The following is a 127,626-nucleotide window of genomic DNA, read 5'->3' as shown; positions in this document are numbered from 1 at the left end:
TAGGTCATGAGAAGACCAGGGGCTCTGGAAGAGTTTTGAGGGACTCTAGTATTCAAAGGAGTATGAGCTTGCAAGAGTCAGAGAAGGAGCCCAGAGAAGCAATAGGAAAACCAGGAGAATGATGTGCCTTACAATCTTAGAGAGCAGTGTTTCAGGTTGGAAGGAGGTACCAAGTGCATCAGTTACTTGAGAGGTCAGAAAGATAAAAACTGGGGGACCCGGGTGGCTCAGTCAGTTGAGTGTCCAACATCAGCTCAGGTCATGATCTCACAGTTCGTGGGTTCGAGCCCCACCATGGGCTCTGTGCTGACAGCTCAGAGCCTGGAGCCTGCTTTGGATTCTATGTCTCTGTCTCTCTCTGCCCCTCCCCCAGTCACAGTCCCTCTCTCTCTCTCTCTCTCTCTCAAAAATAAATAAACATTAAAAAAAAGTTAAAAACTGAAAAGAACAAAAAGTTGTTCAGAGTGGTAGGAAACTATATTCGTTTGCTAGGCCACCACAAGAAAGTACTGTGGACTGGGTGATCCAGGAATTTATGGAAGTTACAGAAATAAACAGAAATTAATTTTCTCATAGTTGTGCAAGTTAGAAACCCCAGATCAAAGTATCATCAGGGTTGGCTTTTTTCTGAGGTCCCTCCCCTTGGCTTGTAGACTGCCATCTTTTCCCTGTGTCCTCACATGGTCACGGTGTGAATGCACTTAATTCCACTAACTGTACACTTAAAGATGGTCGAAGAGGTAAATGTTATGTTATGTGTATTTTTACCACGATTAAAAATAACTATTATTTCTGAAAAAGTCAGTGAAAGAATCTACTCCCGAAACCATTGTTGCACTACAATGCTAATTTGGATGTAAGTTAAAAAATAAATAAATTATTAAAAATTAAAAAAAAAAATTTTAAGTCAGTGAAAGATTCTTTGAGTGGGAGATGCTGACCACCTAAAAAGAGGAAGAATAGTAATCACAACAGCCAAGGTATGAGAAGGACGTATTTAAAAATCAAAAAGCCATGAAGGCTTGGCATGAGTTGAGAAGAACACCTTTGCAATTGTTAGAGGAAGGTAGTCCCGGAAAGAGAGCCAAGTCTGTGGTTTTAGTAGAGGACATCGAGGGGCTTTCCAGAGGATGGTGAAGAACAACTTTGCTTCTATTATCTCTCAAAGGGGGCAGATCATAGGCTGAGAATGCATGGCTGGAGGCATAAAGGGTGTCAGAGATTGAAGAGGGTAAAAACATTGCACTTGTCACCACGGAAATGACAATGAGTTGACCAGGTGATAGCAGTGGGACTGTGGGCAGTGTCCAGAGCACGTGGAGTTGGGCCATCCCATATTCAGGGTGGAACCACTCTGCCCTGTAACGAGACTTTCTCCAGTAATGCTCACTTGCTTTAGAGACAAGCTCAGGAAGACAAAACAGAACCCGACAGGTGGGCTTTTTCTTCTCCAGGACTGGGGCCTGACAAAGACAGAAGAGTGTGAAACAGGCAACATGGCAAGAGTGTTATTGAAATGATGGACTGTGGAGTCGTATCCAAAGGAAAGAGAGGGTGTGCAGTTGGGGGTTCCAATCAAGTTAAGAAAAGGCGATGGTGGGGTTGCTGAGGAAGTAAGGTGGAAGGTGGTTGATGTCAGAGGGATGTGGGAAAGTGACAAGATGGTTGGGGTGGAGGGCACCATCAACCTTGCAGCTCTTAGTGTCTCCCAGATGGTTTCTCGTCATGGAGCAAATAGAAACATGATGATACTTTTGCAGCTCACGGAGCTAATTAGATAAGCCTGCCACAAACAGAGGCAGCCAGGCCACTCTGAGAGTCGAGGGAATCAATACCTCTAGCCCATCTATGACCTGTTCGTGGTACATCTGTGACTAGGAGGTCAGTAGATAAGGGCAGAGAACAGCCTGGGGGGCGGGGCGGGGGGGAGGGCGGATAATTTATTTCAGGGAAGGTGAGAGAAGAAAGAATACCTAAAGAAGTGGCTTTGGGGAGCCTGGCTGGCTCAGTTGGAAGAGCAAACAACTCTTTTTTTTTTTTTTTTTTAATGTTTATTTATTTTCGAGAGCGAGAGACAGAGCATGAGCAGGGGAGACACAGACAAGAAAGGGAGACACATGTCCAAAGCAGGCTCCAGGCTCTAAGCTGTCAGCACAGAGCCCAATGTAGGGCTTGAGCTCACAGACTGTGAGATCATGACCTGAGCTGAAGTCAGGCGCTTAACTGACTGAGCCACCCAGGCACCCCTTTTTAACATTTTTTTTTTAAATGTTTATTTACTTTTGAGACAGAGAGACAGAGTGTGAACAGGGGAGTGTCAGAGACAGAGAGGAAGACACAGAATCCAAAGCAGGCTCCAGGCTCTGAGCTCTCAGCTCAGAGCCCAACGCGGGACTCGAACTCACAAGCCGTGAGATCATGACCTGAGCCGAAGTCAGACGCTTAACTGATTGAGCCACCCAGGTGCCCCCAAGGGCATGCAACTCTTAATCTCAGGGTTGTGGGTTCAAGCCCCATGTTGGGCATTGTGCCTACTTAAGAGGAAGAGACAAGGAAAGAGAAGGAGAAGGAAACAGAATCCCAAGCAGGTTCAACACTGTTAGCACAGAATCAGACGTGGGGCTTGAACTCATGAACTGTGAGCTCATGACCTGAGCTGAAATCAAGAGTTGGACGCTTAACCAACTGAGCCACCCAGCTGCCCCTAAATCAAGGGTTTCTGAGGACTTGAGCAGGGAGGAGCTGGAGTAGGGTGGTGGTGACTGAGAGAGCCAGGATCTAAGATTCCCTCCTGTAGGGTCCTGGTCATGGGTTTGTTTCCATCACCTCAAGAAACCCCACCTCCCTGGGGAAAACTGAGATCTGTGTCACGTTTGTCCCCATGTCCACAAGGCTCACTGCTGGAAAGACAGGACACCAGCAGGGCAACTCCAATTTCGGCTGGTCTCCTTGATGGACGAAATCAACCCAGCCCTTGGCATCTAGAATGACCAATCCATGCATCCAGGTGGGCGCTAAAACCACTGGTAAATGTCCTAATATCCTGAGAAGATGGGGGCAGATATTTGAGACAGACCAAAGAGGAGAAGACGCACACACACACAGAAGACAAGGTGACGTAAAAACAGGCGGTAGGGGTACCTGGGTGGCTCAGTCAGTTAAGCCGCCAACTCTTGGTTTCTGCTCAGGCTATGATGGTTCATGAGTTCCAGCCCCTCATCGGGCTCCGTGCTGATGGCACAGAGCCTGCTTGGGATTTTTTCTCCCTCCCTCTCTCTCTGCGCCTACCTCTCTGCTCCTTGCTCTCTACATCTCTCTCAAAATAAAGATATAAACATTAAAAAAAAAAACAAAAAAACCAGAGGGTAGATATTGGAGTGATGAGGCCACAGGACAAGGAAACCACAGTTCTAAGAAGCTGGAAGCGGCAAGGGACTCACTTTCCCTTAGAGCTTTCAGAGTGAGTGAGGCCCGCTGATGACTCAGTTTCAGACCAAGATCATCATTCAATACCCCATGGATTCCACCGTGGCCAACTGCATGTATGACATAATGGTGATAATGTGTAAAAAGTGGGAAGGAGAAGATACATACACTGTATGTCTCATTAAGACACACACATGCCAGAGCATGGGAGATAAACCCCATGAAAACTGGGCAGCCTGTCACCTCAAGGAAGTTGCTGAGAATCCGGTAGTCTGAGGACAGTGGGAATATCCCATTCAGATGAAGTCACTACATCTAGAGAAAAATCCGCATTGGAGGAGGGCATTTGTGCTCACATAGGAGGCACTCAGAAATCTTTGTTGATGAATGAGTGAGTTTCCAATGGACGTATAGAAATATCTGTGTGATGTTGATATAACAGAGCCCCTTAAAATCTTTGTAATTCCTGAGTGGTAGGAGATGAGAGGAGGATCTTTTTTATTCAATATAAACCCCTTTCAACCACACCTGAGTTTATGCTAATGAGATGAGTCTTGGTGAGCCCCCAGGTGGGTGGCTCAGGATGGGGGCTGGATGCCTGAGAAACCAATCCTGGGATTGGACAGTTGGAACTTTCAGCGACCATCCTATATTATGGAACTTCCATAAAATTCTTTTTTTTTTAATTTTTTAATGTTTATTTATTTTTTTTTTGAGAGAGACAGAGTGTGAGTGGGGGAGGGGCAGAGAGAGACAGAGACACAGAATCCAAAGCAGGCTCCAGGCTCTGAGTTGTCAGCACTTGGGGCTTGAACCCATGAACTGTGAGATCATGACGTGAGCTGATGTCAGACGCTTAACTGACTGAGACACCCGGGCACCCCTCCTTTTTTTTTTTTTTTTTTTTAAGAGATGGGATTTTAATTTTTATTTGTTATTTTTTAAGTTTATTTATTTATTTTGAAAGAGAGAGAGAGTGAATGCGAGCAGGGGAGGGGCAGAGAGAGAGAGAGAGAGAGAGAGAATCCCAAGCAGGCTCCATGCTGTCAGAGCAGAGCCCAGTGTGGGGCTTTGACTGATGAATGGTGAGATCATGACCTGAGCTGAAATCAAGAGTCAGACACTTGATTGACTAGGCCACCCAGGTGCCCCCCCCCCCCCATAAAATTCCTCAACAACGGATTTCTTAGCTTCCTGGTTGGTAAACGCAGCAGGGTATGGGAGGTGGCATGCCCGCCATATTTTGCCCCATGTGTCTCTCCTATTTGGCTGTCCTCGAGCTGTATCCTTTGTTTTTTGTTTTGTTTTGTTTTAAAGCTTATTTATTTATTTTAACAAATTAAATTTTTTTTAACGTTTATTTATTTTTGAGACAGAGAGAGACAGAGCATGAACAGGGGAGGGGCAGAGAGAGAGGGAGACACAGAATCTGAAACAGGCTCCAGGCTCTGAGCTGTCAGCACAGAGCCTGACGCGGGGCTTGAACTCACGGACCGTGAGATCATGACCTGAGCCGAAGTCGGACACTTAACCGACCAAGCCACCCAGGTGCCCCTAAAGCTTATTTATTTATTTTGAGAGAGAGAGGGCCCGTGTGTGCACGCAAGAGCCCATGCACAAGTGGGGGAGGGGCAGAGTGGGGGGTGGAGAGAGAATCCTAAGCAGGCTCCTTAATGTCAGCACAGAGCCCGATGCAGGGGCTCCATCCCACCCCAGGAACCTTGAGATTATGACCTGAGCCAAGATCAAGACCCAGACGCTTACCGACTGAGCCACCCAGGCTCCCCGAGATCCGTCCTTTGTAATAAATCAGTAATACTAAATAAAGAGCTTTCTTGAGTTCTGTGAGCCATTGTAGCAAATTATGGGCCCCCAAAAAGGGGTCGTAGGAACCCTTGATTTATAGTCAGTCGGTCACAAGTATGGCATGCCTGGGACTTGGACTGGAATTGGAAGGGAGGCTGGTATGGGGGGTCTTGTGGGACTGAGCCAGTACCTGTGGGTTCTGCATTACTTCCAGGTCATGAGGTACCTGGAATCAAGTGGAATTAATTCCTTGACCCCACAGGGGCACCTGGCTGGCTCAGTCGATAAAGTGTACAACTCATGAGTTCAAGTCACGTGCTGGGTGTAGAGATTACTTAAAGATAAAATCTTTAGGGGTGCCTGAGTGGCTCAGTCGGTTAAGCGTCTGACTTTTGCTCAGGTCATGATCTCCTGGTTCGTAGGTTCGAGTCCTGCATGGGGATCTGTGCTGACAGCTCAGAGCCTAAAGCTTGCTTTGCTTTGGACTCTGTGTCTCCCTCTCTCTGCAACGCCCCCCCCCGCCCCCCCCCCCCCCCCCCCCGCTCACATTCTGTCTCTCTCTCAAAAATAAATCAATATTGGGGCGCCTGGGTGGCGCAGTCGGTTAAGCGTCCGACTTCAGCCAGGTCACGATCTCGCGGTCCGTGAGTTCGAGCCCCGCGTCGGGCTCTGGGCTGACGGCTCAGAGCCTGGAGCCTGTTTCTGATTCTGTGTCTCCCTCTCTCTCTGCCCCTCCCCCGTTCATGCTCTGTCTCTCTCTGTCCCAAAAATAAATAAACGTTGAAAAAAAAATTAAAAAAAAAAAATAAATATTTTTTTAATTAAAAAAAGATAAAATCTTTAAAACAAATCATTGGACACTTGGTTTCAGAAGGGTTGGGGATTGGTCATCGGTATGAAAAAAAAAAAAACCATATATTTGATGTCAGATGCATCAGGAGTGAAAAGCAGCACATAATCCGTATCCAGGTGAACTCTTCCCAAAAAACCTCTATTGCAGAGAAGGCTATTAAGTCATCTGGCAGATCAGATGACCTCACAGAGCTCAGCATCAGCCTCCCTGGTCCTGGCACAATGGAGTCATGAACAAAGTGGCTATGGAGGGCTAGGCATGGATTTGCCCCAGCAAAGCTCAGCCAGCTGTGGCACTGGTAACCCTCCCCCACCAACGTTGCACGCTTCCTAGGAAGACCACCCAAATACCTGGTGGCCTGAGAATTACCTTGGACTCCTTCCATCACGAATGGAGCGATGACTTCTTCCTGCCTGGAATATTTAAATCCGGGTTGCTATTTGGTTGCCTTGCCTTATCCACTCCTGCCAACAGCCGCATCTATGTACCCGCTGAATGGCCCTATTCACCATCATGTTCACTGTCACACAATATTGCTTCTGATCAAGGAGCTCCGTTTATTAGGAAGTCGGTGGGTGGGTCTGTGCACCCCGTCACCCCTACCCAGCTAGCTTCACAGAACAGAGGTACGGCCTGTTTGGGGCTGGAATACAGCGCCAGGTGGGAGACAACATCCTCCAGGTGGAGGGGGGCTGTCCTACAGGATGGGTAAACACTCTGAACCAGGGGCGCCTCCATGATGCCAGATGACACACACCCAGGAGCCCTAAGGTATCACTTCTCAAGATCACACCCAGTGACTCATTCTTTAAACCTTGGCTTCCTCTTCCTGCCCGGCTGAACTCTGCCGTTTGGGGGAACTTTCTGTTTCCACCAGAGAGGACAACGTAGTGAATTGTGTGAGTGGAGGCCTCTCCTGAACTACTGGGGGGGGGGGGGGGGATCTCAGGAGCGCCACTGTGGGGTCAGGCAAAGATTGGGGCAGGGAGCAGGAAAGAGCTGCCTCTGCACCGGGGGCCAAGGAGGTGTGTGAGTGGAGCCTGGGGACCACCCTGGAGGACCTCCAACTGGCACCGTGTCCTGACTCCTTAGGCAGGGCCTGATGCCAGGCTCACAGAGACCCCTTCCCCTATGCAGAGCACAGAAGGACAGAGAGGGTCTGTGCCTACCCCCTCCGCAGGGGCACAAAAGCGGGCATGCAAGCTCCACATCCCTCCCCCACCATCCCATGCGCCCCCCCCCCACTTCTGCCGCGCTCACGGCGTCCAGCGCACCCCCCCCCCCCAGTCCCTCCCACCTCCGTAGGGCACGCAGCCTGCTAGACAGGGCTCCCGGACCCCTCCCGACCACCCCACCCGGTCGCGACTCGCGCGGGCTGGGTCTCAAAGCCTCCTTGGTTGTCCGCCTGGAAGGCACCCAGCGGCAGCAGCGCCCGGTTAGCTCGGAGTCGCGCACCAACCGCAGCCGCCACCCAGGCCCCGCCCAGAGGCAGCCGCGAGCAAGGCCGCGCCAGGGACGACTGCGGAGCGCGGTGAGTGAGCCGGGCCAGTAGGGAGGGTCCCAGGCGTCCCGGGCCCCGCCCCGCCCCTACCCCGGGCGGGCACCCCGACCTTCAGCTCCTGCTTGCTTCTGGACTCTGTGCCTCAGTTTCAGGGCCCCAGAGCCTCCCTGAGAAAGGACCCCGGGCCCCTTCCTTGCGCCGGGCCTCGGGCACACCAGCTCCTCGGACCCCTCCGTTCTTGCGGGAATCATGAATCGGACGCCCCCAGCAGCATCCCTCTCCCTCCCCACCCTCCACCCCCCAGCCCTCGGCCCGGTCCTCCTCGAGCTTCCCTGCCCCTCCCTCTCTCCGGGAGCCAGGAATGCAGGCCAAAAATATCTCTCAGCTCCAGACCTGGGAGGCTCGGCTTGCGAGCACATCTGAGCGGATGAAAACCCAGGAGTGTGAGCTTTGATTGCTTTTTGCGTCAGGAATCTGGGCCTCCAGCCTAGGCGTCATTTGGAACCTGGGAGTCCCGTGCTCCGACTCCCACCGCCCGAGATCCAGACGTTTTGCTGTCAACATCCCTCCCCCCGCCCCCATCGACTGTGAGCTGGGACCCAGGAGTCCCGTCCACCAATGGGCGAGTCCCAGCGTAAATGAGGATTTGGGGGCCCAGGAGTCGGGGACCTCAGCCCAGCTCTTAAAGCCTAGGGATCGGCTCTTTCAGGGACCCTGGCCCACAGGCCCCATCAAACTGACAGGCTCGGTGCCCCCACCCACCGCGACCCAGATGGCCAAGATTGCATCCGGCCTGGAAGAGCCAGACTGCAGCAGGCGACGAGGGGAGGGGGCCGGAAGGGAGAGGGAGAATTGAGGGAGGTGATACCGGGGTGGGGACCTGGGCTGGGGGCTCCGTCCAAAACAGACGCCAAACAGACGGGTTGCCATGGCAACGGCCTTCCCGGGCCTCCCCTGGAGACTGCGCTAGGGCCGAGTCGGGGAGGGCAGCCCCCAGGAGCCCCCACACCGCCAGCTGTTGTATCTTCCTGTTTTGTCACCACGGCAACAGTGACCTCAGCCCTCCACCCCGCCCCCCCCCCCCCAACCCGGCGGGGCAGGAGAGCCCAGGTCCATTTTTCCCGGGGAGGGGCGTGGTCTTTTCTCGGCTCCGCCTCAAGGGCGGGCCTGGGATACCCCTGGCTCAGGGAGTCCCTTTCTCAGCCCTGGCCCCGCGCTCGCGCCGGGTCCCCGGCCCCGCCCCCGCCCCGGCCCCGCCCCCGCCCACCAACCCCACCCAGTTAGCAAACGCTTCCAGTCTGCAGCTGTCGCCTCTGTCTCAGCAGCAGCCGCCACAGCCCGAGAGGTGAGGCTGCGGGGACCCCCCCGGCGCGGACGCTGCGGTCAGGATTCCTGGGTGCAGAGGGAGGGAAGGGCTGGGGTTCCGAGTGTCTGAGTGTCCAGAAAGACTGGGTCATGGATCAGGACTCGGATTCTGGAGAGGACAGGGCTTCAGACCTGCACTCACGTGTCATCTATCTGAGGGAGGAGGGGCTGGGGGCAGGACTCCCGGGTCTGAGGGATGAAGGGCTGGGGGCCTAGACTCCTGGGTCTGAGGGATGAAGGGCTGGGGGTCAGGACTCCCGGGTCTGAGGGATGAAGGGCTGGGGGCCTAGACTCCTGGGTCTGAGGGATGAAGGGCTGGGGGTCAGGACTCCAGGGTCTGAGGGAGGAGGTTCTAGGGGACCATGACTTCTGGGTCTGAGGGAAGAGGGGGTGGGAGTCTGGACTCCTGGGTCTGAGGGAGGAGAGGCTGGGGCTCGGACTCTTGGTCTGAGGGAGGAGGGGGCTGGGGGGCTGGACTCCTGGGCCTCAGGGAGGAAGGGACTGGGGGCCAGGACACCTGGGTCTGAGGGAGGAGGGGCTGGGGGTCTGGACTCCTGGGTCTGAGGGAGGAGGGGCTGGGTGGGTCTGAGGGAGGAGGGGCTGGGGTTCAGGATTCTGGGTCTGAGGGAGGAGGGGCTGGGGGTCTGAAATCCTGGGTCTGAGGAGGAGGGATGGGGACTCCTAAGTGCCCTGGTTGAAGGGGGCTAAAATCTAGCAAGAGGAGGTCCACACGAGAGGAGGCGCTTGGAGCTGGGAGCTTGGGTTTGAGAAAGAGAGGGGTCTTCCCTGCTCCCCACCCCTCCATTCCGAAGACAGAATTCGAACTTCGGGTCAGACAGGCGGTGGGCTGAGGTCCAGCACCGTGCTCGCAAAGGCGAAGACGAAGCTGGGAAGCTGGTGTCCTAGGCTGGGAGAAGCCAAGGCTGAGGCCAGAGGCCTTGGGTTGCTGAGAGTGGAGGCTGGGGTTCAGGGACGCGATTCTGTGCGGGTGATGGGGTGTGGTGTTTGGCGTGGAGGTGGAGAAAGCGTGGGGCGTGGCCGGGGGGAGTCCTAAACTGCGCCGAGAAGGCGAAGGGGTGTTTCCTCTCCCTCCGCCTGTCTTCGGAGATGCATTCCTGAGTTCTGACCTCAGGCGGCGGCTGGAGGCGCGGAGGGTGGAGAAGGACCCCCCCCCTCCCCTCCGGGTATTCCCTGCACCACCCCCCTCCTTCCTTGGGGCACTTCTGGATTTGTGGCCCGCCCTGTTTCTCCTTCCCTGCCCGGGACCCGGCAGTACCCGCTTTCCTGGGCGCCCCAGCGCAGGCCAGCCCTGACTTCCTCCTAACGGGTTCTCGGAGGGCGTGGCGGGGAGCTGGAGGCGGCCGCCTCCCGCCTAGCACCTCCCAGGTGGCCCCGGAGGCCCAGCCCCCGCAGGGAGACCTGACTTCCGAGAGTCGGTGGGAGGTGTGGCTACTAATCTCTGGACTGGATTCCAACAGTGCGGTTTCCAGCTTCGAGGTTGGGGGGGGGGGTGGTGGTGGGGTTCCCCTAGGCAAACCCGGGGGTCTCTTCTTGGGGTCCAGGCTCCCAGTCCATGCTCTAGGGACCCAGGACTCACATTTTGGAGGCCCCAGAAATTCAGGCTTCGGGCCTCCCTTCCTGGGACCTGGAGTCTGGACTCGCGCCCCACCCCCCTCCCCGGAATCCACAAGTGGGGCGGCGATCCCGGAGGCCGGCGCGGGGCGGAGGTCCCAGCACCGCCCCCTGGTCCCCGGCACATTCCAGATGGCTGGGCTGACTTGAAGCCCTTATAAGGCACGGAGACGCTGCCCGTGGCCAGGCCGCCCGCCCCCGCAGCCACCGCCCAGGGCCCTCCCGCCGGCCGGGCCCGCGACTTTCTTGGGCTGGGGCGAGGTTAAGATCACTCACACCCACGCCGGCCCGCGCGCGGGGCGTGCACTTTCACCGGGTTCCTTCCACTTCGCTTCTGCAGTTTGGGGACTTGGGGACGGGGCAGGGGCGGGGCTTCCCTGGGGTCACCGCCGGGACCTCTCCCGGCCCGAGGCCAAATCCCCGCCCTGGCTGGGAGGGCGCCGGGGCTGCGGAGGCTGGCCGCGCGTTCTGGGCGAGCTGGTCGCCTGGGTCCCGGGAGGGGCGGAGCGGGGGCTGGGTTGGGCGCGGACTCTCCCTCCCTCCCTCCAGTGCTCTGACTGGCCTTTTCCAGGTGTCTGACCTAATCCACCTCCAGAGCCGGATCTTTCTGCGTCTGGGTCCTCCGCAAAGACTGCTGGTGAGTGGGAGCCGGGACGCCCCGTGTCTGAGGGAGGAGGGGCTGGGGGCCCGGCCTCCTTGGGTCTGAGGGCAGAGGGGGCTTCCCGCCCAGACTTTTGTGTCAGAGGGAGGAGCATCTGGGGGCCTGGACTCCTGGGTCCGAGAGAAGGACCTGGGAGCTTGGTTTCCAAGGAACGAGACCCAGACACCTGTGTACCCGAGGGAGAAGTGTACCCAGGAGCTGGGCTCCTGTGCCCTCGGGGCCTCTCCTAGGGAAAGTTAGGTAAGGTTAAAGCCTGTTGTACTGCCTGACCCTGGAAGGAGGAAGTTTTATTTCCCTGTGGCTGAGAGAGGCCTTCGGAACTTTGTAGGGTGGAAGCTGAGAGATTAGAGGTTTTAGGACCCGAGGGAGGATTTGGACACCTGGTCCCCAGTAGGCTGGACCCTCTCTATTCCTGAGGGTCTGTAGGACAAGGAGACAGAAGGTTCTGGAGGGACAGAAGAAAGAAGTAGATTTCCCAAACCACGGGTGTCTGGTGTGCCCAAGGCTGAGGGCCCAGAGTTCTGGGGTCTGAAGCTGTGTAACAGGACGTGAGAGGCCTGGAGGTTTCCGTGGAAGGGGCTGGGTCGCGCGGAGAGCCAAGCTTCTTGGGCGCCCTGGGGAATTTGGAGGTTGGACTCCACGTGCGGGAGGGGCCGAGGCAGGCGGAAGCTCGGCGTCCCTGGGTGAAGTACTCCACACCCAAATCCCAGGTGGGATTCAGACCGAGGGCCCAGACTCTTGATCTCCGAGGTGAGAGGGCGTGCGTGCTGTGGAGAGCTCAGGTCCGGTTCCAGAGACAGGTCGGGAGGGCAGAGGCTCTGATCACCTGTGATCACCTGTGAGTCCCAGAGAACGTTCTCACCCGCGGAGGCTGGAAATGCCTGCAGGGTGATAGAAGGAAGGTGGGCAGTGGAGCCCTGGGTACCCAGAGGGAGGAGGTGGAGCCCAGTGAAGAGGTCAGAACCTCTTGTTCTGACATGTGGTCGGGGAGGTTTTTGAGTGGCTGGGAGGCTGAGTCCCTGGGGGAAGGAGGGCAGCTTTGAGAGTCTGGGTGGTTTCACGGTAGTTGGGTTGCAGAGAGAGGGAAGCAGAGACAGCGGCCCAGACTCCTGGGTTCTGCCACAGGACGTGGGAAACCCCAGTCAGGACGGAGGAGGGGGCTGGCACTTGGGTGACCAACTCAGCCCCTTCGGCCTGCCGCGTCTCCCCCCTCCGCCAGCTTGAGTCCTTTGTCCCCCGGGGGAGGAAGGGCTGAGGGCCTGGGTTCCCACATCTGGAACCTTCTTAGGACTCTTCCTTTCCCCTCTCCCCAGCCATGCCGGTGACCGTGACCCGCACGACCGTCACCACCACCATGTCGTCCTCCTCAGGCCTGGGCTCCCCAACCATCGTGGGGTCCCCTAGGGCGCTGACCCAGCCCCTGGGCCTCCTCCGCCTGCTGCAGCTGGTGTCCACCTGCGTGGCCTTCTCACTGGTGGCCAGTGTGGGTGCTTGGACGGGGTCCATGGGTAACTGGTCCATGTTCACGTGGTGCTTCTGCTTCTCCGTGACCCTCATCATCCTCATAGTCGAGTTGGCCGGGCTCCAGGCCCGCTTCCCCCTGTCCTGGCGAAACTTCCCCATCACCTACGCCTGCTACGCCGCCCTCTTCTGCCTGTCGGCCTCCATCATCTACCCCACCACCTACGTCCAGTTCTTGTCTCACGGCCGCTCCCGGGACCACGCCATCGCCGCCACCGCCTTCTCCTGCATCGCCTGCGTGGCTTATGCCACCGAAGTGGCCTGGACCCGGGCCCGGCCCGGGGAGATCACCGGATACATGGCCACCGTGCCAGGCCTGCTCAAGGTGCTGGAGACCTTCGTGGCCTGTGTCATCTTTGCCTTCATCAGCAGCCCGTACCTGTACCAGCACCAGCCGGCGCTGGAGTGGTGCGTGGCCGTGTACTCGATCTGCTTCATCCTGGCGGCCGTGGCCATCCTGCTGAACCTGGGTGACTGCACCAACGTGCTGCCCATCTCCTTCCCCAGCTTCCTGTCCGGGCTGGCCCTGCTGTCCGTCCTCCTGTATGCCACCGCCCTGGTTCTCTGGCCACTCTACCAGTTCGACGAGAAGTACGGCGGCCAACCGCGGCGCTCAAGGGATGTGAACTGCCACGACAGGCACACCTTCTACGTGTGCACCTGGGACCGCCGGCTGGCCGTGGCCATCCTGACGGCCATCAACCTGCTGGCTTACGTGGCTGACCTCGTGTACTCGGCCCGCCTGGTTTTTGTTCGGGTGTGAGGCTCCGGCCGGGGGCTCTTGACTCCCCCCTTGTGCCCAGGTTCTCATTTCCTCTTCCGGGCTCCCTGTCTTCCACATTTCTCCTGTCCTTCCCAATTCCCCTCGCTCTTTTCCGTTTCTTTCGCTTCTGGGCTCCTCTCTCCTTCCCTTCCTGTTTTGTTTGGTTGCCCGTATCCTGTTTGGCCCATTTGCCCTTCTGTTTTCGTGGTCTTCTTTTCTGACCTGTTCTGCCTCTCCCGGCTCTTTTCTGGTCTTCTCATTTTCTCATCTGCCTGTGTCTTAGCCACCCCTTCCCATTTTCTTTCTTCCAATTTCCTTGGGAGCTCCAAGACTCCTTTCTTCTCTACCCCCACCTCCAAAGGTGCTGAGCTCCACCTGTCCCACACCTGTCTCTGCAGCTGTTAATACCCCTGGCCTCCCCGAGGGGCCTCATTGCCAAAGCATGCCTGCCCGCCCTGGCTGTGCCTTGTTGGTGTGTACGTGTGTGTTTGGGGGAGAGGGGGGGAGGGTAGCTAGGGATTGGGCTCCCTTTCTCCCAGGGGAGGGGGGTGTACCGTACAGGTCCCCTTTAAGTTAAAAAAAAAAAAAAAGTCTCTGGAGGCCAAAGATACTCCAGTGGGTATGACACTTAACCCACAGACAGAACCTGGGTCCCTGGGTCCTGCTCGGCACCCAGCCTCGCCTGAGACTGGCTCCAGAATTTTTGCCAGGCTTACTAAGAATCCACTGCCTAGAGGCCATCTTAAAGGAAGTCAAGGGTGAACGTTTTCCAGCCCGACTGCTCTCTGCGTTATCGAAAACCCGTCCGAAGTATTTGTGAGGGGCAGCGATGTGGCCCTCCAGCCTTAGTGTTAAAAATAGCCCGTCCTGCCTTTGCTGGGAGAAAAAAAATGGCCACTGCCTGCCTTAACGGCAATGCTAGCCTGGGTTTGTTCGTTTTTTTTCTTTTCCTCTTCCTGGTTACGAGGGTAAAACTTACATTGAGTGGCCCTATTCTAAAAGGGGAAGTTGCTTTTCAATTTCTTTTTCTTGGGGGGGGGGGTGCGGGGTTGCTGTTGCCTTAGAGGGATTGCATTACTTGGAGTGTGGTGCACACACACATACACACACACACAGGTGTGTTTCTGTGTGTTAGTCGCTTCCTGTAGCTGCTTCCTTGCTTCTCTGGGACTCACATGCATAACGTCATATATATAAATGTATAAATATATATTTTATTTTTTTTTTAATTTCCTGGAGCTTCTGGTCCCCATGGGTCCCTTCTGTCGACCACAGAGGGAAGACTTGTCCGTTGCCCTATTCCCACATCCGTAATTTTTTTTTTTTTACATCAATATAAAGATAAAAGAAAAAAATTGTGCTTGCTTTATTACTGGGGAGGGCTCCAGGAGAGAGGGCAAGGACTAGATTCTTAGGACTGGTGGGAAAAGGGGACAACTTTTATGTTTATTCTTTTTGTTTTGTTTTGAGAGAGAGTGGGGGGGCGGGGAGCGGGAGAAAGGCAGAAAGAGAGGAAGGCACAGAGTCCAAAGTGGGCTCCAGGCTCCGAGCTGTCAGCACAGAGCCCGACGCGGGCCTCAAACCCACAAACCGTGAGATCATGACCTGAGCTTAACCGACTGAGCCACCCAGGCACCCCAGAAGGGGACAACTTTATCTTTTGAATCTCCCAACTTACTCTCTCCAACCAGAACTAGTTAGGATCGAAACGGACAAGATTTATCCTTCCTCGGAGTCCAGGAGCACCTCAGAAATAGTGTCTCCATCTGAGTGCAATGTTTCTTCCAAAATCAACTCTTCAGGTTTCCAATCTCAGGAACAGGCTCTCACGGCTGAGAATCCAGGCACTGGTTCTTCCCCGACTTCTGTCAGTGGCTCACCAGACACTGTCTGTCCTTCCTTCAACTGTCCCCTTCTCCAGGCTCCTGACCTAGCTCAGGTATTTTGTTTCTCCTGAACTAGCATCTCAGCCTCCCCCTTGACTAGCCCACCCCTAGCCCACCTTGGCCCCAGAGGGATGCTTCTAGCATCCAGGTCTGATACTGCCCTCCCCTGCTCAAATCCTTCCACATCCTACTATCCACTGCCTACAGGTAATACCAAAGCTCCAGTCTGGGCTTTCAGGATCTGACCCTGCCTGCGTTCCCATCATCAGCTCCTTCTTTCCCTTAGTTCTAGGCTCCCTGACAACTGGTCCACAGAAGACCTCGATAAAGAGCAAACGAATTACTCCTACAATGATTCTGTCCCACAGAAATTCCTGTTGTCGGATTCTCCAGCCGGAGGAGAACCGCAAATATCTAAACAGAAGTCTGCAAAAATCCCAGGATCATGCAACCTATTTTATGCACTTGGACCCCAGCAAAAGCAACTGGGGAGAGCTATCTCAAAGGAGGGAGGGAGGGGGTCCCCCCGCCCCGGAAGGGCGGGAAGGGCTAATTGGAACAGACGCACCGATTTCCAGCGAGGAGAAGCCTCCTTTTTTTTTTCAACGTTTATTTATTTTTGGGACAGAGAGAGACAGAGCATGAACGGGGGAGGGGCAGAGAGAGAGGGAGACACAGAATCGGAAACAGGCTCCAGGCTCTGAGCCATCAGCCCAGAGCCTGACGCGGGGCTCGAACTCACGGACCGCGAGATCGTGACCTGGCTGAAGTCGGACGCTTAACCGACTGCGCCACCCAGGCGCCCCGAGAAGCCTCCTTTTGATCTGTGCAGTGTGCACCCCAGAATTCCGACCTACACCGATGCCTGCCTCCTGCAAGGGCGTCTCGCCCCCTCCCCACCCCATCCCATGCTTGAACCCACTCTGGAAGGCACCAGAGAGAGCAGCTCCAGGCCCCGGGGGTGGTGTGCTGGTGATGGAGGAAAGCAGCCAAGCAGTCCAAGGTGGGATTCTCAGGTCAGCTTCCAGGACCACTCCCACCCTACACTTGCCCTTGGGCAGGGCGCACGCCTGGAGGTGGCTGGCAAGGCCAGAACGCCCCATATCTGGGGGGGCGGGGGGGGGTTAGGAGGAGAGTCGGATTCCCTCACCTCCTCTTCGGCTTCGGGAAGCCTGACCCGAACCCCCAAAATTCCCAGAGAAGGTGTGGTGGGCTCCCCGGGTCCCCGCCCGTGGCGCCCCGCCCCCTATCTCGGGGCACGCCGGGAAACGAAGTTCTCGGCCGCGTCGCCGCAACAGGCGGTCCGCAGGCTCAGACTACAGGTCCCAGGATGCACTGCACTCCGCAGCCCGAGGAGGGCCGTGGTTGCCCTTGGCAACAGAGCGGGTCTCCGGGAGCCGGGACCCGGACGCGCACGGGAGTTGGGGGTAGGGGTGGGGGTGGCGGGGCCGGAGCGCGACCTGAGCGAGGCAAAGACGCGGGCAGAGCGACGGACGGGAGACAGGAGGAGGCCGACAGAGCGGCACAGGGTTTTCCAGAGCCAGAGAGGGGGAGAGACGTGGAGGGAGGGGGAGACCCCCAGAGACGAAGAGAGAGGTTCATAGCCAGAGAGGGTGAGAAAGGTGGGGGGCGCTTGGTTGGGGGGGCGGGGGAGAAGGAGAGAGACAAATGAACTCATTCAGAGAGAGAGAGACCCCCAGCGACAGAGGGTGGGACTGACAGCCCAAGAGTGGGTCAGAGAGGTTTGCAGAGACAGAGACAAAAGTACTTACAGAGACAGGGACACAGTGGGAGAGCGGCAGAGACAGCAAGGACTGAAGGGGTGGGGGAGACAGAGACTGACTCCCAAAAGAGAAAGACGCAGAGGGAGGGAGACACAGAGGCCCACAGAATCACAGATCGAGTCCCCGATTGAGAGAGAGAGAGAGTCACAGGGCCAGAAAGACATACAGAGTCAGGAAGAGGGAGAGCTTCTGGGAGAGAGAGAAGCAGGAATTTAGGAGACCTGCAGGGAGAGGCCGAGGGACACTGATTCACAGTGAGACGGACACCTCTGAGAAAGAGAGAGACCCCGAGACCCAGCGAGGGTCACAGGATGAGCGACAGGCATAAAGGAGACGCGCAGCAGAGACAGAGAGACCAAGAACAAGAGATCGTTCCAGAGGGAGACGTAGACCCAGGCCGGGAGACAGAAATCAAGGCCTGAGCAGCAGACGAGAAAGTGAGACACCAGGCCTCCCCGTTCAGCACTGGGTCCCCAGCACTGACGGCAAAGTTCGTGTCATGAAGCCGAGTGACCCAGTCAGAAACCCCGAGATCTGGGTGGCGTCTCATAGGGCTAACCGGGCCCACCGAGGCCCCCCGGGTGGGGAGGAGGACCCGGCCAGGCAACAGGAGGAGGGGGTGGGGGGCGGGGAGGGCGCCTCTCAGAGGATGCCCCCTCCCTCCAGCCAGCCCCCGGAGCGGGTGTGCGCACGTGTGTTGGGAGCGGGGAGGGCATTTGTCTCGAGCCTCCGGGAGTGGGGGGGGGGGGGGGGGCGCGGAGGGATGCCTTTAAGCTGAAACCCCGCCCCTCGGTCGTCATGGCAACGCCTCCCCCCAGCCGGGGCTCCCACATTTCAGCAGGTGCTTGAGCTTGGAGCTCCCGCCGCCGCCGCCGCCCTTGCCTCGGGCTCCTCGGCGCCCCTGCCCTCGGCTCTCCGCCCTGCCAGCCCGCTCCCCCTGGCGGAGCGGGCGCGCCCCGGGGTGCCGCTCCCTGCCCTGCGCTCCGCGCCTGGAGGTGCCTCGCCCCTCTCCTTGCCTCCTCGCAGTCTCCCCGTGGTTCAGTGCTCTCCCGAGTCTCCGGCTCCTCGCCCTTCTACCTGTTTGCCCCTGCAAGGCGGGATCCTGGTCCCCGCTACGTTCCTGGGGCCATGGCAGGCCTGGGCCCCGGCGGAGGCGATTCAGAGGGGGGACCCCGGCCCCTGTTTTGCAGAAAGGGGGCTCTGAGGCAGAAGGTGGTCCACGAAGTCAAGAGCCACAAGTTCACCGCCCGCTTCTTCAAGCAGCCAACCTTCTGCAGCCACTGCACCGACTTCATCTGGTGAGGGAAGGGGCTGGGGGCCTGAGGGAGGAGGCAACGAGGGATAGAGACTCCTGTCACCCCAGACCCGGAGTGCTCGGGAAGGAGAGGGCTGCAACGCTGGCTCCTGGTCCTAGGGGAGGAGGGAGCTGGGGCCCCGGACCCCTGGGTCTGAGGGAGGAGGGGCTGGGGCCCCGGACCCCTGGGTCTGAGGGAGGAGGGGCTGGGGCCCCGGACCCCTGGGTCTGAGGGAGGAGAGGCTGGGGACCCCGACCCCTGGGTCTGAGGGAGGAGGGGCTGAGTACTCGGACCCCAGGGTCTGACTGAGGAGGGGCTGGGGCCCCGGATTCCTGGTTCTGAGGGAGGAGGAGCTGGAGGCCTGGGTTCCTGGGTCTGAGAGAAGAAAGGCTGGGGGTCAGAATTTCTGGGTTCTAGTAAACGAGGCAGCTGGGGCTCGACTCCCGGGTCTTGCTACAGGAGGGAGAGTCAGACGCAGTTTGTCCGGCAGAGGTGGGAGGCCCAGGTACCCTTATCTGCACTGACCTCTGATCCTTGATCTTGCAGGGGCATTGGGAAACAGGGCCTGCAATGTCAAGGTAAGAGCTGGGGATCCGGACTCCTGGGACCCTCAGGAGGGTGGGGGCTGGGGACCCACAGCCCGGGAGGCTTGACACACGTGTTCTTTGGTCCCCAGAGAGGCGCGGGGGAGCCCGGGGCGGGGGGTGTGGCAAAGACACAGCCTGCGGTGGGGAGGGAGCTCTGACGGCGGGGCCACCGCGGAGGTGGTGCCGGGGGGCCCCTCCCTCGGCCGGCTCCAGGTGGGGACAGATATTTGGAGAATCTGTTGCCATGGGAACAGAGAGATTTGGAAAAGGGGAGCTGAAAGGGGGGGCTGGAGATGCGAAGTCAGAGCCCCCCCCCCCCTTCAAGCTGCTGTCGCCATGACAACACCAACAGTCCTAGGCAGGGGCAGGCCCGGGCGGGGTCACCAATGGGCGGGTGGGGGCCGGGCGGGGCTGGCAGTTCTGGGGGGCGGGAGAGGGGGGCGAGTCCTAAAGCACCAGCTGCCACTGCTGAGAACAGAGTGAGTCAGGGAGGGGGAGGCCTGCAATGGCGCCCCCAGACTCACTTCTGCCCAAGTTGCTGCTCTCTCCGTTCTATCAGAGGACATCTCTCTGTTTCTCCCTCCTCCTTGGCCTGCCTCTCTTCTTGCTTTCTTGTCTCTGTCGACGGGATCCTATTTTCTCTGTGTCCCTGTCTCTCTGTCGTCCTCACTCCGTCTCTACGTCTCTGTGTCTCCCTTTGGCTGTGTGTAGGCACTGGGTTCTCTCTGCTCTGTGATTCTCTCTTGCCTGTTTTTGGGTCCATCTATTGAATTTCTGTCTCCTGGTTTTTCTCCCCCATTCCATGTTGGGGTCTCTCCTTTGATTTGCTCTCTATTGAACTCTATTTTGGGGTCCCCCGTCTCAGGTTTTCTTTCTGTTGGAGTCTCCTTGTCTCTGATTTTCTGTCCATTAGGCTCACTCTCTGTCTCTGTGTCTCTATGATTCTCACCTTCAGTTTGCAGCTTTGTGGTTCATCGACGATGCCACGAATTTGTGACCTTCGAGTGTCCAGGCGCTGGGAAGGGCCCCCAGACGGATGTGAGTGCCCGGACACCTGATTCTTCCTCCTTGGGCCGCACCCCCGCCCTCACCCCCTCGGCGTCCGTCCCAATTTCTCCTGCTATTTTTAAGGCTGGGAGGGGAGGGGGGCTGGAGAGATAGGGGGAGCTAGTCTGGCCCAGATTCCCTGCCCTTGGCCTGGAAAGGGGAAATGAGAGGGGCTGAGACAGGCTGGGGACATAGGTGGGGGACAGAGAGGAGGCAGGTGTGAGGGGACCAAAGACCAACATTGGAGAGGGTGGGCTGTCATCCAGGGGTCAAGAGATTTTAAAAAAACAGAGAGTTGAGGGACAGACAACTATTGATGCAGATACAGATAAGACAGAATCACAGAAATGCAGAAAAAGATAATGATAGAGACCCAGACAGAGAGACTGAAACAGACAGACAGAGGATTGGAACAGAGACAGCAACGCAGGCGGAAGGAAAAGGCGAGCCACAGGGACTGAGAGAGACAGACAGAGACAAGAAACTCAGAGAGACAGGGCTGCAGATACCCAGAGAGAGAAGCTAGAATAGAAAATGGTAGATGTGGAGAATCGCTTAGAAGTTGCCAAGAGGGAGGCCCAGGGAGACCCTGCAATGCACATTCACACACATGTGCAGGTACAGATCCCTCATCACTCATGCACACACACGCACACATGTGCATATGCATATATCTATATCTATATCTATATCTATATCTATATCTATATCTATATCTATATCTATATCTATATCTATATCTATCCCATGAGCACACACATGTGCATTACAGGTCCCCCATGAACACACACAGATACACACACCTCTGTCTCCCTCCCTCCCCTTCACCCTTCACATCAGGGGGATGTTGGACCCACTTACAAGAACAGTGGATCCTATGGGCCCCTTCACTTTCTGTCTGGCTTGGGGGCTCTTCTCTTTGAGCCTCAATTTCCCCTCTATAAAATGGGGCTGAAGGTCTAGTGTTGACCAATAGACCTTTCTGCAACGATGGAAATGTTCTCTATGTCGTCCAATATGGCAGCCACCAGCCCTGCATAGCTGGCTAGAGGAGCACTTGAGAGGGGTCACTGTGACTGAGGAATGGAAATCTAAAATTCCATTTAATTTGAATTGATTTAAATTTATTTTTAAATTTTTTTCTTGTTTATTTATTTTGAAAGAGAGAACACATGCACATGTGAGGAAAGGAGGGGAAGAGAGAGAGGGGGAGAGAGAATCCCAAGCAGGCCTGCACTCTTAGTGCAGAGCCCGACATGAGGCCCTGAACCCATGAACTGAGACCATAACCTGAGCCGAAATCAAGAGTCAGACCTTAACCTAACCAACTGAACCATCCTGGCGCCCCGGATTGATTTAAATTTAAATAGCCACTTGTGGTTAGTGGCTATTGGGTGGGACAGCATTAATCTAGACATATCCAAGCTTGTGTTTTTTGGTTTTTAGTGTTTTTTTTTTTTGTTTTTAATGCTCATTTGTTTTTGAGAGAGAGAGAGAAAACGAGTGGGGGAGGGACAGAGAGAGGGAGAGAGAGAATCCAAAACAGGCTCCAGATTCTGAGCTGTCAGCACAGAGCCCAACGTGGGGCTCAAACCCACAAACCTGGAGATCATGACCAAGATCATGACCTGAACAGAAGTCAGGTACTCAACTGACTGAGCCACCCAGGCTTGTTTTGATAGTTCAACGAAGCCGAGTGACTTCAGAGTCTAGCCCAGCTTTTGACAGAGGGGTGGAGATAGTTTTATGATTAGCAGATGGAGAAAGAGACGGAATGAAAAATGGAGATAGACAAAGGGAGAGAGAGATCTACGGAAGTCCATGGGACATTTGCCAGCTGGTTAGGCAAAGAAAATTGAAGTTTGCATAGAGAATGTGATTTCACAGAACATATATTGAGCACCCCTTCAGTTCCTCATCTATAGAAGGGGCTGATGATCATGCCTGCCTTACAGGATTGCTTTGAGGACTAAATGAGTCGAGTATTTGGGACGGTACCTGATATATGACAAGAGACAATATATCCGTTATCATCCTTGTAGAATTATGACTATTTCCCATGAAGAAACAGAGGCAAAAACTGAGGAGGGGTCTTCCTCTATATCACTCCAGCTTTTTTTCCCTTCTTCTTCTTCTTCTCAATGCTTTTGATCTTGTTGTAAGTAACGTGGATCAAGGGCTAAGGAAATGGTGAAGGCTTGGCAAGCATGATTTCCTTTAGACCCCTTTCAGGGAGGCCTCATGGACCCATCTTATAGGGAGGATGGCTGGGTCTCTGCAAAGCGGTGGTGGCGGGGGGAGGGGGGGGGGTGGGGAGCCACAGAGCTGGATGGTGGGCAGAGTCAAAATGTGGACGCTAATCTATCTAATTGGAGCTGTGGTCCTGTCTCGTTTTTAGTAGTGATTTCACCTTGAGAATAATAAGGGCTTCTCCCTGTGGAGTGGTGGAGCCTGTGTGTCCCTGTCCGGTGTCCTGCTGAGGGCTGTTATGTTGACCATCACTTAGTGCAGCTGAGTTAGGGTCAGCTGAAGATCTTTAGAGGCCGGGAGCATTGAAAGAGATCACCGCACCTGAGTGTCATTCAAATTAGAGTCCCCACTAAGCTGCAAAGTAGGGGACACCTGAGTGGCTCAGTCAGTTAAGCATCTGACTCCTGATGTCGGCTCAGGTCATGATCTCACAGTTTGCGAGTTCGAGCCCCACGTTAGCCTCTGTACTGACAGTGTGGTACCTGCTTGGGATTCTCTCTCCCCCCTCTCCTCTGCCCCTCCCCTGCTTGCACACTCTCTCTTAAATAAACTTAAAAAAAAACCTGTAAAATAAAAGCTCGAGAATATCCTGAATTTTCACCTCGGATAACTCTTCTTTTTTTATGTTTATTTATTTTTAAGAGAGAGAGAGAGGTGAGCAGGGGAGGGGCAGAGAGAGAGGGAGACACAGAATCTGAAGCAGGCTCCAGGCTCTGAGCTGTCAGCACAGAGTCCGACATGGGGCTCAAACCCATGAGCCGAAATCAGATGCTTAACTGACCTAGCCACCGAGGTGCCCCATCACCTATGATAACTTTTGCATGCATTCCTAGAAAAAGACAAATACCAACTTGTTTAACACTCAGACATGGCCAGGGGTGGGGAAGGAATGTCTTACTGGTGTCCTAAATTCATGCTTAATTGCACTCTGGACATTTAGCATTGCTTCAAGATTTAGATTATTTCCACTGGGTAGAGGAGGACACTGAGGCTCAAAATTGGGCACTAACTTGCCCCAAATCACACAGCTGGTAAACGGCCTCGCCCTTATTTAAACCCAGGGCTATGTGAGGACCACAATAAAATCACTAATAGTAACCACAGCAGTAATAACCGTACTTAGCACATTTAACATGCCAGGCCCTGCTATGCAGTTTACATTTAATCTTTCTTCTTTTTTAATCATTATTATTTTAATTTTTAAAGTTTTATTTATCAAAGAGGGAGGGACAATGAGTGGGGGAGGAGCAGAGGAGAGAGGGAGACAGAGGATCCCAAAAGGGTCCCATGCTAACAGCAGAGAGCCTGACGAGGTGCTCGAACGCACAAACTGTGAGATCACAACCTGAGACAAGGTCAGATGCCTCACTGACTGAGCCACCCAGAAGCCCCCAAATTTATTATTTTTTAAAGTAATCTCTACACCCAATGTGGGACCCAGACTCACAACCCCCGAGATCAAGAGTCACATGTCTACCGACCCAGCCAGGCAGGCGCCCCGACACTTGGTCTTTCATTAACTGAGGGGTCCTTATAACGGAGAGGTTCTATTCCCCATTTCACAAGGGGCTCAGAGAAGGCAGATCAAGAGTGGGCAGACATTGACAGAGGCTGACAGTGAGGGATCTGGCGTTCATTGTGGCCCACAAGTGCTCGAAAATAGCTTTGGGGAGGGGGGTGGAGCATAGGGACTATGGGAAGATAGGAGCCGCCACCACCTCCACGTTCTGTTCAAATCCCACCTTGTTAGCGAAGCCCACCCTGATCACTCTATGCAAATTTAAACGCCCCCACCCCTGGCTGACCCTTGCCTGCTTCGTTTTTCTCCAGAGCACCTGTTACCATGCATCATACTTTTTCATTTATTCACAGTGTTTATTTTCTGTCTCCCTTCCCGAGAAAGTAAACTCCATGTGGACAGCAGTTTTTGTTTCTTTGTTCACGGCTGGTCCTGGCACCAAGAACAGTGCCTGGCACACAGCAGGCACTCAATAAATACTGTAGCGTGAATGAGTGAGGAGGAGCAGGACTGGGAGAGCAAGGCGGAAGGAGGAAGCGTTCAAAGGGCTTCTCTCTCTCTCTCTCTCTCTCTCCTTACCCCCTCTGATGTCTCCCCTCGGCCCCCAGGACCCCCGGAACAAGCACAAGTTCCGTCTGCACAGCTACAGCAGCCCCACCTTCTGCGACCACTGTGGCTCCCTTCTTTATGGGCTGGTGCACCAGGGCATGAAATGCTCCTGTGAGTAGTCCACGCTTGCTGCTCCTGGCCGAACCTAGCGCTCCGGGGGGGGGGGGGGGGGGGGGTCAAAGCACAGTGTCTGGGTTCCGGGTAGGGCCGGGGGACGGAGTCTGGAGTTGGGGGGCGGCCAGAAGTGCCACCTCCCGTGTTGTCCCCCCCTCCCCTCCCCCAGGCTGCGAAATGAACGTGCACCGCCGCTGTGTGCGCAGCGTGCCCTCTCTGTGCGGGGTGGACCACACGGAGCGCCGAGGGCGCCTGCAGCTAGAGATCCGAGCACCCACGGCGGATGAGATCCACGTCACAGGTGAGGCCCCGCCCCTCTGTCCGGTCCCTCCCCTTCTACCCCCGCCGGAAGGGAAGGGTGCACCTGAGCGGCCCACCCAGCCGAACCGGAAGGTCCCGCCCACAATCCTGACCCCCCGTCTGCAAAGGCTGAGCGCCACCCAGCCACGCCCCTTCCAACCTGTAGCCTGGACTCTAGCCTTGACTTGTGACTTTCAGGGCCATTTTTTTAAATTAATTAATTAATTTTATTTTTTTTTAAATGTTTTAATGTTTATTCATTTTTGAGAGAGAGAGACAGAGCATGAGCGGAGGGGGAGGGGAAGAGAGAGAGGGAGACACAGAATCTGAAGCAGGCTCCAGGCTCTGAGCTGTCAGCACAGGGCCCTACACGGGGCTCAAATTCACCAACTGTGACATCATGACCTGACCCAAAGTCGGATGTCCAACGGACTGAGCCACCCAGGTGCCCCTTTTAAAAAAATTTTTAAATGTTTAATTTTGAGACACAGAGAGAGAGAGAGAGAAAGGGCAAGCGGGGGAGAGACAGAGAGAGGGAGACACAGAATCCGAAGCAGGCTCCAGGCTCTGAGCCATCAGCACAGAGCCCGATGCGGGTCTCAAACTCACAGACTGTGAGATCATGACCTGAGCCGAAGTCAGACGCTCAACCAACTGAGCCACCCAGGCGCCCCTTTCAGGGCCTCTTAATGGCCATTTTAGATCAAGGTCCTTGGGAGTGGGGGATGAGAGAAAACCTGGTTCCGAGGGAGGCTTGGGACTACTATGGGTGATGTGGCCAGGGTCCTCACTCTGGGGTCCTAAGGGAGGAGGGGGCTTTGGGTCCGATTTCTGGGTCCCTGGCTGAGGAAAGGGCTTTATGCCTCATCTTCTGGATACCTGGGTCAGGAGAAAGGCTGAGCGCTTGGATTTGGGATTGCCACTGGGGAAAACTCCGGGGCCTCTTCCTGGATCTCTAACCCAGCCTACACCCCTTCACTTCCTCTCTCAGTTGGCGAGGCCCGTAACCTTATCCCAATGGACCCCAATGGTCTGTCTGACCCCTACGTGAAGCTGAAGCTCATCCCAGACCCTCGGAACTTGACAAAGCAAAAGACCCGGACCGTGAAAGCCACACTAAACCCTGTGTGGAACGAGACCTTTGTGTTGTGAGCTTCGGGTGCAGGGGATGCTGTGATGACTGACAGAGAATGATCGGAGGATCCTGGTGGCCCACAAGACCCCAGAGAGCAAAGTGTGGGAGGTGTTAGGATAGGGGGATCCCAAAAAAAGGCGGTGGGAGAGGGAAGAGAGTGGCTGAGGGAGAGGGCTGGAGTTGGAGAAGCAGAGAGACAGATATCTGTGCATTTAATCTCCATCAAAGCCCACTACTTTAGAGTGAAACAGAGATGGGGGGGGGGTGCTCAGAAGAAGGCACAAACCCAAAGAGACAGAATGGGGAGTGGGTGTGAGCAGGGGAGGGTGGCAGGAATAGAAAGAGAAGCCAATCAACAGAAAGACAGAAGGACAGAGACCTAGAGGAAGGAGGGGGGCACAGAGACTCAGGAGAGAGATCTGGAGAGAAAAGACAGGACACAGGGATGGGAAGGAGCCAAGAATGTGGGAGGACCGGAGAGAGACTGAGAGCTGTCTACATGTACTCAAGGTCCTGATATTGGGGGAGACCCCCTTCGTGGAGGATCAGAGACGACAGGACACTTTAGAGAGCAGGAACAGACCCCAGCTCGCCCCAGAAGGGCTTGCCTGCTCCACCAGCACCAGGGATGGGGAGCAGAGGCAGCGGGGAGCTGGACCCTCACTCCACCGCCCCCTTCCCGCAGCAACCTGAAGCCGGGAGACGTGGAGCGCAGGCTTAGCGTGGAGGTGTGGGACTGGGACCGGACTTCCCGCAACGATTTCATGGGCGCCATGTCCTTTGGGGTCTCGGAGCTGCTCAAGGCGCCGGTGGACGGCTGGTGAGGGCAGGGCAGGGGCGGAGGCTGTGCCTTGGCCTGTCCATCTCTGTGTACAGTCTGTCTCCTCGGGCCACCCTCATTCTGCCTCCCTGCACTTCTCCCTCCCTTGTCCCCGTCCCTCTCCCCTCCTCCTCCCTTCCTGTGTCCCCCACTCCATGTCTCTCTCGTCTCTCCCACTCTCTCCATCTCCGTGTCTTTCTCTCTGTGTCTCTTTCCCCCCTCTGATACCTCTGCCTCTCCCGCGGGTGCCTCCCTTCTGCCCCGACTCCTGCCCCACTCTGGTCTCCTTCTGTATGTCAGGTACAAGTTACTGAACCAGGAGGAGGGCGAATATTACAATGTGCCAGTGGCTGATGCTGACAACTGCAGCCTCCTCCAGAAGTTTGAGGTACTCAGGCCCCACTTCTCCCAGGGGGAGCCCAGCCCTGCCGCCCACAGTTCAGAGCTGCCCCCTCCCTGCACCCACTGGTTGCCCACTGGTCCTGGGACTACAATTCCCAGAAGACCCTGGCACTCCCTTCCCCCTGCTTTTCTAGGGGACTCCTGCCCCAGGGTATGATGGGAATTAGAGTTCCTATCCATCCCCTTGGCTTGGGGGGTTGGAGTCCCCACCCCCTGCTCTAGGGCATCCTCCTCCCTCTCTCGGGGCTCTGACTCTGGCTTTCTCCTCCACCCCCTCTCCCCGCAGGCCTGTAACTACCCCCTGGAACTGTACGAGGTGCGTGGAGCTCAGGCCTGGAATGGAGACATTTTCATCCCTTGTGGTCTACGTCTGTCTCCCCATGTCTTCTCCCTCCCCTGGTATCAGTTTTCATGCCCACACACGCGGGATGAGCACAGGTTTGGAGGTGGTCTTGTGCTTGTTGAGTAAACCTAGCATTCCAGAGGTGAATCTGACCCTTAACCAAATCCCCAAGGTGGAGACACAGTCACAGATACTTAAATTCCAGGATGATGTAGTGCATTAGAGGTAGATTACACCCCCTCCCCCCCCAGGAGCCTGGAGGAGACACTCACCCAGCCTGGGGGGAAGGTGCTGGGGGAGGGTGAATCCCTGAGGAGGTGACTGCTGAACTGAACTTTGAGTTTTTCTATTTCTCACAGTGGCCTTTCTCTCCTCCATTCATTTTCTCACTCTCTCAACACCTATTCCCTGTTAGCCAAACCCTGTTCTGGGCATAGAATCAGTCCATTCCCTGGGGAGCTCCGATTTCAAAGTAGGAGAAAGTGACAGATGGAGACATTCTCCTGGAAGGAAGATGTTTGGTAATAGAGATAGTAGTCTCGGGCACTAGGGAGAATTGGAAGCACCTGACTCAGCCTGGGAGCGCCAGAGAAAGCTTCCTAGGGAGGGGAGCCCCAGAGGAAGTGCAAGGAGAGGGAGACCATATTTCCAGGCTGAAGGCTAGAAATCCTTCCAGGCAGCAGGAAGAGCAGGCCTGTGGTGGGAGCAGGTGAGGCGTGTCTGTAGCACCACGAGGACAGTGGGGCTGAAGGGGGGAGAGAGTGGGAAGAAGTAGGACTTTAAGGCAGAGAGGGAAGGAGCGTGCCTTGTCCTTCACTGGAAGGATTTTGTCTTAAACCGGTGGGCCGTGGGAGCATCGAAGGTGGCCTAGGATGGTTTAGGTCGGAACAAGACAAATGCTGTTTGTAGAGAATGGGTGGTGGAGGCAAAGGGGGGAAGAGGGAGGAGGCTCTGTGGAGGCTCAGGTGGGAGGAGCGGTAAAGGTGTTCAGGTGCTGGGTGATGCTGAAGATGCAAAAAGGGGGGAGACACAGTCTCTGGCTTTAATGGATTTTGATTTCTGGCTCTGCTGCTTATTTGCTGTGTGACTTTGGGCAAGTTATTTAGTGTCTCTGTGCCAACTTTCTCTTCTCTAAAATGGCGCATGGTGGTGATAACAGGGTTATCTAACAGCATAGAGTGATCTGTCTGAGTGTTAGTTAAATGATAAACTCTCCAGGTTATGGAAAATCAGCACAAGTTCTAAAGCCAAGGAGGGGGGGGCAGAGACAGTTTTCCCTTTTCTCTCCCTCTCTTCTCATCCCTTTCGTTCTTGGCTGCTGTCTCTCTTAGAGACATCTCCTTGTCCCCATCTGGGGTCTGACTACCTTCGGATCTCTCTCCTTTCTCACAGCGGGTGCGGATGGGTCCCTCTTCCTCTCCCATCCCCTCCCCATCCCCTAGTCCCACGGACTCCAAACGCTGTTTCTTTGGGACAAGCCCTGGACGTCTGCACATCTCCGACTTCAGCTTCCTCATGGTTCTAGGAAAAGGCAGCTTTGGGAAGGTTGGATTCCTGGGGCTCTGGGGGAAGGGGAAGATGTCTGGGGAAAGATCAGATTTCTGGTCCTTAGGAAGGAGGTACATGGGGAGGGACACTAGACTACTGAGCCCCCCAGAGGGGGGTCAGTGGGACACCTGAGTGCCTCTGAGAGGACAGGCATAAAGATTCTGATGCTTTCCCTGAGGGAGTGGTCAGCAAAACCAGGGTGCCCAGTCCCTGAGAGAGAGGGGGAGGACCTGGGATTTCATTTCTTTGTGTCTCTGAAGGGGGAGGGCAGCGACCCCATCATGGACTGGGCCTTTTGGGGCCTCTGTCGCTAGGTGATGCTGGCTGAGCGCAGGGGCTCTGATGAGCTCTACGCCATCAAGATCCTGAAGAAAGACGTGATTGTCCAGGATGATGATGTGGACTGCACCCTGGTGGAGAAGCGCGTGCTGGCCCTGGGGGGCCGAGGCCCGGGAGGCCGGCCCCACTTTCTCACCCAGCTGCACTCCACCTTCCAGACCCCGGTGAGGAAGGAGGGGGCAGAGTCCGGCTCAGGTCGAGCTGTCTGCTCTGGGATTCTGAGTTTACAGGCAAAAAGAACCTTCCCCGCCCCGCCCACTCTGACTGGGCGTGGCCAGATGGGTGGGATCCTGACTAGGCGGGACCTGAGCCAGCTTGGTCTTGAGTGGGTGGGTTTTTTCTTTTCTTTCTTTCTTTTTTTTTTTTTTGAGTGAAGGATTTTTGAGTAAAGGAGTGCGTGAGTGGTGTGCCAATAGCTGCGTGCTAAGTAATGTGGTCGTCATTCTTGGATTCTGAGTAAATGTCTCATCAGAAATGGTGCGCGTCCCGAAGATTGAGGAATGGGACAAGTCAGAACCTTCAGAGGTTTTTGTTTGTTTGTTTTTAATTTTTTATGCTTATTTATTTCTGAGACAGAGACAGAGCATGAGTGGGAGAGGGGCAGAGAGAGAGAGGGAGACACAGAATCCAAAGCAAGCTCCAGGCTCTGAGCTGTCAGCACAGAGCCGGATGCAGGGCTCAAACTCACAAACCGTGAGATCATGACCTGAGCCAAAGTCAGACACACAACCGACTGAGTCACCCAGACGTCCCAGAAACCGTCAGAGGTTTGAGAAGGCATGACTGCTTCAAAAAACCTCTGGATGGGCACAGTTAGATTCCTGGATTAAAAAAAAAAAAAAGAAAGAAAAAAGAAATTAGTATCCATTGCAAGTGAGGCCTGAAAAAAAAATCTTTGGTTCCTAGCAGGTGGTCAGGATTGCTTTTGTGTGTGAGTAGCTATGGAAAGAGGTTTTGGTATCCTTAGGATTTCCAGGGAATGGTGGGCCTCAGCCTTCAATTCTAAGAGGGCGGGACCAGTTCGGAGTAATAGGGGATATGGCAGGTTGAGATTCTGAGCTGGCTGGGTTAGAATCAATGGGGCCTCCCAGTTCTGATTGGGTGGATCTGGAGCCTTCCAAGTTTGTCTCGAGTGGGCAGGAATGGATGTATCCTACCCCCTCTAAGCACCAGTACCCCGCCTCTCCGGCAGGACCGTCTGTATTTTGTGATGGAGTATGTCACCGGGGGCGACCTGATGTACCACATCCAGCAATTGGGCAAGTTTAAGGAGCCCCATGCAGCGTGAGTCTCAGCTGAGAGAGGAGGGGTGGGGCGAGGGGGACCCCAGCCTTTGAGCTTCTAACTCCCACCTCCTTCTCTAGGTTCTACGCAGCAGAAATCGCCATCGGCCTCTTCTTCCTTCACAATCAGGGCATCATCTACCGGTGAGCAGTCTGGGCCTTTCAGTGGAGGCAGTCAGGCCCCCAGAGGGAAAGGGATCAAACATACAGCTCTAGGGGCTCCTGGCTGGCTCAGTGCATAGAGCATGCGACTCTTGATCTCGGCATCCTGAGTTCAAGTCCCACGTTGGGCCTAGAGCTTACTTGAAAAACAAAACAAAGGGGTGCCTGGGTGGCTCACTCGGTTGAACATCTGACTCTTGATTTCGACTCAGGTCATGATCCCAGGGTTGTGGGATTGAGCCCTGAATTGGGCTCTGCGTTGATCGTGGAGCCTGCTTGGGATTCTTTCTTTCTCTCTGCCTCTCTTCTCTGCTCACGCATGTGCGTGCTCTCTCTCTAAAATAAACAAAAACAAAACAAAGATCAAAACCTTGTAACTCCAGCCCATTGAACGCTACCCTTCCTTCAATGCCTATCCATCCAACCCCCTACCCCCAGGGACCTGAAATTAGACAACGTGATGCTGGATGCTGAAGGACACATCAAAATCACTGACTTTGGCATGTGTAAGGAGAACGTCTTCCCTGGGACCACCACCCGCACCTTCTGTGGGACCCCAGACTACATAGCCCCTGAGGTAACCCTCCCTTGGCTGTCCTTGGTGCTGCACAAGTTCGCCAAGTGGGTATGGCCAGTTGTCTAACATTCAGAATGTCGGGGGGCTGACCCTGGGGTCTTTTTTTTTTAATGTTTATTTTTGAGAGAGAGAGAGAGAGAGAGAGAGAGAGAGAGAGAGAGAAGAGAGAGAGAGGGCGAGTGGAGGAGGGGCAGAGAAAGGGGAGACACAGAATCGGAAGTAGGCTCCAGGCTCTGAACTGTCAGCATAGAGCCTGACTCAGGGCTCTAACTTACAAACCATGAGATCATGACCTGAGCCAAAATCAGCTGCTTAACCAACTGAGCCACCCAAGTACCCCCTGACCCTGGGGTCTTTGCATGAGTCATGGGTGATCGAACAGCAAACAGAGCAGAAAGGCCTGTGTGTCAGCATTCCAAGTGGGCAGAGCTGGGTGTCTAAACAGGCTAAGTGGGCAGAGAGTTGGGTGAGTGTTCTAAAAGAGTGGAACCCTCTCTACTGGTAACAATTCTCAGACAATAGCACCTGTTACAGGACTATTCTAAGAAGGTGTACTCTTGAGTGGGTGGGGCCTGTGTCTCTCCACCACCTCCCCCACCCCCAGCCCTAAGCATTTCCTGAATATTTCAGGTGGGTGGAATATACTCTAACTTTTTGTTAAAGGGGTGGAGCTAATGATCTGACTGTATGTAAGTAGATAGAGTGTCCTGAGTTTTCTCAGTGGAAGGAGGAAGTGTCATCCTTAATCTTTCTGGGTGATTCAATGCTAATGCCCAAATAATGTCAATGGTTTCAAAACATGGCTGGGAATCAGAATCACCCGTGGAGATTTTGAAATATACGCACATATTACTGACTCTCACTCTGGTCTATTGAGGCTGGAATTCTTTAGGGCTAGGGAACAGCCCCCTAGGTGAATCTTAAATGCATCCAGATTTAAGAATCTCTGGTGTCTGAAATTTAGCCCTCATGCACCTGTTATTGTAAGGAGAGGGTCTAGTTACCAGAATATTTTGGCTGGGTGGAACTTTTGACTTGGTCCTTAGATAATCTTCATATTTGGGACCAAAGGAACATTCTAAGTAGGAAAATTTTGTTTCTGAATTTTCCAAAAAGATGGAACTGAAGTGTTCTGAGTGGGAAGAGTTTGTGTTGACAACACTTAGTGTGGGTAGGGTTCTCTGGGGGTGAGGCTAGAGGGGGTCTTAGGCTTCTTAAAGCACAAACCATGATACCTTGCCTTCCATCCTCTCTCACCAGATCATTGCCTACCAACCCTATGGAAAGTCTGTCGATTGGTGGTCCTTTGGGGTTCTGTTGTATGAGATGTTGGCAGGACAGGTAAGGGAAGCTGGGGACAGGCTGGCCTGCCTAAAGGCAACACAGCGGGGGATGCCACCTGTTACAAGGCCTTTATCTTAAAGGAGCAGGGTAGGAAGTGGTGTCTGTCATCTAAGGAGGGGTGCTAAGCAGTTGGGAACATCACGCCTGGATAGCGCTGTCCTTGGTCCTGAAGTATTATTTTCCCATAGGCCTGGGGTTCTTTTTTTTTTCTTTTTAATTTTTTTTTAACGTTTATTTATTTTTGAGACAGAGAGAGACAGAGCATGAACGGGGAAGGGGCAGAGAGACAGGGAGACACAGAATCGGAAACAGGCTCCAGGCTCTGAGCCATCAGCCCAGAGCCCGACGCGGGGCTCGAACTCACAGACCGTGAGATCGTGACCTGAGCTGAAGTCAGACACTTAACCAACTGAGCCACCCAGGCGCCCCGGCCTGGGGTTCTTTAAATTCGTTTTTTTTTTTTTTTAATCTTTATTTTTGAGGGAGAGAGAGACAGAGTGCAAGCAGAGGAGGAACAGAGAGAAAGACACAGAATCCGAAGCAGGCTCCAGGCTCTGAGTTGTCAGCACAGAGCCCAACAGGGGGCTCGAACCCACGAACTGTGACATTATGACCTAAGCCAAAGTCGGATGCTTAACCGACTAAGCCACCCAGGCACCCCAGGCCTGGGGTTCTTTAAACGTTTTTCGTTTTTTGTGTTTTTTTTTTTTTTTTTTTTTTTTTGGTGACAAGGACCCCATCTCAGAACAACGTGTTTAATTTTTTTTTAATGTTTATTTATTTTTGAGAGAGAGAAACAGAGCACGAGTGGGGGAGGGGCAGAGAGCAAGGGAGACACAAAATCTGAAGCAGGGGCTTTGAACTCAAGAACCGTGAGATTATGACCTGAGCCAAAGTTGGATGCTCAATTGACTGAGCCACCCAGGCACCCCAGAATAATGTGTTTAAATCTATGAAATAAAATAATAGGATTACAAAGGAAATCAATCATATTGAAATATGGTTATCAAAACTTTAAAATTTTGATTTAACTTAGTTCAGCCAACTAAATACATTTAATTTAAATGTATACAGTTGCCTAAATATTACACATAGGGATGTGGATGTATATGTGATTTCCTATTCATGAATTAAATAGTGATATCTCATGGCGATGGGAAGTAAATAGGCAAGTCTACCAGTAATCTTGAAGTTGAGATGACTAATATTTTGAGATATCTGCAACTCTACTGTGATAAGAAATTATCTGTGATTCCTGTTGGTGATGAAGTCATAAGTACTACTGTTGTGGTTTTTGCCCACCATTCATAACTGAAGGGAATGAGAAATTGCAGTTAGTGATTTTTAAAAATAAAGATAAGCTTTTTTTTCCTATTCAAGCTCATGGGCCCCTTCAGTTGCACAAACAGACTTCCTAGACCCCACATTAAGAATCCTTGCCTTGCTTTTGTGTCTCCTAATTCCAGAAGACTGGAGGCCACTCATCCAACCAGGAGAATGTTTTTACAGTTTTCCTGCACTTTTTCCTGTCTTCTATTTAAATGACATATTGTCTAATTAACACCCTGCTGATTTTGCATAGCAGAGAAAGACAGAACAGCAAAGAGGTGCAGAGAGCTGAGATAGGAAACAAGGTCCATTTGAGATAGGAAACAAGAGTCTGAGAGGAAGGGAGAGAATGCTTTGGTGGTTTGGTCGAAATTTTCCCCAGGATGTTGGAGGGGGGTGTTCATGTTCACGGTGGGTGCTGAGGGTTTGCAAGGTGGGGCAAGGCAGTCTGTCAAGTCCTGACACATTCTCCTCTCTCTTTCCTCAGCCCCCTTTCGATGGGGAGGATGAGGAAGAGCTGTTTCAGGCTATCATGGAACAAACCGTCACTTACCCCAAGTCGCTTTCCCGGGAAGCTGTGGCCATCTGCAAGGGGGTAAGAACCCCCTGACCCCCAGATTCTCCACACAACCCATTCGCCCCGCCGCCACCATCCAGGGTTGCCCAGGCAGTGTCCCTGTGCACATTAGAAAAGTATAATACAGAGATTTTGTTAGAACATTAATTACTGACTGCCGTGCTGTCACCTCCTGTCCCATGATGGCCTCTGTCTCCTTCTCTGCTGCACCCACCCCTCAGCTCACTGCAGGGAGTGCTGGAAGGCCAGGGCCTGCCTCTGCAAGGGGGTGGATCAGGTCAACCTGACTCCTGCCACTTTCCCTCCGGGGATCTTGGGCAAGCCACCGACACTCTGGGAGCCTGTCTCCTCTCTTGGGGTTATGGAGCTAATGCAGGATAAGGAGCCTAGCCTATGGCAGCTTTTCCAAGAACATTAGCACACTTGTGTTTCTGGCTCCTGTCTCCATTCTCTCTGACTCTCACTCTCTGGGTTCTGTCTCCTATCTCTGCCTCCATCTACGTTTGATGGGGCCTCATGTGTCACTACCATTTCTCTGTGTCCCTTGGGCTCTCTGTCAACCCCTTGCATCTGTGTCGCCCTCTCTCTGGGCATCTCTTACCCACTTACCCCCGACTGCCATACACACACACACACACACACACACACACACACACACTGGGTCCTTCTCTCTCTGGAACTCTCCTCCTCTCTGAGTCTCTGCCTTCATATTGTGTCTTTATCCTCTCTGGGGTTTTGTCTCATGGATCTCCACCCTTCTCTCTTTCCGCATTATCTGCCCCCCCCCCCATCTGCTTTATCTCCCACCTTCTCTGGGTCTCTGCACTCCCCCTGGGTCTCTATCTCTCCCCCCCCCCCCCCCACACTCTCTATGCTGTGTCTCTGTTCTGCTGTTTTTGCTTTTCTGCCTTTCTCGTTCCCTGTGCCTCCCTGTCCGGGACCCTGTCTGTCTGTCTGTCTCTGTGTTTTCCACAGTTCCTAACTAAGCACCCAGCGAAACGCCTGGGCTCGGGGCCGGACGGGGAGCCCGCCATCCGTGCTCATGGCTTTTTCCGCTGGATGGACTGGGAGCGGCTGGAACGACTGGAGATCGCACCTCCGTTCAGACCCCGTCCGGTTAGCCACCTTGCGGGAACCCTGGTCCCTGGGGATGGGGGACCCAGGAGCTCCCATTCCCATATGTAGAGGTGGGGTGGGGCTCCCTCTGCGGAGACGCCCCAACGGGAGATGCAGAGCCCACGGAGGATGCGCTGATTCCAGAGGAGACAGGACATGGTCACAGGGGACACAGAGGGACACCAAGGAGCAGACGGAATTTCATCTTTCCCTCCTCGTGCTCCCCACAGTGTGGACGCAGCGGCGAGAACTTCGACAAGTTCTTTACGCGGGCGGCGCCAGCGTTGACCCCCCCAGACCGCCTGGTTCTGGCCAGCATCGACCAGGCCGATTTCCAAGGCTTCACCTACGTGAACCCGGATTTCGTGCACCCCGACGCCCGCAGCCCCGTCAGCCCGCCGCCGGTGCCAGTCATGTAATCTCACCTGCCACCACTAGGTGTCCCCATTGCTCCCTCCCCGCACCAGTCTTACACCTCCCCCCCAACCCCCACCTCCACCCCCTTTCCGATTTAGATCTTGCTCCCCAGCATTCTGGCCTCTGCCCCGTGGGTGCTAGATGCCCCTCCCAAGCGTTCCTGGCATTCTAAGCTCCATACAGTCTCTGGAGCCTCACTGTGTTCTAGACTCTGCTGTGCTGAGCCCGGGATTCTCACCCACCTTGGTGTTCTGGACTCTGCGCTACCAGAACCTTCACCACGGTCCCAACTCCGTGGGGTTCTAGACTCCGTGTTGGTAGAATCTCTGTCTCTCCTTTTTTTTTTTTTTTTTTTCTTCTCCTTTCTTTCTGGGAAATAGTCTCATGGGGTGGGCTGTTCTAGACTTGGATTCTAGAACAACCCTTCACCTCTGACCTGCCCCCCACTCCCCCCACCAACGACGTCCACCCCATTCTGGAGTGAGTGGGAGGCTGTGCCCCCACGCTCCCGTGCGCCTCGTCCACACTCTAGGGATTCCTGGGATGGATGAAGGAATCCCTACCCCCAGCTGTTCTCAATCAGCTTTTGTTCTAGACGCCCCTACCCCGAACCCGTCACTGCTCGCCTGCCAGGTGCATGGCTCCAGTCCTGCTCGGAACCTCCTCCACCTCCCCTCCCTCTTCCCCTCCCCCCCACTTCCCGTGCCTGCCACTCTGGGGGGGGGGGGCTCTGTCCTCCTCCCCCTGCCCACTGCCCTCTTCTTTGGCTCTCTCGCCCGGCCACAGCTGCTGGAGAATAAATTTGGGATGCTGATGCTGGGTGTTGGGATGTTTTCTTCTAAAGCTTGAAGAAGGAAGGGGGGCGGGGTGTGGAGGTGGGACAACGTACACGGAAACGCGCGCGCGCGCGCTCACACTCATATACAGGCTGGGGGTGGGGCGGCAGAGAGAGGGAAAGCAGAGAGACCCATAAAGTGGGCAGAACAGACCCACAGCGGGAGAGGGAAAGAGCAGCGACCGGGGGTGGGGGTTGGGGGGCGCGAGGGCCCAAAGTGGGCACATGCACAAGGAGGTAGGAATGGACACGCAGACCACTGGGGATGCCCGGTGGAGCCCGCCCCCCGCCCCAGCACAGACACAAACATTCACATACTCACCCAGAGCGACACATACGCTCACAGACACACTGAAACCCAGAGTCTGGCGCGGCGCGGGGGACGGGGGTGGGGGTGGGGGGAAGCAGTCCTGAGCGGGGAGATGACAGGCCAGCCTCCCGTTGAGGGGTCTGGAGACTTGATCACTGGGAGACCCCACGACAGAGCAGGCAGACACCCAGAACCCGTGAGCTTAAGACTCAGCCACGGAGGCCGAAGACAGGCGGACGCGCCCTCCGGGCCTCTTTGCCTTGACCCACTTGCGGAGAAGGGGGGTGGGGGTGGGGGTGGGGGGCGGTGGAAAGAAGTCCCAGCGGACTACAGTTCCCAGCAGACACCGCGGCGGCCCCTTCCCCCAAGTGCGGCCCCTCTCCGCCGGGGCTGATGGAAAATGTAGTCCCAGACCCGGGGCAGGCCGGTTGAATGGTGTGCCTGTGTCTGTGTGTTTGGAGGGGACTGAGCCCCAGAGCTTCGCAGGCTCCCTCGGGGAGCCCCGGCGTCTCCTCGTCTCTGCAGGCTCTTGGGTTCCGGGGACTCGGTTCAGTTGGATGCTGGGGACCCCCTTGGCTCCCCCAGCACCGTGGGGGTACCCCCATGCTCTGCCCGCGGCCCCCAGCCCCGCTCCGACCCTCGGCGGGCGGCCTGCCCCTTTAAGAGTGGCCCCGCTGACATCACGGCGGGGGGGGGGGGTGGGGGGTGGGCTGGCCCGGCTCCCGGCTCCGCGGCGGCTGCAGGACCCGGCTCCGCTCTGCGCCCGCCTGCTGCTCTGGGGACCCCGGCCCGGGACGCCCCCTCCCGCCTCCTGCAGCCGCCCAGACCCCAGGCTCCGCCCCAGGCCTGGCCAGAGCCCCAGTCCTCCTCAGGGGAGCCCCAGGATTGCCCCCGCGCTCTCTCCTTCTCAGGGTCTCTCTCTCTCTCTCTCCCCCCTGTCTCTCTCTCTCTCTCTCTCTCTCTTTGCCTCTTTCCCTAGCTCAAGGTCTCTGGGTCTCAGCATCTCTCAGCCCAGGGCCTCTGAGCGTCTTCCTGTCTCTTTCTGTCTCTGTCTCTCTGGCCTCTCCACTTCCAGAGCCCCGGAATCTCTGAGCCTGAGGGCAGAGGGGGTCTTAGAGCTGATCTCTGTCTCTCCTTTCCTCTCTCTCTCTCTCTGTCTCTTCTAGGCCGTCTCCGTGTCTCCCCTGGTCCCCAGACCTGCGAGTCTCAGCATCTCTCAGCCTCGAGGTCTCCGTGTGTCCCGGACCCTCGGCCCCGTCTCTCTGCCTCTCTGTGCGCCCCTGCCCCTCTCGGGCTCTCTGCCTCTGTTTCTATTCTCTCTCCCTCCCTGCCTCCCCCATTCTCAAGGCCCAGCTCCCTCCCTCCCTGCAGCCTCCCCCTCCCTTCCCGCCCCTCCCCTCCTCCGCAGTAGCCAATGAGCGGCCGCCGGTCCCAGCTCCCGGCGCCGTCCGCCGAGTGAGGCCGCGGGCGCGGGGGGTGGGGGGTGGGAGGCCGGGAGGGGGCCGGGACGCCGGGCTCCGGGGCGGGGGCGGGGGGCGCGGGCACCGGCGACCCCGGTGGCGGCGGCGGCGGCGGCCGGGGGAAGCCGCGGGGCCGGTCATGCGGCTGCGGGGCCCGCGGCCCGGAGCGTCCGCCCAGCCCTGAGCGAGGTGAGCGCGAGGGGAGGGTCCTGGAAGGAGTGGGGGGTCCCCTTGAGGTGGCTGGAAGCTAGGGGTTGGGGCTAAAAGGGCCCTGAAGGGACCTGGGGTGTGGGATTCTGGCGGTCCGGACGCCCGAGTTCGGGAGGCAATGGGGGGTGGGGGGACATCGGGCCTAGGGAATCCGGGAGGACAGGGTCCGAGGGTCCTGGAGTGGGGCAACTGTACTCTTAATGTCCAAGTCTTAGAGACCGTGGGCCCTGAGGAGGGTGCAGGCCAGGTCCTTGAGGGAGGCCGTCCTGGATGAGCGGGGAGGGCCCGGGCCCGGTGAGAGCAGGATGTGAGTCTGAGAAGGGGTCCCCAGGAACGGAGAATACGTTCCTCAAGAGATTGGAGGGAGACGGAGTTTGGACTTGGGGCTTGGAGAATGGGACCCCTGGGATCCGAAGGATCCGGAATCCAGAAGAGGCTGCGATACAGAAGGATAAGAAGGTGGCTCCAGGCCTGGGGGAGGGTCCCAAAGGAAAAAGGGCTAGAGGAGAATGAGGTCTGGGCAGGCCACTTGGAGTCAGGAGGAATCAGAGCACAGCAGGAGGGGGTTTCTGAGGGGAAGTGAGAAGGGTGTCAGTGGGCAAGGTCCCAGCTGAGAGTCCAAGGAGTCATGGCGGGTGGGGGGAGCTGAGGTCAGCTACCTGGGACTCAGGCAGTCAGGGTGACTGGGGTTTTGATGCTTGTTTCTGAGCTGAGTGGACTGGAAGGGGAGCAAGTAGCTGGCGGTTAAGCCCCGGAGCGTTGGGATGGGGGGATGGGAGGAAAAGCTGGACAGAGCTCTGCCAGACTTGCTTCCCTGACTCCTCCAGGAGGCTGGGGGTGGGGTCTGGTGGGGGGTGAGGGCTCTGGGTGCTGAGATGGGGGGTGGGCGGTGATGAAAGTTGTCTGACTCCAAGATCCTTATTGGCATGGGGCAGAGTTTCAAGGCTCCAAGAATTCTGATTAAAGAAAGCGGGGTCTCAAGTCTTGGCTGCATTGAACGGGGGGGGGGGGGGGGGAGAGAGAGGGAGACACAGAATCCGAAGCAGGCTCCAGGCTCTGAGCCATCAGCCCAGAGCCCGACGCGGGGCTCGAACTCATGGACCGCGAGATCATAACCTGAGTTGAAGTCGGACGCTTAACTGACTGAGCCACCCAGGCGCCCCTTCACCTTCCTAGTTTAAAAAGATGGTGGGGATCCCGGGTATTCAGGGACGTAGAGATCCCTGGATGAAATAGGATGGGAATCCCAAGTTGAGTCCCCCCAAATCATGGGATTGTGTGGTGCAGGGGAAATTTCTTGGCTGGGGGATGGGGGACAAGAGTGGGAAGTATGGGATTATGAGCTCCCTAGCTCGAAACTCCAGCTCCCCGACTGGAACTTGGAAGGCCACGGCTATGAACTGGAGATCTCTCGTGTTTTGAGGCTCCAGCGTTAGAGGGATCAGAATTTCAGGCTGGATGTGTAATTGGAAGTCCTAACATTGGAGGTTAATTCCAGAATCTGGAATCTCTGGTAGGGAATTTGGGGACCTTGTGATGGCACATGAAGGGGGAATCATGGACTTCCTGAGTTGGGGGTTTAGGGTTCAGAGCACTGATCCCTAGTTTGAAAGATGGTCTAGGGTACTCTGGCTAGGGTGCTGAATTGAGGGGGTGGGCGGGTCCCAGCTCATGGTTTTGACACTCTGGAATCTCTAGCCAAAATCCAGGCTCCAGGTCTCTGAGTCCCAGTGTTCTGGGATCCAGCAGTTTGAGATGGAGCCCCAGCATTCCAGGTGAACCTGCCTGGATCTGGGATGGGGGGAGTAGGGTTCTGGAATCTTACATCTGAGTCACGGGCCACGATCTCAGATTGAGGTATCAGATTGAGTTATCAAATTGAGGTCAAGGCACAGGAGCAGAGTCAGAAGGTCATGGGGTCAAGGTCCTGGTGTCAGAACTGGGTATTAAATGTCAAGAGAAGAGTCCAAGTGTTTTAACTTGGGCAGGAGCCTCTGCTCAAGGTCTTGGTTAGTGGGTCCTTGGTTAGTGGGACCCTTACTTAGGGTTCTTCTTGTTAGTGACCCACTTGGGGGATTTCTGGTAACTATTTAGAAACAGACTCCAAGAGAAAAGGGTTAAGGTACCACGAGTCAGGATTGGGGAGATACGCCTGGTTCTTGTGTTGAAATGCCTGGTCAGTGTAAGTTTGAGTCATGGGACCAGGCTCAAGGTTAAGGATTCTGGTGGGGGGCTCGGGAAAGGGCCTAAGGTTAGGGTTGGAGGGCCTGGTTCTGGCATTGAGAATATGGGAGTTGAGTTTCTAGTCAGAGTCATGATATTTGGGACCCAGGTCCAGACACATGGTTGGAGCTAAGGTCCAATCTCTGGATGTGGGCTGAAGGGTTACAGTTGAAAATCTTATTCTGGGGCTGGCGATCTGGTGTGGGGCCTCTCATCAGGATCCAGAACACAGGTGTCAGGTGTGGGAAGGCCAGGCGTGGGGTTGAAGGTTAACAGTTGATGTCACTGGTTCCCATCCAGAAATGGGGTCATGGGTTAGGGCACAGAGGTCAGAGCCTGGGTCCAGTGTCCAGGTGTTTGCTTGGGGTTGGGGAATCTAGTTAGCCCCACCAGGGCTCTCCAGGACAACAGCTTTCTGTCTCTCACTCAGGCCCCGCAGGGCGCCCCCCGCCGCTGACGATGAGTCATTGCAGCAGCCGCGCCCTGACCCTGCTGAGCAGCGTGTTCGGTGCGTGTGGCCTGCTGCTCGTGGGCATCGCGGTCAGCACTGATTACTGGCTGTACATGGAGGAGGGAACGGTGCTGCCACAGAACCAGACCACGGAGGTCAAGATGGCCCTGCACGCAGGCCTCTGGCGAGTCTGCTTCTTTGCAGGTACGGACCTCACCTGCCGTCCATTCAACTGCCCCTGCCTTGCCTGGGACCCAAGAGCCCTTACCTGTACTTCTATCCCTTGGGTTCCAGAAGTCCAGAAACTGGTCCTGTTTTTCTCCTGGAGACCCGACCTCTAGCCCTTGATGTCCTGGATCTGAGAGCCCCATGCTCACACAATTCCAGGGTCCTTAATCCCTGGAGAGTCCGTCAGTCCTTGTCTCCTGGACAGTTCCAGTGTTGAATGGGCAGAATAAAAACCCTGTCTCTCCGGAACTCAGGAGCCTCTCCTCCAGCTTTACCTTCTTATCTTCCCCCCCAGGCCGGGAGAAGGGTCGCTGTGTGGCCTCGGAGTATTTCCTTGAACCGGAGATCAACTTGGTGACGGAAAACACGGAGAATATTCTGAGTGAGGGGAAGCGGGGGCGGGGGGCAGGCAAAGGGGGGGCAGGATCACAGGGAGAGTCCTGGGAGAAAGGGCAGCACCAGGGAAGGGGTGGGGTGGAAGAGAAGGAGTGGAGGCTTGAAAGAAGGCAGAGGCTGGATGAAGAGAACCGGCCAGGTTGATGGGGCGGGGCCTGGCAGTGGGTGGAGTCAACAGGAATGGGTGGGGCCAAACCAAAAGGGGTGGGGCCTGGGCTAAGGAATGGGGCCAGCAGTGCAGGTATGGAAAGGGGAGGAGCCACAAAGGGGGTGGGGATGGTGGGAGTGGAGAGTTAGGGGGAATGGGAAGGTGTCACCCGCCCCCCTCTCAGAGTCTCCCCTCACCCCCTGTCTCTCCCTTTACCCCTCTCTCAGAGACGGTGCGCACAGCCACCCCCTTCCCCATGGTCAGTCTCTTCCTAGTGTTCACGGCCTTCGTCATCAGTAACATCGGCCACATCCGCCCACAGAGGACCATTCTGGCCTTCGTTTCTGGTATCTTCTTCATCCTCTCGGGTGAGCCCAAGGAAAGGACATAGGGGCTGGGGGACTGTTGCTGGTTCCAGGAACCTGTGGTCTCTCTTCCACTAAGAAAGGCACTTCCTTGCTGTGTGATCTGGAGGGGTTGCAGAACCTCTCTGAGCCCCACTTTCCTTCTCTGTGAAATGGAAATCACAGCACCCATTTCACAGCTTGTTGGGAGGACCAAATCATAGTGAATGTTTATGGGGTGCTAATTAGGTATGGGGCTCTGTTCTGGTGCTCTCCACAACCCTGCGAGGTAAATGCTATCAACAGCCCCATTTTACAGATGCAGAAACAAACGCTCAGAGAGATGAAGTCATTTGCTCAGGCCCATACAACCAGTGACACAGAGCTGGGACTCAGCCTCACACCTTTCGCCTCCCGAGGCTGTGTTTTTTAACCACTCCTGATATTTTAGCAGTTAACATATCATAAAGCTCTTTATTTTCTGTGCAACATTGTATTCGAAAATTTTTCAAATAGAAAAGTGGAAAGGATTTTGGAATGAACACCCATGGACGGACCCACCACTTAGAGTCAACTGTTACCCTATTACTAGACTTGCTTTGCCCCGTATCTGTCCATCTATCTATATTTCTATCCATCCATCAATCCACCTTTATTTCTTTATGCAGTTCAAAGAAAAGTGTCCATAAATTTCGCCCCAAAGTATTTCACCATGCACATCATTAGCTACATTTCAATATTTGTTTGTTTCTTCTTTTGAGACATGAGGATCTTTTGCACGAGTGATCTCACACCTTTTCCATAACATCTTTGCCAGGGAGTGTTATTATTAGCACTCACTTGATAAAATGGGGGCACTGAGGCCCACAGTTGTGCAGGGAGTTGCCCAAGATGCATAAACTGGTGCTGGGGGACCGAGTGTCCTGAGCTCCCCTGCAGAGTTCTGTCTTAGGTGTTACCCTCCTCCAATGTCAGCACTGCATGGTCCATTTCAGTCCATCTCAGATCAGTTCAGCCCAGGTCAACTCAGCCCTAACACATTTAACTCATCAATCTGGTCCAACTAACCCCAGTGCATTTTGACTCAGTTCTTCAACCTGGCTCAAATTCATTCAACATAATTTAGTTACACTCCATTCGGGTCCTTCTAATTCAGTTGATATTTTATGAACAAAGCCTGCATACGTCTCATTTCCATTCTGTCCCCTGGGGCCTGCAGTGAGATCCCTCTTTAGTGTTGGCTCCACAGACAGTTGAAGATGGATGTTTGGGTACCCCCAATCTCCTCCCTGCTCCTCAGCCAGCTTTCTCCAGGCCAAACCTCCCCCCTGCCTCCAACCTAACCTGAAGAGACGTTTTCCAGAGAAACCAGGGTGCAACCTGCCTGTAAACTTGAATCGCAGGATGTGGAGGCAGACACTGAGCTGAGCTAAAATAAGGCACGTAGAATATCACCATCCCAGAGCGTCAGAGCCGAAAGGGCTCATCGTTTTTCATACGGAAAAATAGTGTCCTAGAGAGAGAGAGGAAGTGGGGCGAGGGTAGTCGCTTTTATTCAATCTACCCAAAACACTAGAAGGAAAATCCCATTGTTTGCTGTTCACAGAAGGGGTAGCGTAGCCCAGTGACAGAGTAGTCGGTTAGCATAGAGGGTGTTCTCCTCCCAAAACCCAGACTCATGCTCCTGTGGTGCCCCAGGACCTGACTTCCCAAGATCAGGCTGAGGATTGATGGTGCTGTCATGGCTGGAGGTCAGGCCTCTGATGTAACAACAGAGCAATTTGGAGAGATTGAAACCTGCTTCCTAAAGCCCTTCCTTGAGTTCATTTCACAAAATATGGCCTATGGTCATGTGCTTTCAAGGTTTTGGGGTGTAGTGACCGACAGTTCATACTGCTGTGAACCTAGAAAACCCTGCATTCAAATTCTTCCCCTTAACTTCATGGGCTACAGTATGGAATTGCTGAGAGGACAAATCTTTTTTTTTTAATGTTTTTATTTTTATTTTTGAAGGAGAAAGAGACAGAGTGTGAGCAGGGGAGGGGCAGAGAGAGTGGGAGACACAGAATCCAAAGCAGGCTCCAGGTTCTGAACTGTCAGCACAGAGCCTGACATGGGGCTGGAACCCACAAGCTGTGAGATCATGACCTGAGCTGAAGTCAAACACTTAACTGACTGAGCCACCCAGGCACCCCTTAAAAAATGTTTTTAAGTTGATTTATTTTGAGAGAGAGAGAGAGAGAGCACGCAAGTGGGGGAAGGGCAGAGAGAAAGAATCCCACGCAGGCTCCACACTGTCAGCCCATGGGGCTCGAACTCATGAAACCATGAGATCATGACCTGAGCTAAAACCAAGAGTCAGACGCTTAATCGACTGAGCCACCCAGGGGTCTGGAGAAGACAAATCTTAGGGGATAGCAAACCCATGTCGGGCCAAATGGTACCCATTTCAGGCTTTGAGAGCCATAAGGTTGTAGTGTCACAACAACCAGAGGTGCAGCGGTGGGCATGGCTGTGTCCCAGCGATACTATTTACAGATCTTGACATTTGAGTTCCATGTAATTTTCACGAGCCATGAAATATTCTTCTTGTTTTGTTTTGTTTTGTTTTTCTCACCATTTAACAATGGAGAAACCATGCTTAGCTCACAAACCATACAAAGACAAGTGCTGGAGCAAACGGTAGTTTGCTGACCCCTGGTACAGATCATAGATGTGAAGGGCAACCATACATATATACATACATGGTACTAATCACAGCAACAGCCAAAATAATAAGCACTTCATGGAGTGCCATGGTTTGGGGAAGTCTTAAGTGCTTTATGCAGGTTATTTCATTTTCTTTACCTTGTAAGGCAGATGCCACTGTGATTCTCATTCTCCAGGTGAGGAAACAGAAGCACTCACAGGTGACCTTGCTCCATAGTGGAAGCAGGATCCCCCACCCAAGCTTTCACTATGGCACTGTATTGCCCCACCACAATGAAAAATCACACGCAAAAAATGGGGCAGCTGGTTGGCTCAGTCAGTAGAGCATGGGACTCTTGATCTTGGGGTGAGTTTGAGCCCCATGTTGGGTGTAGAGATTACTCAAAAAAATAAGAAAATAAAAAATAAAAAGCTTTTTAAAAAAATCATAAAAATTAAAGAGATTTAAAAGTAGAGGAAAGGATGGAAACAGTACCAGCTTCTTAGATCCTAGAACAGAATAATCTAGTCTATCTGCCTCATGTTCCCAGTGAGGAAACCAAGACTTGGAGAGAGAGACAGGAGTTAGTTGCCCAAGGGCTGGTAAATGGTGGCTTTGGCATTCAATTCTGGATAAAGTGGTGGGAGATTTGGGGCAGGGGAGGGATTGGGTCACACCTGGGTGTTAAGCATCTTTCAGGGAGCATGTTGGGGATGGACTAGTGGGGGGAAAAGAAAAGAAATTGGAAAACCAAGGAGGAAGCTTATGCAGTGGTTTGGGCAAGAGCAGCTGGGGCCTGAGCTGGGCTAGGGATGGAAAGCTAAAGGCAACAGGATGACTTTGACAGAGAAGTAGATCGACAGAAGAATCAATGGAACCAGATGACTGACTCGATATGGTTGGCGAGAGAAGCAGGGTGGAGGATGGAATGTCATTGATTTTCTTTTTCCAGGTCATAAGAAGCATGCTTCCCATGCAAAGCCCATATTAACCCCTGACCTGCAACATGCATCTACTCATTCATTTGCTCATCAAACATTTACCCAGACATCCTACATGCCAGGTCCTGAACAGAGCACTGAAGATGTGGCTGAATCCTAAGTGAGAGCTCACATGCAGTCAGTTACAAAACAGCCGCAATTACCCAACAAATCAAAACTACACACTTGCTTAAATCCCTTCAATGCTCAGTGGATTCCCATTGCACTTAGAATACATCCAAACTCCCCATGCTAGCCTACAAGGTTTTCCATGATTTGGCTACTGCTCAGATCTCTGACCTCATTTCCTAACCCACTAACACTCTCTTCATTGCTTACAACCTCAGCCACACTGGCCTCCTTCTGTTCCTTGAAAATGCTCATCTCAGTCCCATATGAGGACTTTGCACTCATTATCCCTTCATGCTTGGAAGTCTCTTCCTCCTGGTACTCAAAGGGCTTGAACTTTCTCCCTTCAGAGTTTGTCTCCCTGACAACAGTATGTAATATTGCCTCGCCCCCACTATACTATGTACCACATTGCAAACTTTATATTTGTTTCATCACACTTATTGCTATTGTCATCTTATTTGCTTCCTGCCTCCTACCAGAATGTACCCTCCAAAAATACATGGACACTTACAAACATTCTCTCATTTGTGTCTGCAAAGCCTAGATGAGTTGCTGATACAAACTACACATTGAAATATTTGTATGAAGGATGAATGATAAGGACAGCTTAAGGCATTCTGGGAAAGGGGAAGATGTATTAACTTGGTACTGTAGGGTGGTGGAGGGTGGTGGTGGAGTGACCTGGGAGGGCTTCCAAGAGGAGGTGACATCTGAGTAAATGAAGCTGAAAGGGCGAGGGGGAATTTTTCAAGTGAAGAAAGAATAGTGCCTTGTATGGTGGTGGAATTCACAGCAGGTGTTAATGCCCTAGAAAGCTTCTAAGGCAGAGGTAGACTCACGTGCAGCTCTCCATGGTCCTGAAACCGTATTGTTCTAAGGCCGGGTTGTTTCTATTCAGCTTGGAATGTAGGTGATTCTTGCCTAGGGTGATATTCTGAAACAGATGTGGGGCGAGGTGTTGGGGGGGGATGTAGTGGGAGTTGGATCATAGAGAAAGGAAGTGGGGAGGGAAGGAGGGAGAAAGAGAAGAAAGGAGAAAAAAGGGGGAAAGATTATTTTTGGAGAACTAGAGCCACTACAAAATACCCAGGAAGTAGAAAGAATGATGAGAATAACTTTTGCTATTGTTTTTACATGATTTTTAATTACTAAAAAAAAAAAAAAAAAGCAAAAAAAGCCACAAAAAATTCTCTCTCTTTGGAAATATTTGTTTATTTGTTTCCTTATCAACCTTTGCTCCTGACTTGCCTTATGCAGAATGTCTGTTGTTTAGAACTGTAATCTAAAACGGAATCAAGGTGGTTAGCAGGAGTCAGATCGCAGAATCTGGGATGTCAGGCTGAGGAATGAAAAACTTCTGTGCACAACAGGGAGCCAAGGAAGAATTTTGACGAGAAGGCTAGAGTTTGCATGGGTTTTAGAAAGAACCAGTACCTAAAGCAGGGAGATAGGGATTTAAGGGCAATGGTATAAGCATTGACAATAAACTTTAACTGGGCCAGAGGATTTGTGGTTACAAGAAGGTTTTGTTTGTTTGTTTGTTGTTTTGAGAGAGAGAGAGAGAGAGAGAGAGCGAGCAGGGGAAAGGGGCAGAGGGAGAGAGAGAGAATCTCAAGCAGGTTCCATACTAAGCGCACAGTCCAACACAGGGCTCTATCCCATGACCCCGGGTCCATGACCTGAGCTGAAATCAAGAATATGGGGCACCTGGGGGCCCCTGGGTGGTTCAGTCGGTTAAGCAGCTGATTTCGACTCAGGTCATGATCTCGCGGTCCGTGAGTTCAAGCCCCGCGTCGGGCTCTATGCTGACAGCTCGGAGCCTGGAGCCTGTTTCGGATTCTGTGTCTCCCTCTCTCTGACCCTCCCCCATTCATGCTCTGTCTCTCTCTGTCTCAAAAATAAATAAATGTTAAAAAAATTAAAAAAAAAAAAAGAATATGGGGCACCTGGGTGGCTCAGTCGGTCAAGCATCCGACTTCAGCTCAGGCCATGATCTCACGTTTGTGAGTTCGGACCCCACATTGGGCTCTGTGCTGACAGCTCAGAGCCTGGAGCCAGCTTTGGATTCTGTGTTTCCCTCTCTGCCCCTCCGCTGCTCTCTCTCTCTCTTTTAAAAATAAATAAATGTAAAAAAAAAAAAATCGGATGCTCAACCAACTGAGACACCCAGTTACCCCACAAGAAGGGATTTTGATTTATGAGAGATTCAGGAAATAAAATGGACATGACTTGATGACTGAGAATCTTTGGTGGATGAGAGAGAGAGAGAGAGAAAGAGAGAGAAAGAAAGAGAGTAAAATCAGGATGACTTCCCTGGTACCTGACTAGGGTACTAGGGGCATGGGGACTTGAGTGAGTGTGGATTGTCGGATTCCTTTGCTATGTCTTTTCTTTAAGCCTGGTCATCTTTCTGGATCTATCTCGGATGCTTTTCCACCACACTTTGTGGGCCCACCCTTCTTGAATACCAAAATTATGGAATTCTAGAAATTGAAAGTGCTATGGATGTTCAGAGCAAGGAAAAGTTAATTCCTAGAGGAAATGGAGAAATGGGGGGATTTAGCGTGCATTCAAAAAAAGAAAGCAACTAATGAGCTTTGCTAGAAGCTCGAGTTGTTTGGCAAGTATACTCATCCATTCAACTGGTATTTATTATTGTGCTACATGATAGCGATGCAAACAGGAACAAGGTAGTCTAGTTCCAAGCATCCCAGTGGGGGAGATGTATGGTGGAAACAATTACAGATACAAATTACATGTTAGGTAGTAATCAGAGTGACAAAAAAAATAGGACAGGGGAAGGAGAGTAATGGGGGGCATTATCTCAATCATTCCGATCTTTTTTAGATGTTATTTTTTGAGAGAGAGAGAGAGAGAGAGAGAGAGAGAGAGAATGAGCGGGGGAGGTGCAGGCAGAGAGGGAGACATAGAATTGGAAGCAGGCTCCAGGCTCTGAGCTATCAGAATGGAGCCCAATGAGGGGCTTGAACCCACCAGCCATGAGATCATGACCTGAGCTGAAGTTGGACGCTTAACCAACTGAGCCACCTAGGCGCCTCACTCCAATTTTTTTTAAGTTTATGCATTTATTTTGAGAGGGCAGGGTCAGAGAGAGAAGGAGAGGGAGAATCCCAAGCAGGCTCCCCACTGTCAGCCCAGAGCCTGATGTGGGGCTCAATCCCACAACCGTCAGATCATGACCTAAGCCAAAATTAAGAGTCCAATGCTTAACTTACTGGGCCACCCAGTTGCCCCAATCAGTCCAATTTTTTAATGAAAACTTTGAAATCAATAGAAGAGTGCAATGAGCGTTGTATACCTTCCCCCACCCGAATCCTGCACTTTTCTGATGTTTTGCCATATTCTTCCTCTTTTTTTCCACCCTCCTCTTTTTCTCCCCTCTCCCCATGCTTTTCTGGGACATTACCATTTAAAATTAAGTTATGGACATCACAGTAGTTCATCTCTAAACACTGTAGGATGCATCTCTTAAGAGGAAGGGCATTCTACTACACCACCATTATCATACCAAGAAATCTTCCAGTAATGCCATAATATAATTTATTCCATTGGCAGACTGTCCCATTGTTTCAAGAATGCCTTTTATAGCTCCCCTCCCCAAACCAGGATTCAAGCTTGGTTCACACACAGCATTTAGTTCACGTCTCTTTTACTCTAGACTAGTTCCCCCACTATTTTTTTTTTACAACACTGACTTCTAAAATGTACTTCATTATAAAAATACAGAAAGAATAGTATAAATAAGTGAAATCCCGTGTATCCTTCCCTCAGCTTCAAAAAGTTACCAACATATGGCGAATCTTTTTTTAGTCCCACGGCCGTATCTCCCTTCTGCACTTCACTACGTTATTTTAAGGCCAGCCTCTGCCATTAAATCGTTTTTACCCACAAATATTTCAGTATATCTCTGAGAAATAAGTACTTTGTTATTTAACATAGCCATCATGCCCAAACAATTAAGAATAGCTGCTTAATATCATTTAATATCTAGTCAGGGTTCTCCTTCCCCACGTGCCTCATAAATAAGTGCCTTTTTACAGTTTGTCGCAAATCAGGATTCAAATTCCACCTGTGCATTTAGCTGATAGATCTCTGAAGCGTCTTTTAATCTATAATAGTCTCTCTCCTATTTTTTCCTTGCCACTTATTTGTTGGTGAAATCTGGTCATTTGTCTTGTAGAATTCCCACCTCCAGGATTTTTCCCGTTGCCCTCTCATGTTGTGTAATATGCTCATTCATCCCTCTGTTTACCTATAAAACTGTTAATCCAATCCAGGTTTATGGGTTTCCGGTGTGTGTGTGTGTGTGTGTGTGTGTGTGTGTGTGTGTGTTTGGCAAAAAAATACTTCAAAGATAGGTGGTGCTGTTTATATCCTACCGCATTGCATCCAGAGACACAACGCCTGGTTGTCTGTCTTTGGGGGGTGTTAAGAATGATCACTGGATGCAGTGTTACTGGCTTGACCCATATCACTGGCCTTTGGAAGACTGCTGACCAAGGTGTCAGTACAGAAAGTCCCCATGTTAGATCTGTTTGATTGTTTTTCCATGGCGTCGTTTGATTTGTTCCTTGTTGCTGCTTTCTCTGTAACCTGGGAGTCATGTCTACACTAGAGGCTTTATTAGATCCAGGTTGAAAATGTTTGGCGAGCAGATACAGAGGAGTGCTGCGTTCGTATATCCCATCACTTCGGGTGGTGAATAATGTCAGGTCGTTCCCCGTGACGGGAACAAAGTTTGAAACTTTGGTAAAGGTAATGGTCATCAGGGCTGTTCATTGAAAAGGGAGTTTCCTCTTTCTAATGAATAAGTGATTTCTAGGGTGATACTTTGGTACCTTGGGGAGAAAAAAATCCTGTTTTAGAATACCTAGTTTGTTGAATTTCTTTTTGTTGTTCTGGAAAAAAATTTCAACCTACGGAAAAATTAGCCAAAAATAATGCAGGGAACTCACATATACCCTTCCGGTGGACCAAATTTTAATGTTTTGCGATGTTCTCTCTCTTTCTATCCATATTGTATCTGAGATATATAGATTAGATATAGATATAGATATAGATATAGATATAGATATATACCTAAATATATGTATACACTTGAACATAAGTAGCAAACACCTCACCCCTAAATACTTCAGCAAGTATCTCCTAAAAACAAGTGTATCCATTCCCTTTTCTTTCTTTTTTAACGTTTTTATTTATTTTTGAAAGAGAGAGGGAGAGAGACAGATCATGAGCAGGGGAGGGGTAGAGGGAGAGGGAGACACAGAATCCAAAGCAGGTTCTAGGCTCTGAGCTGTCAGCACAGAGCCCGACACGGGCCTCGAACCCACAAACCGTGAGATCATGACCTGGGCTGAATTGGACACTTAACCGACTGAGCCACCCAGGCGCCCCTCCATTCTCTTTTCTAACCACAGTACAATAATCAAATTCAGGAAGTTTAACATTTATACAATATTATAGCTAAAACACAATCCATATTCAAATTTCACCAATGGTCCCAATGCTGTCTTTTGTAGTCATTTCTGCCCCCTCTCATCCCAATTCAGTTTGCAATCTAGGAGCATACGTTGTATATCCCCATCCTGTCTCTTTCATTGCCTTTCATCTTTTATATAGTTCCTGTGCCTTTTTAAAGAAGAAATATCTTTCATGTTGACTTTTTTTGAAGAGCTCAGCCAGTTGTCTAGTGGAATGGCCACAGTTTCCTTAGGAGTGGATTCAGGTTACACATTTCCAGCGGGAAGGCCACGTAAATGGAGTTGTGGCACGCTCACATCAGGAGGTAATGGTGTCAGTCGACTCCACTATTGGTGATGTTCGTTTTGGTCACTTGCTTGAGATGGTATGTTAAGTTCCTTTATGATAAAGGAAGCTTTTATTTTTATTTATTTATTTATTTTTGAGAGAGAGAGAGAGAGAGAGAGAGAGATGAGTGAGTGGGAGAGGGGCAGAGAGAGAAGGAGACACAGAATCCAAAGCAGGCTCCAGGCTCTGAGCTGTCCGATGCGGGACATGAATCCACGAACCTCGAGATCATGACCTGAGCCAATCTCACAATCCCTCAGTCACGATATCATGGTCCATGAGTTCAAGCCCTGCGTGGGGCTCCGTGCTGACAGCTCAGAGCCTGGAGCTTGCTTTGGATTCTGTGTCTCCCTCTCTCTCTGACCCTCCCCCCTCCAAAAAAAATATTAACTTTTTTAATGTTAATTTATTTTTGAGAGAGAGACAGAGTGCTAGCAGGGGAGGGGCAGAGAGAGAGGGAGACACAGAATCCAAAGCAGCTGTCAGCACAGAGCCTGACACAGGGCTCAAACCCATAAACTGTGAGATCATGTCCTGAGCTGAAGTCAAATGCTCAACTGACTGAGCCATCCAGATGCCCCAAGAACCCTCTTCATTTTTAAAAATATTTATTTATTCTAGAGAGAGAGAGAGCACTAGTGGGAGAGAAGCAGAGAGAGGGGGACAGAGGATCCAAAGTGAGCTTGGCACTGACAGCAAAGAGCCCAATGTGGGGCTCAAACTTACAAACCATGAGATCATGACCTGAGCCAAAGTCAGACATGTAACCACCCAGGTGCCCTAGGAACCCTCTTCAGACTAGTCCCTGCATTCTTTTCTGATATGTCCCCATCATTTTTTTTTTTTTTTTGCATATTTCTTTCCTTTATGGCACAATTACACTTTTATTGCCTCTCCCCCAGGCTTCAAATTAGCTACTTCTTCTGGAAGCCCTAGCTTCTTATTTAGTGAGGGATGATATTAGAGACCAAACTCTGGGTGCTTGCTGTGCTCATTGCTGCTGGGGTGTCACTGCTGCTAGGATGCTTCAGGGCACAAAGTGGGGAATCATGTGCTTGTAAAACAGGAGTTTTATACTGACGCCCAGGGTTCTTCCTTACCTCACCCCATTCTTATCTGTGTCTTCCTTTCTTCCAAATGAAAAATTCCAGCTCCCTAAATATCAGTATATTTGAACATTTGCTCAACCCTACACTGCTTAAGAACTGCTACCTCTAGACCACTGCCCCCCAAATCCACTAAGGTTCAAGATTTCTCTGCAGATCTTTTGTCTTTAGAGTGAAATATATCATGAAAGTACTGTATTCAAAAGTCACTTGGAATAATACTTTTACTCCTTCCTGTGGTTGTGCTACTCGTTTGATATAAACTTAGCTTCATTTATTTTTGTTTGTATTCAATTTTAGGTTTTTCTCAATCCTTGTTGGTTTTATCTTTTGAACATATAAAACATTAGCATTGTTCCAAGGGTCCCGATCATGGAAAAATCAGCAACGCCACTTTTCTCTCATCCCTTCCTTCCTCTTCTCACTTACCTCCTGTAGGGGATCAGCCTCGTTTTTTGTTTTCCTTACCATGTCTCTTTTTGCAAAAATAAACAGATGCATATATGCATTTTATGTACTTTTTTTTTTCCTTAAAAGCTAGCATTCTGTGTACTCGTATGTTCTTCCGTGCATTACTCTTTCTTGTTGTTGTTGTTGTTAAGCTGAGTGACAGTGTCTGGAACTCTCACTGAATGGCACACCAGTTCATAGAGACCACCCTCATTCTCATTTCACAGCGGCACAGTCGTCTGCTCTGGGATGTTTTACAATGTATCCCACTCATCCTCTCTGTAAGTTCATCTAGGTCATTTCCGTTGTTTTGCAGTTATGAGTAATGTGGTGAATTAACATGTGCATATGTGCTTTCGTATGGTTGGACAGATAGCTTCAGGGTAAATTCTTATGCGTGAGATGGCTGAGTTAAAGGACAGATACATGTGTGGTTTTGTTAGATTTGGCCAGATTCCCCTCCACAGGGCCTGGGCCATTTTACACTCCCACTAGCAACACGTAAGAGCTGCCGTTTCCCCAGCTTCACCAAAAGAACATGTTGTGAAGGTTATTAACTTTTGGTGACCTGATGGTTGAGAAACAGTATCTCTTCACAGTTCCCATTTCTTCTATTCTGAGTAAAGGAGCATTTTTAAAAATGTTTATTTATTTATTTATTTTTTTTTTAATTTTTTTTTCAACGTTTATTTATTTTTGGGACAGAGAGAGACAGAGCATGAACGGGCGAGGGGCAGAGAGAGAGGGAGACACAGAATCGGAAACAGGCTCCAGGCTCTGAGCCATCAGCCCAGAGCCCGACGCGGGGCTCGAACTCACGGACCGTGAGATCGTGACCTGGCTGAAGTCGGACGCTTAACCGACTGCGCCACCCAGGCGCCCCAAAAATGTTTATTTATTTTGAGAGAGAGAGACAGAGAGAGAGAGCAGGGGAGGGGCAGAGAGAGAGGGAGAAAGAGAATCCCAGGTAGGCTCTGCACGGTCGGCACAGAGCCCGATGCAGGGGTCCATCTCATGAACCCATGAGATCATGACCTGAGCCAAAACCAAGAGTTGGATGCTTAACCGAATGAGCCACCCAGGCACCCCAAGAGCATTTTTTTTTTTAAACAAGGAGCTCAAAGAAGGGACAAAGGAAGAGAGATGTAAATGAAGTGAAAGAGAGACTTGGAGAAGCCTGGAGGAAGAGTCTTGCAGTTGGAGGGAACAGCAGGAGCAAAGGCCCTGAGACAGAAATAAGCTGGACAAGTTCAAGGCAGGGTGAGACAGTCACGCGATCTAAGTAGAGGGAGCTCAGAGAAACTGACCCAGGGATGAGGCTGGTGACACTCAGATCGTGTACGCGTTGCAATTCAGGGGTCAGGAAAGTTTTCCTGTAAAAGGCCAGATATGAATATCCTCAGCGATACAGGCTGTATTTGCCACTGTGAGTGCGGGCCACACAGGAGCAAAGGGGTGTGGCTGTGCACCAATAAAATTTTATTTATAGACCCTGACATTAGAAATTCATATACTTTTTTCTTAAGTTCACTTATTTATTTTGAGAGAGAGAGAGAGAGAGCACAAGCTGGGGAGGGGCAGAGAGAGAGAGAGAGAGAGAGAGAGAGAGAATCCCAAGTGGCCTCCACGCTGTCAGCACAGAGCCCAACGCGGGGCTTAAACTCAAGAACCGCGACATCATGACCTGAACTGACACCGAGAGTCAGAAGCTTAACCGACTGAGCCCCCCAGGCCGCCCCTGAAATGCATATACTTTTTGAACTGAGGTATTCTAATTCACAAAACACAAAGTTGGTATGATTCAGTGGTTTTCGTATATTTGCAAGGTGGTATAACCATCCCTATCACCCGATCTCACAACATTTTCATTACTCCAGAAAGAAACCTCTTACCCTTTAACAACAGTCGGAATCTCCCCTCCACCCCATTCCTTGGCAGCCGCTAATCTACTCTCTGTGTCTACGGATTTGCCTATTTTCAACATCACATATAAATGGAACCCTACAGCACGCATCTGTCTTCCTTCTCTTGAGCTTATTTTCTAAGTTCATCCACGTGGCCGTATATATCAGTATGCCGTTCCTTTTTTTGGCTGAATAATATTCCTTTATATGGCTATACCACATTTTGTTTATCCACTTAGTTGATAGACATTTGGGTTGTTTCCGCTTTTCGGCTATTAAGAATGCTGCTACAAACATTCATGCAAAGTTTTTGTGTGAACATATGTTTCCTATTCTCTTGGGTGGAGATCCCTAGTGGAGGAATCGCTGGGTCATGTGGTAATTCTATCTTTAACACTTTTAGGAACTGCCAACTGAAATTCGCATACTTTTTACATGCCACAAAATATCATTCTTCTTTTGATTTTTTTCCCAACAATTTAATTCTATGAAAGCCATGCTTAGCTAGAAGGGCCATACAAAAACAGGATGTGAGTGGGGTTTAGCCTATGGCGCACAGTTTGTTGTTGTTATTATTATTCATAGTCTCAACCCAGGCCTCATCCTTTAGGACTCAGACAAAGACCATTCTTCCAGGAAGATTTCCTTGGCTTCCCCTGCCCCTGCCTCTGTCCCTGCCCCTCACCTATGTGGGCTGGTGCCTCTTCTGGACCTAGAGAACTCTGTGTTACTACTTCCCTTACTGTGCATATCACCGCGTATGCCACGACTGACCAATGCCCACATCTGCCTTCCCCAATTGCTCTGTGAGCTCCTGGACAGCAGATTAGGGGAGGAGTGAGGAGAGGAAGTTCATTCATCTCTGCAATCCCTGCACCCAGCCAAGGCCCAGCACAAGGGGCTTCAGGAAAAAAAAAAAAAAAAAAAAGGAATTTAGTTCAGGACCCAGCAGGGAAGAGAGGGGAGGGGGCAGGAAGGGGCGGCAGTGATATGGGGGAGGAGCTGGGGCTGGAGCAAGGGATTCACTGCTAACGGCCCAAGGGCCCCTTCTGCTTCCCCCAGGCCTCTCCTTGGTGGTGGGCTTGGTTCTTTACATTTCCAGCATCAATGACGAGGTCATGAACCGGCCCAGCAGCTCTGAGCAGTATTTCCACTATCGCTACGGGTGGTCTTTTGCCTTCGCCGCTTCCTCCTTCCTACTGAAAGAGGTGATGTCTGCGGGCCCCAGACTTGAATGGAGAGGGCTCTGGGGGCCCTCATTCCTGGGTCCAGGAGGAAGAGGAAGCTGGGGGTGTAGACTTTGGATTGAAGAGGGAGGTGGCAGCTGAGGGCCTAACCTCTGGGTCCTGGAGGAGGGGTCTGGGAGCTCCCAACTTCTGGGGTCCTGGGGGAGGAGGGGCTGGGAGGCTGGACTCCTGGGTCTGAGCGAGATGGGGGTGGGGGGTCTGGAGTCTTGGGGTCATCGGGAGCTCGGGGTGGGGGGCCAGCCTCTGGGACTCTGATCATGCGTTGCCACAGGGGGCTGGCGTGATGTCCGTGTACTTGTTCACCAAGCGCTACGCGGAGGAGGAGATGTACCGTCCGCACCCGGCCTTCTACCGCCCGCGACTCAGCGACTGCTCGGACTACTCCGGCCAGTTTCTGCAGCCCGAGGCGTGGCGCCGCGGCCGCAGCCCCTCCGACATCTCCAGCGACGTCTCCATCCAGATGACTCAGAACTACCCTCCAGCCATCAAGTACCCGGACCACCTGCACATCTCCACCTCGCCGTGCTGAGGCCTGCCCCTCGGAGCCCCCCTCTCCTCCTCTTCCTCCTCCTCCTCTTCCTCCCCCTCCTTCGCAGGGGTCTCCAGCCCCACAGCTCCGCACCCTCCCTCCGGGCTTCAGGATGCGTCCGGGAGGACTGCGCGCACGCTACAGCCGCGTCCGCTTCCCGGTGGCCCCGCCCCGCCGCCCTAGCCCCTCCCACTTTCCAAGGGCTCCTCCCCCTATCGGTCCCGTCCTCTTGCAGACGGCCCCGCCTCCTCTCCCTGGGGCCCGCCCCTTTCCTCGGGCCCCGCCCCGCCCCTCCAGTTTCCTCCCCACCGGTTTCCCTCCTGTGCGCACCCAGCGCGCACCCAGCGCGCAGGGCCCGCGGTGCCCAGCGCCCACGCACCCTGAGCCCCGCAACCCGCCGCCGCCTCGCCGCAGGGGCGCTGGGCTGGAGAGTAGGTTCGGCAGCCGCCTGGAATGCCAACCATTCTCTTCTCCCCTGGGCCCCCGACTTCTCTCTTCGCCCGCCCACTCTCATCTCCCGACCTTCCCGGTCCTTGGGTGCGGTGGGCGGCCTTCCTGCTGTGCCGGCGGCTGCGGGGTGGAGCGGGGCGCTGGACGCCGGGGCGTGGTTAACCTGGCGTTCCCTCCCACCCCGCCTCCCCACAGTTCTCCGCTCCCCTGGGAGGCCCCGTTCTTCCTCCCCGGCTGGGCTCTTCTTGACCTCTTGAAGGTCGCCTGCCTTTTAGGGGGCGCCGTCTAACGGATCTCCTTGCTTTCTCAGCTGCCCTGGGCTTCTTTTTCTTCCTGCTCTTCTTCCTCTTCCTCCACTCTGTCTCCCTCCTTTCTGCCCGCGCATCCAAAGCCCCTAGGTGCATCTAGCCCCGCACACCACAGGACAGGGATGGAGACCCTAGGGTTCGAGGGAATTCCTCTGTGCCACTTCCACACCTGTGCCCGCCTCTTCCCCCTCGAGGACCCGTCGGGGGAGGGAGAGGCAGTAGCGGGGGTCGAAACCCCCCAAACCTCGAAGTCTTCCATTTTCTGGCACTCCCCCCTCATTGAAGTCCCCCTTCCCATCTCAGACCACCCCCCCCCCCAACTCTGGCCTCTTTCAAGGGTCCGTCCGCCCCCTTGGACAGATTTGGGGGGAAGGTCACCAGAAACTCGCCCTCCACCCTTATTGGGGGAGAGAGGGCGAGGTAGCACAGTGTTGTACAACGAACCAGAAAGGCCCCCGGGGTGGGGGGAGGGGGGCAGGGGGAGGGACGGGGGCTTTTAGTTTGCATCTTAAGTGGGAGGGGGGAGGGGGGACTGCAGCAGTTAACCTGTCTTTACGCAGCGATTTTTAACGAGGCTGGGGGGAGGGGGGCTTTGGGGTGGGGGAAGGGGTGGGGTGGGGGGCCTGGCTCTGTTATTTGCCGTGTATCATATGTAAATACCAACAGAAACTTCAATAAACTTTATTTCAAACACGTCTCCGCCTGCCCAGGGGGAGGGCATTGGATACAGGGTCTGGGTCCAGGTCTCTATAACCCCCAGGGGTCGGGGCCTCGCGTCCTGCAGAATAAGGTTAGATTGGTTTCTGTTTAAGTTGCTTCATCATCGTTATTAACAGCAACTCTTTATAATTCGGTGCGTGTAAAGCATGTAGGACAGCAAATGACACCCACCAGGACCAATAAAAATTAACTCTTGGTGTTAACCGTGACCACTTAGAGTACTGTTACTATTCCTTGCCTTCCTTCTATGTTCATTGCTTCATTTAGTTTTCTCCCCAAGCCTTCACGTTGAGTTTGCTGAAGTCATTTTGCAGGTAGGGCCACGGAGGTGAAATGACTCACCCAGGGTCACAGGTGGAAACCCGGCAGAGACAAAGCTGAAAGGAGATTCATCTGGTTCCAAAACCTGATGCCTTGTCTGGGCTTAGCCTCTTGGGTACAGACAGGACAGCTCCGGCCGTCACCACCACACTTACCAAGCTACCATTAGGTGCCAGACTCTGCTGCACGCTTTCCATGGGTTCTCCCAAACCTCCTGGGAACGAGGCTTTGCAGACGACCCCACTTTGCAGATGAACCGGCACTGGGCACTCCCCTCGGGGAACTGAGATCACCCAGCCGGTAAGGAGCAAAGACTTTCCACCCAGGCCTGTCCGATCCCAGAACCTACTCTCTCTCTCTCTCTCTCTCAGCCACTATGTTTCACTACCACGACTTTGATGCAAACTCATTCTGTGACCTTGAGAAGTCTTTTAAACTCTGGGGCTTCAGTTACTTTTTTCTGTAAAAAGGAAGGGGGATGGGCTACAAGGACTCCAACTCCCTCTGGAACAGGGAGAGTGGCAGGGGCAGGTTAGCAGGAAAGTAAGATTCAGCAGGATCAGACTCCCTGAGGGAAATACTCTGAGTCATTTCCAATGATTTCAGGAATTTCTGGAGGTCATGCTTGAGAGCTGGGGTGGAAAGATGTTTCAGCTTCTTTGTCAAGACGAATCGATTCCTAGTGGCAGGCTGGAGCTCCGTGTTGAGAAAGATTCTGCATATCTGCTCAGTGGGAAAGGATCTCCCATTGATGGGTGCTGTCTTGCCCACAGGAAGGGTAGTTTCAGCGCAAGTGCTGGGTATTTGCAAATTTTGTCCAGAATTTGACAACGTAGCTTCCTAAATGTATACCTTCCTTTTTAATTTTTTTTTTTAAAGAACCAAGCTAGCTTTTCATTTTCTTTTGTTTTGTGTTTTTTACATTTTGAAAATGGAATGGGATCTTAAAGATTAAAGATTTGCTTATCTTTAAAAAAAAATGTTGTGAGAGGTGCTTGGGTGGCTCAGTCAGCTGAGGGTCTGACTTGGATTCAGGTCATGATCTCTCGGTTTGTGAGTTCAAGCCCCTTGTCAGGCTCTGTGCTGACAGCTCAGAGCCTGGAGCCTGCTTCAGAGTCTGTGTCTCCCTCTCTCTCTCTGCCCGCCCCCTGCTCACGCTCTCTCTCTCTCTTTCAAAAATAGCTAAACATTATAAATAAATAAATAAATACATACATACATGGTGTGAAAAGTCAGTCCTACTTCTGACTTCTTGAACTCCAGAAGTCCCCCTTGCCCTGAATTATCTTCTTACCATGTATAATTTCAACATCACTATAGGCATATGGAGGTATTTACACGTGTTTCAATCCGCCCAGGTATGGAGCCCATATATATTTATTTGACACAGCATTTATCATTTTATACACATAGTTCTGCACCTTCCGATTGCACGTGGCAAAGTATTGTGGAGAATCAGTATCAGTTATGTAACTCTACCTTATTGTTTTTCAAGGATGCTTAATGAGGATAGTTTGCATAAATTAATTGCATAATTTATTGAGTGTTTTCTACATGCCAACCACTTTACATTCAATAACCCAAGGAAGTTGCTGCCTTTTATTTTCATCCCCATTTTATAAATGAGATCCTGGAGGCACCGAGAGATAAATTAACCTTCTCCTGGTCACACAGCTAGTAAGTGATCGAGCTAAGGTTTGAATCCTGGGAGACTCTTAGCTTAACCACTAAGCTGTATAACTGACTATGCTGGAACCACATAATTCCATCTATTTACTTATCCTTTTTGTTTGTTTTTAAATGTTTCTTTTTTTAATTTATTTTTGAGAGAGAGAGACAGAGAGAGCACAAGCAGGGGAGGGGCAGAGGGAGAGGGAGAGAGAGAATCCCAAGTAGGCTCCATGCTGTCAGTGCAGAGCCTGACGTGGGGCTCAAACTCACGAACCCTGAAATCATGACCTGAGCCGAAGCCGGACGCTTAACCGACTGAGCCACCCAGGTGCACCAGATTTTCGAAAATATAAGCCAGGTGCCCGGGTGGTTCCGTCAGCGAAGGCTCCAACTTTGGCTGAGCTCATGATCTCTCGGTCTGTGAGTTGGAGCCCCGCATCGCATCAGGCTCTCTGCTGTCAGCACGGACCCTGCTTCAGATCCTCTGTCCCCTTCTCTTCTGCCCCTCCCCCATTCTCTCACTGTCTCAAAAATAAATTAAAACATTTATATACATTTATAAATATGTATTTATATAAGCCAACACCATTATATATTTTTTGCTTGGGAAAATACAGTTATTTTCACTAAAATAAGTTGTCTATGTAAGCATGCAATGAGTTTACTATTATTTTGCTGATATCAATACAGATTTTTACATCTCCTCTGTTTGGATTTTGAATACGTAATGTATCGATAGACATAACACACATAACCAAACACTTCTGGGGTGCCTGCAATTTTTTTAAAAAGTATATGTATTTATTTTGAGAGAGAGAGAGAGCAGGGGAGGGGCAGAGAGAGAGAGGGAGACAGAGAGAATCCCAAGCAGGCTCTGTGCTGTGAAACTCACGAACCATGAGATCATGACTTGAGTCAAAAAGTCCAGAGTCAGATGCTTAACCGACTGAGCCACCCAGGTGCCCCAGGTCCCCTGCAATTAAAAAAAAAAAAAAGTGTTTTTTAAAAATATGTATTTATTTTTGAGAGTGAGAGAGAGAGAGAGAGTAGGAGAGGGGCAGACAGAGAGGAAGACATAGAATACGAAGCAGGCTCCAGGATTTGAGCTGCAGCACGGAACCTGATGCTGGGTTCAAACTCACGAATCCTGAAATCATGAGTCAGAAATCCTGAATCCAGAAATCCTGAAATCCAGAGTCAGACGCTTAACTAACTGAGCCCCCCCCCCCCAATTTTTAAGCATATAGAGGGGTCCTGAGACTAAACACGTTAAGCATTGTGGCTGTATGTCATGGAGGCAAACAGCCTGTCAGATGTAGAGATTCACGTCATTTTTTTCAGTGGCTGTGTGTGTCCCTTGAATGGAGATAACTCATTTTAGCAATAAACTCATTTTTATTATAAATGTAATACCTAGTCATGAATTTCAAATTTAAGCAGCAGAGAAGGATAGAAAGAAAAAAAGTACCTTTCATCTTTTTACTGATCTCAACCTCAGCTTCACTTCCCAGAGGGATTGATTGTTACCAGTTTCCTTTTGTCCAGTAGGCAGCCCTCCACCTGGGTGATGATGCCCCCGGAGGGGGGGGGGTAGGGGGGACATCAGGCAATGTCTGCATGCATTTGTGGATGTCATCCTTGGGGGGGGGGGTGCTGTTGGCCTCCCATGGGGTGGGTGGAGGCCAGGGATGTTGCTGGACGCCCACCCTCTAGTGCACAGAATGATGGCCAGCACAAAGAATGACCTGGTCCAAGATGGGACTAGTGCTCAGGTCGAGGAAACTGGCTTTAGACAATATCCATGCATTCATATACTCTGCCTTGCTTTTTCACAATTTTTATTGACACAAGTGAGATTTTGCTAAATCTGTCAATAGGCAGTGACTCTTGTAGGGGACTCAAGGTCCCTTTGGGAACCGGAGAAACGCTGAGGACCCCCAGAAAAGAGCACCCACATTCACACAATTTCATCAGCAATTTCCAGAGCTTCACAGACACCCTAAAAACCCTGCCAGAATTCCCAGGATGTGTGATTTTGAATCATGGTCCCAGGACCTCCCATCTGCCATGAGATCACTTCCCTCATCCCCTCCCCACCTTTACAGACAAGCAGATAAAGTGCCCAGAGCACAGTATTTGATTCGGGGTCCCTCAGGGAGGCAAGGAAAAGCAAGGATTGGAACTCAGGCCACCTGATTCCTCAGCACTGGAATATTTCCACTTCACCCTGAATGAGGACGTTTGAGAAACGCTGATCTTCTCTTCCTGGTACAGCGGGAAAACATGCCACCACCACTCTGTTCCTCTTGAGAAAACACAAAGGCCCCAGCTGTTGTTGACCAGATATGCTCAAGCACCTGGGAGAACGCTCACTCAGGATATGAGGCGGGGAGAGGGGTCGGACAGGGATGGGAGGTTGTAATTGGCTGCCGGAGGACTCTAGAATATGTATCCACTCGTTCCCGGAGTCTTTTGCTCCTTCCTCCATCCATCTGTCTGTCCATCCATTCAGCACCTGCAGACTGAGACTTCCGGTCTACCAAAACCAAACTGGGCACTGGGGATATGGAAGTGAACCAGCCCCGTGCCTGTCTTGAACAGTCCCTGGCTCTACTGGAGGGTGGGGGACAGACCGACAAGCCAATCACAATGCAGAGTGACTGTGCTTTAATGGGGGGCACTACAGGGCGAGGTACAGCTGTCTCCTCTGATGCAGCCTTGGGAAGTCAGGGAAGGCTTCCTGGAGGAAGAAGCATTTCAGTTGAACCTTCATGTTGGAGATGGAAGAAGATTCCAGTAGGTGGAAGGAGATGGAAGGAGATTCCAGGCCGGGGAGCCACGCTCAGGAACCTCCAAAGTGCTAAGGAGCTGGGCAGAGTAGGGGAATCCACTCTGTTTGTGGGAGGCAGTTGTGACGATGGCATAAGACAAGGCTGGAATCCAGGGAGGAGAGGGCCCTGCACACGGGGACTGGCTGGTTGTTGGGAGTGATGGCCAGGGAGTTTTGGAGAGGGGGCATTAACGCAACACTGGCTGAGCATCCATAGCGACCTTCACAGTGCAGCCTGCTTTACAGAGTCAGTTACCCGTTGCCGCGTAACAAAAAACACAAAGGCTGCGGCTTAAAGCAGCATCTATTTCTTATCTGACACTTTCCACGGCTCAGGAACCTGGCACAGTGCAGGGAGGTCTTCTGCTCAGGGTCTCCCAAGGCTGCAGTCAGGATGCCAACTGGCCCTGTCCTCATCTGGCAGTTCAGTTAGGGAGAGACCCACTCCCAAGCTCCCTCGGGAGATAGGAAGCATTTCCTTGTGGTCACACGACTGACGTTTCTGTGCCTCTTGGTAGCAGATGCCATCCTCAGATGGCCCTCTCTGGAGCAGGGTGGTTTGGGTTTGCTCCTGCAGGACAGCAGGAGAATCCCTTGCTCTGAATCTCTCTGACTTCTCGACCATTTGAAAAGAGATCTCCTGATTAGGTTAGGCCCACCCAGGATAACCTCCCTTTTGATTACCTACAAGTCAGTTGATTTGCGGACCTTAATTACATGGGCAAAATCCCTTCACCTTGCCATGTAATGTTACCCAATCACGGGAATGACACCCCACCTTACTCACAAGTCTTGCCCAGACTCAGAGGGAGGGGATCCTACAGGGTGTATACCGCTGGGGGTGGGGGGGTGGGCAGGAATCTTAGGATCTTCTTAGGGGTCATTTTGGAGTTCTACCAACCACATGGGATCAAGGGAAGTAAGGGAGGAGGACCTTCTCAAGCTAGGGGCTTAGCAGACTTATCTCTGAGTCGACAGCCTACAGGTCTCTAGGTTAAACCTACGGGAAACCTAGGATAATGTGACACGACTTTATAAGCAAATTTAGAAATGAGATCTGAAAGAGGCCATAACCTGCACCTTCCGGGGGCCCCTGGGTGGCTCAGTCGGTTAAGCATCGGACTTCAGCTCAGGTCATGATCTCACAGCTCGTGAGTTCGAGCCCCTTGTCAGGCTCTGTGCTGACAGCTCAGAGCCTGGAGCCTGCTTCTGATTGGATTCTATACCTTCCTTTCTCTCTGTTCCTCCCCAGCTCACGCTCCCTCTCTCTTTCTCTCTTAAAAATAAATAAACATTAAAAAAATAAAATAAGAAATTAAAAAACAAAAAACCCTGCACTTTCTGTGACACTCTTTCTGAGGGGTCCTTCCATGAACAGAAGGGTTGGTCACTGGGTCTATCAAAATAAACAAACAAACTAATTAATAGAAAATAAAAAGAAATTTAAAAACAAACAAAAAAATCCCCTGCACCTTCTGTGACACTCCTTCTGAGGGGTCCTTCCATGAACAGAAAAGTTGGTCACTGGGTCTATCAAAATAAATAAATAAATAAATAAACAAACTAATTAATAGAAAATAAAAAGAAATTCAAAAACAAACAAATAAAAAAAAAAAACCCTGCACCTTCAGTGACACTCCTTCTGAGGGCTCCTTCCATGGACAGAAGGGTTGACCACTGGGTCTAACATTTGTATCTTACAACACAAAGTCCAGAGGTGATATCTCATTTCTCCAGAGGACAAGTAAACAGAGGAGGCAGAATTCCACCCCTAGGTACATGCCCAAGAGATGTGAACACATATGTCCATGGAAAAACTCACACACAAATGTTCACGGCAGTATGTGTACAACGGCCAAAATGGGAGACGACCCAAATGCCTGATGGATAAGTAAAACATAATGTATCCATACAATGGAATAATATTCATCAAGAAAAGGAAATGAAGCACTGATATATGTTACAGCATGGGTGAACCTTGGAAACATTGTGCTAAGTAAAAAGTCAGACACAAATAAACAAATATTGTGTGATTCCATTGATATGAAATGTTCAGACCAGGCCAACCTATACAGCCAGAAAGTAGCTTAGTGATTGCCTAGGGCTAGGATAGGGTGTGGGGGGCTGGGCGATGGGGATGATGACCAAGTCAAGGTTACTCCTTGGGCTAAGAAGGATGCTCTGCAATGGATCTAAACTTGATGGTTGCCCTATTCTATGATGACACGAAAAGCCATTGAGTTATATACACTTTTCTTGGGTGAATTGTATGGTATGTGGATTCTATCTCAATAAAGCTGCTGACAAGAAACCAGATATATGGTCTCTGAGGCAAGAAATCATGATGTAAATAAAGTCTATCACTTACTGCCTCAAAATTAACCAGTAGAAGAACTAAAAATATTTATATGGGGAGGAAGGAAGGGAAAAGTGAGGTCTACATGAGTTAAATCCTTATCTATCAGAGAAAAGGAATCTAGAATGTATAATGCTGACACATTCAGAAGATAATTATTATTTACTTCCTTATTTAGGAAGTAAGAGAAGAAACAGCTAAAAACATGCAAAGGCTTTTCCAATAAGGAACAAGATTTGAGGTGGGACAGACTAAATTCTTTTTTTTTTTTTTTAAGTTTATTTATTTATTTTGAGAGAGAGAGAGGGAGGGAGATGGGCGAGTAGGGGAGGGGCAGAGAGGGAGGGAGAGAAGGAGAAACCCAGGCAGGGTCCTCACTGTTAGCACCTAGCCCCATGCAGGGCTGGAGCTCAGGAACTCTGAGTTCATGACCTGAGCTGAAATTAAGACCGACTGAGCCACCCTCCGGGCACCCCTGAGTTCTTTTTATTATACCCCTTGCTCCTGGCATCTGGTGGGTAGAGTCTGTGGATGGATGCTGGTGGACATTCTGAAGTGGCCTGGGATGCCACCCCCCCACCCCCCCGAGAAATACCCAGCTAGCATCACTGGTTCTAGGTTTAGAAACCCTGGTTTGTTTTATTACCCTCATCGTTGTGTTCACCCTTGGAAGGTTTCTGTTTTTTGTTGTTTATTTTTAGCAGAGAAAACAGCGCAGGCTCTGGGATCTGAAGCCCTGGCTCTCATTGCCACCGCACTTCCTACCTTCCTGATGTGCTTACCTCTCTGTCTCAGTTTACACATCTTGAAAATGGGGGCTAACCGCAGAAGCTGGAGGACCAAGTCGATGCCTGCAAACGACTTTGAGTCCGTAATATTTAGCGTTCAATTTATGTCGGTTACCGTTATTGTGCACAGCTGCGTCCCTCTCCCTGGCAAAAGAGCAGAAGAGGGACAAATAATTCTCGAATGAATGAATTCCAGGCCCCTTCCCTTGAGGCTGGTGCTTCCTTGCTTCTAAACCAGGGGTGTCAGAATGCCTCTCTAAACTACCCCCCTCCCCTGGGGGGGGGGCATGGTGAGAATTAAGTAATCTGACCTCTGGAAACTCCATTGGAAATGTGAGATGCTGTGTACAGAAGGCTCTGGCTCTTCTGGGGGAGCGGATTGGATGAGTGGGGAACACAGGTTTTCTCTGTCTCCACCAGTCCCCAAAAGGGAGGACCTGTTCCCCCAAAACGGCATGTTAAGTGGCTCTGAAGTTCACCCACTGCTGACCACCCCTGTCAACCCCCACAAAGAAACTGCTTCATCTCCAACTCTGCCTTTTATTCCGTGAGTGGTTTGGGCAAATCACGATACATCTCCGAGCCTCAGTTTGCTCATCTGTAATATGGGAATGTCAGCGTCCACATTGCAAGGATACTGTAAGAATTCCGGGAGACAAGGAAGCTTGCAAACTGCCTAGCCCAAGTCTGTGGTCATGGCCAGCTTTTGGTTTTGGATAGCATTTGCCTGAGGTCACAGCCCGGAACAAACTGCTAGTGTAGAGCAGTGCGCAAGACCTTGTCTCACCGATGTTCTCAATTAATTGGAGGGGGGTTTTGTTCCCATAATCACCGAGTCTGGAAAGGAGGAAATGTTTTGCCCAAGGTCACAGGGTGGCTACGGCCATCTCTGAGATTTGAGTCCAAAACCAAACTTTCTGACTCTCACCTCAGATTTTCCCACCCCCTGGCTACTGGCTAGTTCTGTAACTCCAACCATCATTATTCTTAAAACTTGCAAAGCTGTCCCACCCAACCCCAGGCAGATTTCTTTGAGGCATATTTCCACCCGAGCTTCTCATACTCTGTTTCCCCCCTCATGCCAGTCCCCGTCTGGGGGGTGGGGTGGGAATCTAACTCTTTGAGCTAGGGGCAGGTAGGGGGTGAAATGAAAATTAAAAATATATATATATTGGTGAAACTCAAAGGGCTTGCTATCCTGGTAAATTGAATCGAATAGAATTTTATTTTCAGGGGCTCTTTGCCCTTGGCAGTTGTGTGTGGGGGGGGAGGAGGCCCGGGAAGTTGAGCTTTCCCTTGGATTTGGGGAAAGGGGACAGCTCCTGGGGTCCTTTTGGAAAGGCCCTCCCCTCATTTCCGGCGCCGCTGCTAGCCTTGGCTGGGCGCCTGGATCCTGTTGCTATGGCGACAGGAAGAGGCGGTGGCGGCGAAAAGCGATGCTGTGGAGAGAAGGAGGCTAGTGGGGGTGGGGTGGTGGCTTTGGAATGGGGATGGGGGCAGGGATGGGGGCTGGGGATGCGGTGGGGGAGGGGGCACGGGTGTCCTGGATCTCTGACCTCCTTCATCCATCGGAGCCTGGCCCCTCTCCTGTTTTCCTCCAGCTTCCTTCTGATGCCTCCTCAGTCTCCCTCTGTCTCTCGTTCCCGGGGTCTCTCCCAGGCAGGCTCTCTCCACCTGTCTCTCTCTTTCCTTCTGCACCGGCTTTTCTGTGTCCAGGCGTCTTCTGGCACTCAGAACCTTCTCCCCTAAATTTCTTTTATGATTCACTCTCTCGTCCGCTCGCTCTCTCCATTTTTCTCTCTCTAAATCATCCTTCTCTCTATTAAGACCTTGCCCCCACCCCCCAATTTCTCTCTGCCTTTCTCTGTTTCGTTCTCTCCCCCATCCTCAGTCTCTGTCTGTCTCTCCCCATCTGTCTCTCCTCCCCCTCTCTGGATGACTCTGTCCCTGTCTCTTCTTTCCTTCTGTCATCCCATCCTGACCCCCCCCCATCCTCTCCCTGACCCCATCCCCCATCTGTCCCCCAGTCTCTTGGTTTCTCTCTTTGTGTCTCTATCTCTGTCCCCTTCTCTCTCTGTATATTTCTCTGTGTGTGTCTCTCTCTCCAACTTCCTTCTGCTACCAGCCGCTGCCTCCCCCAAATTTCTCCCTCCCCCATTTCTGTTTCACAGTCTCTGGGTTTCTCTCTTTCCGCTTCTCCTTGTCTCTCTGTGTCTCTCTCCCTCCCTCTCTGGGTCTCTCTCTCTCTCTTTTCCCTCAGCTTCCTTCTGCCACCCAGACCCTGCCCCCCAATCGTTTCCCTCCCCCCACCTCCTCTCTGTGGCTCCCCCATCCCCAGCGGCTCCCCTCCCCCTCCCTCCCTCCTCCCTCCCTCTCTCGTCCTCCAGCTCCGCACTTTACCCAGCGACACGGGAACCAAATTGTCTCCTCACCTTTTTTTTTTTTTTTCATCCTGACCCCCACTCCCTTGGGGCCCGAGCTAAGAGCGGCCCCTCAGCCTCCCCTCCCACCTCAACACCCCCCAACCAGGTCGGACGCCTGGGTCCCTCGCTGCTGGGGGAGGGGGAGCAGTGAGAACTGGGAGCCCCCAGGGTTTTTCTGGGGGGGGGTGCAGGCAGGGGGGCTCATCGTCCCCCTCCCCAGTGCATCGGAGAGTTGACCTATCGTTAACAGAGGTGAGACAGATCTTTTTATTAATCGGAGGTGGGTGGATGTACAAGGAAGGTTCTGTGACCCCCCTAATTCTGGAGGAAGGAGCCAGCCCCTTCAGAGGGAGAAGGGCTGGTGACCCCTGTCATATCCGGAAGCTTTGGAATTGGGGGTCCCCTGCTCCCTCCTCCTTTGCTGCCGCTGACAGATGGACTAAAGGAAGAGTCCCTAAAACCAAACAGATTGCCCCTCAAATCGACAGAATGAAAAGATCTTCAAATCTTTTTTTGATGGGAGAATTTCCCTCACTTACCCCGTTTCCATCCCCTGCTGATCCTGGGTTGTGGGGGGCCCAGCTGGGGGAGGGGTACACTTCGGGGTCATGGGATCACTCCGGGGGGGGGGAAGCAGAGATTTGCTAGGACAGTTGAGGTGGTGGTGCTGGTGGTGAGGGGCACAGATGGGGGAGAAGGAGCCAGTAGATAAGAAGAGGAAACTCAGCATCCGTCTGGAGAGGAAGGAGGAAGGGGCCAGAACCAAGGACAGGGGCTGGGGGCCATGAGTGTCCAGTGGGCTGATGAAGGGGACGGTAGGGGCTTCGTGTGGGCAGCTGAGTGGAGGTGGGGGAGGGAACACTCGTGTGGGGCACTAGGCCCAGTTGCCATGGAGACACCCCCCATAGACAACCTTTTTCAGTAGCCCCTCCTAAGAGCAGACCCAGGCGGGGCCAGCTGATGGGGGTGGAAAAGGCCAAGGTCACCCTGATGCTAGGACCCAGGGTTTCTTCTGTTTTCTCCTGTTGGCTCCCAGGCTCTTAACTGTAACTGGGGGTTTGGGGAAGAAGTCTAGGAAACAGTGAGTGGTGGAAGGGGGTTAGGGTCGCTTGCCTGGAAGGGAGGGCTGGGGATGTGGTGGTGGGCATGCTGTGCCTGGGGGGGAATGAACAGACATGGGGGTTGTAGAGTGGACAGTTATGTGTAACTAAAAGAGAGTTGTAGCCTCGTGGATGAAATTTTTCTAAGGGGTACTGACTATGTGGGGGGGGGGGTCCATGTAAATTTGGAAGAAAGTAAAGCTATCTATACAACATGTCCCTGCACAGGTGAAAGGGTGTGTGTGTGGGGGGGGGGGTGTCCCAAGAAGGGAAGTTGGTGAGGACTCATCTAGGGAATTTTCCTGAGTAGATGAGATGTTGGTGGAGGAAGGGGATTCTTGATGATGTGAGAGAAGTCAGGGAAGGGGGAAGAGGTTCCTGTAAGTTGAGGAGAGTAGGAGGTCCAAGTGAATTGGGGAGATGTAGAGTTGGGGGGGGTTCATCGGTGTGATAAAGATAACCGGCAGCAAGGGGTATAGTCAGGGGGTTTTCAGGCAGTGGGAGATTGTGGAAGGGGCAGAGGAGTGGGGTGGGGGGAGAAGCTGGGCAGAGGGGGCGGGGAGCTCCCTGGACAGCAGTGGGAGCTCAGGCCAAACATTGAGCCATTCCTGAACGGAGAGGGACTGGGGGTCTGGGGGGAGGATTCCTGTGAGTACTCCTCCGTGGAGCCCATGGAGGAAATTTTTCTTAATGGAGGAGGAGAAAGTGATGGCACTGATGAGTTTGCCTAAGTTGTAGAGACAGTAGGGGCCAGACTCAAAGACTTCTTTAAGCAAAAGGAGTGTGTGTGTGTGTGTGTGTGTGTGTGTGTGTGTGTGTTGGGGGGGGGGGGTTGTTCCTGGAGATCAAGACACGTAGGGGATGGGAGATGGTCCAAGGGAGACCGTGGGGGCTGTGGAGTGGATGTGATGCAGCTGGGGGCATTCTTCTAAACCAGACGGGTCCGGTGCGAGTTGTTGACTGCCCACGAGAATCCCCCCCGGGGAACTTTTAAAAACCTAGATGCTCAGGGCCACACCCCAGACCAATGAAATGGGGATTGCTCAGGTGGGGTTCAGGTGGGGCACCGGTATCCTGGTGTCTAAGATCCTTTGGTGATTTCCAGGTGCGACTGAGGGATTGGGGTTGAGAAGCTTGGTCCAGAGACGCAGGGGTCTGAGTGGGGAAGCGGGTTCCCATGCAGGAGAGACTGCGGGGGGCGAGGGTGACAGTGGTGGTCATCCTGTGGTTCTCAGTTGTGCAAACAGCGAGGATTAGTTGGGAAGAGGTTGGGTTTTTGCTTTTTGTTTTTTTTTTTTTTTTAGCTGAGAGATGGAGAGGTTTATTTTTCTTGAGTAGAGGACGTAGTAGGTGAGGAGGTGAAACTTTCAGGGGACTTGGGGAGCCGGGCAGCACTGCATGAGACAAGGATGGTGATGTGGGTCTTGTAGGACATGAGGGAGAGAGGGGAGAGGGGTTCCTCTGGAGGGGGGAGCCCAGGGGCTAAAGTGCGGGGTGGCTTGGCCTCTGGGGAAGGTGAGGACGGGGGAGGGGTGGGGGGTGGGGGTTGGAGCGGGAGAGCCCGGGAGGATGTACAGTGGCAGGAACTGTGGTGGGGGTGGGGGCGACTTCTCCCAGTGGGATTAAGTGGGAAGACTGCCCCGGGAGGAGGGAGACTTTTTTCAGAGAAAAGGGAGGCAGTGGGAACCACGGTGGAAGGAGTTTCTCCGGCCCCCGGGAAATAGTGGGGGGTGCTCTGTGGGGTGGGGGCGGCGGTGGGGGAGGTACCGTGCCTCTCCACTAATCCCGTATCTGCTCCCCGCCCCCCCCCCCCAGCCGGCGACCATGGCCGCCCTCTGACCCCCTCCCCGGCGTGCGCCTCCTCCTCGCCGCCCCCCCCACCCCAGCCCAGCCCGGCCGGCCCCGGGCCCCCACTTCTGCCTGCGCTGTGCCCCCCACCCAGCCGCCGGCACGGCCCCGCCCCCGCTGCCCCGGTGGTGGCCCACGGCCCCCCGGCTGCCCGTGGTCAAACTGGAGTCGCTGAAGCGCTGGAACGAGGAGAGGGGCCTTTGGTGCGAGAAGGGGGTGCAGGTGGTGCTGACCACGGTGGGCGCCTTCGCGGCCTTCGGCCTCATGACCATCGCCATCAGCACCGACTACTGGCTGTACACGCGCGCCTTCATCTGCAACACCACCAACCTCACGGCCGGCGACGACGCGCCGGCCCACCGCGGGGGCAGCGGCTCCTCGGAGAAGAAGGACCCCGGCGGCCTCACCCACTCGGGGCTCTGGAGGATATGCTGCCTGGAAGGTAGGGTATGTGGGGGGGGGGGGGGCCGCCTCGCGCCCCTCCTCCCCTCCTCCGGACCTCTCCCCTGCGCGGTGGGCGCCCGCGCGCCCGCCCTCCCTGCTGGGATCCCGGCCTGCCTACCCCCCCCCCCCCCACGCTCCTGCCCCTTCCCGTCCCTCCCTCTGCCTCCTTCCTCCGCTGCGCCCTCTGCAAGCCCTCTGCAATTCCTCCTCGCTTGCCCCCCACCCGGTGTGTGGAGCCTCCGTCCCTCTCCTGGGCAGTCTCACCTCCTCCCCCCACCCCCCACCATCCTCCCCGTGCCCCTGCGCCTCTCCCCACACCCCCACCCCCTTGCCCCTTCTTCCTCCGCTGTCCCCCAGACGTCACGGTGGGTCGTGCCCCATCAGGTCAGAGCTCCTGACCCTCGGCTCCCCCCACCTCCTGTAGACTCCGTCCCTGCCTGCCTCTCCCCTTTAGGGTTTCCGCCGACCTCCCATCCTGGCCCGCGGCCTGCTCTGTTCTCCACACTGCTCTGCTTCATCCCCACTCCGCCACGCCCGCTTCCTTTTCCTCCTCCTCCCAGGCCCCATTTCTGGACCCTAAGGCCACTGCGTCCTCCAGTCTCCATCTCTGCTGTGTCTCTGGGTCCTGCTCTGCTGGCTCCCGGCCCTCTGCCTCCCCTCCGCTGGCTCACCTGCCCTCTCCCTCCCACTCAGCTTTGCAGAGCACAGAGGCGCTGGGGGTGGGGGGTGGGTAGGCAGGAGACCTGGGGTCCCGGCCCACCATGCCCCACCAGCCCGCTATGCCCCACCGTGCGTCCGTCCCCTGTGATCGCTGTCTGTTCACCCCCCCTGAGCCTCACAGCTCTCCTTCTGCGTGAGCGAGGAGTGCAGCGCAATGGTCCATCGTTTAATTCTGCGAGGCAGGTGCACCCTCCCGTTGGGGGATGAGGAGACTGAGGCTCAGAGAGGTTAAGCCACTTGCCCAAGGTCACCCAGCTGTGATGGGGGGGCAGAACCAAGAGAACTCAGGTCTAAGGGAAGTGATGTGCAGATAAGCTTTGTCTGGTGTGCCAAGCATTTAAAACTGAAACCCAAATCTGAATCAGTTGCCAACGTTTAAAAATAGGGAGACTTCACATTGGAAATCTGATTTCCAGCTTTGTTTGAACCAGTGGACGTTGTGCAGGGGCCACGGTGGGCCAGCCCAAGCGGCATGCGCTCCTTCAGACCAGGCGTGCGGTCCGTGTCCTTTCACTGGTCTGACCAAGCACCAGGCACCAGCCACATGTGGAAGTTGGCATCCTGAAACCCTAGGACAGTGTGCGGCGTATAGTAAAACTACCATTCATTCATTCATTCGTTCATCCGTCCAATGACCAATGTTTATTGACTTTATACTATGTGCCAGGCACTGTTCTTGATTCTGGGGCTACAGCGGTGAAAAACAAAAGATCCCTGGAGTTGTATGTGTTATTCCAGAATGACAGGCAAATAATCAGAAAGACAAGTAAGCAAACGTTGTAGGGTATTAGATGGCACTCAGAGCTAAGGGGGACAGAGGAGGGGATGGAACGTGTTAGGACACTTACGTGAAGTTGCAGGTGAGGAGACTAGGTCGGGCTTCGCTGAGCAGGTGACCCCAGAGTGAAGGTCTAAAGGAAGTGAGAGATAGAGCCGCGTGACTCTCCGGAGGAAAGATACAGCCAGTGCAAAGGCCCTGAGGTGGGAGCCTGTGTGTGTGGTCACTGGCAGAGTGCGTGAAGGGGACGTGATGGGGCAATTGAAGAGACAGCAGACCCTGCCTCCTGAGTTCTAGGTCCTGGGACCAGGGTTCCTGAGCAGAGGAGAAACAAGAACTGACTTACACTGAGAGACAAAAGGCGAACAGGCAGGCAAGAGGGGGAACGGGAGGTGGTTTTTCTGGAGGGGGAGCCGTGGAGTTGAAGAAGTGATTTGAATTCAGAGCGTGTCCCAAAGCTAAAGCGGTGGCAGGGTGGCTGTGGGATGTGAGAGAGAGAGAGAGGAGTCTCTAAAACAGCATCTCCCAACCTCAGCACTGTTGACACTTTGGTGTGGATCGCTCCGTGTTGTGGGGGCTGTCCTGCTTAGCGGCATCCTGGCCTCCACGTTCTCCACGCCAGGAGCAGTCCCCAAGTCGTGACAACCCAAATTGTCAACTGTCTCTGGTCTAGGAATAAATTCACCCCTAGTTGAGAGTCACTGCTCCCAAGGCTGTGGGAGACTGAGAACGGGGCGGGATGTGGGGGGGGGGGGATACCCAAAGGGTGGAACAGCGGGGGTTTTGTTTCGTTTATTTTATCGTCTCTGATCTAGTTTATTGTGAGGAGCAATATCATGAGCTGTTTTGGCCACGCTAAATTTAGGATGCCTACTAGAACCATCACCTGGGACAGGGGCAAGCATAGAAAAGTGCCATAGAGTCAGTATTTTAGGGTCTGTGGACCCTCCGGTCCCTGTCACAGCCACTCGCGAGTGAAGGAGCGAGACCACGTTCCAGTTAAACTCGTGCACGGACACCGGCTTCTGAATTTTCATATCTTTCTCACGTGCCACGAAATAGCCTCCTTTGATGTATGTATTTTTTTTTCAATCACTCAGAAAGCATAAAACCCATTCTTTCACTGGCTTTGGCAGGCTGGGTTTGACCCTTAGGTTGTGGTTTGCTGACCCCTGGTCGAGGCCGTTAGTGATATGACTGAGGAGGCCAGAGTTCAGGGGACAGTCTGGGCGGGAGATATAAATGGGAGGGGGTCATTGCATCTGGATGGATGAGGTCACCTAGAGAATGAGGAGGGAAACAAACCAATTAGCTGAGGGCTGCAGCCTGAGCTAGTCCACTGTTAACAGAGATGAGAACACCTGCGAAGGAGCCCAGGAAGCAGGGGCCGTGGAGGTTTGGGGAAAATGAGGTAAGCGGGTGTCCTGGAAACCAAAGCAAGTGTCCAAGTGTCTTAAGGAGGGTGTAGACGGAGGCTGGCTTTATTATTACTGTAACTGTCATTTATTGGTCGCTGAAATCCCACGATAAGCCTGTTTCATACGGACTCCTGTTATCTCCACCTTCTAGAAATGGCAGCTAAGGCTCAGAGAAAGCCGAGTGGCTTTCCCAAGGTCACACACCAGTATGTACTAGAGTCTGGATTTGAATCCAGGTCTGGTTTATCTCCTAGGAGAACAGAACAATGCATCCATCAGCCTCCAGCCCATCGGGGACCTGGGAATGTAGAAAGCGAACCCTCTGAGCCATTGCCTCCTGAAGGCACCGTCTTCCCCGGCGACTTGGGGTCTCATTCCCATGTCCCTGTGACTCTCCCCGACAGATGCGGTAGATGTAGTGACCGAGGTGGCAGACTTTAGGACCAGGCTGATTGGGTTTACCTCCTGTCTGCCATGCACAGCAAGGTGACCTAGGGCCATATATTTAACCTCTCTGTTCCTCCTTTCCATCATCTGTGAAATGGGGATTGGAATAGTCTCCCTCCCCCAACCCATAGGGATTTCAGAGGGATTCAGTGAGCGACCATTGTAAAGCACTTAAAAGGCCAGCAGGCACAGAGTAAGGGCTAGATTATGTCATTTCATTTTGTTGTGGTTCTTCTTCTAATTATTATTCAGAATTCAGGTGACTGCCCCGAGGCCCCCCTTCCCCTTCCTTGATAACCCAGAAGCCCCAGGCTCTGATCCAGCACTACCCAACAGAAATGCATATATGACTTAAATTTTTCCAGGAGCTACATTCAAACAAGGAAAAGGGAGAAGGTTCAATGAATATAATTTAAAAAATAGAAATTATAAATTTATAATAAATCGATATAAAGGTTAATAATATGTTTTATTTAAGCGAGCATAGCCAAAATATTATCATTTTAATATGTAAGCAATATAAAGTATTATTGATGGAATATTATGCTTTTTTTTAATACTAAGTCTGAAATTTGGTGCGTATTTTATGTTCACACCTCACCTCAGTTGCCACGTTTCTGGTGCCCAAAAGCCGCCTGTCAGGACTCAATGGACCCACGGCTCCATTTATTGGAGCAGGTTATCTGAAGCCCCTGTGTTCAGGACTTTTCACGCCTTATCTCACCGAATTCTGCTAATTGTGCCAAGGGGGGAAGGTAGTATTCCCATTCAAGTTTGTCAGAGGAGGACGCTGATGGCCAGAAAGGGAAGTGAGTCAGCCACATGGCTACCCAACACGTGAGGGTCAGAGCGGGCTGGAGCCCACATCCCCACACGTCCTCACGGCAGCACCCAGCCCTTTTACACCCACCCCCCCCCCAGGTCTGTGCTAGGCAGACTCCGGGGGGACCCAGGGACACATCGCTGCCATCCCTGCACATGAAACCTCCTGGCTCAGCCCCGTCAGGTCAGATGATACACAGATGCATGCTGCACAGCCCCCTGTATTCTGCACTCAACTCTGTATTTCACTGAACACTTTTCCAGCCCTATGAGGTCATATCATTGTCCTCATTTTCCATAGGAGGAGGCTGAGACTCAGGGGCATTCAAGTGCCCAAAAGCCACACAGCTGGGAAGTGGCCGCCCAGGGAATGGGAGTCCAGAGTCCGTGCTCCTGGCCACCACAGCCACCGTGCTCCCCTGCCTTAAATACGTCTGCCCCTGAAGTTCAGCTGCACTTAATCTCCTCCCCATGATTTACCATCTACATGGGACCGAGCAACTTCTTCCACTCTGTGCCTCAGTTTTCTCATCTGTAAAGTGGGGATATCGTTACTGTCCAGTAGCCCTGGGACTAGTCATAATTATCGCGTGCGTCAATACCTGTCAGATGCTTGGACAGGTGCCTGGTGTGTGGTTAGCCCTCAGTAACGACTAGTTATCATTACTGCTGTCATCACTAATCTGTTGAGAGGGTCTATGATTAATTAATTAATTATGATTCATGTTTGGAGAAAAGTGATGTGATCCCATTCAAGAAACGGAGAGAACTTGAACCCACAGTCTTACCTACCACACCATAATGCATGGGCTGATGGATAAGACTTGTGCTTGAGAGGTGTATAATCAAGCAATCATTCATTCCTTCTTTATTTAAAAAAAATGTTTTTAACATTTATTTATTTTTGAGACAGAGAGAGACAGAGCATGAATGGGGGAGGGTCAGAGAGAGGGAGACCCAGAATCCGAAACAGGCTCCAGGCTCTGAGCCGTCAGCCCAGAGCCCGACGCGGGGCTCGAACTCACGGAGCGCGAGATCATGACCTGAGGTGAAGTCAGCCGCTTAACCGACTGAGCCACCCAGGCGCCCCGTCATTCCTTTTTTAAAAAAATTGTGGTAAAATATAAGATAACAAAACATAACAATATATATAATCAATTATTGATGTAATATCAATATTGATAAGACTTCTCAATATTGATAAGACTTGCGCTTGAGAGGTATATAATCAATCAATCATTCATTCCTTTTAAAAAAAAACTGTGGGGGCGCCTGGGTGGCGCAGTCGGTTAAGCGTCCGACTTCGGCCAGGTCACGATCTCGCGGTCCGTGAGTTCGAGCCCCGCGTCGGGCTCTGGGCTGATGGCTCAGAGCCTGGAGCCTGTTTCCGATTCTGTGTCTTCCTCTCTCTCTGCCCCTCCCCCGTTCATGCTCTGTCTCTCTCTGTCCCCCCAAAAATAAATAAACGTTGAAAAAAAAATTAAAAAAAAAAACTGTGGTAAAATATAACATAACAAAACATAACATTAAACAGTATCATCATAACTGTTTTCAGGCGTAGAGTACAGTTAGTGTTAAGTACGCTCACATGGCTGTGCACCCATTCTCCAGAACTCTTTCCATCTTGCAAAATGAAACCGTTCCCATTAAAGAACTCCCCATCCCCCCTCCCCCAGCCCCCGGAACCCACCATCCTACCTTCTGTCTCTATGAATTTGACTCCTCTAGGGACCTCGTATAAATAGAATCGTACAAATATTTGTATTTTTATGACTGGTTTGTCTCAGCGTAATGACCTCAAGGTCCATCCATGTGGCAACACATGTCAGAATTCCCTTACTTTTTAAGGCTGAATAATATTCCGTTATACGTAGAGATCACATTCTGTTTATCCATTCATTTGTCAGTGGACACTTGGGTTGTTTCTGGCTGTTGTGAATAATGCTGCTGTGAATATGGGTGTGAACGTATTTCTTAGAGACCCTGCCTTCTAATTCTCTTGAGTCTACACCCAGAAGTGGAATTGCTGGGTCATATAGTGATAGCGTTTTTCACCTTTTGAGGAATCTCCACACTCTTTTCTGTAGCAACTGCAACATCTTACACCCCCACCAACAGCGCACAAGGATTCCAATTTCTCATCCTCACCAACGCTTATTTTCTGTTTTACTTTTTTTTTGTTTTAAATAGTAACCATCCTAAGGAGTATGATGTGGTATCTCATTGTGGTTTTGATTTGCATTCCCCTAATGATGAGTGATGTGGAGCCTCTTTTCAAGTGCTTGGGCCCATTCAATCATTCTTTCATAAAAACATTTATTAAGCACCTACTAAGTGCTAGGCATTGTTGTAGATGCTCGGGATACAGTAGTGAACAGCCCATAGCCTATATTCCAGTAGGGCAAACTGCTGTGTGTTTTAATTCTGCTTCCACCCCTCCCCCCATCAGCTGTGAATTGATGAGTCCTTTCTGTGTCTCTGCTTCCTCATCTGGACAATGGGTATATCGACTGATATCAACTGAGCACTTAATTACGTTCTATGCAAAGTGCTAAATCTCTTTACCTGGATTCAATCCTCACAACAACCCCATGACATAGGTCCTATCATCCCCTCTTTATAGGTGAAAGGATTGAAGCCAATTGGCCTCAGTAATACCAACAAGGTCACAGAATAAGGACACGACGGCGTCGGGTTTCATTATCAAGCAGCGTGGCTCCAATTCCCAACGTTTGGCCACTGCCCAGCACCAATAACATTATCTATTTCATAGGACTCTTGGGAGCTCCGGATGAGTTAATCCACCTAGGAAGCATTTAGCAAGTGTTAGCGATTAGTGGAATTACTCACTGCCTTATATTCCTTCTTCCCAATCCTTTCCTTTATCTCCATTCCCTGCCATCTTCTGCCTCCAGCCTCCCCTTCTGCTATCCTTACATTCATTCATAATTTCATTCATTCATTGAACACCCATTTCTTGAGGCCTCCTTTGTGCCAGGCAATGCTAGGGACACACGAGGAATCAGACCCCATGCTTTCCCCCTGCAGAAACTCCCAGTTTGCTGAGGAAGGAGCTCATAAATGAACCCTATGCATGCCAAAAAAAAAAAAAAAGAGGGAGGGGGAGGGGTACCGCAGGGCGCTGTTCCGGAGGAACTCCGCTCTCCTGGAGGGGGAGACTGACCCAACTTTGGTAGGAGGCGGGCGCGCGCACAGGGAGAGCTTCCTCAAACAGGTACCCTGTGAGCCTCCCACTTGCAGGGTAAGTTTTTCATCAGTGAAGAATGTGAACGGAATCCACAGCATGGGCAAAGGCCTGGAGGTTGGAAGGAGCCTGGAGAATCGAGGAAACTAAGTGTATTTATATTTATACTTACATATCAATCTCCAGCTGTGTGCTAGAGGTAGTAGAATAGGAACCGTCCCCAAAGTGAGAGAGAAGACGGGTCCCCAAAGGGTGTGAGGATGAGGAGTCTGGGATGGAAGAAGGGGCTAAGACTGCATGCCGTCTAGAGGCATACCTCCTCGAATGCCTCTACTTGCTCCAGCCACTCCAACTTCCCGAGGATTCCAGGTAAGAGGCTCGGAATCCCTTTCCCTAGAGGCAGAACAGAAGAGACTACAACTCCCATGATCCACTGGGGCTGAGCGTTCACAATTGGATTTAAGACTCCATGGAGCCTCATGGGAAATGTAGTCCTCGCCTTCTGTGCCCTCCTTGGTTTTCTCACGCATTTTCAGACCCGTCGAGTTCAGAGTTGCAGAGCGCCTTGACGTTGCCTAAACCAGCACCTTCTTTCTTAGGGGTAGGCAGAAGGCCAGAGAGGTTGAGTGTCCTAGCTCGGGTTACAGGGCAAGGGTCCTTGTGGCCTTTTAGCGAGTGTTGCGTGGGTTTTTCTTTCTTTTTCTTTTTTGGTGGGAAAACCGAGGCCAGATAGGTTGAAAGTTTGTCCCAGACACTGACAGGCCCAGGAGCCAGGATGTCCTGTCTCTCAATAGGCCCAGAAGGAAGAAGGGATTTGGGGAAGAGGGGGTCGTCTCTCACAGGGGAGTTCCCCCAACTCTTAAGTACACCCCCCACCATCACCCCCATCCCCCTCCAGGGTTGAAAAGAGGTGTCTGCGTGAAGATCAACCATTTCCCGGAGGACACGGACTACGACCATGACAGCGCGGAGTATCTGCTCCGTACGTGGGGGTCTGGGTCAGAGTGGGGGCGCTGCTGGGACGGGGAGGGGCGCCTAGAGAGCGGAGAGGGGGCTGGGGAGCGGCACTTAGATCGACACGCGGAGATGAACTTGTCAGCCAATCCAAATCCAGATGCTGAGATCCTCTGGCTCCCTATTGGCTCAGTGATCCCTCTCCCGCCCCCTCCTCTCACCTCGAGGCGGGCTGATGGGGGATCCTGGGAGGGGATTGGCCGCCTTGCTGCTCGGCGCCCTTGGCAACACTGCTCTGTGACTGGCTGTCGGTGTCTGGGCTGGGATTGGCCAGTGCGCCCTGGGCCGTGAGGCAATCTGCGGCGCGGACTGGCCACTCTCTCGAGCAGGCTGGGGAAGCCGGTGATGCGATTGGTAGCTACGCCGAGAACGCGGCAAATCCTGAATTATGATTGGCTGCGGCCTCAGCCAGCTCAGAAATCGCAAAATCCGTTTGCTGGGGTTTGGAGGGTGGGTGGGAAAGACTGCAGAGAGAAAGACAGACAAGACAGACAGACACACACAAGCGAAGACCGGAGCAATAGATGGAGCCAAGCAGAAGCATGGGGGTGACACAGAAGGGGAGGAAAGGAGGGGAACCCAAAGAGGGACATGAAGCCAGGCAGAAAGGGGTGGTGGATAAGATATTAAGAGATTTGATGGATCTGGAGAAAGGAAAGAAATACGCAGAGAAGGAGGGCAAAGAGAGAAAGAGAGAGGGGTCACAGAGAAGTTCAGAGAGAGGGAGAGTGATTTTGAGAAAGGAAAAAGAAAAATAAATACGCCAGGAGAGAGAAAAATAGCCCGAGGGAGAAAGAAAAGGACGAAGAAAAAGGCGGGAGAGGAGATGAGACCGAGAAATAGAGAAATTTTAAAGGGGAGAGAGAATGAAACAAAAAACGAAATAATCAGAACACAGGCAGAGAGAGAGAATGGGAGGATTCCGGCGAGAGAAGCGGAGACGAAAACTGGTGAGGGGAGCAAAGGGCCGCATCTGACTCCCTGGCTCCCCACCCTCTCTCTCCCCTCCTTTCCCTCGCAGGAGTCGTCCGGGCCTCCAGCATCTTTCCCATCCTCAGCGCCATCCTGCTGCTGCTCGGGGGCGTGTGCGTGGCGGCCTCCCGGGTATACAAATCCAAGAGGAACATCATCCTGGGCGCAGGGATCCTGTTCGTGGCAGCAGGTGAGAGGCAGAGGGAGGGGGCGGCCGGCTGGGGCGTCCCACCTGCGCGCGCGCGTGCACACGTGTGCGCGTGTGTGCGCGCGCGCGCGCGCGTGTGTGTGTGTGTGTGTGTGTGTGTGTGTGTGTGTGTGCCGGCGCGTTTGCAAAGCCACCCTGCCCCAGGCGCCTGTGGGGGCCTAGAGCCTTCCTAGGCTCTTCCTAAGCTCCATCGCCACCGCTGGGCAAGGTAGGTGTCGCCTTAGCGCTGTCTTCGGGATGGGGGGGAGGGGAACAACCCAGCACTGACAGGTGTCTAGCGCGTAATCGGGATTGCCGGGAGTTTAGGTTCCAAAACCCGCGCGGTTATGGAGACGGAAGGGGCGGGGCTTGGTGAAGGGGGTGGGGCCTTGAGACGGTCGGGATCTTGGGGATTGATGGGTGGGGCTGGCATCCGAGGACTGGGAGGGACCGGGAGAAAGTAATTTGGCTGCAGATAGAGGGGGAGGAACCTGCTTTAGGGGGCGGGGCCTCGTGGACCTTGGTGGATCCAAGAAGAGGCTGGTGCTGGAAAACCATCCGGACCAACTTGGAGTGAGGCTCCCCACGCTCCTCTCCCTCCTCCCTCCCCCGCTTTTCTACATGAAATGAGTAGTGCTCGGAAATTCCAGGGGGCAGAATTCGGAGAAGGGGAAGGATTTAGCATAAAGAGCAGGGTGTGTTTTGGCGGTGGGTCAAGATCTCCTTTTGAGCCAGAAGACTAGAAAGGCGGGGGCCAGGCGTAAGAGGGGACCCGCAGGGGGCGGGGTTTGACAAGTTGGAGGCGGGCTTAGGGTAGACGGGTGGGTGGGGGTGTGTGAACGTGCTCTAGTAAAGACGAATTTTAGACCAGCAGGGGGAGGGCCTAGACTAGATAACCAGTCTGGGTTAATACCATGAAGAGTTTACATCAGCAAGGTACCGGGCCTAGAGAATCAGACAGAAGTACCTCATTAACAGAGTTTAAAGGAGCATAGGGCCCAAGAGAAAACCCAGCTTTATAACGTTAAGGGTAGAGTTAGACCAGCCAGGGTAGGGCCTGTAAACACAGGCTGGGATCACCTCATCACAGGCAGGGTTTAGACCAGACTGAGCAGGGCCTGGGCTAGCTGGGAGTTCGGCCCTCTAGGGGTGGGCCCTAGATCAACTCGGGAGGAATTTAGACCATCTGTGACGGGCCAGCCAGGGCCTGAACCGCCTAGGGCCGTGGGGCTGGGGCGTGGTCCAGACTAGGCTGTTTTGGGGCAGGGCCTGGGTTAGCTGGGGTTAGGGTTAGGGTTTAGAGGACCTGGGACGGGGCAGGGACTATTCGGGGTGGGGCCTACACCTCCAGGGGTTGGGGCTTAGACCAACAGGGGCGGGGCCTACACCGCCTGGGCGGGGTCTGCACCTCTTGGTTGGAGTGTAGGACACCTGGGATAGGGCGAGGACTCTCTAGGGCGGGGCCTATGCCACCTGGGGGTGGAGCTTAGACCAGCGCAGGGCGGAGCCTGGGCCAGGTTGGGAGGAGTTCAGGGCACCTGGGACGGGACAGGAACCGTCCAGTGCGGGATAGGGAGCATTTGGGGAGGGGGCCTACACCACCGGGGCGTGGGTCTTAGACCAATGCGGGGTGGAACATAGGCTAGCCGGGGAGGAATTTAGAAACCTGGGACAGGACATGGACCGTCTGGGTCAGGACAGGGAGCATTTGGGGCAGGGCTTATGCCGCCTGGGGGTGGAGCTTAGGCCAGAAGGGGCGAGGCCTGAGCCAGCTGGGTTGGAGTTCCGGGAACCTGGGGCGGGGCTGGGACTGGTGGGTAAGGATAGGGAGCACTTGGGGCGGGGCCTGGGCCAGGTGGGGAGGAGTTTACAGCACTTGGGACTGGAAGGGGCCGTCTGGGGCGTGACAGGGGGCACTTGGGGCGGGGCCTATACCGCCAGGGGGTGGAGCTTAGGCCAGACGATTTCCGGGGCCTGGGCAGCTCAGGAGGAGTTCAGGGCACCTGGGACGGGACAGGGAGGACTTAGAGCGGAGCCTACACCGTCCGGGGGTGGAGCTTAGACCAGCCGGGGCGGGGCCCGGGGCAGCCCTGGATGAGTTCAGGGCACCTGGGGCCGGGCTGGGACGGGCGGGGCGGGGCGGGGGCGGGGCCGGGGGTGGCCTCCAGGCTCCCGTCTGACCGTCCCCGCCCAGGCCTGAGCAACATCATCGGCGTGATCGTGTACATCTCGGCCAACGCGGGCGAGCCGGGTCCGAAGCGGGACGAAGAGAAGAAGAACCACTACTCGTACGGCTGGTCCTTCTACTTCGGCGGGCTGTCGTTCATCCTGGCCGAGGTGATCGGCGTGCTGGCCGTCAACATCTACATCGAGCGCAGCCGCGAGGCGCACTGCCAGTCTCGCTCGGACCTGCTCAAGGCCGGCGGGGGCGCGGGCGGCAGTGGCGGGAGCGGCCCCTCGGCCATCCTCCGTCTGCCCAGTTACCGCTTCCGCTACCGCCGCCGCTCCCGCTCTAGCTCCCGCTCCAGCGAGCCGTCGCCGTCGCGGGACGCGTCTCCCGGCGGCGCCGGGGGCCCGGGCTTCGCCTCCACGGACATCTCCATGTACACTCTCAGCCGCGACCCGTCCAAGGGCAGCGTGGCCGCGGGGCTGGCGGGGGCCGGCGGCGGCGGCGGCGGCGGCGGAGCCGGCGGGGCGTACGGCGGCGCGGCGGCGGGCGCGGGCGGCGGCGGCGGGGCGGGCGCCGAGCGGGACCGCGGGGGGGCGCCCGGCTTCCTCACGCTGCACAATGCCTTCCCCAAGGAGGCGGGCGGCGGGGTCACGGTCACGGTCACCGGGCCGCCCGCCGCGCCCGCGCCCGCCCCGCCTGCGCCCGCGGCGCCAGCCCCCGGGACCCTGGCCAAGGAGGCCGCCGCCTCCAACACCAACACGCTCAACAGGAAAACCACGCCGGTGTAGGGGCGCGCCAGGGGGCGCCGAGGGGGCGTGTCCGGGGCGCGTGCGCGGGCGCGCGTGCAACGAGGCTGCCGGGGTGGGGCGGGGGCGCCCCCCCTCCCCGCGAGCGCGCTGGAGAACTGCGTGGCCCTCCCCGCGCCCCGCCTTCCGACCGGGGACCCTGAGGGAGGGAGCCGTCGGGAGGGGGCGTCGTGTTTTATTTATTTACTTTTTTTTGTGGTTTGGCGGGGCGGGGGGAGGGCTGTGGAGTTTTTTTGCAGTTTTGAGATGTTTTCTTTTTAATGTTTTGCTGTGTGCATGTGGGGGCGGGGCGGTGGGGGAGGGAGGGACTCCCAGCCCAGCCCGGCCCAACTCCTGGAGAGGGGCCCATAACACACGAATATATAGTTATACCTACAAACTATATATATGCCCTTTGTAAAGAGACAGAAAGGTAAAGACAAGGCAGGCAGAAAGGCAAAGTAACGAGGAGTGGATGTGGGCATTCATTCATTTTTTCATTCATTATTCCACAAGGGTTTATTAAGTGCCTGTTGTGTACCAGGAAGGCGCTGGAGAGGGAACATAAACAGGCGAACAGAGTGACTGGTTCATTCATTATCCGAAATTTATTTGTGCACCTAAGCACTAGGCGTTGTGCCAGATGCTGAGGCTACAGAAAGGAGGAAGACAGACAGGGTCTCCCCAGCGTCCTCACAGAATTTGCATCTTGTGCAGGAGACAGACGTTAATCAAAGAACTGTGTACAAGCAGCAAGGTACAGTTAGGACACAGGAGAAGTCTGAAATGCTACAAAATGTTCTGTCAGGGATGGGTAACCCAGTTTAAAAGGAAGAAATATTTTAGCTGACATTGAAAGGATGACAGGAAGCCAGCCAGGTGAGGCTGGAAGTGTGGCAGCCAGAGAACAGCATATGCCAAGGCCCTGGGGCAGGAAGAGCTTAAGGGAGGGCTACGGCATAGTGAGCTGGATGCAGATGGGCCAAGATGATGCCGGAGATGTAAACAGAGCCAGACTGCCCAGGGCCTCAGAAGTTACATCAGGAGTTTGGATTTTATTCCGAGGGCAGCAGGGGGCCCTGGAATGGCTTTCAAAGGGAGCATAACATGAATGGAGTACAAAAGGGAGGCAGGAACTCAAAGAGGAGAGTGAGAGGCAGAGACAGGCTGAAATTCAGCATCAAACACAGGCACTGGCCCTTGAAACTCACACTCCTGGGAGGACGCAGATAATCACACAAAATACTGAAGCACAGGCATGGTGTCTGGTGCGATTTAGACATTTGTGTTTCATTCATTCATTAATTCAGCCATTCACTCATTGACATTTCTGTGCCTCTGCGAACACACCAGGCAGTATGTTGGAATCAGGATTGCCCCAGATGAAACAGACCCTCTCCTTGCTCTCAAGGAGGAGTCGTCAAAAACTGCAATCCAGGCAGGGTGATGGGTGCTGTGACAGGGACCACAATGGGGAGAACAGAGTGACCAAGTCCCAGGAGTGGGCTGTACTCAGGGAGACTTCCTAGAGAACATAAGTCCCAGCCTAGGTTTAAAAAGGATGAGTAGGAATCTGCCAAGGGATGAAGGGGGTGACTCATGCAAAGGCCAGGGGGGCGCGACATAGCATGCTGTACTGGGGACAGAGCTCAGAGATCTGGGATGCTGGAGGACAGGGGTGGTGGTGGTGGTTAGGTCAGAGAAGCAGCTAGAAACCAGAGTCAGAAGTGCTGGAGTTCCAGGCTGCGGGGTTTGGGCTTTATTCTGAGGGTAGTGGGGAGACGGGGGACAGCTTTGAGCAGCAGAAGGGCAGGACTGGACGTGGGTGTGAGAAGGAGCCACTCGGGAAAGGGGTGAACAGGAGGCTGGGGCTGTGGGATGTGGCTGGTGAGCTGAGCAAGGGCTGTGGGGGTGCAGGGGGATGCATTTGAAGGCTATGGACGATGCAGGAAGCACGTGGTGCTTAGTGGATGTCCCTTCCTTTGCTCAGTGAATATCTCCCAAGGTCTCCTGTGTGGCAGGCCCTGTGCAGGGCAATGCTGGAGGTTGGAGATGCTTCAGACCCTGCCCTGCCCTCTAAGCCCCCCCCCCCCAGTCTTGTGGGAAGCCAGATGCGGACACAAATGGGGAGGGGGTGGTAATTGGTGGTGCCCAGGGGCAGCCTCTGTCCTGATGACGATGACGAAGTGAGGCAGTAGAAAGGGGCAGAGCAAAGGAGGGACAGAATCAGGCTGGGTGTTGGGAGTTCCCCTCAGGCGCCTTGTGGGTAGTGGGTAGACTAGAAAGAGGGGGAGCCTGGAGGGCAGAGGGCCAGGGAGGAACTCCCTGGGGACAGTTCCAGGGAGAGAGGGTGGAGAGTGTGGGGAAAGGAATACAAGTTAGCAAGAGTCAGAGGAGAACTGAGTGTAGGGAAGATGCATGGAGAGAAGGGCAGGGAGAGGTGGAGTCAAAAGAGAGTTTGGTGGGAGGAAGAAGGCCTGGTTAGGGTGCAGTGGAGTCTAGGTCTAAAGGCCATACCTAGAGCGAGAAAGAGGTGGAAGATGGGCAGAAGGGGGGGGGAGGAGAGAGAAGTGGGGGAGGGGGCGGGGGAAGGAGGGGGAGGGAGGAAGGATGAGGGAAAGTTGACACTGAGGGTGACCTGGAGAGATGTCTCAGACACACAAAACCACACAGAGATGGGGAGGTGGATCTACAGAGAAGGATCCAGAGACATGCCCAGAAGGAAGCGTGGAGACTTGGAAGCTTGCACAGCAGACAGGATGGGAATGACCCATGTCTTTGGTTCTGTCTTCAGGATTCAAGAAGTATTTATTGAGCACCAACCTGTTCTAGACCCAGGCTAGGCCTAAGGAATGTGCTGGTGGGCACTCGAGGTCCTGCTCTCCTGGGAGCCCTACGTTTGGACAGATACGGGACGGGACAAGCATTTGGCCCACCAAAGGTAGCACAGAAGCTGGGGTGGGGGGGTACAGGTTTGGGAGAATCCCCCCCCCCACCCCGGCAGGCAGATTAACAGGGGTGAGCAAATCCGGGTGAGGTCAGAGCGCAGGCTGGGCGCCCAGCATGTAGGGTCTAGTAGTCCAGCGAAGAAATCTGCATTTAAAAAATTTTTTTTTTCAACGTTTCTTTATTTTTGGGATAGAGAGAGACAGAGCATGAACGGGGGAGGGGCAGAGAGAGAGGGAGACACAGAATCGGAAACAGGCTCCAGGCTCTGAGCCATCAGCCCAGAGCCCGACGCGGGGCTCAAACTCACGGACCGCGAGATTGTGACCTGGCTGAAGTCGGACGCTTAACCGACTGCGCCACCCAGGCGCCCCGAAATCTGCATTTATTCTACACTTCACGGGAGGCCTTCAGAAGGTTTTGAGCACATGCGTGACATCATACTTTTATTTTTAACAACAACAACAACAACAGAACAGAACGGCATGGTTGTGCTGAGAATAGATTTAGGAATGAAACGTGGAAACAAGGGGTTAGGGACCGTTGTCCTTGTCCAGCTGAGGCTGACGATGGCCTGGACCGAAGTGGCGTCAGTGAGGACAGAGAGAAACGGAGGAATGGGGCCCGGATTTTGCAGGTAGAGCCCACAGTGGTGGGGAGGGATGCGAACGTAGCAGGATGAAGAAGGAATGAGAAGTCAGACTGACAGAAAGAGGGACTCTTTTTTTTTAAGTTTATTTATTTTGAGACATAGAGCAAGCGGGGGAGGGGCAGAGAGAGAGAGAGAAAGAGAATCCCAAGCAGCTCCGCACTGTCAGCGCAGAGCTCAATGAGGGGCTCAAACTCACGAGCCGTGACATCATGACCTGAGCTGAACCCAAGAGTGGACACTTAACCGACTGAGTCACCCAGGCGCCCCAGAAAGAGGAACTCTTAATCGGGCTTGCGCAAATTACATGATGCTGTGGTTTGTTGCCTAGAAGGGCCCTCCCCCCGCCCCCGGGGGCAAGGAATCAGAATTCGGGTGGTAGGGACCAAGCGTCCTTCTTTGGACCTGTCAAGTTGGAGATGCCTGCCAGAAACCCAAGTCTGGGTATCCGGTAACCAGTTGGATATGCAAGCCTGGGGGAGAGGCCATGGCTAGAAATATAAGTTTTGGAAACGTCAGCATATAGGAGATATTGAAAGCCATGGGGCTGGATGAGGTGACCCAGGGGGAGAAGGTGGACAGAGAAGTGACCCTGGCTAGTGCCTCAGGGACATCTGCAACAGGGAAGAAGAGGATGTAGCAAAGGGAGCCACAAGGGGTGACGATGAGGTAGGCGGAGGCCAGGAGGAAGTGGCCAGACGTGCTGAGAACTGAGCCAAGAAGGGGACTGCTAGGTCTGACCTGTCTCAGAGCACTGGTAGGGACCGGAGCTCTGCTTGGTGGCAGTGTGTGTGGGGCGGGGGGAAGCCCATCTTCTTGGCATGAAAATAATAAGAGCTTTTGTACCAAAGAAAGTTCACACCCTTTCTGGGAAAAGAGGGCAAGGGGATGGAAAACAGAAAAATCCACTCTGAAATAAGAACTGTTAGGGCACGCAAGATGCAGGATGGTGGGAGGTGGGCCAGGAGGGGAAGATGGATTCAGGCAGGACAGACAGACATGCCTCGCCGGCTGTGTCTGCTCAGAATGCTCTGGTTCCCCTCTCGACCCTGTCAAGGCCCAGGGAAAACCCAGTGAGGGGAAGGAAGGAGCAGGTGGAACTCAGTTAAGGACTTCTGGGCCTTCCAGGTGCCGGGCAGCGTAATCTCCGAGTTTCAGGTCAGGAGACAGGTGGCCAGGCCAATGAGAAGGCAGAGGGAGTTGTTCCCTGATGGGGCACAGCTTGGGAGGACATGCCTGTGTGTCACCATCTCACTTCCTCCCTCCATCCTTCCATGCATCCACCCTTCTATCCATCCATTCATTGCTCCCTCCATCCATCCACCCTTCCATCCATCCATCCTCTCCCTCCATCCATCCTTCCATCCCTCCCTCCCTCCCTCCCTCCCTCCATCCATCCCTGCATCCATCCATTCCTCCCTGCATCTGTCCATCCACTCATCCAATCACCTAATGCACATCTGAGGCCTCTGTGCACCCAGCCCTGGGCTGGGCGGTGTTGAGGACACGGAGCTGAGTTCCTCCTGTACCCCGCCCCTGCCCCAGCCTGGTGGGAGAGCCAGACACAGACACACACAATCACACCAGAGTGACTCATGCTCCAATACAAGCAGCACAGGGCGCTGTGAGCGTCCAGAGCAGGGTGGACAGATAGGGCCAGGGTGCACCAGAGCAACCAGCCACGGACCAAGGAGTTGGTGAAAGGTGGGTCCCACCTGGCCTGTGCGCAGAAGGGCTGAGGGAGGGGGTGATGGGGTGAAGATCAGGCCCTGCTGCCATTCCACATGGCTGTCCCCGTCCTGGCCCCTGGGGGACCTGAAACTGCATGGAAGGTCCCCCGGGGGTGCCCTGTCTAATAAACTCAATGATGAGGACTGTGGCTCTGGTTCCAGTGCCCCTGACACCCAGCCCTTTTCACTTCTGGGGAGTTGAAGACAACCAGCACCAGAATCGGCTCTATTCATCAAAATCCAGGGAGCTGGGCCCCAGGGGTTCAGGCTCCTCCCTCAGACCCAGGAGTCCAGGCCCCCAGCCCCTCCTCCCTCAGACCCAGGAGTCCAGCCCCCAGCCCCTCCTCCCTCAGACCCAGGAGTCCAGACCCCCAGCCCCTCCTCCCTCAGACCCAAGAGTGCTTCCCCCAGCCCCTCCTCCCTCAGACCCAGGAGTCCAGCCCCCAGCCCCTCCTCCCTCAGACCCAGGGGTCCAGACCCCAGCCCCCTCCTCCCTCAGACCCAGGGGTCCAGACCCCCAGCCCCCTCTTCCCTCAGACCCAGCGGTCCAGACCCCCAGCCCCTCCTCCCTCAGACCCAGGAGTCCAGGCCCCCAGCCCCTCCTCCCTCAGACCCAGGAGTCCAGCCCCCAGCCCCTCCTCCCTCAGACCCAGGAGTCCAGCCCCCAGCCCCTCCTCCCTCAGACCCAGGGGTCCAGACCCCAGCCCCTCCTCCCTCAGACCCAGGAGTCCAGACCCCCAGCCCCTCCTCCCTCAGACCCAAGAGTGCTTCCCCCAGCCCCTCCTCCCTCAGACCCAGGAGTCCAGCCCCCAGCCCCTCCTCCCTCAGACCCAGGGGTCCAGACCCCAGCCCCCTCCTCCCTCAGACCCAGGGGTCCAGACCCCAGCCCCTCCTCCCTCAGACCCAGGAGTCCAGCCCCCAGCCCCCTCCTCCCTCAGACCCAGGGGTCCAGACCCCAGCCCCCTCCTCCCTCAGACCCAGGGGTCCAGACCCCAGCCCCCTCTTCCCTCAGACCCAGCGGTCCAGACCCCCAGCCCCTCCTCCCTCAGACCCAGGGGTCCAGACCCCAGCCCCCTCCTCCCTCAGACCCAGGGGTCCAGACCCCAGCCCCCTCTTCCCTCAGACCCAGCGGTCCAGACCCCCAGCCCCTCCTCCCTCAGACCCAGGAGTCCTGACTTCCAGCCCCTCTTCCCTCAGATCCTGGAGTCCTGGCCCCCCGCCCCCACCTCCCTCAGACCCAGGATCCCAGGCCCCCAGCCCCTCCTCCCTCGGACCCAGGAGTCCAGGCCCCCACCCCCTCCTCCCTCAGACCCAGGAGTCCTGGCCTCCAGCCCCTCCTCCCTCAGGCCCAGGAGTCCAGCCCCCCGGCCCCTCCTCCCTCAGACCCAGCAATTAAGATTCCCAGCCAGGCCCGCTCCCTCTCCGGCCACCCTGGAGATGGGACCCGCGGCTCAGACGCTTGCCCCTTAAGGGGGTAAAAGTCCCCCCAGGCTCCAGCCGGGTCAGGACCCCGCCCCTAGGCCCTCCTTCCGGGACAGCCTCCCGCCTCCCCCCGCGTCCCCTTAAAATACCCGGGGTCCCTATGGCAACAGGCGCTGGGCGACAGGTGCGGGTGTTATTTACGGGTCGAGCCTGAAATAGCCCGGGAGGGCGAGGGGGTGGGTGGCTGGGGCCGAGGCCGGAGCGAGCGCAGCGGCGCGTCCGGGCCGAGCAGGCGGTGGCGTGCAGGACAGGCCGGCTGGGAGGCGGCGCGGAGCTGGGGCCGGCGCGGCGCGGAGGCAGGAGAGCGAGACGGGGCCCTGCCCGGGAGCCCGGGGCGGGAGGCCTGAGGGGGGCGGCGGGCCTGGAGCTGAGCCTGGAGCGGTCCTGGCCCCGCCGGCCCTGGGAACCCGGGGGAGGGGGAGCCGAGTGATCCCGAAGGGACGCCGAGTCCCTTCCAGGTCCCCGTGGTCCTTTGAACCCCGGGGGGGCATTGCGTCCCTGTTTCCTGAGCCGCTGCGGGGGACCACAGCCCCTCCTCCTGACCCGGATTGGGACCCCAGGTCCCCCTCCTGAGCCCCGGGGGCGTCCCCAGCCCCCTTCTCCGGACCCCATTATGTCTCTGAGCCAGCAGTCCCCTGTCTGAGACCCAGGGAGACTTTCTCTGACCTCTCTTCCCCGAATGGCGGGGGAGACACCCACTCCCTTCTCCTGGTTTCCAGCAGGTCGCCCGCCCCTTCTCTGAAGCCCAGCCGGCACTCTACAGCCCCCTTCTGTGAATGTTGGGGAGGAGCGTCCTACTGCCTTTCTGAGACCCAGGAGTTCTGACCTGTTCTGAACCCCAGTGGGGACCCAACTTCTCCCTCCCCAGACCCTGAGCCCCAGAGAAACCAGGAGGCATCTCCTCTCCAATACATAGAGGGCCTCGGCAACCCTCCCTGGGTACCCCAATCTCTGAGCCTTAGTGGGGTGCTCAGAGCCCGTCCCCCAGGACACCCAGTTTCCTGGATATTCCTCCCAGTGGGGACCCAGAGCAGCCCCTCAGAGGCTCAGCTAGTACTCAGTTCTCCTTTCTCCCGGGCCCTCAGGTGCCCCTCCTGGATACCCAGCTTCTAGCTCTGGGCCTTGGGGGTACCTTGCTTTTCTTCTTGGTCCCACCCTCCTTCCCGAGTTTCTGTGGGCTCCCTGGGGCCTCCCCTCAACTTAGAGGGTTCCTGGGCCAGAAGATCTATTTTGTTCTCTTCCAAGCTCCAGAGGCGACCTCCACTCCCCCACTGGAGATTCCAGGGGAAGATCCCGATCTTCCTTTCTCAGAATCCAGTGGAAAGTGAGCCCCTCACTTCCTTCAGCACCCCACTTGTTCCAACCGCCCCCCCCCCCCCCCCCCCGCCCCGGGCCACCCTCGGGACTCTGCCTCCTTTGCACCTGCTCGGCTACGGCCCCGAGGATGATGATGTGGTCCAACTTTTTCATGCAAGAGGAGGACCGGCGGCGGCGGGAGGCGGCAGGCCGGCGGCGGGCTCTCGGGCAGCACCAGTCCCGGCTGACGCCGGAGCGGGAGGGAAAGATCAAGCTGGGACTCCTGCTGAGCGCGGTGGGCGCCACGCTGGCCGTGCTGGCCGTGGGCACCGAGTTCTGGGTGGAGCTCAACACCTACAAGGCCAATGGCAGTGCGGTATGCGACGCTGCCCACCTGGGGCTCTGGAAGATGTGCACCAAGCGACTGTGGCAGGCGGACGTGCCCGCGGGCAGAGACACCTGTGGCCCCGCGGAGCTGCCCGGAGGTGAGAGGCCACGCCCCCGGGCCGGGGATTGTTCCCAGAGACAGCGAGAGTGGGCGGAGTCAGGGAAACCCGAGCCCCAAGGAGAGAGCAGCCCAAGCCTACACCAACCTGTGCTCCCCGAGTAACCTTTGCTCCAGGCACCAACTGTGTGTGCTGGGGGGCGGTAGTTGGGGGCTGGGGGGGGGGGGTGGGGGGTGGGAGAGAAAGTCTGAACTTGCAGACTAGTCTGTGTACCGGCCATCCTGTCCACCCCCCTCCCCAGCAGCCTGTCCGCAGCTACATCCTGTACCCCCAGACTAGCCTGTACCTTAAAACTCGCCCAAACCCTTAGACCAGCCTGTGCCCCTAGAGAGAGAGAGAGTTTGGGCTCCCGGGGTCAGCTTGCTTTTCCCACATTGGAGACAGGCTGCACTCCTATCCCGTGGGCCCCGGGGAGACAGATCACCTTAATGCCAACCCCAAAATGAAATCTGTGCCGGACCCCCACGGCCGATACTGCCAAACACAGCTCTCACCGAACACCCCCCAACACCCTCCCCCCGCCCCGGGGAGACCTCGTGCTTCTGGGAGATGTGCTTTTCCATTTCCTGGTCCTGTCACCTGCAGATGCCCAGACCTGACCCTCCAGCCCTTTTTATTTTCTCTTCCAGACACCCCACAGCCCTCACGGTCCCGCAGAATGGCCTTTCATCCGTGGCAATGCCACACAGCTATCCCATACCCCTCGCTCTCCGGGACAGGACATGCCATGCCGTTTACGTCCACCATTGGGACATCCTATACCCCCTGGGAACGGGAACGGGCTCTTGCACCACACGTACTGACCCAAGGAAACTATCTGACACCCCTCACGGTCCATGTAGGGTGTCCCAGGCTTGATCACCCATGTGAGATCTCCAAACAGTGTCCTATAACCTCAGTGCCTCCCACAGAAGATCTCCTGTCCCTCTGGGCTCCAATGGGATTTCCCCCCTCACTTATCCACACATGCTATTTTCCACCCATAGGGTCCAAAATAGGACATCCCAAATCCTTGGTAGCAGAGTGGGATACCCCCACCCCTCGTCATGTGAGGTACCCACGCACTCAGCGTCCAGATTCAACACCTCGCTTCTGCAGATGGGCTACTTTTTTGCCCCTCACAGCCTCAAGCAGGAAGTTCCCAAACTTTTGCAAAATGGGGTGCCCTGGTAATAATATGCTTACGTAATATGCTTCGATGCTTACGTAGCACCCAGGCTCTGTTTGGAGTACGTCACGTGCGTTAACTCGTTAATCCTCAGATCCTCCTAGCAACCTTATGAATAGTTACCATCATCCTCATTTTAGAGAAACCAAACATGAGGAGTAAGGAATGGAAGTGGTTCCATCTATGCACCAGGCTAGTCATCTGGGATTTGAACCTGGCTGTCCCTGTTCTTCACAATTGCACTATATCGCATCCCAGGAGTCCATAAAGATGCCCCAAAGGTCCTCGCTGCCCTATAAGGGATGCCCCCCCCCAACCCCACTCCATAAGGCGGGACTCCTCATATCCTTTGATGTCCCCCTGTTGGTCAGAAAGGACTTCAGTCTCCTCACAGGACCGTCTCATCATCCCACAGTCCTGACCCTCCAGAGGGGACCGTCCAAAAGTTCACAACTTCTGTTATCTCAGAAATATCCCACACATTGCCCTGTCCATCAAAGGACACCCTTAATTCCCTTGGCTACAAGTGGGGGGAGGGTGTTTGTGACCCACCCTACTCTTTTCCAAATGGGATATGCCATCTGGAGTCTGAGACAAGATGTCCTAAATCACCGGTAGCCATGATGGGAGGCCAGACACCCCACGCTCTCTCGGAAAGATGGACCACACCTTCTTACTCTCTAGATGGGACTTCACGCTTCCCTCTTGGATGAAGACCATGTGTCCCCCACTGACTGCTACCAATAGCATCCTCAGCCCTGCTGCAGGAGGTATCCTTTCCTCCTTGTTGCTGCAGGATTGCTGATGCTGCGGGGTAAGGACGCCCGTCCCACTGCTCCTGATAGAACACGTCCTGCCCTTCTCCTTCCCTCAGAGGGCAGGTGCAGTGTCCCACTGCCTCACCTGACTCAGGACTTTATTTCTTGTCCCTCTACATCTTTCTTTGAACTGGAAGGTTCCTTTCTGCTTCTCTAGCCTGCCTGGCTCATCTTCTTGTACCCCTCTTATTGTCTACCTCTCTTCCTCCCCCTTCCTGTGCCTTAGTTTCCCCATCCGTAGCATGAGAACATGGGACTAGAGAAATTTTGTGGGAAGTTCCAGCTTTCAAATGCAGTTTATATTTTTTCTTTTTTAAAAAAAATTTTTTAACCTTTATTTATTTTTATTTTTGAGACAGAGAGAGAGACAGCATGAACGGGGGAGGGTCAAAGAGAGAGGGAGACACAGAATCCGAAACAGGCTCCAGGCTCCGAGCTGTCAGCACAGAGCCCGATGCAGGGCTCGAACTCACGAACCCCGAGATCATGATCTGAGCCGAAGTGGGACGCTTAACCGACTGAGCCACCCAGGCGCCCCTAACCTTTATTTATTTTTGAGACAGAGAGAGACAGAGCATGAACGGGGGAGGGTCAGAGAGAGAGAGGGAGACACAGAATCTGAAACAGGCTCCAGGCTCTGAGCTGTCAGCACAGAGCCTGACGCGGGGCTTGAACTCACGAACCCGGAGATCATGACCTGAGACGAAGTCGGACACTTAACCGACTGAGCCACCCAGGCGCCCCTCAAATGCAGTTTAGAGAGCGCCCCAGCCTTTTTGTTTTTTTTTTAAGTTTAGGTTTATCTGGGACCTCAAAGATGGGCAAACTTTACTCTTTCATTTACATCACAAAATCATCGCCAGCCTTCTCTTGCTTTATTTTACAGTATTATTCCCCCCCCCCCAGTTTCTTTCTATCTCTTTAACATGTTTGATATGTATCCATCAGTATATATTTTAAGTTGGAAACTATACAGTGTTATTTTACATCTGTACGTGTTTTAAGTTACATAAATGATATTGCGCCGTGGATTGTCCCCGTTTGTGATTTACTTATTTATCGATCTATTTGCTCAACGCTGTTTCTCGGATCTCCCCACCTTGCTTCCTGCTCTTGTAGTTCATGGCTACTGCATGCGGCAGAGATTTGCACAGAGGTCATCTGCCCCATTTTCTTGATCCCCCTGAGATGGACACTTAGGTTGACTCGGACTCCCTGTTCCTACAAACAGTGCTGCTACAATCATCCACACATATGTTCCTGCCTGTAGTGTTTCTCTGGATGTACACCCAGAAACGAAATTGTGGGGTTATGGGGTATAAACGTACCTCATTTCATAAAGGATGTCAGAGTGCTTTCCAGAAAGACATTAGTGCCAGTTTCTGGTCCCCAGCTGTTTCCTCTTATTCTTCCAGTGCTTGATATTATCCTTTTAATATTTGCCAATCTAATTGATCTCAAGTGCCCTCTCCCTGCTGATTTAAGTTGCATTTCTGTGATCCCTGGTGAGGTGAAGCATCTCTTCATATACTTGTGAGTCATTCAGACTTCTTCTTCTGTGAATTGCCTATTCCTGTCCGTTGCCCATTTATCAGTTGGGTTTCCTCTCTTTTCTTGCTGGTCTCCAGGTGTTCTTTGTGTGTTCTAGTTAGGAACCCTCTCTGGGATGAGAATCTCCTCTGAGTCTATTAGCCTTCTGTTCCCTCTATCTTGGTGTCCTTTGTTGAATAAAGTGATCATCCGTTTCTAATCCCACCTGACCCCTTAACAAACCCATCTGATGAAGCCAGGAAAGAGACTATTATCTCATTTTATAGAGAAAGATTCAGAGGCTTCAGAGAGGTCAACAGCCTTCACAAGGCCACAGATCTGGACCTCTAGGCTCCAGACTGGAATCCCAGCTCCTGTATAGCTGGATGATGGCAGGCGGGTTTTGTTTCTCTGAGCATCATTCTCTCCTGTGTATATCAGGGATGCTGATATCCTATTTTTAGGCTGCTGTGAGCTCTGTTAAATGCCCAGCCCTGAGCTTACGCCAGCAATGTCTGTATCATCACCTCTCTTTTTCTCTCCTGCTCCCACAGAAGCAAACTGCACCTATTTTAAATTCTTTACCACGGGGGAAAATGCACACATCTTCCAGAGAACTACAAAGAAAGGTGAGAACCACCCTGCGGTGGGGTGGTGGGGTGGCGGGAGGGGTACGCGGGCCATGCCAGAAGAGTTCCTGATAGCATGGTCTTCCTCTCTGCTTTGCCCTGGGGTGGCAGGAGGGGATAGGGGAGGTCCCATCTTTGGGGGAAAGAGGTTCTCCAGAGCCCTGTGCCTGATGCTCCTACCCCAGCTCCACCTTTGTCATGAGCTGTGTGACTTTGGCGCAGTCACAGCCCCTTTCTGGGACTTTCTTAAAGATGTCCACCTGCCACATGCTAAGCAGAGTGCTGAGTGTTTCATTGATAAGAACTCCAGTCCTTGCCATGACCCTGCAGGGCGGTGGCTTCATCTTGTGGATGAAAAAACGGTAGTCCAGAAAATGGTTACATTTACTTTTTCCAGAAGGGGCAGAGGCAGAAGCAGAATCAGTCCCAAATAATCCTGACTCCAAAGCAATGCTCTCCTGTAGAATCTTCCGTGAGATGGAAATACTCTGTACCTGTGCTGACCGATGTGGTAGCCACTGGCCCCATGTGGCTGCTGGGCGCATGTGGCTGGTGTGATGCAGAGACTAAGTTTTTAAAATTTCGTTTCAATTTGGGGCACCTGGGTGGCTCAGTCGGTTGAGTGTCCAACTCTTGATTTCGGCTCAGGTCACGATCCCGGGGTTGTAGGATTGAGCCCTGCATCAGGCTCTGCACTGACAGCTCGGAGCCTGGAGTCTGCTTCGGATTCTGTGTCTCCCTCTCTTTCTGCCCTGCCCCCACTCGTGCTCTGTCTCTCCCTGTCTCTCCCTCTCTCTCCCTCAAAAAACAAGTAAGCATTAAAAGAAAAAAAGGCTATACCCTTTCTTGGGATCCTGGGTGGCTCAGTCGTTTAAGCGTCCGACTCGTGGTTTTGTCTCAGGTCATGATCTTACAGTTCACGAGTTCGAGCCCTGCAGTAGGTTCTCTGCTGTCACTACAGGTTTTACCCTTTCTGCTGTAACCACAGCCTCTCCGTCACCCCAGTACCTCAGTGTCCATCCACACCAGTAAAGAGATTGTGGTCATGTCATGACTCCTATCCAGCCTCTGTAAGGGTTTAATGAGATAATACAGCTGAAACGAATTGGTAGTTCCCATTTCTTTCTAATCCTGACCTTGTCTCCTCTTTGCTTTGTGGCCTCAGGCAAATCACTGAGCCTCTCTGTGTCTTAGTTCCTTCAACAGTGTAAGTAAAATATTGGACTGAATGATCTACTTGAAAATTCTCTAGTTCTGAATCTTCTGTCTTCCTGGTTTTGGGTCTCTATAGGGGAGTCCTTCCCACTTCCTCCCTCCCATGTTCTCTGCTTCTTCCCTTTACTCTCCTTGCAGAGGTGAATCTGGCAGCTGCCGTGATAGCAGTGGTAGGCTTGGCACTCATGGCCCTGGGGTGCCTCTGTATCATCATGGTGCTCAGCAAAGGTGCAGAGTTCCTACTCCGAGTTGGAGCCATCTGCTTTGGCCTCTCAGGTGAGGGCTGGGAGCCTGGAGACTGAGGGAATTGCATGCTGGGAGGTTGGATCTCCAAGAGCTCTTGCATGCTAGGAGGTAGAGTGTCCAAGCACTGTTGCATGGTGGGAGTTTGGAACTCTAGGTAATGTTGTATGCAGGGAGGTAGAGTGTCCAAGCACTGTTGCATGCTGGGAGTTTGAATCTCCAGGGCACTGTTGCATGCTGAGAGTTGAGGGAAACCCACCGGCTGTAGTAGTCTCAAAAATGGAAGAATTCTGGGGCGCCTGGGTGGCTCAGTCGGTTAAGCGTCCGACTTCGGCTCAGGTCACGATCTCACGGTCTGTGAGTTCGAGCCCCGCATCAGGCTCTGGGCTGATGGCTCAGAGCCTGGAGCCTGCTTCCGATTCTGTGTCTCCCCCTCTCTCTGCCCCTCCCCCGTTCATGCTCTGTCTCTCTCTGTCTCAAAAATAAATAAATGTTAAAAAAATTAAAAAAAAAATGGAAGAATTCCAAGCTTTATTGTTGCCTAGAGATTAAAGGGTCTCCAAACACTATTTTAAATTTGGACCAAGGGTTTCTGAGAATTGTTGCCTGCTTGGAGGTAGAGTCCACAAACACAGTTGTACCATGGAGATTGGAGGAAGCTTAACGGCTATAGAGGTCTCAAAGAATGGAAAATTCTAAGCCCTGCTGTCCCCAGAGGGGTCTCCAATTTGAACCCAGAGGTCTTCAATTGCTTTTGCATGCTGGGAAGTTGGAGGCCATCTCCAGGCACTGTTGCTTGCTGGGAGGTTGGAGGACATCTCCAAGCACTGATGCATGCTGGGAAGCTGGAGGACAGCTCTAAGCACTGTTGCATGCTGGGAAGCACCAGGACTGTAGTAGGCTCAATGTGAGAGTTCTAAGTGCTATTACTGGCTGGGAATTGGAGAGTCTTCAAATATTCTTTTGGCTTTGGAACTTAGGTCTTCAGTGAATGTTGCATTCTTGGAGCTGATGGTCAAAAAAAAATTCTACATCTTGTCAACGTAGTGCTCATTGGATCAGATGTTTGCTAAGGTAGATAGAAAGGTCACTAATTATATAAGCTTCATTTGTTCATCCTCTGTGAATTTACTGAGCACTGTTCCACGCACTGTGCTAAGGGCTGGGTATATATGACTAACAAGACAGATACAGTCTGCCCGTCACAGAGCCTAGCAGAGATAGGCAGTAGCAAGTAATTACACATATAATAATGCAACTATAATTGTGATGAAAGTTATGATAAAGCATATTAGGGGTAGACACTGCAGTGAGGGTGTATCAGAGAAACTCAGAGAAAGTGGTATTTAAGCTGGTAATTGAAGGGTGAATAGGAATCATCCAAAGTGTGGTGGTGACAGTAGTGGTGACTATATTGATGATGTTGTATATTGTGGTGGTGGTGGTGACAATGATGGTGGTGATGGTAGGGATGATGTTGGTTATGTTGGTGGTGATGGTGGTGGTGATGATGATAGTAAAAATGGTGGTAACGGTAGAGATGATGGTGTACTGATGGTGGTGATGGTGATAGAATAGCGATTTGACAAGTTTGAGGAACAGGATGAAGGTCAGAGCATAAAGCAGGCAAAATCTTTCACAAATGTACATGGTAACCTTAACTAACAATTGGGGTAGACTCTATACAAGGTAAGGGAGAAATGATAAGTCTTCACGAACATGAACATATGAATGGAAAATAATAATGATCAATTTTTATTATTTTGTTGCCTTAGAGATCTTCCTAAATAAAGGGAAAAATTCAATCATCTCCTTTCCTTTCTTTCATTTATTCATTTTATTCATTGATACACACACAGACATATTACACACTTTTGTACGTTTTTGTATATGTAATATTATCAGAATGTACAGGACAAAAGGTGCCTTCCCTTAGGGAGATTACTGGTTAAGGACACCGAAATAACACAAATCATCCCACAATTACAAACTTCTAGGTGCTATAAAAGAAAAAGAAAAGTAGATTTCTCTGAGAGTGCATAATGAGAGCACCTGATTTAAAGCAGAGAGTTAGTGAGGGCCTCCCTGAGTAACCAAGCTAGACAGAGTTTGGTGAATTTAAGGTCTTGAAAGAAAGCCAGTGTGGCTGGAGCATGGAGAGTGAGGAGAACACTGGGGTCAAAGATGGACCAGGAAATCAACAGGGAATCCAAACATCTAGGTTGGCGTCTAACTTCTGACAAGTTGTGTGATCTTGGGCAAATCTTTTATCTCAGAGCTCAAGTTCCCACATATCCATGAAGTCAGTCATCCAAGTATCCATTTGTCAAGTATCCATCTATCCATCCATTCATCCCATCTATCCCCATCCATCCATCCATCCATCCTTCCATTCCATCTATCCATCTGTCCGTCCATCTATCCATCCGTCCATCCATCCATCCATTCATCCCATCTATCCATCCATCCACCCATCCATTGATTCATTAATTTCCTCCCACTCCCTTCTTCCTTTTCCATTATCCTTTCTCTTTTATCTGTTTTCTGTCTATTCATCCATCCGTCCGTCCATCCATCCATTCATCCCATCTATCTATCCATCTGTCCATCCATCCATCCATCCATCCATTGATTTATTAATTTCCTCCCACTTCCTTCTTCCTTTTCCATTCTTCTTTCTCTTTTATCTGTTTTCCGTCTATCCATCCATCCGTCCATCCATCCATCCATTCATCCCATCTATCCATCCGTCCATCCATCCATCCATCCATCCATTGATTCATTAATTTCCTCCCACTTCCTTCTTCCTTTTCCATTCTCCTTTCTCTTTTATCTGTTTTCCGTCTATCCATCCATCCGCCCATCCATCCATCCATTCATCCCATCTATCCATCCATCCATCCATCCATCCATTGATTCATTAATTTCCTCCCACTCCCTTCTTCCTTTTCCATTCTCCTTTCTCTTTTATCTGTTTTCTGTCTATCCATCCATCCATCCATCCATCCATTGATTCATTAATTTCCTCCCACTCCCTTCTTCCTTTTCCATTATCTTTTCTCTTTTATCTGTTTTCTGTCTATTCATCCATCCGTCCGTCCATCCATCCATCCATTCATCCCATCTATCTATCCATTCGTCCATCCATCCATCCATCCATTGATTCATTAATTTCCTCCCACTTCCTTCTTCCTTTTCCCTTCTTCTTTCTCTTTTATCTGTTTTCCGTCTATCCATCCATCCGTCCATCCATCCATCCATTCATCCTATCCATCCATCCATCCATCCATCCATCCATTGATTCATTAATTTCCTCCCATTCCCTTCTTCCTTTTCCATTCTCCTTTCTCTTTTACCTGTTTTCCCTCTATTCATCCATCCAATCATTCAACAAGTATTTTTTTTTATATCCAGTAGGTGCTCAATGCTGTGCTTGATACCACTGGGGATAGAATGATGAATAATATTAAGATGGTCCCTGTTTTTGTAGAATTTATAGCATGGTAGGAATTTGGTTATTGAACTCATACTCATGTTATTCCAGGGGGTGCCATGAAAGTGAGGATATAAAAGTGTTTTATGGAAGTCTCAGGCATGAAATTTTTCTTCAAACTGTACAAGCAAGTGAAAGCGAGGGGATGGATTTGATGCTGTAAGTATTTTGACTATATTTGGTATCAGGCCCTGGACAGATTGAATTTTCAAGATCTCCTTGAATAAAGGGACATGTTCAGATTATATTGTTTCTCTCCATGAAATATATACATCAGGGATTGTTCGTGTTTTAGAGATACAAGACAAGTTTCCTGCTCTCATGGATTTATGATAGCGAGGGAGATAGCCATGGGACAAATAGACAATACTAATATAAATTAATATATGCTAATAATTACCAGCTGTGATAAATGCTACAAATGAAAATGAAAGAGTGTGGAGGAAAATCTGTAACAGGGAGATCTGATATAGACTTGAGTGGCAGTGCTTAAGGAGGGCTTCTCAGAAGTGCAATAGCAGTGATAGTAATAGTAATAGTAATAGTAATAGTAATAGTAATAGTAATAGTAATAGTAATGGTAATGGTAATAGTAATGGCAATAGCAGTAAATAGCAATAGTAATGGTAATAAATAGTAATAGTAATAGTAATAAATAGTAATAGTAATAAATAGTAATGGTAATAAATAGTAATAGTAATAAATAGTAATAGTAATAGTGATAGTAATAAATAGTAATAGTAATGGTAATAAATAGTAATGGTAATAAATAGTAATGGTAATAAATAGTAATGGTAATAGTAATAAATAGTAATAGTGATAGTAATAAATAGTAATAGTAATAAATAGTAATAGTGATAGTAATAGCAATAGTAGGGATGTGTAAGGCAGTACTCAGAGAAGGGTAAGCAGAAAATTATTCCAAGCAGCATAAAGGTCTCCAGGTTTGAAAGAATTTGGTGCATTTGTAGACTGAAAGAGGGGCGCCTGGGTGGCTCAGCCGGTTGAGTGACTGACTCTTGGTTTCAGCTCAGGTCATGATCCCAGAGTTGTGGGATCAAGCCCCGCATCTGGCTCCGTGCCAAGCATAGAGCCTGTTTCAGATTCACTCTCTTCTCTCTCAGCCCCTCCCCCGCTCTCTCTCTCTACAATTACACATACAGACTGAAAGACGTTGTACTCCCCGCTATTTTAGGGTGGGAAGAGCTGGGGAGATGAGCACAAACAAGGAGGCAGGGGCCAGATCACGTAGGCCCTTCTAGGTCATACAAGGCATGTCAGGCATGGTCGGGGAGGAAGTACAGAGACGTGTCTAAGAGAAGAAGCTGTGGAGTAGACCTGGCTTTAATCAAACCTGAGCTCCACCTCTCCAGGCTTTAATCGTCCCCTGTGTAAAGTGGGGATAATAATACATACCTCATGAGGTCTAGTGGGAAGAGATGAGATGAGAGAGTGTTTGGTTAGATTCTTTTCACCAAGCCAAGGCTAAGAGTCTACTGACTACAGCCCATGGCCAAATCTTACCTGCCCTTTGCTTTGGGGTTAGTCGTAGTTTTAAACCATAAATCCTATTGTGGTTCCTACCTGATTCAAAAGCCAATATGTTCACAATCAATTACTACCACTAGAATAATGTGGCTCCCAGGTCTTATGTGGCCTGACTCCTGGCTCCGTGGAACTTCATCTCTTACCACCTGCTCCCTCTGTCCTGGTTTCATTGGCTTCTTTGTTGTTCCTCAGACACTTCAATCTCATCTCCCCCTCAGAGCATTTTGCACTGCCATCCCCTCAGCCTCCACTAGATTATCCCATGTCTCATCCCTTCCTGTCATTTAAGTCTCTGATCTGGTTGACCACCTAGGAGGCCCATTGCCTGCCATGTCCCTACCTTGCCCCCTTTTCTTCTCTCATGGAATCGATCGCTCCCTGAAATTATATACCTGTGTGTGTATTCCATTGCTCAGGCTGCCATAACAAAGTACCACAACCCCGGGAGGGTTAAAGAACAGAAATGTGTTGTCTCATGGATCTGGAGGCTGGAGGTCTGAGACCCAGACATGGGCAGAGTTCATCTCCTCCGAGGCCTCTCCTTGGCTTGTAGACGGCTGTCTTCTCCCCGTGTCCTCAATCTGTGTATCTGTGTTCTCCTCTCCTCTTCTTGTGGGGACACCACCATATTGCCCTCCATATTGGATTAAGGCCCTAGTGGCCTTATGTCTGTTTAATTATTGCTTTAAAGACTCTGTCTTCGGGGCGCCTGGGTGGCAGTTGGTTAAGTGTCCGATGACTCTTGGTTTTGGCTCAGGTTGTGATCTCAGTTCCTGAGTTAGAGCCCCCTGCATCTGTGAATGTGGGAGCCTGCTTGGGATTCTCTGTCTCCTGTTCTCTCTGCCCCTCCCCCCTCACACTCTCTCTCAAAACAAACAAAAAAAAAAAAAACTTAAAAAAATTCTATCTTCAAATATAGTCACATTTCAAGAAACTAGGGGGTCAGGACTTCAACACCTGAACTTTTGGAGGCAAAATTCAGTCCACAGCAATACATTTGCCCTATTAGTGTCTAATTCTCCTTCTGGGATGGAGCTCCAAGAGGACAAGGCCTTTGTTAGTCTTTTTTTTTTTTTTTCTTAATATTTATCTATTTTTGAAAGACAGAGAGAAACAGAGTGTGAGCGGGGGAGGGGCAGAGAGAGAGGGAGACACAGAATCCGAAGCAGGCTCCAGGCTCTGAGCTGTCAGCACAGAGCCCGACAGGAGGCTTGAACTCACAGACTGCGAGATCCTGACCTGAGCCGAAGTCGGACGCTCAACTGACTGAGCCACCCAGGTACCCCTGTTAGTCTTGTTTATATATTTTATAATGGGGGCTCAATTAAGATGTGTTGAATGAATCAATGAGGCATGAATTTGCAGAGGAGTCAAGGGGACTGAAGAGTGTCTTGTCTGAATATTCTTCCACCTCTGGGTCTCTAAGCTGAGCTGCGTGGGGCCAAGGAGGCCTCAGAAGGGAGCTACTGACCCACAGATCACAGACTCCTGGCTGCATTCTCCAGGACCCCGATTAAAAACCATGGGGGGAGCGAAGTACCAGGGAGTGGGGGGGGGGCGGGGAAAGAGTCCGGGGTCTGAGAGAGGGGGTAGCTAGGGCCCATGACTCATGGGCCATCAGATGGTCCTACAAGATCTGACCCCTGCCCACCTCTGCACGTCTATTCCCCACCACTCTCCCCATCCCCACTGTCTTTTCTCCAGCCACACTGACCTTCTTTCTCTCCCCCAGACACACTGTACTCATTCTACCACCGGGCCTTTGCACAAGCCATTCCTTCCTCTTGCACCGGCCATCACTTAGTTTTGTGCTTCCTCCAGAACCTGGCTTCTGTTCGTCCTCCAAGTCTTAGCTCAAATGGCTTTTCCTGGTGACATCATCTCAAAGTCTGTGCTCTGCTCCTGGATGTCACTCGCCTTCCCATCACCCTGTTCTATCTTTCCCGGCACACATCACTCTCTGAAATTATCTCGTCTTCTCATGTGTTTACTTTGGACGTTACAACCTGGCAGCCTGTGGCCAGCGATGACCCATAAATGGACTTTGGCGGGCAGGGCATAACGTTTCTCTGAGCCAATGTTTCAAGGTTGGGCAAATTCCCATAAAAAATAGTAATCATTTAAAAAATTCCAGCTAATCTTAAAAACTCAGAAGATCTGGCAATTTAAGTCCCCATTTCTGAAGGGTTGCAGTTGGCTGAAGCTGAGTTTTGGACTCTTTGTCTCCCCCCACCCCCACCAGCCACTGCACTCACCTGCTTTGTTGACTTCTGCTTTCTCATTGCCTCCTACAGGCATTTGAGTGCAAGACTTAGTTTATTTGTTTACCGCCTGTCCTCTCCATCTAAAATACAAACTCCATGAGGTTAGGGTCTCTGTCTTGTCCTTTCTTCTTTTCTTGTTGTTGTTGTTGTTGTTTTTAATTTACATCCAAGTTAGCATATAGTGCAACAATGATTTCTGGAGTAGATTCCTTAATGCCCCTTACCCACTTAGCCATCTCCCCCCACACACCCCCTCCAGTAACCCTCTGTTCTCTATATTTAAGAGTCTCTTATGTTTTTTCCCCCTCCCTGTTTTTATATTATTTTTGTTTCACTTCCTTTATGTTCCTCTGTTCTGTGTCTTAAAGTCCTCATATGAGTGAAGTCATATATTTGTCTTTCTCTGATTAATTTCGCTTAGCATAATACCCTCCAGTTCCATCCACATAGTTGCAAATGGCAAGATTTCATTATTTTTGATTGCCCAGTAATAATCCATTGTATATATATATATATACCACATCTTCTTTATCCATTCATCCATCAATGGACATTTGGGCTCTTTCCATACTTTGGCTATTGTTGATCTTGCTGCTATAAACATGGGGTGCATGTGTCCCTTCGAAACAGCACACCTGTATCCCGTGGATAAATGCCTAGTAGTGCAATTGCTGGGTCGTAGGGTAGTTATATTTTTAATTTTTTGAGGAACTTCCGTACTGTTTTCCAGAGTGCCTGCACCAGTTTGCATTCCCACCAGCAGTGCAACAGAGATCCTCTTTTTCTGCATCCTCGCCAACATCTGTTGTTGCCTGAGTTGTTAATGTTAGCCATTCTGACAGGTACAAGGTGGTATCTCATTGTGGTTTTGATCTGTATTTCCCTGATGATGAGTGACATTGAGCGTTTTCTCATGTGTCGGTTGGCCATCTGGATGTCTTCTTTGGAGAAGTGTCTATTCATGTCTTTTGCCCATTTCTTCCCTGGATTATTTGTTTTTTGGGTGTGGACTTTGATAAGTTCTCTATAGATTTTGGATACTAACCCTTTATCTAATATGGCATTTGCAAATATCTTCTCCCATTCCGTCGGTTGCCTTTTAGTTTTGCTGATTGTTTCCTTCGCTGTGCAGAAGCTTTTGATGAGTTCCCAATAGTTCATTTTTGCTTTTCTTTCCCTTGCCTCTGGAAACGTGTTGAGTAAGAAGTTGCTGCGACCAAGATCAAAGAGGTTTTTGCCTGCTTTCTCCTCGAGGATTTTGATGGCTTCCTGTCTTACATTGAGGTCTTTCATCCATTTTGAGTTTATTTTTGTGTCTGGTGTAAGAAAGTGGTCCAGGTTCATTCTTCTGCGTGTCGCTGTCCAGTTTTCCCAGCACCACTTGCTGAAGAGACTGTCTCTATTCCCTTGGATATTCTTTCCTGCTTTGTCAAAGATTAGTTGGCCATACGTTTGTGGGTCCATTTCTGGGTTCTGTATTCTGTTCCATTGATCTGAGAGTCTGTTTTTGTGTCATGTTTTTTTTTTTTTTTAAATCAAATTTCATTGCAACTTAACTTGGCTGCCTTTCCTTTTGTTTCGTGATTCACCATCTTTATTGGGGTATGGTTGATGAGCTTTATTAGGGTATGAATGGTGAGTAGAAATTGTAGATCTTTAAGGTGTACAACTTGGGGTTTTGATATACATGCACGTCATGAAGTGATCACCACAGTTAAACTAGTTAACAACATGCATCACCTCACGTGGCCACCTTGGTGTGTGTGGTGAGAACACCGAGGCTCTCGTCTTGTAACATGTGTGATACAGTATTGCTAACTATAGTCACCCTGCTGCACATGAAATCCCCACAACTCGTTTGTCTTGCGTAATTGAGTTCTGTACCTTTGCCCCACATCTTCCCCTTTCCCCTCCCCTGCCAGCCCTTGGCAACCACCTTCTGTTCTGTGCTTCCATCGTGAGTTCAACTATTCCAGATTTTACTATCGCTCTTTCCAAAAGCCTTACTTTTTTAAAAGTAAACTCCATGCCCAACATGAGGCTTGAACTCATGACCCAGAGATCAAGAGTCACATTCTCTACCCACCAAACCAGCCACGTGCCCCTTTTATTTTTTCAAACAATTTCTTTAATGTAGTCTTTAATTGATTTTTGTGTTTTTGATTTTGGACTTTGATTTTTTGGTTTTTTTGAGAGAGAGAGAGAGAGTGAGCAGGAGTGAGGGGCGGGGAGAGAGAGAGAGAGAGAGAGAGAGAGAGAGAGAATCTTAAGCAGGCTCCACACTCAGCTTGGAGCCTGACACAGGGCTCGATCCCATGACGCTGGAATCATGACCTGAGCTCAAATCAAGAGTTGGATGCTCAACCAATTAAGCCACCCAGGCACCCCTGCTTTTTCCTTTTTTTAAATTTTTTAAATGTTTATTTATTTTTGAGAGAGAGAGAGACAGAGCGTGAGCGAGGAAGGGGCAGAGAGAGAGAGGGAGACACAGAATCTGAAGCAGCTCCAGGCTCCAAGCCATCAGCACAGAGCCGGACACGGGGCTCGAACCCACGAACCGTGAGATCATGACCTGAGCCCAAGTCGGCCGCCCGACCGAGCCACCCAGGCGCCCCCACATTTTTCTTTTTTAAAGCGCTAAAACACACATAAGATAAAATTTACCATTTCAACTGTTTTGTGCTCAGTTCTGTGGCACTGAGCACGTTCACCGTCCATCTCCAGAGCCTTTTCACTTTCGTGTTTCCCCAAGCACAGCTCTGTCCCCATCAAACAGCAGCCCCCACCCCCCATCCCGTTCCCCCAGCCCCTCGGCCTCTGGCGACCACCACTCTCCCTTCTGCCTCTGTCTGTGTTGTGTTCCTTCTTTATCTCCAGCTTCCAGACTCGTGCTATAGGGTTGGTGTTTAGTAAGTAGCTGTCGAAGGAATTAGGTGGGGTGGTGTTGAGGGCCCCCCAGGTTTCCTGTTTGAACGAGCATGAGATGGGGTGTGCTGGGGAGACGCTCAGACCCAGGTCGGGGTCCCCGGGGGCCTGAGCGCCATGCCTGTCCTCTCCCCACAGGCCTGCTGCTCCTGGTCAGCCTGGAGGTGTTCCGGCATTCTGTCCAAGCGCTGCTGCAAAGAGTCAGCCCTGAGCCTCCCCCAGCCCCAGCCCTGGCCTACGAATACTCCTGGTCCCTGGGCTGTGGGATGGGGGCCAGCCTGGTCCTCCTGCTGGCCAGTGGCTGCTTCCTTCTGCTCACCTTGCCTCCGGGGCCCTGGGGCTCACTCTGCCCCAAGCTGGGGCACAGGGCCACCTAGAGCCAGCACTGTGCCTTCTCTAACTCCTTCCTTTTCTTCTTCTTATCCCTCAAAGTCTTTCCCCTTGTCCTGGAGAAACTGTGTTCTGCCTGCTGTGGGGCACACGTTGTTTGCACAAACCTCCCTCTCCTGCCTCATGTTTTCCCTCTGTGAATATGTTCTTCTCGGTGGCCGAATTGGGATGCGTGGGGTACGATGGAGAGAGGCCTTTTACAAACGAGGGTCCCCAGGGAAGGCTTGCAGGGGGACCTGATGGGGTAACTGGGGAGTAGGGTGGGGGGGATGAGGTCAGGGGGTCTTAGGACGGACTTGGACTGATTCATTTCCCAGATCTGGATGTATTCACTTGTGGGAGAGGCATCTTCCAACTAATTTGAACCTTGGGGAAACAGGGGAGGGGGAGGGGAAATCGCTGGGTCTGGCCTCGCTGTGGTCTGGTTTGGGATTAAAGGTTTGGAAATTTAAGATCTTTGATTTGGAGTCTGTTTGGATATGGTTGTGCGTTCCGGGGTAGCGAAGAGTGACCCCTTGTGCTCTCTGGAAACCTGCTACTTAGCAGCCCCGAAGTCATATGTCAACAAACCCACAGAGTGACCAGAAAACTCAGCAGCTTAGAGCACACACATCGGGGGTTGAACTGCATCCCACCCAGACGCCTGTGCTGGGATCCCGACCCCCAGGATCTCAGGGTCTGTTCGGAGGTACCCAGGTGAAAGCGAGGTCATCAGGGTAGACTCTCCTCCAGTAGGACTGGAGTCCTTGTAAGGAGGGGAGGACGCAGACAGGCGCCGAGGGAAGAGACAGAGGCCCTCAGCTGCCTGTGAACCAAGGAGAGAGCCGGGAACAGCTTCTCCCTCACGGTCCTCAGAAGGAGACAACCCCGAGACCCGCTGACCCTGGACTCCCTGCCTCCAGAACCTGGAGACAGTACACAGTGTCCTTCAGGCCACCGGTCTGGTCTGTGGTGCTTTGTGAGGGCAGCCCCAGCGGGCTGGACAGATTCTAGTGCCTGGAAACAGGGTGACCCTCGGGGCTCTGGGACGGGGGCAGGGACAGGCAGGGGGCTTTGGAGGTGCCCGGCAGAAGAGCCGCCCTGGGCTCCAGGAGACGGTCGGTGGGGACACGCATCCCCAGGGCTCAGAAGGAGGCGGGGAGAGTTGTAGGGACAGTGGCTGTGTTCTCAGGGAACGCTGTCATCACTGTGCACTAGAAAGCTGGTAGGAACCGGAACAGCACCAGCTGATGCTACAGAGAACCAAGACCCACGTCCAGGGCTCCAGCGCTCAGGCCCAAGGACCGGCCTCGCACCTTGGGAAGACCAGGTGTGTATTTCAACTCCACACTCACAGCTGGAGGGGGCTCCCGGGAGGCGCAGTCAGGTGGGCGTCTGACTTCCGCTCAGGTCATGATCTCACGGTTCGTGAGTTCGAGCCCCACCTGGAGCTCTCTGCTGTCAGTGCAGAGCCTGCTTGGGGTCCTCTGTCCCCCTGCCCCCCACCTCTCTGCCCCTCCTCCCCTCTCAAAAATAAATGAGTATTTAAAAAAAGAGAAAGTTGCCTTTCTGTAGATGCAGCCAAAAAAAAAAAAAAAAAAGAGAGAAAAAGAAAGAAAATCGTGGCTTGAGTGCATTCTTTGGTTTCACAGGAATAGCTGAAGCTCGTCTGTTACCTCTCAAAGGCCAAAGTCTCTTAAACTTAAAAATGTTTGAAATAGGATCATCTGGCTGGCTCAGTTGGTACAGCAAACTCTTGATCTTGAGGTCTTGAGTTCAAGCCCCACGTTGGGTGTAGAGATTTACTTGACAAATAAAATCTTAAAAAAAAAATTACAACAGGGAATATGTGCTGATTTATGAATACAAATGTGCTAACATCATGAGTTTGATTTCTTAAATGTTATATTTACAACTTAAAGATAATTACACATATCATATATAATATTTTATATACCAATAATATATAGTGTATGATTATAGTTAATTGGTTACTATATTAATAATATGGATATTTAATACGTTGATATGTTATCTTAACATTTTCTATGTTTAGTTATATATTCTAAATACAATTGTAGGGGCACCTGGGTGGCTCAGTTGGTTAAGCATCCAACTTTGGCTCAGGTCATGATCTCGCAGTTCATGAGTTCAAGCCCTGAGAGCTGTCTGTGCTGACGGCTCAGAGCCTGGAGCCTGTTTTGTGTTCTGTGTCTCTCTCTCTCTCTTTCTGGCTCTCCCCTGCTTGCACTCTGTCTCTCGTTCTCAAAAATAAACATTAAAAATATTTTTTAAATAAATACAATTAAGTAACTATATAGCCATATTGCATCATTATATATTATAGTAATCATTACATAAATATTATTTATATTAATAGCCTGTCATGGTTTTTTTAAATATAATTATTTATTTATTTATTTATTTAAATTTTAACGTTTATTTATTTTTGAGAGAGACAGACAAAACATGAGTGGAGGAGGAGCAGAGAGAGAGGGAGACACAGAATCCGAAGCAGGCTCCAGGCTCTGAGCCATCGGCACAGAGCCAGGCATGGGGCTCAAACTCGTGGACTGCGAGATCATGACTTGGACCGAAGTCAGAGGCTCAACTGACTGAGCCACCCAGGTGCCCCTTTGTTTTCGTTTTTTTTTTTTTTTTAAGTTTATTTATTTATTTTGAGAGATAGAGAAAGAGAGCAGGGGAGGGGCAGAAAGAAAAGAGAGAGATAATTCCAAGGCGGTTCCACACTGTTGGAGCAGAGCCCAATGTGGGGCTCGAACCATATCATGGCGTGAGCCAAAATCCTGAGCCGAAATCAAGAGTCGGACACTCAACCAACTGAGCCACCCAGGCGCCCAGTAGCCTCTCATGTTATATGACTATAGCATTCATAACGTTACATATATGAAACATAACATACAATATAATCTATTGTAGTGTATCCGTACGATATTTATAATATAACATGTAAGTTAATATTTGTATGACACAACATGTTATATAATTACAAATTGTCCCAGGGTTCCCAGCAGCCTCCTTGCTGAGGATGCCGTTGGGGAAGAGCTGGGGAGGTGGGTTCACGGCCTTGGACAGGTGGCGGGAGCGTGGGGCAGGGGCTGGTGGGGAAACCCTGGCTCCACCTTACACAGCCCGAGCAATGTTTCGCCGCTTCTTCATCCCTTACAGGAGCTCCTCGTGTGCTACCCCTACAGCCGCTGCCAGGAGTAATGCCGTCCCAGTCCCTGCAGAGCCCTGGAGGACAACCTGGCACGGGGTCATGACTCGATCAGCCCTGCTGTTATTATTTATCGAGTGGCACTTTGGGCCCAGCATACAGTAGAGAGCAAAAAAGGGACCCCCAGGGAGCTGACAGTCTGGTGAGGGAAACAGATATTAATCACATAATCACAGTAATGGACGTGTAATTATAAACTCCGGTCAGAGCCAGGGAAGGGGATCAGCAACACGTTTGTTTTTTTTCCTGCTTGACTTTGAGCCCAGCCGGCTCGGGGATGCCCTGAGAGCTGTCTGCCTCGGGGGAGAGTCCTCCGGTCTTGGGAATGGCTCTTTGTGCAGCAAGGCCTTCACTCTGCACCTTCTTTGCCACCTGCAGTCTGGTGGACTCCTCGGAGGTGGGGGAAGGGAGCGGAGACCCAGCAAAGACCAGTAACTGGAAACACATCATGATACGGGACCAGTTATTGAAGCATTAACTTGCATCACTTCACCTTCTATATATTTATAATTTTTTTTTAACATGTATTCATCTTTGAGAGAGAGAGAGAGAGAGAGAGCAGGGGAAGAGCAGAGAGAGAGGGAGACACAGAATCCGAAGCAGGCTCCAGGCTCTGAGCTGTCAGCACAGAGCCCGACGCGGGGCTCGAACCCACAAATTGTGAGATCATGATCCGAGCTGAAGTCACACAGTTAACCACCTGGGGCACCCAGGCGCCCCATCATTTATTTTTATTTATTTTTATTTTATTTTTTTTAAATATTTATTTCTGAGACAGAGAGAGACAGATCATGAGCAGGGGAGGGGCAGAGAGGGAGGGAGACACAGAATCCGAAGCAGGCTCCAGGCTCTGAGTTGTCAGCACGGAGCCCCATGCAGGGCTCAAACTCATGAACTATGAGACCATGACCTGAGTTGAAGTCAGACACTTAACTGACTGAGCCACCCAGGCACCCCAAATCCTTCCCTTTTCCTTATAGTTTTGCAAACTATAATTCTATTCTTTAAAGAAAGTTGTTTCATTTTGCTTATGTTTGAACTTCGTGAAAATGCAGTCTAACCATGTAAAGTTTTCTGTGTAATATTTGTCTTTTTATTTTTTTTAAAGCCCGAAGAAGATTCAAACTCATGGCCAGAGGGACAGATAAGACCCACAGACGTATTTGTTTAGACGTCATGATATTTACAAAGTTGTTTACTTATTTAATCGAGGTAAAATTCACACAATGTAAACTTAACCATTAACCATTTTTTTTTCTTTAAGATCTTATTTTTGGGGAGCGTGGGTGGCTCTGTCGGTTAAACATCCGAGTCTTGGTTTTGGCTCAGGTTATAATCTCATGGTTCGTGAGTTTGAGCTCCACGTCAGGCTCTGCACTGACATTGTGGAGCCTGCTTGGGATTCTCTCTCTCTCTCTCTCTCTCTCTCTCTCTCTCTCTCTCTCTGTCCCTCCCCAGTTCACTCTCTCCGTCTTTCTCAAAATAAATTAACTAATTTAAAAAAATTTTTAAGATTTTATTTTTAAGTAATCTCTGCACCCAACGTGGGGCTCCAACTCATATCCCCCAGATGAAGGGTCGCATGCTTCACCAAATGAGCCAGCCAGGTGCCCCAACCATTAACCATTTTTAAGCGAACCACCCAGCAGAAGTTAGTACATTCCCAACGTTGTTACAAGACGTCTTATGCACCAGAAGGAAACCCTGGCCTCACCAAACACCTACTCTCCATTTCCTCCTACCCCTAGTCCCTGAGAGCCCCTTGTCTACTTTCTGTCTCTGTGGATTGACCAATGCTGGATGTTTCCTATAACTGAAAACAGGTGTTTCAACAAAGACCTGTCCATGAACATTGTGGCAGCACTCTCCATTGGAGCCCAGAGAGGTCTATGTGGGGTCAGAGGAGGGCACAGCGCAGAATCTGAGGGTATCAGCTCTAAACCTTCACTGTCTACTCAAGGAAAAACAAGGAATCCTCTAGTGTGAGACGTAAAAACCACAAGATAAGGAGCTCTTAGGAATTTTCGCGTCTCCCTTATCAGTGTTACGAAGGCACTTTCCGCTTAGATGGAAATTCAGATTTCTTCTCCTGGCTTCGCATGATCTGGCTTTGTACCTTTCTTCCTGTGCTTTGTTCTGCCCCGGGTTGCACTGGTCTCATATCAGTTTTTAGAAGTGTAATATGCCAAGTCTCTCCTGCCTCAGGGCCTTTGCACTGGTTGAATGGCTGCCTGAATGGCAATTCCCTTTCCATTTCTCTTGGCTGGATACTTCACAGTGTTTAATTCTCATAAACACTTTCCTTCCAAGCCTTCCCTAACTCCCTTCCTAAAGGTAAGACCTACCCTCCACACATCTTTTAGGTTCTATCATATCACCCTGTTTATATCCAGCGTAATCTGTAAATATTTGCTTACTTGGTTCTGCCCATCTTTCCAAGCAGAATATAAGCTCCATGAAGGTGGGGACCTTGAGTACTTTTTTTAAAAATTTTATTTATATTTGAGAGACAGACAGATAGACAGAGTGTGAGCAGGGGAGGGACAGGGAGGGAGGGAGACACAGAATCCAAAGCAGGCTCCAGGCTCTGAGCTGTCAGCACAGAGCCAGACGAGGGGCTGGAACTCACCAACCATGAGATCATGACCTGAGCTGAAGTCAGAAGCTTAACCAACTGAGCCACCCAGGCACCCCCCTTTTTCAAATTTATTTTTTATTTTTTATTTTTGGCTCTTTTTTTTTAAAAATAGTAATAGCCCTGGGCACCTGAGTGGCTGATTTGGTTAAGCGTCTGACTCTTGATTTTGGGTCAGGTCATGAGCTCATGGTTCAGTTCCTGGGATCGAGCGCCATGTCTGGCTCTGTGTTGACATTGATGAGCCTGCCTGGGATTCTCAGTTTGTGAGTTCGAGCCCCACGTCGGGCTCTGGGCTGACAGCTCAGAGCCTGGGGTTTGATTCGGATTCTGTATCTCCCTCTCTCTCTGCCCTTCCCCCGCTCATGCTCTGTCTCTCTCCTTCTCTCCAAAATAAATAAATATTTAAATAAATTAAAAAAAAAAAAAGGCTACAGATCAGTGGCAGGAAGTCCATTCACATTGCTGTCCATTTCCTTCAGAACTGTTTCCGTTTTCCCACAGTGAAGCTCCGTAGCCATGAAGCAATCACCCCTCATTCTCTCCCTCCAGCCGCCGGAGACTATTTTCTGCCTCTATGAGTTTGACTACCATAGGCACTCATGTATGAGGTATCGTACAGGATTTGTCCTTTTACGTCCTGGCTTATTTCACTGAGCATAATGTCTTTGAGTTTCATCCATGTTGTAACATGGGAAGTGTAGAAGGTCCTTCCTTTTAAGGGCTGTATGATATTCCAGTGTGTGGTTTTATGGACTGAATCTGTCTGCCCCAAAGTCATAAGTTGAAGCCCTAACCTCCAATGTGACTGTATTGGAAGTTGGGTCATTTATGGAGATAGTTAAGGTTTAATGAGGTCATAAGGATGGCACCCTTATTAGGACTGGTGTCTTTTTTTTTTTTTAATTTTTTAACGTTTATTCATTTTTTAGAGACAGAACATGAGTGGGGGGGAGGGGCAGAGAGAGAGGGGGGCACAGAATCCGAAGCAGGCTCCAGGCTCCGAGCTGTCAGCACCGAGCCCAACGCAGGGCTCGAACTCATGAGCCGTGAGATCGTGACCTGAGCCGGAGTCAGACGTCCAACCGACTGAGCCACCCAGGCGCCCCCGAGAAGATACATTTCTGTTGCTTAAGCTGCCCAGCTAGGATATTCTGGGGTTGCAGCCTAAGCTGACTAATATGTGTGCACACACCACATTTTGTTTATTCATTCATCTGCTGGTAGACTGCTTCTACCTTTCTGTTATTGTGAATAATGCTACTGTGAACACGGGCATGCAAATATCTGATACAAATCTGCACATTTGAGTTCCGGCTTTTGATTCTTTGGTTTGTATGCCCAGACACAGAACAGCTGGAGCATATGGTAAGTCTTATTTGATGAGTTGGAATCTGACGGTCTGGATTTTTGTCGTGTCAGTGAGGACTCACAGCGAGAGAGAGAGCGAGAGAGAGCGCGAGAGAGAGAGAGAGAGGGGGGGGGGGGCAGGCTCAGTGGGGAGCATGATGTTGCAATAAACTATATCTCATTTCCTGAAGGGTCAGCAAAAGACCAACCATGGGGCAGAAAGCGGGGGGGGGGAAGCATGACCTCCCCAGCTTTTCTCTCTCTCTCAAACTGCAGAACCGGGGTTTTTGGAACAAGGAAAAGGGACCCCTGTGTGTGTGTGTGTGTGTGTGTGGCTCCTGATCTGCTTTGGGGAGCCTCTTGGGATCGTGCAAACAGCTTGAGGCTGGAAATGAGGGTATCAGTGTGGAGATGTGCAGGATGGGACTGAGTTTCTGTTAGGAAATCACCATTACGGTTCTAAGTGAGGTTTGTTGGACACTAGACTCGGGGCTGCGTGGACTGGGGGCGGGGGGGGGGGGGGACCTTCTTCCCCGTCTTCCTTTCTGCTGGAGACAATCATTAGCCGCCACCTAGTGGCAAAAAATGGCAGCAGCAACCTAGACGTGGAGCAGGGGCGGTGGGAATACAGGCTTCCCCCCCCCCTCCTCCCTTCAAATTGCCAGCTTCCAGTGTTGCTCCTTCCCTGTTCTGGTTATCCATTGGTTTATGCCAAACCACCCCAAACTAAGTGACCTAAAACAACTGTCACCATTGGATCATAAGGTTGGGAATCTGGGCAGAGCACAGTGGGGGTGGGGATGTCTGCTCCACAATATCCCAGCATCAGCCAGGAGGACCTGAATGGCTGGGAGTGACGTTCCAGGACACTGCGGCCATGCTGGTCCCCAGCACCTTGCACTCAGGCTGTTCCCAGCACCCTGCACTTACACGCTTTCTCTCACCCTTTAACAATTAATTTTTGAAAAAATGTTTAATGTGTATTCGTTTTTGAGAGAGAGCATGAGTGGGGGAGGGGGAGAGAGAGAGAGGGAGACACAGAATTTGAAGCAGGCTCCAGGCTCTGAGCTGTCAGCACAGAGCCCGACGCGGGGCTTGAACTCACCACCCATGAGATCGTGACCGGAGCCGAAGTTGGATGCTTCACCGACTGAACCACCAAGGCATCCCTAACAACGAAGCATTTAATTAGAATAGTTTTAGATCAGGGCACCTGGGTGGCTCAGTCAGTTGAACATCAGAGTCTTGCTTTTTTGGCTCAGGTCATGATCTCACGGTTTGTGGGATCGAGCCCCATGTCAGGCTCTGCACTGACAGTGAGGAGCCCGCTTGGAATTCTCTCCTCCTCCCTCTCTCTCTGCCCTTACCCCACTCGTGCGTGCACATGCTCTCTCTCTCTCTCTCAAAAGAAATAAACTTAAAAAAAATAGTTTTAGATTTACAGAAACATTGCAAAGAGAGTACAAAAAGATCCCCCTTTACTCTATGACCTGTTATCAATTTCCCCTATATCCTCCATTAGTATGGTACGTTTGTCACCGTTGATGAACCAACATCGATACATTACTGTTAACTAAAGTCCATGCTTTATTCAGATGTGCTTAGTTTCTACATAACGTCCTTTGTCCTGTTCGGGGATACATGACATTGATACATCGTGCCTCGTCTTGACTGCAACGGTTTCCAGACTTTCCTTGTTTTGAATGACCTTGACGATTTTGAAGAGTGACGGTCAGGGACCAGGGGCAGGGTTCATGTTCGCCTGAAGGTACGAAAAAAGGGTGTCGGAACTAGAACCCTTGATTTGTTTTGTTTTCGTGTGTTTGTTTCCGAGAGCTCTTGGGGTGCTGGGAGTCCCAACGTGGGAGTGGAACAAGGTTGCCAGTTTCTCACTCCAAGCTTCGTGGGGGAAGCTTCCACTTGGTTTGGGGTGAGAGCAGGCTCAGAGAAGAATGGGATCATGCCCACCTTTGACACTTTTCAAGGGCTCGAGACCATGCCTCTGAAGACACTTGGGACAGAATGAATGAATCGGGTGTCTTATGTCCTTTCCACCGGCGCCACCTGGAGGTAGAAGGTGAGCCCTGCAGAGAGGCTGGCGATGTGATGGACCCCAAAGGCAGAGCAGGGGGGCCCTCCGTGAACGCCGGGAAGAGGTGCATTCACAAGCATCAGGGGGACTGCAGGTGAGAACCAGGGCTGGAGAGTGGACAGAAGCACCAGCCGGGGAAATAAAGAGAAAGCTGACTGTGCTCGCTGCAGCGGCCTGCAACCTGCCAAAAACGTTTCGATTACTGAACTGACGCTCTTTTTCCCTTGCATGTGCCTAATTGGACGCCTTTATTACCTGAGATGACTGTGGAGGTCGCAAGACTTGCCTTAGATGTCCCCCACGGGCACAGGTAAAGCAGGAGACCTGGGAGGTGGCTGCATTAGGGTAACGGGGGCGGAAGGAAGGAGCGTTTTTCTGAGCCAATGTACTTATCACACCTCCTTCTTTACAGCGTGTATGCTTACAACGAGGGTGCCACAGTCTTCCCATTTGCCCGCGATGTTCTCAGTTTTAGCCCCCAAAACTGAAACATCCGTGTCCTGTGAAACTCCTCGTTCCCACATCCTGGGACACCCCCCCCCCCGCACCCCCTCCTCCTCCGCCCCCCAGTCCTGGGAAAACTGGGACAGTGGGTCTTTCCACTCACAGCAACCCTATCGGATGCCTGTCTCTCTAGGGCAAGGATGCGGAGTCCTAGAGATTTTAAGAAATCTTCCTTAGGTTCACATGACCCGAACGTATACCCAACACCATCTGAAAACAAAGGACACTCCCTTTCCACAGTCCTGGCCTCTTCCCCCTCGTGTTGCACCCACTGGAGACAAGTTAGGAGAACAACAGGGGACGTGCCCTGGCTGCTGCATTTGGAATTTTAGAAAATAAGCAATCAGGAGTCACTTCATTAAAACCGAAGAGGTGCCTGGGTGGCTCAGTCGGTTAAACGTCCGACTTCAGCTCAGGTCATGATCTCACAGTTGGTAGGTTCCAGCCCTGCGTCGGGCTCTGTGCTGACAGCTCAGTCCGGAGTCTGCTTCGGATTCTGTGTCTCATTCTCTCTCTGCCCCTCCCCCACTCACGCTCTGTCTCTCAAAAATAAACAACCATTAAAAAAAAATTTTTTTTAAATAAAATAAAATTGGAGATGTCCTCTAGTAATTTAGGAGGAACACCAGAGGGGATGTCCAGGAATGATAGCTGTCGGGGTCATCGGTTTTAACGATATTTGTCAAGACTGTGTTGAAAACAAAATCCCTCCTCAGACTAGCTCTGACTCAAAAACCTTTTTTTTGGGGGGGGGAGGGGGTGCCATTTATGTAATTAATTAATTTATTTTGGGCTCACAGGGTTCCAGGAATGATTGAACAAGAAGCTGCACGGATGGAGAGCAGGGAGGGGGTGCTGAGTTTGGGAAGCAGTCAGAGCAAGAAAACAAAAGCGACAGGCACTCCCTGTCCTCCTTGGAGGGGGGGGGTGGAGCTCTGAATCATCCTCGGGTTTCTCGTTAAAGAGCGGCTTCCTCCACATGGTGAGACAGATGGGCACCGAGAACTCCCAAGTTTTGAAGAGAATGACTTCCTGGACTTGAGGAACAGAGGTAGGATCACCCTCCCCCCAGCTACCACCCCGAGGCAGGGATGGGGGGCGGGGGCGGGGCTCTCCAGCACCTCATTAGCCTGTGTGGGGAGCAGAGGGGAGCAAAGTGGAAGCTCCTTCAGGGGCCCAGATCCTGGGAGTTTCTGGCTGAAGCTGGGGTGCCAGCTGAGCCAGCTCCAGGGGGCACAGAGCAAGTTGCAGGAGCTCACCTCCAGAAGGGACCCCGGGCTTGGGGCTTCCTGCTCTATTCCTGCCACCTTGAACCTCTTAGGCGTTTATCTTGGGAACGAGTTCCTACTCTCGTTGTGAAGAGAGACAGCTGGTTCTGCAACTTGGATGGGAGCTTGTTTCCCGGAGAATTTTGTAGCTTCTGGCCTCACCTTGACAGTCCGGGTCGCATCGCTGCCACTGACTACAGCAACTGGCTTGGGAAGGGGGTGAACGAGTCCCAGAGCAGAGAGGCCTCCTGAATCTTGGAGCCCTGGCCTGTCCCAGATTCTCCCACCTTCTTTAGGTGTGTCCGCCTCTCTGCTCCCACTGTGTGAGTTGGGGGAGGGCACTGGGCACGGGGGCGGGGAGGGGGGGTGGGGGGGTGGTGAGGACAGGAAGCAGAAGAGGGTGAAGGGTCAGTAAGCTTGGAGAAAGGGGAAAAAGGGAAAAGAGAAGACACACTCTGGGTTGTGAACCCAGAGGGGCCTCTGCTCTACAAAGAGTCTCTCTCTCTCTCTCCCCTCTCTCTCATGCACACATACACCATAGAAGACTCCCTCCAGCTGCCAAAATAACATGCTGTAGAATGGGTGATTTATTGATTTATTTATTATTTATTTTAACATTTATTCATTTTTGAGAGACAGAGCGTGAGTCGGGGAGGGGCAGAGAGAGAGAGAGGGAGACACAGAATCCAAAGCAGGTTCCAGGCTCTGAGCCGTCAGCACAGAGCCCGATGCGGGGCTCAAACTCACAAACTGTGAGATCATGACCCGAGCCAAAGCCAACGCTTAACCGACTGAGCCACCCAGGCGTCGCTAGAATGGGTGATTTAAGCAAAAGGCATTCATCGCCCTAATTGTGGAGGCAGGAGGGCAGGACACAGTGACAGTCAATGCACTATCTGGCAAGAGTGGTCTTTCAGGCTTGCACATGACCACCTTCTTGCTGTGTCTTCACGTGACCTTTCTCTGTGCTCATGCAGTGGGTGGAGAGAGAGACAGAGACAGAGAGAGAGGGCAAACTCTTGGGTGACTCTTCTCATAAGGACACTAATCCTCGCAGATTGGAGCCCCACTCTTACGACCTCATGGGCCCCTCCTTTAGGCAAAACCACCTTTGTGGTAGGAGGGATGGCCACTGGGGCTTTGCGTGTCAAGACAGAGAGGACCCCAGGAACCATTCTACCCTGCTTATTTCCCACTTTATTGGATCTGAAAACTGAGGAAGGGGCAAAAAGGTCTCCCATTGCACCCCAGAACACACATGTCCTAGCTTAATTCAATTCTTTTAAAAAAAATTTTTTTTTCAACGTTTATTTATTTTTGGGACAGAGAGAGACAGAGCATGAACGGGGGAGGGGCAGAGAGAGAGGGAGACACAGAATCGGAAACAGGCTCCAGGCTCTGAGCCATCAGCCCAGAGCCCGACGCGGGGCTCGAACTCACGGACCGCGAGATCGTGACCTGGCTGAAGTCGGACGCTTAACCGACTGCGCCACCCAGGCGCCCCATAGCTTAATTCAATTCTTATTCCGGTGATGCATTCAGATTTCAAAAAGCGATGGTCTAGGACGGGTGTTGGCCATAGGCCCATCACTTGTGTTTGTAAATAAAGTTTTATTAGAACACAGCCCCATCTATTTGTTTAACATAACAGATATGGCTGCTTTCATGCTTCAAGAGCAGAGGTGAGTTGTCATAAGGGATCCTGTGGTCCACAAAGGCTGAAAATACTACCCTCTGGTCCTTTTCAGAAAAATTTGCTGACCTCTGGTCTAGGAGCTGGGAGGCTCGGGTTTTCTATCCATTGTGTAGATACCTGGATGAAGGATGCTAAACCCTTATTATTCCTGATAAGGTGGGGGCATGCATTCACCCAAGGTAAGTGCTGGAGGCTTTCTTCTTCATGGATTAGTTGTAACTATGTACGAGTGGAAGTTTGGCCTCCTAAACTGTAGTTTTTCTGAGGTGCAGGTTATAAGTGAAAGGCAAGATAAATGCTTGATTTCTTTCCTCTGTGTTTAACACTTTTGTGAGTTGGGTTTCTAGCATGTTCCAAAGGTAGCCAATAATATCTTTTTCTAAATTGATCTAGTAAGTGAAAGCCCCCCTTACCTCTTTGGCTAAAAGTCTGCAAGGCTGTAAGCCTAGAATTGTCACTGTCAGTCCCAGACTCCTCGGGACAGCTGGTCTGAATAATAATGATAACCCAGAAATAGAAATAGGGAAGAGAGATACAGAGAAGAGAAGTGTAAATGATATTTGAGCCTGTGGATGCAATTGTCAGAGGATATCTGTAGCTCTGTCTTTTGCTTAGTTAGGTTACATGACTCAATTTCTTCCTTCTTTCCCTCCTTCTCTCTCTCTTTCTCTCTCTCTCTTTATGTAAGCTCTACACCCAACATGGGGCTTCAAGTCAAGATCAGGAGTCACATGTTGCACCAACTGAGGCAAGCCCGGTACCCCCACCCCCACCCCGTTTTTCCTTATTGTTTTCAAGCCCTTCCAAATTAGGTTTCTCCTTTTGTCACTTCCTACCAAGAGTTTGAACTATGCTAAGAATGGAAGGCAGCATGATGGAATAGGAGGGGGCATATTTTGAGACGCCTGGGCAGCTCAGTCGGTTGAGCACCTGACTCTTGATTTCAGCTCAGGTCATGATCCCAGGGTCATGGGATTGAACCTCATGTGGGGCTCTGTATTGAATGTGGAGCCTGCCTCAGAGTCTCTCTCTCCCTCCCTCTCTCTCTCTCTCTGTCTTCCCTCCTCCCTCCCTCCCTTTGCCCCTCTCCCCTGCTTGTGCTCTCTCTCTAATAAATAAATAATAAAAAAGAAGGGGCACCTGGGTGGCTCACCCGGTTGGGCATCCAACTTCTGCTCAGGTCATGATCTCATGGTTTGTGGGTTTGAGCCCCACGTCAAGTTCTGTGCTGACAGCTCAGAGCCTGGAGCCCACTTTGGATTCTGTGTCTCCCTCTCTCTCTCCCTTCCTCCACTCACTCTGTCCCTCTCTCTCCCGAAAATAAATAAACATTAAACATTTTTAAAAATAAAGTAAAAAGTAAAAAGAAGTGAGCATATTTCATCAGATTGAAGACACAATTTTTTTTAAGTTTATTCATTTATTTCAAAAGAGAGAGCAAGCAGGGAAGAGGCAGAGAGAGAGGGAGAGAGAATCTCAAGCAAGCTCTGCACTGTCAGCACAGAGCCAGACACAGGGCTCAAACGCACAAACCATGAGGTCAAGACCTGAGTTGAAACCAAGAGTTGGATGCTTAACTGACTGAGCCACTCAGGCACTATGAAGACACAATTTGAAGGAAAAAAACGAGTCTTTCAATAATAAAGGGCACTAGGGCAATTGGTTTTGCAAGTGGAAAAAATAGATCCCCACCTCATGCCTCAGACAAAAATTAGTATCAGATGTATGAAATATAAAAAAGAAAATTGAAAATATTGTTTAATGTTTATTTGTTTCTCTGTGTATGTGTGTGTGTGAGAGAGAGAGAGAGAGCATGAGCAGGGGAGGGGCAGAGAGAGAGAGGGAGACGAAGAATCCCAAGCAGGCTCCAAGCAGCTCCAATGTGGGGCTCGATCTCACAAACTGTGAGATCGTGACCTGAGCTGATGTCAAGAGTCGGACGCTTAACTGACTGAGCCACCCGGGTGCCCCAAAATTGAAAATGTTTTAAATTTAGAACATATAGAAGAGTATATTTGTCATGTAAAGCTAGTCAGGACACAGAGAAGTCTCTCAACATGTAAATGAAAAGATGAGTTACTTTGAGTAGCTAACATTTAAAAGATACAAAAGGAATGAAAATATGTCACAGACTTCCAGGAGATGTTTGCAGCACACAGCTTACAAAGGAAAGGTGTGCCTGCTGTATAAACATCAGAAACAGGGGTGCCTGGGTAGCTCAGTCAGTTAAGCATCCGACTTCGGCTCGGGTCATGATCTCAGAGTTGGTGGGTTCAAGCCCCAGGTCGGGCTGTGTGCTGACAGCTCAGAGCCTGGAGCCTGCTTTGGATTCTGTGTCTCTTTCTCTCTCTGCCCCTCCTCCACTCATGCTCTGTCTCTATCTCTCTCTTAAAAATAAATAAACATTAAAAAAATTATAAAAATCAGAAAGGAAAAGACCGACAGCTCAGCAGAAATATGAACGATGGATAGAAACCATCAATTTACAGAAAAGAAACCCCAAATGGTCAGGAAAATGCAAATTAAAACAACAATGAGATATCTTTATATAGGAGGCTTAAATTGGGTTATGAGTTCATCTATTTTAATCAGCAAAAAAAATATCAAGTTTAATATATTTCTGAAGTGGCAAGAACATGGGGGAATTGGGAACTTATACATCCCTGGTGAAAGTATAAATAGGGAAAAGTACCTTAGTTTTTTTTCAGTTTGCCTCTCCTCGTGGGATTAAAGGTGTGCACATCAGACAAGACAGATTTTACTTCTAAATGTATGCCATGGAAAGATCACATTTGTGAACAAGAGGGTAGGTACAAGGATGTCTTTTGCAGGATTTTTCTGATAGCACAGCTCTAAAAACAACCCAAACATCTAGCAGTCAAGGAAAGAACAAAGAGAAACCATGGTTTGTGCAATTTAACCAAGTTCTTTTCAAAAATTTGTTTTATTGAAATCTAATTCACACATCAAAAAAAATCTATGCTTCTTTTTTTTTTTTTAAAGACGTTTAAGTAATCTCTACACCCAGTGTGGGGCTTGAACTTACAACCCCGAAATCAAGAGTTGCACGCTCCACTGACTGAACCAGCCAGGTGCCCCATAATCTGTTTCTAAAGTGTATAATTCAGTGGGCTTTTAAAAATATATTCACAAGGTTGTGCAACCATCACCAGTTTCTAATTCCACAATATTTCCATCACCCCCATAAAGGAACCCCATGCCTATTCTCTCTTCCCTCCGCCCCTTGGCATGCATGAATCTGCTCTCTGTGTCTAAGGGTTTGCCTAGTTTGGCTATTTAATATAAATGGAATCCTGTAGTATGCAGGTTTTTGTGACCAGCTTCTTTTACTGGGCATAATGTTCTTTTAAAATTGTTTTAATGTCTGTTTGTTTGTTTGTTTGTTTTTTCAATATATGAAGTTTATTGTCAAATTGGTTTCCATACAACACCCAGTGCTCATTCCAAAAGGTGCCCTCCTCAATACCCATCACCCACCCTCCCCTCCCTCCCACCCCCCATCAGCCCTCAGTTTGTTCTCAGTTTTTAAGAGTCTCTTATGCTTTGTCTCTCTTCCACTCTAACCTCTTTTTTTTTCCTCCCCCCCCCCCCCATGGGTTTCTGTTAAGTTTCTCAGGATCCACATAAGAGTGAAACCATATAGTATCTGTCTTTCTCTGTATGGCTTATTTCACTTAGCATCACACTATCCAGTTCCATCCACGTTGCTACAAAGGGCCATATTTCGTTCTTTCTCATTGCCCTGTAGTACTTCATTGTGTATATAAACCACAATTTCTTTATCCATTCATCAGTTGATGGACATTTAGGCTCTTTCCATAATTTGGCTATTGTTGAGAGTGCTGCTATAAACATTGGGGTACAAGTGCCCCTATGCATCAGTACTCCTGTATCCCTTGGGTAAATTCCTAGCAGTGCTATTGCTGGGTCATAGGGTAGGTCTATTTTTAATTTTCTGAGGAACCTCCACACTGCTTTCCAGAGCGGCTGCACCAGTTTGCATTCCCACCAACAGTGCAAGAGGGTTCCCGTTTCTCCACATCCTCGGCAGCATCTATAGTCTCCTGATTTGTTCATTTTGGCCACTCTGACTGGCGTGAGGTGATATCTGAGTGTGGTTTTGATTTGTATTTCCCTGATGAGGAACGACGTTGAGCATCTTTTCATGTGCCTGTTGGCCATCCGGATGTCTTCTTTAGAGAAGTGTCTATTCATGTTTTCTGCCCATTTCTTCACTGGGTTCTTTGTTTTTCGGGTGTGGAGTTTGGTGAGCTCTTTATAGATTTTGGATACTAGGCCTTTGTCCGATATGTCATTTGCAAATATCTTTTCCCATTCTGTTGGTTGCCTTTTAGTTTTGTTTGTTGTTTCCTTTGCTGTGCAGAAGCTTTTTATCTTCATAAGGTCCCAGTAGTTCATTTTTGCTTTTAATTCCCTTGCCTTTGGGGA

At 51.8% G+C, this 127,626-nt stretch overlaps 5 protein-coding genes and 1 long non-coding RNA gene across 12 annotated transcripts; 5 read left to right on the top strand and 1 right to left on the bottom strand.

The window, feature by feature from the left end:
* The first annotated feature begins 6,869 nt into the window (after positions 1-6,869).
* MYADM (myeloid associated differentiation marker) lies at positions 6,870-15,763 on the top strand. Of its 4 annotated transcripts, XM_045441620.1 has the most exons (5): positions 6,870-6,984; positions 7,498-7,616; positions 8,057-8,931; positions 11,155-11,220; positions 12,558-15,763. In XM_045441620.1, exon 5 carries the CDS (start codon positions 12,560-12,562, stop codon positions 13,526-13,528), a length of 969 nt encoding a protein of 322 aa, XP_045297576.1. In that variant the 5' UTR covers positions 6,870-6,984; positions 7,498-7,616; positions 8,057-8,931; positions 11,155-11,220; positions 12,558-12,559; the 3' UTR covers positions 13,529-15,763. The 4 variants fall into 4 exon arrangements, with proteins under 4 accessions (XP_045297576.1, XP_045297577.1, XP_045297578.1 ...); XM_045441621.1 differs by lacking the exon at positions 8,057-8,931 and having other exon boundaries at positions 12,558-14,805; XM_045441622.1 differs by lacking the exons at positions 6,870-6,984; positions 7,498-7,616 and having other exon boundaries at positions 8,857-8,968; positions 12,558-14,805.
* Positions 15,764-18,032: 2,269 nt separating this feature from the next.
* On the top strand, positions 18,033-37,125 carry PRKCG (protein kinase C gamma). Of its 2 annotated transcripts, XM_045441618.1 has the most exons (18): positions 18,033-18,496; positions 19,040-19,071; positions 20,036-20,118; positions 24,505-24,616; positions 24,789-24,920; positions 25,911-26,067; positions 26,740-26,874; positions 27,175-27,262; positions 27,563-27,592; positions 29,012-29,164; positions 29,482-29,670; positions 30,699-30,790; positions 30,871-30,933; positions 31,390-31,528; positions 32,789-32,869; positions 34,689-34,796; positions 35,754-35,894; positions 36,125-37,125. In XM_045441618.1, exons 1-18 carry the CDS (start codon positions 18,327-18,329, stop codon positions 36,311-36,313), a joined length of 2,094 nt encoding a protein of 697 aa, XP_045297574.1. In that variant the 5' UTR covers positions 18,033-18,326; the 3' UTR covers positions 36,314-37,125. The 2 variants fall into 2 exon arrangements, with proteins under 2 accessions (XP_045297574.1, XP_045297575.1); XM_045441619.1 differs by lacking the exon at positions 29,012-29,164.
* A 1,844-nt stretch (positions 37,126-38,969) lies between these two features.
* On the top strand, positions 38,970-58,979 carry CACNG7 (calcium voltage-gated channel auxiliary subunit gamma 7). 2 transcript variants are annotated; one of them, XM_045441617.1, is made up of 6 exons: positions 38,970-39,105; positions 41,780-42,004; positions 42,324-42,410; positions 42,800-42,919; positions 57,072-57,217; positions 57,528-58,979. In XM_045441617.1, the coding sequence occupies exons 2-6, from the start codon at positions 41,809-41,811 to the stop codon at positions 57,783-57,785; spliced, it is 807 nt and encodes a 268-aa protein (XP_045297573.1). In that variant the 5' UTR covers positions 38,970-39,105; positions 41,780-41,808; the 3' UTR covers positions 57,786-58,979. The 2 variants fall into 2 exon arrangements, with proteins under 2 accessions (XP_045297573.1, XP_045297572.1); XM_045441616.1 differs by having other exon boundaries at positions 38,971-39,105; positions 42,800-42,940.
* Positions 58,980-63,076: 4,097 nt separating this feature from the next.
* LOC123578624 lies at positions 63,077-69,042 on the bottom strand. Its single transcript, XR_006702440.1, has 3 exons — positions 68,786-69,042; positions 67,224-67,373; positions 63,077-64,698 (listed from the first exon to the last, which is right to left on the bottom strand). It is a non-coding gene; the product is annotated as an uncharacterized LOC123578624 (long non-coding RNA).
* A 3,607-nt stretch (positions 69,043-72,649) lies between these two features.
* On the top strand, positions 72,650-88,653 carry CACNG8 (calcium voltage-gated channel auxiliary subunit gamma 8). Its single transcript, XM_045441615.1, has 4 exons — positions 72,650-73,042; positions 81,333-81,416; positions 82,470-82,610; positions 84,802-88,653. The coding sequence occupies exons 1-4, from the start codon at positions 72,865-72,867 to the stop codon at positions 85,563-85,565; spliced, it is 1,167 nt and encodes a 388-aa protein (XP_045297571.1). The 5' UTR covers positions 72,650-72,864; the 3' UTR covers positions 85,566-88,653.
* A 3,830-nt stretch (positions 88,654-92,483) lies between these two features.
* CACNG6 (calcium voltage-gated channel auxiliary subunit gamma 6) lies at positions 92,484-114,903 on the top strand. Of its 2 annotated transcripts, none has more exons than XM_045441614.1 (4): positions 92,484-94,150; positions 98,242-98,316; positions 99,670-99,807; positions 114,720-114,903. In XM_045441614.1, the coding sequence occupies exons 1-4, from the start codon at positions 93,814-93,816 to the stop codon at positions 114,854-114,856; spliced, it is 687 nt and encodes a 228-aa protein (XP_045297570.1). In that variant the 5' UTR covers positions 92,484-93,813; the 3' UTR covers positions 114,857-114,903. The 2 variants fall into 2 exon arrangements, with proteins under 2 accessions (XP_045297570.1, XP_045297569.1); XM_045441613.1 differs by lacking the exon at positions 114,720-114,903 and adding an exon at positions 110,143-110,855 and having other exon boundaries at positions 92,527-94,150.
* The last annotated feature ends 12,723 nt before the right edge of the window (positions 114,904-127,626 follow it).

Source organism: Leopardus geoffroyi, chromosome E2 (assembly GCF_018350155.1).
Source record: "Leopardus geoffroyi isolate Oge1 chromosome E2, O.geoffroyi_Oge1_pat1.0, whole genome shotgun sequence".
NCBI lineage: Eukaryota > Metazoa > Chordata > Mammalia > Carnivora > Felidae > Leopardus > Leopardus geoffroyi.
The sequence above is the reverse complement of the archived record's forward strand: the minus strand, read 5'-3'. Positions and strand labels throughout refer to the sequence as shown.

Coding starts and splice junctions, on each gene's coding strand:
- MYADM (XM_045441620.1), top strand. CDS start 12,560: ATGCCGGTGACCGTGACCCGCACGACCGTCACCACCACCATGTCGTCC.
- PRKCG (XM_045441618.1), top strand. CDS start 18,327: ATGGCAGGCCTGGGCCCCGGCGGAGGCGATTCAGAGGGGGGACCCCGG. Junction 29,165..29,481: donor GAAAAGGCAGCTTTGGGAAG/GTTGGATTCCTG, acceptor CTCTGTCGCTAG/GTGATGCTGGCTGAGCGCAG. Junction 34,797..35,753: donor CTGTGGCCATCTGCAAGGGG/GTAAGAACCCCC, acceptor TGTTTTCCACAG/TTCCTAACTAAGCACCCAGC.
- CACNG7 (XM_045441616.1), top strand. CDS start 41,809: ATGAGTCATTGCAGCAGCCGCGCCCTGACCCTGCTGAGCAGCGTGTTC. Junction 42,941..57,071: donor TATCTTCTTCATCCTCTCGG/GTGAGCCCAAGG, acceptor TGCTTCCCCCAG/GCCTCTCCTTGGTGGTGGGC. Junction 57,218..57,527: donor CCTCCTTCCTACTGAAAGAG/GTGATGTCTGCG, acceptor GCGTTGCCACAG/GGGGCTGGCGTGATGTCCGT.
- CACNG8 (XM_045441615.1), top strand. CDS start 72,865: ATGACCATCGCCATCAGCACCGACTACTGGCTGTACACGCGCGCCTTC. Junction 73,043..81,332: donor GAGGATATGCTGCCTGGAAG/GTAGGGTATGTG, acceptor ATCCCCCTCCAG/GGTTGAAAAGAGGTGTCTGC. Junction 81,417..82,469: donor CAGCGCGGAGTATCTGCTCC/GTACGTGGGGGT, acceptor TTTCCCTCGCAG/GAGTCGTCCGGGCCTCCAGC.
- CACNG6 (XM_045441613.1), top strand. CDS start 93,814: ATGATGATGTGGTCCAACTTTTTCATGCAAGAGGAGGACCGGCGGCGG. Junction 94,151..98,241: donor CCCCGCGGAGCTGCCCGGAG/GTGAGAGGCCAC, acceptor CTGCTCCCACAG/AAGCAAACTGCACCTATTTT. Junction 99,808..110,142: donor CATCTGCTTTGGCCTCTCAG/GTGAGGGCTGGG, acceptor CTCTCCCCACAG/GCCTGCTGCTCCTGGTCAGC.